We start from the raw sequence: 144,179 nt of genomic DNA on the forward strand, positions 1-144,179 counted from the left end.
TCAATGTTTATCGAAATGAAGTCATTGACATGTTATTCAGTTTATGTGAACATAAAAAAAAATCAATAATGCTGTATTTGGTGAGCGGAGTGATTGTTGAGCGGCGCTCGGCGCGGCGCGCTGACTCCGTGTAGGTCACCGCCCCCGGCGTTGACAGCTACGGCGCGGAGGGGCGTGGCTGTCTGTCTGGTCTGCTACGGGCTGCTGCGGCCGCTGCATAGCTGATGTAGCCGGATGCGCGTTGGATATCCGCTCGGCCGTGCGACGTCTTCTTGCAGTGCTCCAGGAAACATGCAACAAGTTCAGAAACAGTGTACTATCCTTATAGGCATTTTTCCTGCTGTGGGAAAGAACGCACACAGTTAGTGGCAGTTATTACTCAGTAGGCCTTCACTAGTCTGGTTTGCACAATGTTTCGTTGTCACAGTAACACGTTTTATGGGCATACAATATTTTTCACCATGTCATGACTTGTCATTAGTCACACGCAAGTTTTCACCTTTGGACAAAATGTATCTCTGTAGTCAATGCGCTTTCCTAGCGTCCCTTGACACACAAAGAGTTAAAGTTTGACACTAGCTTGATCCACCGTCCGTTATCGGTTCACTGTTCGTGTCGTGCTAGTTCCTTGTTCACTTGCACACACGGCGATGACACAGTTTTTTATTACTTATACTCAACTACTCCGTGACGTATTGCTGCAGGTTTAACAGTCACTTTCTGTCTCTGCCGCACAATACTGCACTTTTGTTTAAGTTCCTTTATTTTTATTTACAATGTCCGCTGTGCAATTTTTTTTTTTTAATAGCACATTCGTAACTCTTTACCAAGGTGTGATATTTGAGTACATGGTAACAAAATATTAAAATTTGGTATTAGTTTGCCCAAAAGTCATCTATATTCGTGTTCGAGTAGATTTTATTTGTGCATTCCAGCCGGATTCAGGCATATTGTTCAATAACTCCTTTGAACTCATGTCACACTTTACTATCAACGTCCTACGTAACTACAGTGTAGTCTCTGTAGGCAAAAATTGACTTGGACTGTATCTGGCTAGCTCTTTTTTACTGTTTGAATCTGCACATGCTTCAATTGAAGCTTCTTTGTGCGTAACTTTGCATTACATAAATTTGCAACAAGTTTGCCTCCCGTGGTGCCCCCGGGTCACTACTGGGTGCATTATTTTCTCTAATAACGTTGGTGAGATAATAAAGTTCTCAGGGCCTCATATTATTGATATTATTCTGGGTTCGAATCTGTCAATCTGACAACTACACTTATATACATACATACACATAATAGAAAAGATTGTGCCAAGAAATATTTCAAATTTGGGCACATAGAAAATATGTAGTACACTAACTAATCATTACTAAAATGTTCTTTTTGATTGAACTCTGTCACAGCTTAACACTACAAATAATTGCACTAATCAGATTATCTGTGCAAACATTTAGAGCATGTTCTAGATAACACAAATTAAAAGAGTACATAACACAAATATCCATACACATGAGAAAATCAATCATATTCTTATAACTAAACACTTCTACACTAGTACATTATCTCTAAAGATCACACATCATTAATGTTCATTATTTACAAAAGAATGGTGTCCACATAGGACTATTAGTCTTTTACTGTAGGAATGCTTTCACATCCTTACGCGGATACAGTCCCCGTACTCTTCCTGAGTGGGGATCTGCTAAGAGATAGCTACACTCATGTGGCACACTTACTACTCTAAAAGGTCCATTGTACACCAATTGCCACTTGCTATTCTGTTTCAAGGATGCCGAGGACTTAGGATGATTGCGTAAGAGTACCAAGTCCCCAACACTAAATTTTTGGTTATTCGTCACATGTCGATTACATTTTTCTTTCCTTTCCTGAGCGCACCTGGTAAGGTTGCACCCTGCTTTTCTTATCTTCTCTTCCTTAGGCTCAGGAATGACTGGGACCTTAGGCAAAGTTGCCAGCCACTCATTCAAAACTCTATTATTATTCATTATAATCTCGTTTGGTGGATACCCCGTAGAAGCATGCGGGGTTGCGTTGTGAACTTCTACAAACTTAGGTATCAGATCTGGCCATCTTGTGTGTTTATATGCAATGTATAACCTGAAAAATTTATTTAACTCTCCAAATGTTCGTAAAAAAAAACTTTTTTCTTCTTGGGCCAAGGAATGGAGTATGAGGCTCGACAGTAAGTTTTGTGAGGCTTCACCTCGATATTGTACTGATATCCCTTAACAGTTCCTGGTCGTTCTGAAAATACATCGGCATAATTAAATAATAACTGTACCAACTCCTGCTGTTGCATAGAGTTCAAATTCTCGGACTGTGATACTTTGTTCGCAAGTGCGTCCACATTTGCTTTTAATTGATCACCTTGTACGTCAGGATAATAGAGATTCTGTCCTAGACAATGATTGTCTAAATGTAGTATCGACTGATTCCTACACTTTATGTTAATATCATTACAATTAGGTACAGGTACCTCTTCAGATCTGAGCATGGACAATTCAATTCTCCTACCAGCATTCATCTAGCTTAATTTTCTCCGAGAAAGGTCGATTATTGCGTCCCTTTCTCTTAAAAAATCTACCCCCAAAATGCAGGCTACCTTTAAACCCTTTACTACCAGGAATGAGCACGCTATGGCTTCATCCCCTAAATACATCTCTACCCGCACTTGGAGTTTAATTATTTGTCGCTGTGCACTTATGGCTCCAGTGACTTTACAATTATTCACGGGAAAAGTCAGCATACGCCTTTCCTTTCCCAGTACTTTGAATAAGTCGATACTCATAACACTGACAGTAGCACCTGTATCTACGACCGCTTGCACATCAATATTGTTAATTTTGATCTCTATTATCGCTTGTACTTTGTCTTTGTGCTCCTTTATGCGCGTGGATGGTTCAGTTATTAATTCATCTCCCATCTGTACCCCGTCATTATACCTAAGGATACAGATGTTGTTCGGTGTTTTGTTCTGTGTCGGGCTGCTCTCACTCCAAACCTCAGCCGACGATGGAGAGCGTATCTCGGCTGCATCTAGTTTGTTGAATTATTGCTAGTGGATGGGCGTGGCTGCTCTGTGTCACTGACCTCCACTATGTGCACGTTGTGTTGCGTCGGCCGCCACGGTTGCGCAATTGGCGCATTTTGTGGTGGCGGTCGGTTATTGTCATATCTATCACTGTTTTGCCGGTCCGGACTGGGCCTCTGGTTCTGCGGCCAAGTTCGGTCTGCATCATTATAAGTATTAGTGTTGCTCGGCCCCCTGGCATTTTTCCATCTATTATTGCTTGGTGGGCCTGTCTCATACCGGTCATCGAACCTCCTTTTCCGGTCATTATTCACCGGCGGACTGTTGCCGTTCCGGTCTCTACCTCTATTTCCGTTTTGTGCATAATCTCGTCTCCTATTATTACCTCCGCCGTTTCCGTTACTTGGTGGAGGCGTGTTAATTCTACCATTTCTATAACCATTTCCGTTACTTCTAGCCTGTTCAGAGGCTGCCTTAACGTCCTCCTGAATCAGGTCAATTGAGTCCAGAACAGACAAGAAATGTTCCATATCATTTTCAGGCACGTGTATAAGTTTTTCCGTTACATGTATCGGCAAGTGTGATTTCAAAAGTCTGATCAAATCCCGGGATGAAATCTGTTCGTCCCAGTAACGGGTCTTATTAATGTACTTCTCGAAATATTTTCGCAAATTGCCTAGCCGTGGAGAATACGGCTCTGGATTATATACCTCCTTCCGTAATCTCTCCTGGATACATGTTGACCAATATTTGGCCAAGAATGCTTTTTCAAATTGCTCATATGTATCGCAACTATCAGCTGCTTCGGTTGCCCATAATGCAGCATCTCCTTGTATGTAGGACATAACGAACTGTATTTTCTGGGTGTGACTCCAAACGCTAGGCAAAATGTTTCTAAATCCCTTGATAAACACTACAGGGTGAACAGATTTCTTCTCCGTTGTAAAGATCTGAAACTGTCGGTTCCTAATCAAGCTTTCTTCAATCATTACTTTGGAATGACATTTATTTGTTTCGCTTACATTGGTTTCCTGTTCTGTCTCTCAGTCGCAATTTTTTACTGCAGTATTTATATGCCTATCATTGTTGGGCCTGGCTGGCGTGACATACGCCTGTGCCTCGTCATGCCGCAAGCTAAGCTCCATTTCGGCAAGACGACGGTCCACACTCCGCTGCCACAGCGGAATGTCTTTGTGCACTATCTTTTTTAGATCCTGCACATCCGCACTTGAGCCCACATCTCTGGCCTCAATTGCGGCGTGCACTTTCTGATCTATTTCTTTTATGACCTCATGCCGCAAGCTAAGCTCCATTTCGGCAAGACGACGGTCCACACTCCGCTGCCACAGCGGAATGTCTTTGTGCACTATCTCTTTTAGATCCTGCACATCCGCACTTGAGCCCACATCTCTGGCCTCAATTGCGGCGTGCACTTTCTGATCTATTTCTTTTATGACTTCATTTTCTACTTTGTGCACTTGTTCGATCACTTTGTTCTCAATTACTTGAGTTGTGTCAATTTCCAATTGCTCGACTCTGTTAGTCAGGACACTAATTTCCTCTACGATATTGGCGTTAGCCACTTGAATACTGTCTACTCTTTCGCTTATTTCATGCACTGTTTTGGGTATGGTTTCATATTTTTGTTTCAAACTAACAAGCTCACTTTGCATAACTTCTAAAGTTTGCATCAACTGCAAGTCCCTCTCATGCAGGCGTCGGTCACGCTCTGCTTGTTTAGCATCACGTTCTTTATCACGCTCTGCTTGTTTAGCATCACGTTCTTTATCGCGTTCTGCTTGTTTGCATGCAAATTCAGCTACCAATCTCTGGTCACGCTCGGCTTGCATATATACAAATTCAGCTTGGAAATTGAGCATGCCCTCGAACATAACTCTTAATGATTGCACTTCTGACATCACACCACTCTCTGGTCCGTGTCCAGTGCTTGCGGATGGCACAGTATTTCCGCTATCAACTGAATCACTGGGTGGCAGTGGCAACATTTCTTGTCCTTCTGCCTCCAGATTCTCACATTGTACTTCCTGAAGTACGTCACTAACATTACTTTGTGTCCCACTTTCCAATTCGGTATCACTACTTACTGACTGTTGCTCATTATCCATGTTGATATCTTTCTGACTACGCAATCTAACCATAGTAAACAAAAGAAATAAAATCTGAACTAAATATCCTAACACTCAGGTTTCACTGACACAATCACACAAGAAATGGACATTAACTAATACACACTTACTATATACTACAATGACTAACTACCTAAATGTCCTGTTATTTTAAAACAAAGTACTAACAACAAGCACACCACTAATGATCCGAGAACACTGCACTGAGGCTACTTTACTACCCACAGGACAACTACACTGTAGCTTTACCTTTTGGTGATCTACCTTGGGTGCAGCTGCCCCCTGAAATTGTGGTAGGTAATTAATTTTTCGAAATATTGAGCTCTCTTCTTCAGCTTGCCTCTGGGTACATAGTGTTCTCATGCAAAAAATCATTCACAGGTATTACCACACAATATTGGTTATGCAATACATACAATACATAGAAAAATTATTAAAAGTTCTGCAACAAAGTTCGACTATATTAATTCCCTAGTTATCTCACGGGTATTTAGTGGCCACTGCATATTCGAGCCCCACGTTGGGCGCCAATTTAACGAAATCGTCGAAATGAATGGGATTGATTTGAAATTTCGTTAAAGAAGAATAATAAATTTTATCTTTTGCTTTTAAGTTAATTTTCTTTCGTGCGAACTTTGTTGTAGAACCACTCTCTTATTTTCGTGTGGTAATAAAAATTTTTACTTTCTTATTAATTACGTACATTTAAAGAAAAAATAATATTTACGTGAACTCATATGAACTGGTTAAGAATATTAGGTTGAGAATTGAGTCCTTTAAATCATTCGGCCTTGGCATACACTTTCCAGATGCAGTGGGTTTTTTGTTAAATATTTTTACTGAAGTTTATCCCGGCACTAGCCATAGAACACAAGATTACCTCTATTACCAGAAAATGTTTTAATTATTGCCAAGCCGACATTTATCACTGATCAAACCTACTTCATTACACATTTAAGATATTTTGAAAGAACCAAACTGTTTAAATTTCAATGTTAACTAACATTAGCTATCCGCCTACGAATGCATGAACGTATAAATAATTTACGTTAAATACAAGAGCCGCTCAAACCACAAACTCTTAGAAGATTCATTCTTCTCGTACTTAGGTCGGCATTCTCCACTTTGTATGCAATCCCGATGGAATATCTGTGTTTCATGGTCAATGTGAAGGTCCATGGAATACAGTTAACCCTTCACTGGTGCATCGGAATCTAAAAATGGTCATCTCAGGTGCCGCTAAAATCACAAACTCTTAGAAGATTCATTCTTCTTGTACTTAAGTTGGCATTGTGCATTTTGGATTCAATACAGATGCAATTGCTGTGTTTCATGGTCAATAGGAAGGTCCAAGGGATACAGTAAACCTGCACTGGTGCATCGGAAACTAATTCTGGTCTCCCAGGAGTAGATCAAATCACAAACTCTTGTAAGATTTACTCTTCTTGTACTTATTTCGGCATTGTGCCTTTTGTATTCAATCCCGATGCGATATCTGTGTTTCATGGTCAATGTGAAAGTCCAAGGGATACAGTAAAGTCTCACTGGTTCATCGGAATCTAATACTGGTATCCCAGGAGCCGCACACACCACAAACTCTTAGAAGATTCACTCTTCTTGTACTTAAGTCGGCATTGTCCCCTTCGTATTCAATCCCGATGCAATTTCTGTGTTTCATGGTCAATGTGAAGGTCCAAGGAATACTGTAAACCTGCACCGGTGCATCGGAATCTGATACTGGTCTCCCAGAAGCCGCTCAAAACACAATCACTTAGAAGATTCACTCTTCTTGTACTTAGGTCGGCCTTGTCCCTTTTGTATTCAGTCCGATGCCATTTCTGTTTTCACAGTCAATGTGAAGGTCCAAGGGATACAGTAAACCTGCACTGGTGCATCGGAATCTAAGACTGGTCTCGCAGGAGCCGCTAAAATCACAAACTCTTAGAAGATTCACTCTTCTTGTACTTAAGTTGGGATTGTGCTTTTTGTATTCAATCCCGATGCAATTGCTGTGTTTCATGGCCAATGTGATGGTCCAAGTGATACATTAAACCTGCACTGGTGCATCGGAATCTAATACTCGATTCCCAGCAACCTTTCAGCCCACAAACTCTTAGAAGATTCACTCTTCTTGTACTTCAGCTGGCATTGTGCCTTTTGTATTCAAAACCGATACGATATCTGTGTTTCATGGACAATGTAAAGTTCCAAGGAATGCAGTTAACCTGCATTGGTGCAACGGAATCTAATACTGGTCTCCCAGGAGCCGATCAAACCACAATCTCTTAGAAGATTCACTTTTCTTGTACTTAAGTCGGCATTGTTACCTTTTTATTCAATCGCGATGCAATTTCTGTGTTTCATGGTCAATGTGAAGGTCCAAGTAATACAGTAAACCTGCACTGGTTCATTGGAATCTAATACTGGTCTCCCAGGAGCCGCTCAAACCAGAACCTCTTAGAAGATTCACTCTTCTTGTACCTCAACCGGCATTCTGCTTTTGTATTCAATCCCAGTGCGATTTCTGTGTTTCATGGTCAAAGTGAAGGTCCAAGGGTTACAGTAGACCTTCACTGGTGCATCGGAATCTAATACTGGTCACCCAGGGGCCACTCAAACCACAAACACATAGAAGATTCACTCTTCTTGTACTTAAGTCGGCTTTGTCCCCTTTGTATTCAATCTCGATGCAGATTCTGTGTTTTGTGGTCAATGTGAAGGTCCAAGGGATACTGTAAACCTGCACCGGTGCATCGGAATCTGATACTGGTCTCCCAGAAGACGCTCAAAACACAATCACTTAGAAGATTCACTCTTCTTGTACACAGCTCGGCCTTGTCCCTATTGTATTCAGTCCGATGCTATTTCTGTTTTCACGGTCAATGTAAAGGTCCAAGGGATACAGTAAACCTGCACTGGTGCATCGGAATCTGATACTGGTCTCGCAGGAGCCGCTCAAACCACAAACTCTTAGAAGATTCACTCTCCTTGTACTTAAGTCGGCATTGTCCCTTTTGTATTCAATACCGATGCAATTTCTGGGTTTCATGGTCAATGTGAAGGTCCAAGAATTACAGCAAACCTGCACTGGTACATCGGAACATAATACTGGTCCCCTAGGAGCCTCTTAAACCACAAACTCTTAAAGGATTCACTCTTCTTGTACTTGAGTCGGCATTGTCCCTTTTGTATTCAATCCGATGCGATTTTTGTTTCTCATGGTCAATGTGAAGGTCCAAGGGATACAGTAAACCTGCACTGGTTCATCGGAATCTAATAATGGTCTCCCAAGAGCCGCTCAAACCACAATCTCTTAGAAGATTTACTTTTCTTGTACTTAAGTCGGAATTGTTACCTTTGTATTCAATCACGATGCAACTTCTGTGTTTCATGGTCAATGTGAAGGTCCAAGGGATACAGTAAACCTGCACTGGCTCATCGGTATCTAATACTGGTCTCCCAATAGCCGCTCACACCACAAAGTCTTAGAAGATTCACTCGTCTTGTACTTAAGTCGGTATTGTCCCCTTCGTATTCAATCCCTATGCAATTTCTGTGTTACATGGTCAATGTGAAGGTCCAAGGGATACAGTTAACCCTTCACTGGTGCATCGGAATTCAATACTGGTCTCCCAGGAGCAGATCAAACCACATACTCTTGGAAGATTCACTCTTGTTGTCATTAAGTAGTCATTGTGCCTTATGTAATTCAATCCCGATGCATTTGCTGTGTTTCATGGTCAATGTGAAGGTGCAAGGGTACCGTAAACCTGCACTGGTGCATCGGAATTTAATACTGGTTCCTAGGAGCCGGTCAAAACAAAAACTATTAGAAGGTTAACTCTTCTTGTACTTCAGCCGGCTTTCTGCTTCTGTATTCAATCCCAGTGCGATTTCTGTGTTTCATGGTCAAAGTGAAGGTCCAAGGGATACAGTAATACTTCACTGGTGCATCGGAATCTTATACTGGTCACCCAGGAGCCACTCAAAAAATAAACACTTAGAAGATTCACTCTTCTTGTACTTAAGTCTGGTTTGTCCCCTTTGTATTCAATCTCGATGCAAATTCTGTGTTTCATGGTCAATGTGAAGGTCCAAGGGATACAGTAAACCTGCACTTTTGCATCGGAATCTAATACTGGTCTCGCAGGAGCCGCTCAATACACAAATTCTTAGAAGATTCACTCCTCTCGTACTTAAGTCGGCATTGTCCCCTTTGTTTTCAATCCCGATGCAATTTCTGTGTTTTATTTTCAATGTGAACGTCCAAGGGATACAAAAAAACGCTTCACTGGTGCATCGGAATCTAATACTGGTCTCCCAGGAGCCGCCCAAACCACAAACTCTTAGAAGATTCACTCTTCTTGTACTTAAGTCGGCAATGTCCCTTTTGTATTCCGTCCAAATGCACTGTCTGTGTTTCATGGTCAATGTGAAGGTCCAAGGGATACAGTAAACCTGCACTAGTGCATCGGAAAGTAATTCTGGTCTCCCAGGAGCAGATCAAACCACAAATTCTTGGAAGATTCACTCTTCTTGTACTTAAGTCGGCATAGTGACTTTTGTATTCAATCCCGATGTGATTTCTGTGTTTCATGGACAATGTGAAGGGCCAAGGGATGCAGTAAACCTGCACTGGTGCATCGGAATCTAATACTTGCCCCCAGGAGACGATTAAACGACAAACTTTTAGAAGATTCATTCTTCTTGTACTGAAGTCGGCATAGTCCCTTTTGTATTCAATCCCACGAAATTTCTGTTTTTCATGGTCAATGTGAAGGTCCAAGGGATGCACTAAACCAGCACTGGTTCATCGGAATCTAATAGTGTATCCCAGGAGCCGCTCATAATACAAACTCTTAGAAGATCTACTCATCTTGTACTTTAGTCGGCATTGTGCCTTTTGTATTCAATCCCGATGCAATTGCTGTGTTTCATGGTCAATGTGAAGGTCCAAGGGATACAGTAAACCTGCAGTGGGGCAACAGAATCTAATACAGGTTTCCCAGGAACCGCTCAAAGCACAAACTCTTAAAAGAACTCACTCCCCTTGTCATTAAGTTTGCATTGTGCCTTTTGTAATTCAATCCCGATGCATTTGCTGTGTTTCATAGTCAATGTGAAGTTGCAAGTGTACAGTAAACCTGCACTGGTGCATCCGAATCTAATACTGGCTTCCTAGAAACCGCTCATTCCAGAAACTCTTAGAAGATTCACTCTTCTTGTACTTAAGTCGGCATTGTCCCTTTTGTATTCAATCTGATGCGATTTTTGTTTTTCATGGTCAATGTGAAGGTCCAAGGGGTGTAGTAAACCTGCACTGGTTCATCAGAATCTAATAATGGTGTCCCAAGAGCCGCTCAAACCACAAACTCTTAGAAGATTCATTCTTCTCGTACTTAGGTCGGCATTCTCCCTTTGTATTCAATCCCGATGGAATATCTGTGTTTCATGGTCAATGTGAAGGTCCATGGAATACAGTTAACCCTTCACTGGTGCATCGGAATCTAAAAATGGTCATCTCAGGAGCCGCTAAAATCAGACACTCTTAGAAGATTCATTCTTCTTGTACTTAAGTTGGCATTGTGCATATTGTATTCAATCCAGATGCAATTGCTGTGTTTCATGGTCAATAGGAAGGTCCAAGGGATACAGTAAACCTGCACTGGTGCATCGGAAACTAATTCTGGTCTCCCAGGAGCAGATCAAACCACATACTCTTGTAAGATTCACTCTTCTTGTACTTAAGTCGGTATTGTGCCTTTTGTATTCAATGCCGATGCGATATCTGTGTTTTATGGTCACTGTGAAAGTCCAAGGGATACAGTAAACTTGCACTGGTTCATCGGAATCTAATACTGGTCATCCAGGAGCCGCACACACCACAAACTCTTAGAGGATTCACTCTTCTTGTACTTAAGTCGGCATTGTCCCATTCGTATTCAATCCCGATGCAATTTCTGTGTTTCATGGTCAAAGTGAAGGTCCAAGGGATACAGTTAACCCTTCACTGGTGCATCGGAAAATAATACTGGTTTCCCAGGAGCCGCTCAAACTACAAAATCTTAGAAGATTCACTCTTCTTGTACTTAAGTCGGCAATGTGCCTTTTGTATTCAATCCCAATGCAATTTCTCTGTTTCATGGGCAATGTAAAGGTCCAAGTGAAACAGTGAACCTGCACTGGTGTATCGGAATCTAATACTGGTCTCCCAGGAGCCGCTCAAACCACAAACTCTTAGAAGATTCACTCTTCTTGTACTTTAGCCGGCTTTGTGCCTTTACTATTGAATCCCGATGCGATTTCTGTGTTTCATGGTCAATTCGAAGGTCCAAGAGATGCAGTAAACCAGAACTGGTTCATCGGAATCTAATAGTGATATCCCAGGAGCCGCTCAAATCACAAACTCTTAGAAGATCTACTCTTCTTGTACTTTAGTCGGCATTGTGCATTTTGTATTCAATCCCGATGCAATTGCTGTGTTTCATGGTCAATGTTTAGGTCCAAGGGATACAGTAAACCTGCAGTGGTGCAACGGATTCTAATACTGGTCTCCCAGGAGCCGCTCAAAACACAAACTCTTAAAAGATTCACTCTTCTTGTCATTAAGTTGGCATTGTGCCTTTTGTAATTCAATCCCGATGCATTTGCAGTGTTTCATGGTCAATGTGAAATTGCAAGGGTACAGTAAACCTGCACTGGTGCATCCTAATGTAATACTGGTTTCCTAGGAGCCGCTCAAACCGGAATCTCTTCATAGATTCACTCTTCTTGTACTTCAACCGGCATTCTGCATTTTGTATTCAATCCCAGTGAGATTTCTGTGTTTCATGGTCATAGTGAAGGTCCAAGGGATACAGTAAACCTTCACTGGTGCATCGGAAACTAATACTGGTCTTCCAGGAGCAGATCAAACCACAAACTCTTAGAAGATTCACTCATCTTGTACTTAAGTCGGCATCGTCCCCTTTGTATTCAATCTCGATGCAAAATCTGTGTTTCATAGTCAATGTTAAGGTCCAAGGGATACAGTAAACCTGCATCGGTGCATCGGAATCTAATACTGGTCACCCAGGAGCAACTCAAAATACAAAAACGTAGAAGATTCACTCTTCTTGTACTTAAGTCGGGTTTGTCAACCTTGTATTCAATCTCGATGCAAATTCTGTGTTTCATGTTCAATGTGAAGGACCAAGGGATACAGTAAACCTGCACCAGTGCATCGGAATCTAATACTGGTCACCCAGGAGCCCCTCAAATCACAAACACATAGGAGATTCACTCTTCTTGTACTTAAGTCGGCATTGTGCCTTTTGTATTCAATCCCGATTCGATATCTGTGTTTCATGGACAATGTGAAGGTCCAACGGATGCAGTAAACCTGCACTGGTGCAACGGATTCTAATACTTGTCCCCCAGGAGACGATCAAACCATAAACCCTTAGAAGATTCATTCTTCTTGTACTTACGTCGGCATTGTCCCCTTTGTATTCAATCCTGAAGCAATTTCTGTGTTTCACGGTCATTGTGAAGGTCAAAGGTATACAGTTAAACCTTCACCGTTTCATCGGAATCTAAAACTGGTCTCCCAGGAGCCACTCAAATCACAAACACTTAGAAGATTCACTCTTCTTGTACTAAAGCTGGCATTGCCCCTTTTGTGTTCAATCCGAAGTATTTTCTGTTTTTAATGGTCAATGTGAGGTTCCACGGGATACAGTAAACATGCACTGGTTCATCGAAATCTGATACTGGTTTCCCAGGAATAGTTCAAACCACAATCTCTTAGAAGATTCTCTCTTCGGGTACTTAAGTCGGCATTGTCCCCTTTGTATTCAGTCCCGATGCAATGTCTGTGTTTCATGGTCAATGCTTGGGTCCAAGGGATACAGTTAACCTGCACTGGTGCATCGGAAAATAATACTGGTCTCCCAGGAGCCGCTCAACGCACATAGGATTTTCATGATCAATGTGAAGGTCCAAGGGATGCAGTTAACCTGCACTGGTTCGTCGGAATCTAATACTGTTCTCCCAGGAGCCGCGAAAAAGACAAACACTTAGAAGATTACTCTTCTTCTACTTAAGTCGGCATTGTCCTTTTGTATTCCGTCCCAATGTAATTACTGTGTTTCATGGTCAATGTGAACGTCCAAGGGATACAGTAAACCTGCACTGGTTCATCGGAATCTAATACTGTTCTCCCAGGAGCCGCTCATACCACAAACTCTTAGAAGATTCACTCATCTTGTACTTAAGTCGGCATTGTCGCTTTTGTATTCAATCCGATGCAGTTTCTGTTTTCGTGGTCAATGTGATGGTCCAAAGGATACAGTAAACCTGCACTGAGTCATCGGAATCTAATACTGGTCTCCCAGGAGCCGCCCAAACCACAAATTCTTAGAGGATCCACTCTTCTTGTACTTAAGTTGGCATTGAGACTTTTGTATTCAATCCCGATTCAATTGCTGTGTTTCAAGGTCAATGTGATTGTCCAAGGGATACAGTAAACCTTCTTTGGTGCATCGAAATCTAATACTGGTCTCCCAGGAGCCGCTCAAAGCACAAACTCTTAGAAGATCCACTCTTCTTGTACTTCAGTTGGCATTGTGCCTTTTATAATCAATCCCGATACAATTGCTGTGTTTCATGGTCCATGTAAATGTCCAACGGATAAAGTAAACCGGCACTGGTGCATCGGAATCTAATACTGGTTCCCAGGAGCCGCTCAAACTACAAAATCTTAGAGGATTCACTCTTCTTGTACTTAAGTCGGCAATGTGCCTTTTGTATTCATTCCCAATGCAATTTCTCTGTTTCATGGGCAATGTAAAGGTCCAAGTGACACAGTGAACCTGCACTGGTGTATCGGAATCTAATACTGGTCTCCCAGGAGCCGCTCAAACCACAAACTCTTAGAAGATTCACTCTTCTTGTACTTCAGCCGGCTTTGTGCCTTTACTATTGAATCCCGATGCAATTTCTGTGTTTCGTGGTCAATGTGAAAGTCCAAGGGATCCAGTAAACCAGCACTGGTGCATCGGAATCTAATACTGGACTCCCAGAAGCCCCTCAAACCACAATCACTTAGAAGATTCACTCTTCTTGTACTTAGGTCGACCTTGTCCCTTATGTATTCAGTCCGATGCCATTTCTGTTTTCAGGATCAAGGTAAGGGTCCAAGGGATACAGTAAACCTGCACTGGTGCATCGGAATCTAATACTGGTCTCGCAGGAGCCTCTCATATCACAAACTCTTAGAAGATTCACTCTTCTTGTACTTAAGTCGGCATTGTCCCCTTTGTATTCAATCCCGATGCTATTTCTGTGTTTTATTTTCAATGTGAAGGTCCAAACGATACAAATAACGCTTCACTGGTGCATCGGAATCCAATACTGCTCTCCCAGGATCCGCTCAAACCGCAAACACTTAGAAGATTCACTCTTCTTGAACTTACGTCGGCATTGTCCCTTTTGTATTCAATCCGATACAATTTCTGTTTTTCATGCTCAATGTGAAGGTCCAAGGGATACAGTAAACCTGCACTGCTTCATCGGAATCTAATACTGGGCTCCCAGGAGCCGCTCAAAGCACAAACTCTTAGTCGATCCACTCTTCTTTTACTTAAGTCGGCATTGTGCCTTTTGTATTGAATCCCGATGCAATTGCTGTGTTTCATGGTCAATGTGAAAGTCCAAGGGATACAGTAAGCCTGCACTGGTGCATCGGAATCTAATACTGGTTTCCCAGGGGCTGCTCAAAGCACAAACTCTTGGAGGATTCGCTCTAATTGCCTTATGTTGCCAATGTGCCTTTTGTATTCAATCCCGATGCAATTGCTGTGTTTCATGGTCAATTTGAAGGTCCAAGGGTACAGTAAACCTGCACTGGTGCATTCGAATCTTATACTGGTTTCCCAGGAGCCGCTAAAACTACAAACTCTTAGAAAATTCACTCTTCTTGTACTTCAGCCGGCATTGTGCCTTTGGTGTTCAATCCCGATGTGATTTCTGTGCTTCATGGTCAATGGGAAGGTCCAAGGGATACAGTAAACCTGCACTGGTGCAACGGAATCTAATACTGGTCTCCCAGGTGCCGCTCAAAGCACAAACTTTTAGAAGACTCACTCTTCCTGTACTTAAGTCGGCATTGTGCCTTTTGTATTCAATCCCGATGCGATATCTGTGCATCATGTACAATGTAAAGGTCCCAGGGATGCAGTAAACCTGCACTGGTGCATCGGAAACTAATTCTGGTGTCCCAGGGGCAGATCCAACCACAAATTCTTGGAAGATTCACTCTTCTTGTACTTAAGTTGACATTGTGCCTTTTGTATTCAATCCCGATGTGATTTTTGTGTTTCATGGACAATGTGAAGGTCCAAGGGATGCAGCAAACCTGCGCTGGTGCATCGGAATCTAATACTTGTCCCCCAGGAGACGATTAAACGACAACTTTTAGAAGATTCATTCTTCTTGTACTTTAGTCGGCATTGCCCCCTTTGTATTCAATCCTGAAGCAATTTCTGTGTTTCATGTTCATTGTGACGTCAAAGGGATACAGTTAACCATTCACCGGTGCATCGGAATCTAATACTGGTCACGCAGGAGCCGCTCAAACCACAAACACTTAGAAGATTCACTCTTCTTGTACTTAAGTCGGCATTGTCTCTTTTGTATTCAGTCCCGATGTAATTACTGTGTTTCATGGTCAATGTGAACGTCCAAGCGATACAGTAAACCTACACTGTTCATCGGAATCTAATACTGATCTCCCAGGAGCCGCTCATACCACAAACTCTTAGAAGATTCACTCTTCTTGTACTTAAGTCGCCATTGTGCCCTTTGTATTCAATCCCGATGCAATTTCTGTAATTCATGGCCACTGTTGAGAACCAAGGGATACAGTAAACCTGAACTGGTGCATCGGATACTAATACTGGTCTGCCAGGTGCCGCTCAAACCACAAAGGCTTAGAAGATTCACTCATCTTGTACTTAAGTCGGCATTGTCGCTTTTGTATTCAATCCGATGCAGTTTCTGTTTTCATGGTCAATGTGAAGGTCCAAAGGATACAGTAAACCAGCACTGGTTCATCGGAATCTAATACTGGTCTCCCAGGAGCCGCTCAAACCACAAATTCTTAGAGGATCCACTCTTCTTGTACTTGAGTTGGCACTGAGACTTTTGTATTCAATCCCGATTCAATTGCTGTGTTTCAAGGTCAATGTGATTGTCCAAGGGATACAGTAAACCTTCTTTGGTGCATCTAAATCTAATACTGGTCTCCCAGGAGCCGCTCAAAGCACAAACTCTTAGGAGTTCCACTCTTCTTGTACTTCAGTTGATATTGTGCCTTTTATATTCAATCCCGATACCACTGCTGTGTTTCATGGTCAATGTAAAGGTCCAATGGATACAGTAAACCGGCACTGGTGCATCGCAATCTAATACTGGTTTCCCAGGAGCCGCTCAAACCACAAATTACGAGAGAGCACATTCCGGGAAGAGATGGGCAACATATTACTACCGCCCACATATATCTCGCGTAATGATCTCATTGAAAAGATCCGAGAAATTAGAGCAAATACGGAAACTTACAAGCAGTCGTTCTTCCCACGCACAATTCGTGAATGGAACAGGGAAGGGCGGATCAGATAGTGGTACAATAAGTACCCTCCGCCACACACCGTAAGGTGGCTCTCGGAGTATTGATGTAGATGTAGATGTAAACTCTTAGAAGATTCACTCTTCTTGTACTTAAGTCGGCAATGTGCCTTTTGTATTCAATCCCAATGCAATTTCTCTGTTTCATGGGCAATGTAAAGGTCCAAGTGACACAATAAAGCCGCACTGGTGCATCGGAATCTAATGCTGGTCTCCCAGGAGCCGCTTAAAGCACAAACTCTTAGAAGATCCACTCTTCTTTTACTTAAGTCGGCATTGTGCCTTTTGTATTGAATCCCGATGCAATTGCTGTGTTTCATGGTCAATGTGAAGGTCCAAGGGATACAGTAAACCAGCACTGGTGCGTCGTAATCTAATACTGGACTCCCAGAAGCCGCTCAAACCACAATCACTAAGAAGATTCACCCTTCTTGTACTTAGGTCGGCCTTATCCATTTTGTATTCAGTCCGATGCCATTTCTGTTATCAGGGTCAATGTAAAGGTTCAAGGGATACAGTAAACCTGCACTGGTGAATCGGAATCTTATACTTGTCCCCCAGGAGACGATTAAACGACAAACTTTAAGAAGATTCATTCTTCTTGTACTTGAGTCGGCATTGTCCCCTTTGTATTCAATCCTGAAGCAATTTCTGTGTTTCATTTTCATTGTGAAGGTCAAAGGGATACAGCTAACTTTTCACCGGTGCATCGGAATCTAATACTGGTCACTCAGGAGCCGCTCAAACCACAAACACTTAGAATATTCACTCTTGTGGTACTTAAGTCGGCATAGTCCCCTTTGTATTCAATCCAATGAAATTTCTGTTCTTCATGGTCAATGTGAAGGTCCAAGGGATGCAGTAAACCAGCACTGGTTCATCGGTATCTAATAGTGGTATCCCAGGAGCCGCTCAAACCACAAACCCTTAGATCTACTCTTCTTGTACTTTAGTCGGCATTGTGCCTTTTGTATTCAATCCCGATGCAATTGCTGTGTTTCATGGGCAAAGTGAAGGTCCAAGGGATACAGTACACCTGCAGTGGTGCAACGGATACTAATACTGGTCTCCCAGGAGCCGCTCAAAACATAATCTCTTAAAAGGTTCACTCTTCTTGTCATTAAGTTGGCATTGTGCCTTTTGTAATTCAATCCCGAAGCATTTGCAGTGCTTCATGGTCAATCTGAACATTCAAGGGTACAGTCATCCTGCACTGGTGCATCCGAATCTAATACTGGTTTCCTAGGAGCCGCTCAAACCAGAAACTCTTACAAGATTCACTCTTCTTGTACTTCAACCGGCATTCTGCCTTTTGTATTCAATTACAGTGCGATTTCTGTGTTTCATGGTCAATGTAAAGGTCCGAGGTATACAGTAAACCTGCACTGGTGCATCTGAATCTAATACTGGTCTCCCAGGAGCTGCTCAAACCACAAATTCTTAGAGGATCCACTCTTCTTGTACTTAAGTTGGCATTGAGACTTTTGTATTCAATCCCGATACAATTGCTGTGTTTCATGGTCAATGTAAAGGTCCAAAGGATACAGTAAACCGGCACTGGTGTATCGGAATCTAGTACTGGTTTCCCAGGAGCCGCTCAAACCACGAACTCTCACAAGATTCACTCTTCTTGTACATCAGCCGGCATTGTGCCTTAACTATTCAATCCCGATGCAATTTCTGTGTTTCATGGTCAATGTGAAAGTCCAAGGGATACAGTAAACCAGCACTGGTGCATCGAAATCTAATACTGGACTCCCAGAAGCCGCTCAAACCACAATCACTTAGAAGATTCACTCTTCTTGTACTTAGGTCGGCCTTGTCCATTTTGTACTCAGTCCGATGCCCATTCTGTTTTCAGGGTCAATGTAAGGGTCCAAGGGATACAGTAAACCTGCACTGGTGCATCGGAATCTAATACTGTTCTCGCAGGAGCCTCTCAGATCACAAACTCTAAGAAGATTCACTCTTCTTGTACCTAAGTCGGCATTGTCCCCTTTGTATACATTCCCGATGCAATTTCTGTGTTTTATTTTCAATGTGAAGGTCCAAACAATACAAATAACGCTTCACTGGTGCATCGGAATCCAATACTGCTCTCCCAGGAGCCGTTCAAACCGCAAACACTTAGAAGATTCACTCTTCTTGTACTAAAGTCGGCATTGTCCCTTTTGTATTCAATCCGATGCAATTTCTGTTTTTCATGCTCAATGTGAAGGTCCAAGGGATACAGTAAACCTGCACTGGTTCATCGGAATCTAATACTGGTCTCCCAGGATCCGCTGAAAGCACAAACTCTTAGAAGATCCATTCTTCTTTTACTTAAGTCGGCATTGCGCCATTTGTATTGAATCCCGATGCAATTGCTGTGTTTCATGGTCAATGTGAAGGTCCAAGGGATACAGTAAACCTGCACTGGAGAATCGGAATCTAATACTGGTTTCCCAGGGGCTGCTCAAAACACAAACTCTTGGAGGATTCACTCTAATTGTCCTTAAGTTGCCAATGTGCCTTTTGTATTCAATCCCGATGCAATTTCTGTGTTTCATGGTCAGTGTGAAGGTCCAAGGTATACAGTTAACCCTTCACTGGTGCATCGGAATCTAATACTGGTCTCCCAGGAGCCGATCAAACCACAAACACTTAGAAGATGCACTCTTCTTGTACTTAAGTCGGCATTGTACCTTTTGTATTCAATCCCGATGCAATTGCTGTGGTTCATGGTCAATGTGAAGGTCAAGGGATACAGTAAGCCTTCACTGGTGTATCGGAAACTAATACTGGTCTTCCAGGAGCCACAAACTCATACAAGATTCACTCTTCTTGTACTTAAGTCGGCATTGTCCCTTTTGTATTCAGTCCCGATGCAATTTCCGTGTTTCATGGTCAATGTGAAGATCCAAGGGATACAGTAAACCTGCACTGGTTCATCGTAATCTAATACTGTTCTCCCTGGAGCCGATCAAACCACAACCTCTTAGAAGATTCACTCTTCTCGTACTTAAGTCGGCATTGTCCCTTTTGTATTCAATCCGACGCAGTTTCTGTTTTTAATGGTCAATGTGAAGGTCCAAGGGATGCAGTTAACCTGCACTGGTTGGTCGGAATCTAATACTGTTCTGCCAGGAGCCGCGAAAATCACAAACACTTAGAAGATTACTCATCTTGTACTTAAGTCGGCATTGTCGCTTTTGTATTCAGTCCCGATGTAATTACTGTGTTTCATGGTCAATTTGAACGTCCAAGGGATACAGTGTACCTGCACTGGTTCATCGGAATCTAATACTGGTCTCCCAGGAGCCTCTCATACCACAAACTCTTAGAAGATTCACTCTTCTTGTACTTAAGTCGGCATTGTGCTTTTTGTATTGAATCCCGATGCAATTTCTGTAATTCATGGCCACTGTTAAGGTCCAAGGGATACAGTAAACCTTCACTGGTGCATCGGAAACTAATACTGGTCTTCCAGGAGCAGATCAAACCACAAACTCTTAGAAGATACACTCTTCTTGTACTTAAGTCGGCAATGTCCCCTTTGTATTCAATCTCGTTGCAAATTCTGTGTTTCGTAGTCAATGTTAAGGTCCAAGGGATACAGTAAATCTGTACCGGTGCATCTGAATCTAATACTGGTCACCCAGGAGCAACTCAAACCAAAAAACGTAGAAGATTCACTCTTCTTGTACTTAAGTCGGGTTAGTCAACCTTGTATTCAATCTCGACACAAATTCTGTGTTTCATGGTCAATGGGAAGGTCCAAGGGATACTCTAAACCTTCACCGGTGCATCAGAATCTAATACTGGTCACTTCAGAGAACCTCAAATCACAAACACATAGGAGATTCACGCTTCTTGTACTTAAGTCGGCATTGTGCCTTTTGTATTCAATCCCGATTCGATATCTGTGTTTCATGGACAATGTGAAGGTCCAACGGATGCAGTAAAGCTGCACTGGTGGAACGGAATCTAATACTGGTTTCCCAGGAACAGTTCAAACCACAATCTCTTAGAAGATTCACTCTCCTTGTACTTAAGTCGGCATTGCCCCTTTGTATTCAATCCTGAAGCAATTTCTGTGTGTCATGGTCAATGTGAAGGTCCAAGGGATACAGTAAACCTCCACTGGTGCATCGGAATCTAATACTGGTCTCCCAGGAGCCGCTCTAACCACAAACTTTTAGACGATTCACTGTTTTTGTACTTATATTGGCATTGTGCCTTTTGTATTCAATCCCGATGTTATTGCTGTGTTTCATGGTCAATGTAAAGGTCCAAGGGATACAGTAAACCTGCACTGGTACATCGGAATCTAATACTGGATTCCCAGGAGCCGCTCAAACCAGAAACTCTTAGAAGATTTACTCTGCTTGTACTTCAGCCAGCATTGTACCTTTTGTATTCAATCCCGATGCGATTGCTGTGTTTCATGGTCAATGTGAAGGCCCAAGGGATACAGTAAACTTGCACTGGTGCATCGGAATCTCATACTGGTTTCCCAGGAACAGTTCAAAAAACAAACGCTAAGAAGATTCACTCTTCTTGTCATTAAGTTGGCATTATGCCTTTTGTAATTCAATCCCGATGCGATTGCTGTGTGTCATGGTCAATGTGAAGGTCCAAGGGATACAGTAAACTTGCACTGGTGCATCGGAATCTCATACTGGTTTCCCAGGAACAGTTCAAACAACAAACGCTTAGAAGATTCACTCTTCTTGTACTTAAGTCGGCATTGTCCCTTTTGTATTCAGTCCCGATGCAATGTCTGTGTTTCATGGTCAATGCTAAGGTCCAAGGGATACAGTAAACCTGCACTGGTGCATCGGAAACTACTACTGGTCTCCCAGGAGCTGCACAACTCACAAAATCTTAGATGATCCACTCTTCTTGTACTTAAGTTGACATTGTGCCTTTTGTATTCAATTCCGATTTGATTTCTGTGTTTCATGGTCAATGCGAAGGTCTGAGGGATACAGTAAACCTGCACTGGAGCATCGCAATCTAATACTGGTCTCGCAGGAGCCGCTCAAAGCACAAACCCTTAGAAGATTCATTCTTCTTGTACTTAAGTCGGCATTGTGCCTATTCTATTCAATCCCGATGCGATATCTCTGTTTCATGCACAGTGTGAAGGTCCAAGGGATACAGTTAACGTGCTCTGTTGCATCGAAATCGAATACTTGTCTCCCAGGAGCCGCTCAAAGCTCAAACTCATAGATGATTCCCTCTTCTTGTACTTAAGTCGGCATTGTGCATTTTGTATTCAATCCCGTTGCGATATCTAAGCCTCATGGGCAATGTAGAGGTCCATGGGATACAGCAAACCTGTTCTGGTTCAGCGGAATCTAATACTGGTCTCACCGGAGCCGATCAAACCACAATCTCTTAGAAGATTCACTCTTCTTGTACTTATGTCGGCATTGTCACTTTTGTATTCAATCCGATGCCATTTCTGTTTTTCATGGTCAATGTGAAGGTCCAACGGATGCAGTTAACCTGCACTAGTTCGTTGGAATCTAATACTGGTCTCCCAGGAGCCGCGCAAACCACAAACACTTAGAAGATTTCTCTTCTTGTACTTAAGTCGGCATTGTCCCTTTTGTATTCAGTCCCGATGCAACTACTATGTTTCATGGTCAATGTGAACGACCAAGAGATACAGTAAACCTGCACTGGTTCGTCGGAAGCTAATACTGTTCTCGCAGGAGCCGCTCAAACCATAATCTCTTAGAAGATTCATCTTCTTGTACTTAGGTCGGCATTGTCCCTTTTATATTCAATCCCGATCTCATTTCTGTGTTTCATGGTCAATGTGGAGGTCCAAGGGATACAGTAAAATTGCACTGGTGCATCAGAATTTAATACCGGACACCCAGGAGCCGCTCAAAGTAGAAACTCTTAGCAGATTCTCTCTTCTTGTACTTTAGATGGCATTGTGCCTTTTGTATTCAATCCCGATTCGATATCTGTGTTTCATGGACAATGTGAACGTCCAAGGGATACAGTAAACCTGCACTGGTGCATCGGAAATTCAATACTGGTCTACCAGGAGCCCCTCAAACCACAAACACATGGAAGATTCACTCTTCTTGTACTTAAGTAGGCACTGTCCTTTTCTATTCAATCCGATGCGATTTCTGTTTTTCATGGTCAATGTGAAGGTCCAAGGGATACAGTAAACCGGCACTGGTGCATCGGAATCTAATACTGGTTTCCCAGGAGACGCTCAAACCACAAACTCTTATAAGATTCACTCTTCTTGTACTTCAGCCGGCATTGTGCCTTTACTATTCAATCCCGATGCAGTTTCTGTGTTTCATGGTCAATGTGGAAGTCCAAGGGATACAGTAAACCAGCACTGGTACATCGGAATCTAATACTGGACTCGCAGAAGCCGCTCAAACCACAATCACTTAGAAGATTCACTCTTCTTGTACTTAGGTCGGCGTTGTCCCTTTTGTATTCAGTCCGATGCCATTTCTGTTTTCATGGTCAATGTAAGGGTCCAAGGGATACAGTAAACCTGCACTGGTGCTTCGGAATCTAATACTGTTCTCGCAGGAGCCGTTCAAATCACAAACTCTAAGAAGATTCACTCTTCTTCTACTTAAGTCGGCATTGTCCCCTTTGTATTCAATCCCGATGCAATTTCTGTGTTTTATTTTCAATGTGAAGGTCCAAACGATACAAATAACGCTTCACTGGTGCATCGGAATCCAATACTGCTCTCCCAGGAGCCGCTCAAACCGCAAACAGTTAGAAGATTCACTCTTCTTGTACTTAAGTCGGCATTGTCCCTTTTGTATTCAATCCAATGCAATTTCTGTTTTTCATGCTCAATGTAAATGTCCAAGGGATACAGTAAACCTGCACTGGTTCATCGGAATCTAATACTGGTCTCCCAGGAGCCGCTCAAAGCACAAACTCTTAGAAGATCCACTATTCATTTACTTAAGTCGGCATTGTGCCTTTTGTATTCAATCCCGATGACATTGCTGTGTTTCATGGTCAATGTGAAGGTCCAAAGGTACAGGGAACATGCACTGGTGAATCTGAATCTAATACTGGTTTTCCAGAAGCCGCTAAAACCACAAACTCTTAGAAGATTCACTCTTCCTGAACTTAAGTCGGCATTGTGCCTTTTGTATTCAATCCCGATGTGATATCTGTGTTTCATGGACAAGGTGAAGGTCCAAGGGATGCAGTAAACCTGCACTGGTGCATCGGAATCTGATACTTGTCCCCCAGGAGACGATTAAACGTCAAACTCTTAGAAGATTCACTTTTCTTGTACTTAAGTCGGCATTGTTCTCTATGAATTAAATCGCGATGCAATATCTGTGTATCATGGTCAATGTGAAGGTCCAAGGGATACATTTAACCCTTCACTGGTGCATCGGAATTTGATACTGGTCTCCCAGGAGCCGCTCAAACCTCAAACACTTAGAAGATTCACTCTTCTTGTACTTAAGTCGGCATTGTCCCTTTTGTATTCAATCTGATGCAATTTCTGTTTCTCATGGACAATGTGAAGGTCCAAGGGATGCATTGAACCAGCACTGGTTCATCGGAATCCAATAGTGGTATCCCAGCAGCCGCTCAAACCACAAACTCCTAGAAGATCTACTCTTCTTCTACTTAAGCCGGCATTGTACCTTTTGTATTCAATCCCGATGCAATCGCTGTGTGTCATGGTCAATGTGAAGGTCCACGGGATACAGTAAACCTGCAGTTGTGGAACGGAATGTAATACTGGTTTCCCAGGAGCCGCTCAAAGCACAAAGTCTTGGAAAATTCACTCTTCTTGCCATTAAGTTGGCATTGTGCCTTTTGTAATTCAATCCCGATGCATTCGCTGTGTTTCATGGTCAATGTGAAGGTGCAAGGGTACAGCAAACCTGCACTGCTGGATCGGAATCTAATACTGGTTTCCTAGGAGCCGTTCAAATCAGGAACTCTCAGAAGATTCACTCTTCTTGTACTTCAACCGGCATTCTGAATTTTTTTTTCAATCCCAGTGCGATTTCTGTGTTTCATGTTCAAAGTAACGGTGCAAGGGATACAGTAAACCTTCACTGGTGCTTCGAAAACTAATACTGGTTTTCCAGGAGCAGATCAAACAACAAACTCTTAGAAGATTATCTCTTCTTGTACTTAAGTCTGCATTGTCCCTTTTGTATTCAATCCCGATGCAATTTCTGTGTTTCATGGTCAATGTGAAGGTCCAAGGGATACAGCAAACCTTCACTGGAGCATCGGAATCTAATACTGGTCTCCAAGGAGCCGCTCAAACCACAAACACATTGAAGATTCACTCTTCTTGTACTTAAGTCAGGTTTGTCCCCTTTGTATTCAATCTCGATGCAAATTCTGTGTTTCATGGTCAATGTGACGGTCCAAGGGATACTGTAAAGCTGCACCGGTGCATCGAAATCTAATACAGGTTACCCAGGAGCCGCTCAAATCACATACACATAGAAGATTTACACTCCTTGTACTTAATGAGGCATTGTGCCTTTTCAATTCAATCCCGATGCGATATCTGTCTTTCATGGACAATGTGAAAGTCCAACGGATGCAGTAAACTTGCACAGGTGCATCGGAATCTAATACTTGTCCCCCAGGAGACGATCAAACCACAAACCCTTAGAAGATTCATTCTTCTTTTACTTAAGTCAGCATTGTTCCCTTTGTATTCAATCCTGATGCAGTTTCTGTGTTTCATGATCATTGTGAAGGTGAATGGGATACAGTTAACCCTTCACTGGTGCATTGGAATCTAAAACTGGTCTCCCAGGAGCCACTCAAATCACTAACAATTAGAAGATTCACTCTTCTTGTAATGAAGCTGGCATTTCCCCTTTTGTGTTCAATCCGAAGTATTTTCTGTTTTTGATGGTCAATGTGAGGTTCCACGGGATACAGTAAACCTGCACTGGTTCATCAGAATCTGATACTGGTCTCCCAGGAGCCGCTCAAACCACAAACTCTTAGAAGATTCATTCTTCATGTAATTAAGTCGGCATTGTCCCTTTTGTATTCAGGCCCGATGCAATTTCTGTGTGTCATGGTCAATGTGAAGGTCCAAGGGATACAGTAAACCTCCACTGGTGCATCGGAATCTAATACTGGTCTCCCAGGAGCCGCTCTAACCACAAACTATTAGATGATTCATCCTTCTTGTACTTAAGTCGGCATTGTCCATTTTGTATTCAATCCCGATGTAATTTCTTTGTTTTATGGTCAATGTGAAGGTCCAAGGGATACAGTAAACCTGCACTTTTGCATCGGAATCTAATACCGGTCTCCCAGGAGCCGCTCAAACCAGAAACTCTTAGAATATTTACTCTGCTTGTACTTCAGCCAGCATTGTGCCTTTTGTATTCAATCCCGATGGGATTGCTGTGTTTCATGGTCAATGTGAAGGTCCAAGGGATAGAGTAAACTTGCACTGGAGCATCGGAATCTCATACTGGTTTCCCAGGAACAGTTCAAACAACAAACGCTTAGAAGATTAACTATTCTTGTACTTAAGTCGGCATTGTCACTTTTGTATTCAGTCCTGACGCAATGTCTGTGTTTCATGGTCAATGCTAAGGTCCAAGGGATACAGTAAACCTGTACTGGTGCATCGGAAACTAATACTGGTCTCCCAGGAGCCGCACAACGCACAAACTCTTAGATAATCCACTCTTCTTGTACTTAAGTTGACATTGTGCCTTTTGTATTCAATTCCGATGCGATTTCTGTGTTTCATGGTCAATGCGAAGGTCCAAGGGATACCGTAAACCGAAACTGGTGCATCGCAATCTAATACCGGTCTCCCAGGAGCCGTTCAAAGCACAAACCCTTAGAAGTTTCAGTCTTCTTGTACTTAAGTCGGCATTGTGCCTATTCTATTCAATCCCGATGCGATATCTCTGTTTCATGCACAGTGTGAAGGTCCAAGGGATACAGGTAACCTTCTCTGGTGCATCGAAATCGAATACTTGTCTCCCAGGAGCCGCTCAAATCTCAAACTCTTAGAAGATTCCCTCTTCTTGTACTTAAGTCGGCATTGTGCCTTTTGTATTGTGCCTTTGTGTTACTTTTTCCCAGGAACAGTTCAAAAAACAAACGCTAAGAAGATTCACTCTTCTTGTCATTAAGTTGGCATTATGCCTTTTGTAATTCAATCCCGATGCGATTGCTGTGTGTCATGGTCAATGTGAAGGTCCAAGGGATACAGTAAACTTGCACTGGTGCATCGGAATCTCATACTGGTTTCCCAGGAACAGTTCAAACAACAAACGCTTAGAAGATTCACTCTTCTTGTACTTAAGTCGGCATTGTCCCTTTTGTATTCAGTCCCGATGCAATGTCTGTGTTTCATGGTCAATGCTAAGGTCCAAGGGATACAGTAAACCTGCACTGGTGCATCGGAAACTACTACTGGTCTCCCAGGAGCTGCACAACTCACAAAATCTTAGATGATCCACTCTTCTTGTACTTAAGTTGACATTGTGCCTTTTGTATTCAATTCCGATTTGATTTCTGTGTTTCATGGTCAATGCGAAGGTCTGAGGGATACAGTAAACCTGCACTGGAGCATCGCAATCTAATACTGGTCTCGCAGGAGCCGCTCAAAGCACAAACCCTTAGAAGATTCATTCTTCTTGTACTTAAGTCGGCATTGTGCCTATTCTATTCAATCCCGATGCGATATCTCTGTTTCATGCACAGTGTGAAGGTCCAAGGGATACAGTTAACGTGCTCTGTTGCATCGAAATCGAATACTTGTCTCCCAGGAGCCGCTCAAAGCTCAAACTCATAGATGATTCCCTCTTCTTGTACTTAAGTCGGCATTGTGCATTTTGTATTCAATCCCGTTGCGATATCTAAGCCTCATGGGCAATGTAGAGGTCCATGGGATACAGCAAACCTGTTCTGGTTCAGCGGAATCTAATACTGGTCTCACCGGAGCCGATCAAACCACAATCTCTTAGAAGATTCACTCTTCTTGTACTTATGTCGGCATTGTCACTTTTGTATTCAATCCGATGCCATTTCTGTTTTTCATGGTCAATGTGAAGGTCCAACGGATGCAGTTAACCTGCACTAGTTCGTTGGAATCTAATACTGGTCTCCCAGGAGCCGCGCAAACCACAAACACTTAGAAGATTTCTCTTCTTGTACTTAAGTCGGCATTGTCCCTTTTGTATTCAGTCCCGATGCAACTACTATGTTTCATGGTCAATGTGAACGACCAAGAGATACAGTAAACCTGCACTGGTTCGTCGGAAGCTAATACTGTTCTCGCAGGAGCCGCTCAAACCATAATCTCTTAGAAGATTCATCTTCTTGTACTTAGGTCGGCATTGTCCCTTTTATATTCAATCCCGATCTCATTTCTGTGTTTCATGGTCAATGTGGAGGTCCAAGCGATACAGTAAAATTGCACTGGTGCATCAGAATTTAATACCGGACACCCAGGAGCCGCTCAAAGTAGAAACTCTTAGCAGATTCTCTCTTCTTGTACTTTAGATGGCATTGTGCCTTTTGTATTCAATCCCGATTCGATATCTGTGTTTCATGGACAATGTGAACGTCCAAGGGATACAGTAAACCTGCACTGGTGCATCGGAAATTCAATACTGGTCTACCAGGAGCCCCTCAAACCACAAACACATGGAAGATTCACTCTTCTTGTACTTAAGTAGGCACTGTCCTTTTCTATTCAATCCGATGCGATTTCTGTTTTTCATGGTCAATGTGAAGGTCCAAGGGATACAGTAAACCGGCACTGGTGCATCGGAATCTAATACTGGTTTCCCAGGAGACGCTCAAACCACAAACTCTTATAAGATTCACTCTTCTTGTACTTCAGCCGGCATTGTGCCTTTACTATTCAATCCCGATGCAGTTTCTGTGTTTCATGGTCAATGTGGAAGTCCAAGGGATACAGTAAACCAGCACTGGTACATCGGAATCTAATACTGGACTCGCAGAAGCCGCTCAAACCACAATCACTTAGAAGATTCACTCTTCTTGTACTTAGGTCGGCGTTGTCCCTTTTGTATTCAGTCCGATGCCATTTCTGTTTTCATGGTCAATGTAAGGGTCCAAGGGATACAGTAAACCTGCACTGGTGCTTCGGAATCTAATACTGTTCTCGCAGGAGCCGTTCAAATCACAAACTCTAAGAAGATTCACTCTTCTTCTACTTAAGTCGGCATTGTCCCCTTTGTATTCAATCCCGATGCAATTTCTGTGTTTTATTTTCAATGTGAAGGTCCAAACGATACAAATAACGCTTCACTGGTGCATCGGAATCCAATACTGCTCTCCCAGGAGCCGCTCAAACCGCAAACAGTTAGAAGATTCACTCTTCTTGTACTTAAGTCGGCATTGTCCCTTTTGTATTCAATCCAATGCAATTTCTGTTTTTCATGCTCAATGTAAATGTCCAAGGGATACAGTAAACCTGCACTGGTTCATCGGAATCTAATACTGGTCTCCCAGGAGCCGCTCAAAGCACAAACTCTTAGAAGATCCACTATTCATTTACTTAAGTCGGCATTGTGCCTTTTGTATTCAATCCCGATGACATTGCTGTGTTTCATGGTCAATGTGAAGGTCCAAAGGTACAGGGAACATGCACTGGTGAATCTGAATCTAATACTGGTTTTCCAGAAGCCGCTAAAACCACAAACTCTTAGAAGATTCACTCTTCCTGAACTTAAGTCGGCATTGTGCCTTTTGTATTCAATCCCGATGTGATATCTGTGTTTCATGGACAAGGTGAAGGTCCAAGGGATGCAGTAAACCTGCACTGGTGCATCGGAATCTGATACTTGTCCCCCAGGAGACGATTAAACGTCAAACTCTTAGAAGATTCACTTTTCTTGTACTTAAGTCGGCATTGTTCTCTATGAATTAAATCGCGATGCAATATCTGTGTATCATGGTCAATGTGAAGGTCCAAGGGATACATTTAACCCTTCACTGGTGCATCGGAATTTGATACTGGTCTCCCAGGAGCCGCTCAAACCTCAAACACTTAGAAGATTCACTCTTCTTGTACTTAAGTCGGCATTGTCCCTTTTGTATTCAATCTGATGCAATTTCTGTTTCTCATGGACAATGTGAAGGTCCAAGGGATGCATTGAACCAGCACTGGTTCATCGGAATCCAATAGTGGTATCCCAGCAGCCGCTCAAACCACAAACTCCTAGAAGATCTACTCTTCTTCTACTTAAGCCGGCATTGTACCTTTTGTATTCAATCCCGATGCAATCGCTGTGTGTCATGGTCAATGTGAAGGTCCACGGGATACAGTAAACCTGCAGTTGTGGAACGGAATGTAATACTGGTTTCCCAGGAGCCGCTCAAAGCACAAAGTCTTGGAAAATTCACTCTTCTTGCCATTAAGTTGGCATTGTGCCTTTTGTAATTCAATCCCGATGCATTCGCTGTGTTTCATGGTCAATGTGAAGGTGCAAGGGTACAGCAAACCTGCACTGCTGGATCGGAATCTAATACTGGTTTCCTAGGAGCCGTTCAAATCAGGAACTCTCAGAAGATTCACTCTTCTTGTACTTCAACCGGCATTCTGAATTTTTTTTTCAATCCCAGTGCGATTTCTGTGTTTCATGTTCAAAGTAACGGTGCAAGGGATACAGTAAACCTTCACTGGTGCTTCGAAAACTAATACTGGTTTTCCAGGAGCAGATCAAACAACAAACTCTTAGAAGATTATCTCTTCTTGTACTTAAGTCTGCATTGTCCCTTTTGTATTCAATCCCGATGCAATTTCTGTGTTTCATGGTCAATGTGAAGGTCCAAGGGATACAGCAAACCTTCACTGGAGCATCGGAATCTAATACTGGTCTCCAAGGAGCCGCTCAAACCACAAACACATTGAAGATTCACTCTTCTTGTACTTAAGTCAGGTTTGTCCCCTTTGTATTCAATCTCGATGCAAATTCTGTGTTTCATGGTCAATGTGACGGTCCAAGGGATACTGTAAAGCTGCACCGGTGCATCGAAATCTAATACAGGTTACCCAGGAGCCGCTCAAATCACATACACATAGAAGATTTACACTCCTTGTACTTAATGAGGCATTGTGCCTTTTCAATTCAATCCCGATGCGATATCTGTCTTTCATGGACAATGTGAAAGTCCAACGGATGCAGTAAACTTGCACAGGTGCATCGGAATCTAATACTTGTCCCCCAGGAGACGATCAAACCACAAACCCTTAGAAGATTCATTCTTCTTTTACTTAAGTCAGCATTGTTCCCTTTGTATTCAATCCTGATGCAGTTTCTGTGTTTCATGATCATTGTGAAGGTGAATGGGATACAGTTAACCCTTCACTGGTGCATTGGAATCTAAAACTGGTCTCCCAGGAGCCACTCAAATCACTAACAATTAGAAGATTCACTCTTCTTGTAATGAAGCTGGCATTTCCCCTTTTGTGTTCAATCCGAAGTATTTTCTGTTTTTGATGGTCAATGTGAGGTTCCACGGGATACAGTAAACCTGCACTGGTTCATCAGAATCTGATACTGGTCTCCCAGGAGCCGCTCAAACCACAAACTCTTAGAAGATTCATTCTTCATGTAATTAAGTCGGCATTGTCCCTTTTGTATTCAGGCCCGATGCAATTTCTGTGTGTCATGGTCAATGTGAAGGTCCAAGGGATACAGTAAACCTCCACTGGTGCATCGGAATCTAATACTGGTCTCCCAGGAGCCGCTCTAACCACAAACTATTAGATGATTCATCCTTCTTGTACTTAAGTCGGCATTGTCCATTTTGTATTCAATCCCGATGTAATTTCTTTGTTTTATGGTCAATGTGAAGGTCCAAGGGATACAGTAAACCTGCACTTTTGCATCGGAATCTAATACCGGTCTCCCAGGAGCCGCTCAAACCAGAAACTCTTAGAATATTTACTCTGCTTGTACTTCAGCCAGCATTGTGCCTTTTGTATTCAATCCCGATGGGATTGCTGTGTTTCATGGTCAATGTGAAGGTCCAAGGGATAGAGTAAACTTGCACTGGAGCATCGGAATCTCATACTGGTTTCCCAGGAACAGTTCAAACAACAAACGCTTAGAAGATTAACTATTCTTGTACTTAAGTCGGCATTGTCACTTTTGTATTCAGTCCTGACGCAATGTCTGTGTTTCATGGTCAATGCTAAGGTCCAAGGGATACAGTAAACCTGTACTGGTGCATCGGAAACTAATACTGGTCTCCCAGGAGCCGCACAACGCACAAACTCTTAGATAATCCACTCTTCTTGTACTTAAGTTGACATTGTGCCTTTTGTATTCAATTCCGATGCGATTTCTGTGTTTCATGGTCAATGCGAAGGTCCAAGGGATACCGTAAACCGAAACTGGTGCATCGCAATCTAATACCGGTCTCCCAGGAGCCGTTCAAAGCACAAACCCTTAGAAGTTTCAGTCTTCTTGTACTTAAGTCGGCATTGTGCCTATTCTATTCAATCCCGATGCGATATCTCTGTTTCATGCACAGTGTGAAGGTCCAAGGGATACAGGTAACCTTCTCTGGTGCATCGAAATCGAATACTTGTCTCCCAGGAGCCGCTCAAATCTCAAACTCTTAGAAGATTCCCTCTTCTTGTACTTAAGTCGGCATTGTGCCTTTTGTATTCAATCCCGATGAGATATCTGGGACTCATGGACAATATGGATGTCCAGGGATACAGATAACCTGCACTGGTTCATCGGAATCTAATACTATTCTCCCAGGAGCCGATCAAACTACAACCTCTTAGAAGATTCACTCTTCTTGTACTTAAGTCGGCATTGTCTCTTTTGTATTCAATCCGATGGAGTTTCTGTTTTTCATGGTCAATGTGAAGGTCCAAGGGATGCAGTTAACCTGCACTGGTTCGTCGGAATCTAATACTGGTCTCCCAGGAGCCGCTCAAAGTAGAAACTCTTAGCAGATTCTCTCTTCATGTACTTTAGATGGCATTGTGCCTTTTGTATTCAATCCCGACTCGATACTGGTTTCCCAGGAACAGTTCAAACAACAAACGCTTAGAAGATTCACTATTCTTGTACTTAAGTCGGAATTGTCCCTTTTGTATTCAGTCCTGATGCAATGTCTGTGTTTCATGGTCAATGCTAAGGTCCATGGGATACAGTAAACCTGCACTGGTGCATCGGAATCTAATACTGGTTTCCCAGGAGCTGCTCAAACCACAATCTCTCAGAAGATTCACTCTTCTTGTACTGAAGCCTTCGTTGTGACTTTTGTATTCTACCCCTATGCAATTTCTCTGTTTCAAGGTCAATGTAAAGGTCCAAGGGATACAGTAAACCTGCACTGGTGCATCGGAATCTAATATTGGTCTCCCAAGAGCCGCTCAAACCACAAACTCTTAGAAGATTCGCTCTTCGTGTACTTAGGTCGGCAGTGTCCCATTTGTATTCAATCCCGATCTAATTTCTGTGTTTCATGGTCAATGTGAAGGTCTAAGGGATACAGTAAACTTGCACTGGTGCATCGAAATTGAATACTAGTCTTCCAGGAGCCGCTCAAAGTAGAAACTCTTAGCAGATTCTCTCTTCTTGTACTTTAGTTGGCATTGTGCCTTTTGTTTTTAATACCGATTCGATATCTGTGCTTCATGGACAATGTGAAAGCCCAAGGGATACAGTATAGTTGCACTGGTGCATCGGAATTTAGTAGTGGTCCCCCAGAAGTCGATCAAACCACAAACACATAGAAGATTCACTCTTGTTGTACGTAAGTCGGCACTGCCCCTTTGTGTTCAGTCCCAATGAAATTTCTGTGTTTCATGGTCAATGTGATGGTCCAAGGGATACAGTAAACCTGCACTGGTGCATCGGAACCTAATACTGGTATACCAGGAGCCGCTCAAACCACAAACACATGGAAGATTCACTCTTCTTGTACTTAAGTCGGCATTGTCCATTTTATTCAATCCGATGCGATTTCTCTTTTTCATGGTCAATGTGAAGGACCAAATGATACCGTAAACCTGCACTGGTCCATCGGAATCTAATACTGGTATCTCAGGAGCCTCTCAGACCACAAACTCTTAGAAGATTCATTCCTCTTGTACTTAAGTCGGCATTGTCCCATTTGTATTCAATCTCGATGCAATTTCTTGGTTTTATGGTTAATGTGAAGGTCCAAGGGATACAGTAAATTTGCACTGGTGCATCGGAATCTAACACTGTTCACCAGGAGCCGCTCAAAGCACAAACTCTTAGAAGATTCACTCTTCTTGTTCTTAAGTTGGCATTGTGCCTTTTGTATTCAATCCCGATGCCATTGCAGTGTTTCATGATCAATGTGAAGTTTCAAGGGACACAGTAATCCTGCACTGGTGCTTCGGAATCTAATACTGGTTTCCCAGGTTCACTCAAACCACAAACTCTAAGAAGATTCACTCATTCTGTACTTCAGCTGGCATTGTGTTTCGTATCCTATCCCGATGCAATTACTCTGTTTCATGGTCAATGCGAAGGTCCAAGTGATACAGTTAACCAGCACTGGTGCATCGGAAACTAGTACTGGTCTCCCAGCAGCCGCTCAAACCACAAACTCTTAGATTATTTATCCTTCTTGCACTTAAGTCGGCATTGTCCATTTTGTATTCACTCCCGATGCAATTTTATTGTTTTATGGTCAATGTGAAGGTCCAAGGGATACAGTAAACCTGCACTTTTGCATCGAAATCTAATACTGGTCTCCCAGGAGCCGCTGAAACGACAAACTCTTAGAAGATTCACTCTTCTTGACTTAAGTTTCATTGTGCCTTTTGTATTCAATCCTGATGCAATTGCTGTGTTTCATGGTCAATGTGAAGGTACAAGGGATTCAGTAAACCTGCACTGGTGCATCGGAATCGAATACTGGTCTCCCAGGAGCCGGTCAAAACACAAACCCTTAGAAGATTCACTCTTCTTGTACTTAAGTCGGCATTGTGCCTTTTGTATTCAATCACGAAGCGATATCTGTGTGTCATGGACAATGAGAAGGTCCAAGGGATACAATAAATCGGCACTGGTGCATCGGAATATAATACTTGACTCCCAGGAGCCGCTCAAACCACAAACTCTTAGAAGATTCACTCTTCGTGTACTTAAGTCGGCATTGTCCCCTTTGTATTCAATCCCGATGCAATTTCTGTGTTTCATGGTAAATGTGAAGGTCCAAGGGATGCAGTAAACGTGCACTGGTGCATCGGAATCTAATACTGACCACCCAGGAGCCCCTCAAATCACAAACACATAGGAGATTCAATCTTCTTGTACTTAAGTCAGCATTGTGCCTTTTGTATTCAATCCCGATGCGATATCTGTGTTTCATGGACAATGTGAATGTCCAACGGATGCAGTAAACCTGCACTGTTGCATCGGTATCTAATACATGTCCCCCAGGAGATGATCAAACCACAAACTCTTAGAAGAGTCATTCTTCTTGTACTTAACTCGGCTTTGTCCCTTTGTATTCAATTCTGAAGAAATATCTGTGTTTCATGGTCATTGTGAAGGTCAAAGGGATACAGTTAACCCCTCACCGGTGCATCGGAATCTAAAAATGGTCTCCCAGGAGCCACTCAAATCACAAACACTTAGAAAATTCACTCTTCTTGTACTAAAGCAGGCATTGCCCCTTTTGTGTTCAATCCGAAGTATTTTCTGTTTTTGATGGTCAATGTGAGGTTCCACGGGATACAGTAAACCTTCACTGGTTCATCGGAATCTGATACTGGTCTCCCAGGAGCCGCTCAAACCACAAAATCTTAGGAGATTCACTCTTCTTGTACTTAAGTCTGCATTGTCACTTTTGTATTCAGTCCCGATGCAATTTCTGTGTTTCATGGTCAATGTGAAGGTCCGCGGGATACAGCAAACCTCCACTGGTGCATCGGAATCTAATGCTGGTCACCCAGGAGCCGCTCCAACACATACTTTTAGAAGATTCACTCTTAATGTACTTATATTGGCATTGTGCCTCTTGTATTCAATACTGATGCTATTGCTGTAGTTTCATGGTCAATGCTAGGGTCCAAGGGATACAGTTAACCTGCACTGGTGCATCGGAATGAAATACTGGTCTCCCAGGAGCCGCTCAAAGCAAAAATTCTTAGAAGATTCACTCTTCTTGTACTTAAGTCGGCATTGTGCCTTTTGTATTCAATCCCGATGCGATATCTGTGCGTCATGGACAATGTGAGAGTCCAAGGGATACAGTAAACCTGCACTGGTGCATCGGAATCTAAAACTGGACCCCCAGGAGCCGACCAAACCCCAAACTTTTAGAAGATTCACTCTTCTTGTACTTAGGTCGGCATTGTCCCCTTTGTATTCAATCCCGATGCAATTTCTGTGTTTCATGTTCAATGTGAAGGTCCAGGGAATACAGAAAACCTGCACTGGTGCATCGGAATCTATTACTGGTTTCCCAGGGGCTGCTCAAAGTACAAACTCTTGGAGGATTCGCTCTATTTGTCCTTAAGTCGAATGTGCGTTTTGTACTCAATCCCGATGCAATTGCTGTGTTTCATGGTCAATGGGAAGGTCCAAGGGATACAGTAAACATGTACTGGTGCAACGGATTCTAATACTGGTGAAAAAGGAGCCGCTCAATGCAAAAACACTCTGAAGATGCACTCTTCTTGTGCTTAAGTCGGTATTGTGCCTTTTGTATTCAATCCCTTTGCAATTGCTGTGTTTCATGGTCAATGTGAAGGTGCAAGTGATACAGTAAACTTGCACTTTTGCATCGGAATCTAATACTGGTCTCCCAGAAGCCGCTTAAAGCAAAAATTCTTAGAGGATTCACTCTTCTTGTACTTAAGTCGGCATTGTCCATTTTGTATTCAATCCCGATCTAATTTCTGTGTTTCATGGTCAATGTGAAGGTCCAGGGGATGCATTATACCAGCACTGGTTCATCAGAAACTAATAGTGGTATCCCAGCAGCCGCTCAAACCACAAACTCTTAGAAGATCTACTCTTCTTGTACTTAAGTCAGCATTGTGCCTTTTGTATTCAATCCCTTTGCAATTGCTGTGTTTCATGGTCAATGTGAAGGTGCAAGGGTACAGTAAACCTGCACTGGGGCATCGGAATCTAATACTGGTTTCCTAGGAGCCGCTAAAACCAGAAACTCTTCGAAGATTCACTCTTCTTGTACTTCAACCGGCATTGTGCCTTTTGTATTCAATCCCAGTGCGATTTCTCTGTTTCATGGTCAAAGTGAAAGTCCAAGGGATACAGTACACCTTCCACTAATACAGGTTTTCCAGGAGCAGATCAAACCACAAACTCTTAGAAGATTCACTCTTCTTGTACTTAAGTCGGCATTGTCCCCTTTGTATTCGATCTCGATGCAAACTCTGTGTTTCATGGTCAATGTGACGGTCCAACGGATGCAGTAAACCTGCACCTGGGCATCGGAATCTAATACTGGTTTCCCAGGGGCTGCTCAAAGCACAAACTCTTGGAGGATTCGCTCTATTTTTCCTTAAGTTGCCAATGTGCGTTTTGTATTCAATCCCGATGCAATTGCTGTGTTTCATGGTCATTGGGAAGGTCTAAGGGATATAGTAAACATGTACTATTGCATCGGAATCTAATACTGGTCTATCAGGAGCCGCTCAAACCACAAACACATGGAAGATTCACTCTTCTTGTACTTAAGTCGGCATTGTCCTTTTCTATTCAATCCGATGCGATTTCTGTTTTTCATGGTCAATGTAAAGGTCCAAGGGATACAGTAAACCTGCACTGGTCCATCGGAATCTAATACTGGTCTCTCAGGATACTCTCAGACCACAAACTCTTAGAAGATTCATTCCTCTTGTACTTAAGTAAGCCTTGTCCCTTTTGTATTCAATCCCGATGCAATTTCTGGGTTTCATTGTCAATTTGAAGGTCCAAGGGATACAGTAAACCTGCACTGGTACATCGGAATCTAATAATGTTCCCCAGGAGCCGCTCAAAGCACAAAATCTTAGAAGATTCACTCTTCTTGTTCTTAAGTTGGCATTGTGCCTTTTGTATTCAATCCCAATGCAACTGCTGTGTTTCATGGTCAATGTGAAGTTCCAAGGGATACAGTAATCCTGCACTGGTGCTTCGGAATCTAATACTGGTTTCCCAGGTTCGATCAAACCACAAACTCTAAGAAGATTCACTCTTCCTGTACTTCAGCTGGCATTGTGCCTTTTGTATCCTATCCCGATGCAATTTCTCTGTTTCATGGTCAATGCGAAGGTCCAAGTGATACAGTTAACCAGCACTGGTGCATCGGAAACTAATACTGGTCTCCCAGTAGCCGCTCAAACCACAAACTCTAGGATGATTCATCCTTCTTGTACTTAAGTCTGCATTGTCCATTTTGTATTCAATCCCGATCTAATTTCTGTGTTTCATGGGCAATGTGAAGGTCCAAGGGATACAGTAAACCTGCACTTTTGCATCGGAATCTAATACTGGTCTCCCAAGAGCCGCTCAAACCACAAACTCTTAGAAGATTCACTCTTCTTGTACTTAAGTTGGCATTGTGCCTTTTGTATTCAATCCCGATGCAATTGCTGTGTTTCATGGGCAATGTGAAGGTACAAGGGATTCAGTAAAACCTGCACTGGTGCATCGGAATCTAATACTGGTCTCCCAGGAGTCGCTCAAAATACAAACACTTAGAAGATTCACTCTTCTTGTACTTAAGTCGGCATTGTGCCTTTTGTATTCAATCCCGATGCGATATCTGTCTTTCATGGACAATGAGAAGGTCCAAGGGAAACAATAAATGGGCACCGGTGCATCGGAATATAATACTTGACTCCCAGGAGCTGATCAAACCATAAACTATTAGAAGATTCACTCTTCTTGTCCTTAAGCTGGCATTGTGCCATTTGCATTCAATCCCGATGCGATATCTGTGTTTCATGGACAATGTGAAGGTTCATGGGATACAGTAAACCTGCACTGATGCATCGGAATCTAATATAGGTCTCGCAGGAGAATATCAAACCACATACTCTTAGAAGATTCACTCTTCTTGTACTTAAGTCGGCCTTGTCCACTTTGTATTCAATCCCGAGGCACTTTCTTTGTTTCCTGTTTAATGTGAAGGTCCAGGGGATACGGTAAACCTGCACTGGTGCATCGGAATCTAATACTGGTCTCCCAGGAGCCGCTCAAAGCACAAATTCCTAGAAGATTCAGTCTTCTATTACTTAAGTTGGCAATGAGCCTCTTGTATTCAATCCCGATGCAATTGCTGTGTTTCATGGTCAATGTGAAGGTCCAAGGGATACAGTAAAATTGCACTGGTGCAACGGAATCTAATACTGGATAATCAGGAGCCGCTCAAACCACAAGCTCTTATAAGATTTACACTTCTTGTACTTTAGCCGGCATTTTGCATTTTTGTATTCACTCCCAACGCGATTTCTGTGCTTCGTAGTCAATGTGAAGGTCCAATGGATACAGTAAACCTGCACTGGTGCATCGGAATCAAATACTGGTCTCCCAGGAGCCGCTCTAAGCACAAACTCTAAGAAGATTCACTCTTCTTGTACTTAAGATGGCATTGTGCCATTTGTATTCAATCCCGATGCGATATCTGTGTTTCATGGAGAATGTGAAGGTCCAAGGGATACAGTAAACCTTCACTGGTGCATCTGAATCTTATACTGGTCTCCCAGGAGCCGCTCAAACCACAAACCCTTGGAAGATTCACTCTTCTTCTACGTAAGTCGGCATTGCGCCTTTGTATTCAATCCCGATGCGATATCTGTGTTTCATGGTCAATTTCAAGGTCCAAGGGATACAGTAAAACAGAACTAGTGCATCGGAATCAAATACTATTTAATCAGGCGCCGCTCAAACCCCAAACTCTTATAAGATTGACACTTCTTGTACTTCAGCTAGCATTGTGCATTTTGTATTCAATCCCGATGCGATTTCTGTGTTTCGTTGTCAACGTTAAGGTCCAAGGGATACAGTAAATCTGCACTGGTGCATCGGAATCTAATACTGGCCTCCCAGGAGCCGCTTTAAGCACAAACTCTTAGAAGATTCACTCTTCTTGTACTTAACTATGCACTGTGCCTTCTGTATCAATCCCGATGCAATTGCTGTGTTTCATGGTCAATGTGAAGGTCCAAGGGATACAGTAAACCTGCACTGGTGCATCGGAACCTAATACTGGTTTCCCAGGAGCCGCCCAAACCACAAGCTCTTAGAGTATTCACTCTTCATTTACTTCCGCCGGCATTGTGCCTTTTATAATCAATCCCGATGCGATTTCTGTGTTTCGTGGTCAATGCGAGGTCCAAGGGATAAAGTAAACCGGCATTGGTGCATCGGAATTTAATACTGGTCTCCCAGGAGCCGCACAAAGCAAAAATTCTTAGAAGATTCACTCTTCTTGTACTTAAGTCGGCATTGTCCCCTTTGTATTCAATCCCGATACAATTTCTGTATTTCATGTTCAATGTGAAGGTCCAGGGGATGCAGTAAACCTGCACTGCTGCATCGGAATCTAATACTGGTCTCCCAGGAGCCGCTCAAAGCACAAATTCTTAGAAGATTCAGTCTTCTATTACTTAAGTTGGCATTGAGCCTTTTGTATTCAATCCCGATGCAATTGCTGTGTTTCATGGTCAATGTCAAGGACCAAGGGATACAGTAATACTGCACTGGTGCATCGGAATCTAACACTGGATAATCAGGAGCCGCTCAAACCACAATCTCTTATAAGATTCACACTTCTTGTACTTTAGCCGGCATTTTCCATTTTTGTATTCAATCCCGAACCGATTTCTGTGCTTCGTAGTCAATGTGAAGGTCCAAGGGATACAGTAAGCCTGCACTGGTGCATCGGAATCAAATACTGGTCTCCCAGGAGCCGCTCTAAGAACACACTCTAAGAAGATTCACTCTTTTTGTACTTAAGTTTGCATTGTCCCTTTTGTATTCAATCCCTATGCAATTGCTGTGTTTCATGGTCAATGTGAACGTCCAAGGGTTACAGTTCACCTGCACTGGTCCAGCGGAATCTAATACTGGTCTCCAAGGAGCCGCTCAAAGCACAAACACTTAGAAGATTCACTCCTCTTGTAGTTAAGTAGGCATTGTGCCATTTGTATTCAATCCCGATGCGATTTCTGTGTTTCATGGTCAATGTCAAAGTCCAAGGGATACAGTACATCTGCACTGGTGCTTCGGAGTCTAATACTGGCCTCCCAGGAGCCGCTCAAAGCACTAACTCTTAGAAGATTCACTCTTCTTGTACTTCAGTTGGCACTGTGCCTTTTGCATTCAATCCCGATGCCATTGCTGTGTTTCATGGTCAATGTGAAGGTACCAAAGATACAGTAAACCTGCTCTGGTGCATTTGAATCTAATACTGGTTTCCCAGGTGCCGCTCAAACCACAAACTCTTAGAAGATTCACTCTTATTGTACTTAAGTCGGCATTGTCCCTTTTCTATTCAATCCCGATGCGATTTCTGTCTTTCATGGACAATGTGAAGGTCCAAGGGATACAGTAAACCTGCACTGGTGCATCGGAATCTAATAGTTGGCTCCCAGGAACCGCTCAAACTACAAACTCTTAAAAGAGTCACACTTCTTGATTTTTAAGTCGGTATTGTCCCGTTTGTATACCATCCCGATGCAATTGCTGTGTTTCACGGTCAATGTGAAGGTCCACGAGATATAGTAAAGCTGCACTGATCTATCGGAATCTAAAACTGGTCTTACAGTAGCCGCTCAAACCACAAACACTCAGCACATTCACTCTTCTTGTACTTAAGACGGCATTGGGCGCCTTGTATTCAATCCCGATGCAATTTCTGCGTTTCATGGTCAATGTGAAGGTCCAAGTGATACAGTAAACATGCATTGGTGCATCGGAATCTAATACTGGTCTCCCAGGAGCCGCTCCAACGACAAACTCTTAGAAGATCCACTCTTCTTGTATTATGTCGGCATTGTGCCTTTTGTATTAAATCCCGATGCAATTTCTCTGTTTCATTATCAATGTGAAGGTCCACGTGATACAGTAAACCTGCACTGGTGCATCGGAACCGAATACTAGTCTCCCAACGGCCGCACAAGCCACAATCTCTTAGCAGATTTATTCTTCTTGTACTTAAGTCGGCATTGTCCCTTTTGTATTCAATCCCGATCTAATTTCTGTGTTTCATGGTCAATGTAGTGGTCCAAGGTGCACATTAAACCTACACTGTTGCATCGGAAACTAATACTGGTCTCCCAGGAGCCCCTCAAACCACACGCTCTTAGAAGATCCACTCTTCTTGTACTTAGGTCGGTATTGTTCCCTCTGTATTCAATCGCGATGAAATATCTCTGTTTCATGGTCAATGTGAAGGTCCAAGAAATACAGTAAAAACGCACTGGTGCATCGGAATCTAATACTGGTCTCCAAGGAGCCGCTCAAACCACAAACTCTTCCGATGCTTCTCTTCAGGTTTACTGTATACTTTGGACCTTCTTATTGACGATGAAACACAGAAATTGCATCGGAATTAAATACAAAAGGCACAATGTCGACTTAAGTAAATAAAGACCGACTCTTCTTATTAACAATGATTTGAACCATTCCTGTGACACTAGTTATAGATTCCGATGGTTCACTTCAGGTGTACTGTATCCCTTGGACATTCTTATTGACGATGAAACACAGAAATTGCATCGGAATTAAATACAAAAGGCACAATGACGACATAAGTACAAGAAGACTGACTCTTCATACTGACTATGTTTTGAACCATTCCTGTGAATCTAGTTATAGATTCCGATGCTTCACTTCAGGTTTACTGTATCCCTTGGACATTCTTATTGACGATGAAACACAGAAATTGCATCGGAATTAAATACAAAAGGCAAAATGACGACTTAAGTACATGAAGACTGACTCTTCTTACTGTCTATGTTTTGAACCAATCCTGTGACACTAGTTATAGATTCCGATGCTACAATCCAGGTTTACTGTATCCCTTGGACCTACATATTGACGATGAAACACAGAAATTGCATCGGAAATAAATACAAAAGGCACAATGCCGACTTAAGGACAAGAAGACTGACTCTTCTTAGTGTCTTTGCTTTGAACCATTAGTGTGACACTAGTTATAGATTCCGATGCTTCACTCCAGTTTTACTGTATCCCTTGGACCTTGTTATTGATGATGAAACACAGAAATTGCATCGGAATTAAATAGAAAAGGCACAATGCCGACTTAAGTACAAGAAGACTGACTCTTCTTACTGACTATGCTTTGAACCATTCCTGTGACACTAGTTATAGATTCCGATGCTTCACTTCAGGTTTGCTGTATACCTTGGACCTTCTTATTGACGATGAAACATAGAAATTGCATCGGCATTAAATACAACAGGCACAATGCCGACTTAAGTACAAGAAGACTGACTCTTCCTACTGTCTATGTTTTTAACCATTTCTGTGACACTAGTTATAGATTCCGATGCTTCACTTCAGGTTTGCTGTATCCCTCTGACCTTATTGCCGATGATACACACAAATTGCATCGGAATTAAATACAAAAGGCACAATGCCGACTTAAGGACAAGAAGACAGACTCTTCTTACTGACTATGTTTTGAACCATTCCTGTGACACTAGTTATAGATTCCGATGCTTCACTTCAGGTTTACTGTATCCCTCTGACCTCCTTATTGACGATGAATTACAGAAATTACATCGGAATTAAATACAAAAGCCACAATGCCGACTTAAGTACAAGAAGACTGACTCTTCGTACTGTCTATGTTAGGAACCATTCCTGTGACACTAGTTATAGATTCCGATGCGTCACTTCAGTTTTACTGTTTAACTTGGACCTTCTTATTGACGATGAATCACAGAAATTGCATCGGAATTAAATAGAAAAGGCACAATGCCGACTTAAGTACAAGAAGACTGACTCTTCTTACTGTCTATATTTTGAACCATTCCAGTGACACTAGTAATAGATTCCGATGCTTCACTTCAGGTTCACTGTTTCCCTTGGACCTTCTTTTTGACGATGAAACACTGATATTGCATCGGAATTAAATACAAAATGCACAATGCCGACTTAAATACAAGAAGACCGACTCTTCATACTGTCTATGTTTTGAACCATTACTGTGACTCTAGTTATAGATTCCGGTGCTTCACTCCAGGTTTACTGTATCCCTTGGACCTACTTATTGACGATGAAACACAGAAATTGCAACGGAATTAAATACAAAAGGCACAATGCGGACTTAAGGACAAGAAGACTGACTCTACTTACTGACTATGTTTTGAACCATTCCTGTGACACTAGTTATAGATTCCGATGCTTCACTTCAGGTTTACTGTATCCCTCTGACCTTCTTAGTGGCGATGAAACACAGAACTTGCATCGGAATTAAATAGAAAAGGCACAATGCCGACTTAAGTACAAGAAGACTGACTCTTCTTCCTGTCTATGATTTGAACCAATCCTGTGACACTATTTGTAGATTCCGATGCTTCACTTCAGGTTTACTGTATCCTTTGGACCTTCTTATTGACGATGAAACACAGAAATTGCATCGGAATTAAATACAAAAGGCAAAATGCCGACTTAAGTACAAGAACACTGACTTTTCCTACTGGCTATGTTTTGAACCAATCCTGTGACACTAGTTATAGATTCCGACGCTTCACTTCAGGTTTACTGTATGCCTTGTACCTTCTTTTTGACGATGAAACACAGAAATTGCATCAGAATTAAATACAAAAGGCACAATGCCGACTTAAGTACATGAAGACCGACTCTTCTTATTGACAATGATTTGAACCATTCCTGTGATACTAGATTCCGATGCTTCACTTCAGGTTTACTGTACCCCTTGGACATTCTTATTAACGATGAAACACAGAAATTGCATCGGAATTAAATACAAAAGGCACAATGCCGACTTAAGTACAAGAAGACTGACTCTTCTTACTGACTATGTTTTGAACCATTCCTGTGACACTAGTTATAGATTGCGATGTTTCACTCCAGGTTTACTATATCCCGTGGACCTTCTTATTGACGATGAAACACAGAAATTCCATCGGAAATAAATACAAAAGGCACAATGCCGACTTAAGCACAAGAAGACTGACTCTTCTTACTGACTATGCTTTGAACGATTCCTGTGACACTAGTTATAGATTCCGATGCTTCACTTCAGGTTTGCTGTATACCTTGGACCTTCTTATTGACGATGAAACATAGAAATTGCATCGGCATTAAATACAAATGGCACAATGCCGACTTACGTACAAGAAGACTGACTCTTCCTACTGTCTATGTTTGAACCATTCCTGTGACACTAGTTTTGGATTCCGATGCTTCACTTCAGGTTTACTGTATCCCTCTTACCTTCTTATTGACGATGAAACACAGAAATTGCATCGGAATTAAATACAAAAGGCACAATGCCGACTTAAGTACAAGAAGACTGACTCTTCCTACTGTCTATGTTTTTAACCATTCTTGTGACACTAGTTATAGTTTCCGATGCTTCACTTCAGGTTTACTGTATCCCTCTGACCTTATTGCCGATGAAACACACAAATTGCATCGGAATTAAATACAAAAGGCACAATGCCGACTTAAGGACAAGAAGACTGACTCTTCTTACTGACTATGTTTTGAACCATTCCTGTGACACTAGTTATAGATTCCGATGCTTGACTTCAGGTTTACTGTATCCCTCTGACCTTCTTAGTGGCGATTAAACACAGAAATGGCATCGGAATTAAATAGAAAAGGCACAATGCCGGCTTAAGTACAAGAAGACTGACTCTTCTTGCTGTTTTTGTTTTGAACCATTCCATTGGCACTAGTTACAGATTCCGATGCCTCACTCCAGGTTTACTGTATCCCTTGGACCTTCTTGTTGACGATGAAACACAGAAATTGCATCGGAATTAAATAGAACAGGCACAATGCCGACGTAAGTACAAGAAGACTGACTCTTCTTACTGACTATGGTTTGAACCATTCCTGTGACACTAGTTATAGATTCCGATGCCTCACTTCAGGTTTACTGTATCCCTTGGACCTTCTTATTGACTATGAAACACAGAAATTGCATCGGAATTAAATACAAAAGGCAAAATGCCGACTTAAGTATACGAAGACTGACTCTTCTTACTGTCTATGTTTTGAACCATTCCTGTGACACTAGTTACAGATTCCTATGCTACACTCCAGGTTTACTGTATCCCTTGGACCTTCTTATTGACGATGAAACAAAGAAATTGCATCGGAATTAAATACAAAGGGCACAATGTCGACTTAAGTACAAGAAGACTGACTCTTCTTCCTGACTGTGTTTTGAACCAATCCTGTGACACTAGTTATAGATTCCGATGCTTCACCTCAGGTTTACTGTATCCCTCTGACCTTCTTATTGACGATGAAACACAGAAATTGCATCGGAAATAAATAGAAAAGGCACAATGTCGACTTAAGTACAAGAGGACTGACTCTTCTTACTGTCAATGTTTTGAACCATTCCTGTGACTCTAGTGATAGATTCCGATGCTTCACTCCAGGTTTACTGTATCCCTTGGACCTTCTTATTGACGATGAAACACAGAAAGTGCATCGGAATTAAATAGAAAAGGCACAATGCCGACTTAAGTACAAGAAGACTGACGCTTCTTACTGACTATGTTTTGAACCATTCCTGTGACACTAGTTATAGATTCCGATGCTTCACTTCTGGTTTGCTGTATACCTTGGACCTTCTTATTGACGATGAAACACAGAAATTGCATCGGAATTAAATACAAAAGGCAAAATGCCGACTTAAGTATACGAAGACTAACACTTCTTACTGTCTATGTGTGGAATTATTCCTGTGACACTAGTTATAGATTCCTATGCTACACTCCAGGTTTACTGTATCCCTTGGACCTTCTTATTGACGATGAAACACAGAAATTGCATCGGAATGAAATACAAAGGGCACAATGCTGACTTAAGTACAAGAAGACTGACTCTTCCTCCTGACTGTGTTTTAAACCATTCCTATGACACTAGTTATAGATTCCAATGCTTCACTTCAGGTTTACTTTATCCCTCTGACCTTATTGCCGATGAAACACAGAAATTGCATCGGAATTAAATACAAAAGGCACAATGCCGACTTAAGGACTAGAAGACTGACTCTTCTTACTGACTATGTTTTTTAACCATTCCTGTGACACTAGTTATAGATTCCGATGCTTCACCTCAGGTTTACTGTATCCCTCTGACGTTCTTATTGACGATGAAACACAGAAATTGCATCGGAATTAAATACAAAAGCCACAATGCCGACTTAAGTACAAGAAGACTGACTCTTCATACTGTCTATGTGTGGAACAATTCCTGTGACACTAGTTATAGATTCCGATGCTTCACTTCAGGTTTACTGTTTCCCTTGGACCTACTTATTGACGATGAAACACAGAAATTGCATTGGAATTAAATACAAAAGCCACAATGCCGACTTAAGTACAAGAAGACTGACTCTTCGTACTGTCTATGTTTGGAACCATTCCTGTGACACTAGTTATAGATTCCAATGCTTCACTTCAGGTTTACTGTATAACTCTGACGTTCTTATTGACGATGAAACACAGAAATTGCATCGGAATTAAATACAATAGCCACAATGCCGACTTAAGTACAAGAAGACTGACTCTTCGTACTGTCTATGTGTGGAACCATTCCTGTGACACTAGTTATAGATTCAGATGCTTCACTTCAGGTTTACTGTTTCCCTTGGACCTTCTTATTGACGATGAATCACAGAAATTGCATCGGAATTAAATACAAAAGGCACAATGTCGACTTAAGGACAAGAAGACTGAATCTTCTTACTGACTATGTTTTGAACCATTCGTGAGACACTAGTTATAGATTGCGATGCTTCACTTCAGGTTTAATGTATACCTCTGACGTTGTTATTGACGATGAAACACAGAAATTGCATCGGAATTAAAAACAAAAGCCACAATGACGACTTAAGTACAAAAAGACTGACTCTTCGTACTGTCAATGTGTGGAACCATTCCTGTGACACTAGTTATAGATTCTGATGCTTCACTTCAGGTTTACTGTTTCCCTTGGACCTTCTTATTGACGATGAAACACAGAAATTGCATCGGAATTAAATACAAAAGGCACAATGCCGACTTAAGTATGAGATGACTGACTCTTCCTACTGTCTATGTTTTGAACCATTTCTGTGACACTAGTTATAAAGTCCGATGCTTCACTTCAGGTTTACTGTATCCCTTGGACCTTCTTATTGACGATGAAACACAGAATTTGCATCGGAAATAAATAGAAAAGGCACAATGTCGACTTAAGTACAACAGGACTGACTCTTCTTACTGTCTAAGTTTTGAACCATTCCTGTGACACTAGTTATAGATTCCGGTGCTTCACTTCAGGTTTGCTGTATACCTTGGACCTTCTTATTGACGATGAAGCACAGAAATTGCATCGGAATTAAATACAAAAGGCACAATGCCGCCTTACGTACAAGAAGACTGACACTTCCTACTGACTATGATTTGAACCATTCCTGTGACACTAGTATTGGATTACGATGCTTCACTTCAGGTTTACTGTATCCCTCTGACGTTCGTATTGACGATGAAACACAGAAATTGCATTGGAATTAAATACAAAAGCCACAATGCCGACTTAAGTACAAGAAGACTGACTCTTCGTACTGTCTATGTGTGGAACCATTCCTGTGACACTAGTTACAGATTACGATGCTTCACTCCAGGTTTACTGTATCCGTTGGACCTTCTTGTTGACGATGAAACACAGACATTGCATCGGAATTAAATAGAAAAGGCACAATGCCGACGTAAGTACAAGAAGACTGACTCTTCTTACTGACTATGTTTTGAACCATTCCTGTGACACTAGTTATAGATTCCGATGCTTCGCTTCAGGTTTACTGTGTCCCTTGGACCTTCTTATTGACGATGAAACACAGAAATTGCATCGGAATTAAATACAAAAGGCAAAATGCCTACTGAAGTATACGAAGACTGACTCTTCTTACTGTCTATGTGTGGAATTATTCCTGTGACACTAGTTATAGATTCCTATGCTACACTCCAGGTTTACTGTATCCCTTGGACCTTCTTATTGACGATGAAATACAGAAATTGCATCGGAATTAAATACAAAGGGCACAATGCCGACTTAAGTACAAGAAGACTGACTCTTCTTCCTGACTGTGCTTTAAACCATTCCTGTGACACTAGTTATAGATTCCAATGCTTCACCTCAGGTTTACTGTATCCCTCTGACCTTCTTACTGACGATGAAACACAGAAATTGCATCGGAATTAAATACAAAAGGCACAATGCCGACTTAAGGACAAGAAGACAACTCTTCTTACTGACGATGTTTTGAACCATTCCTGTGACACTTGTTATAGATTCCGATGCTTCACCTCAGGTTTACTGTATCCCTCTGGCGTTCTTATTGACGATGAAACACAGAAATTGCATCGGAATTAAATACAAAAGCCACAATGCCGACTTAAGTACAAGAAGACTGACTCTTCGTACCGTCTATGTGTGGAACCATTCCTGTGACACTAGTTATAGATTCCGATGCTTCACTTCAGGTTTACTGTTTCCCTTGGACCTTCGTATTGACGATGAAACACAGAAATTGCATTGGAATTAAATACAAAAGCCACAATGCCGACTTAAGTACAAGAAGACTGACTCTTCGTACTGTCTGTGTTTGGAACCATTCCTGTGATACTAGTTATAAATTCCGATGCATCACTTCAGGATTACTGTATAACTCTGACGTTCTTATTGACGATGAAACACAGAAATTGCATCGGAATTAAATACAATAACCACAATGCCGACTTAAGTACAAGAAGACTGACTCTTCGTACTGTCTGTGTGTGGAACCATTCCTGTGACACTAGTTATAGATTCCGATGCTTCACTTCAGGTTTACTGTTTCCCTTGGACCTTCTTATTGACGATGAATCACAGAAATTGCATCGGAATTAAATACAAAAGGCACAATGTCGACTTAAGGACAAGAAGACTGACTCTTCTTAGTGACTATGTTTTGAACCATTCCTGTGACACTAGTTATAGATTGCGATGCTTCACTTCAGGTTTACTGTATTCCTCTGACGTTCTTATTGACGATGAAACACAGAAATTGCATCGGAATTAAATACAAAAGCCACAATGCCGACTTAAGTACAAGAAGACTGACTCTTCGTACTGTCAATGTGTGGAACCATTCCTGTGACACTAGTTACAGATTCCGATGCTTCACTTCAGGTTTACTGTTTCCCTTGGACCTTCTTATTGACGATGAAACACAGAAATTGCATCGGAATTAAATACAAAAGGCACAATGCCGACTTAAGTATGAGATGGCTGACGCTTCCTACTGTCTATGTTTTGAACTATTTCTGTGACACTAGTTATAAAGTCCGATTCTTCACTTCAGGTTTACTGTATCCCTTGGACCTTCTTAATGACGATGAATCACAGAAATTGCACCGGAATTAAATACAAAAGGCACAATGCCGACTTAAGTACGAGAAGACTGACACTTCTTAGTGTCTATATTTTGAACCATTCCAGTGACACTAGTTATAGATTCCGATGCTTCACTTCAGGTTTAATGTATCCCTTGGACATTCTTATTGACGATGAAACACAGAAATTGCATCGGAATTAAATATAAAAGGCACAATGCCGACTTAAGTATACGAAGACTGACTCTTCATACTGTCTATGTTTTGAACCATTCCTGTGACACTAGTTGTAGATTCCTATGCTACACTCCAGGTTTACTGTATCCCTTAGACCTTCTTATTGACGATGAAACACAGAAATTGCATCGGAATTAAATACAAAGGGCACAATGCCGACTTAAGTACAAGAAGACTGACTCTTCTTCCTGACTGTGCTTTGAACCATTCCTGTGACACTAGTTATAGATTCCGATGCTGCACCTCAGGTTTACAGTACCCCTCTGACCTTCTTATTGACGATGAAACACAGAAATTGCATCGGAATTAAATAGAAAAGGCACAATGCTGACTTAAGTACAAAAAGACTGACTCTTCTTACTGATTATAGTTGGAACCATTACTGTGACACTAGTTATAGATTCCGGTGCTTTACGTCAGGTTTACTGTATACCTTGGACCTTCTTATTGACGATGAAACACAGAAATTGCATCGGAATTAAATACAAATTTCACAATGCCGACTTAAGTACAAGAAGACTGACTCTTCCTACTGCATATGTTCGATTCATTACTGTGACACTAGTTGTGGATTCCGATGCTTCACTTCCGATATGCTGTATCCATCTGACCTTCTTATTGACGAAGAAACACAGAAATTGCATCGGAATTAAATACAAAAGGCACAATGTCGACTTAAGTACAAGAGGACTGACTCTTCTTACTGTCTATGTTTTAAACCATTCCTGTGACTCTAGTGATAGATTCCGATGCTTCACTCCAGGTTTACTGTATCCCTTGGATCTTCTTATTGACGATGAAACACAGAAATTGCATCGGAATTAAATACAAAATGCACAATGCCGACTTACGTACAAGAAGACTGACACTTCCTACTGTCTATGTTTTGAACCATTCCTGTGACACTAGTTTTGGATTCCGATGCTTCACTTCAGGTTTACTGTATCCCTCTGACCTTCTTATTGACGATGAAACACGGAATTAAATAGAAAAGCCACAATGCCGACTTAAGTACAAGAAGACTGACTCTTCGTACTGTCTATGTGTGGAACCATTCCTGTGACACTAGTTATAGATTCCGATGCTTCACTTCAGGTTTACTGTATCCCTTGAACCTTTTTATTGACGATGAAACACGGAAATTGCATCGGAATTAAATACAAAAGGCACAATGCCGACTTAAGTATGAGATGACTGACTCTTCCTACTGTCTATGTTTTGAACCATTTCTGTGACACTAGTTATAAAGTCCGATGCTTCACTTCAGGTTTACTGTATCCCTTGGAACTTCTTATTGCCGATGAATCACAGAAATTGCACCGGAATTGAATACAAAAGGCACAATGCCGACTTAAGTACAAGAAGACTGACTCTTCATACTTGGACCTTCTTATTGACGGTGAAACACGGAAATTGCATCGGAATTAAATAAAAAAGGCACAATGCCGACTTAAGGACAAGAAGACTGACTCTTCCTACTGTCTATGTTTTGAACCATTCCAATGAAACTAGTTATAGATTACGATGCTTCACTCCAGGTTTACTGTATCCCTTGGACCTTCTCATTGACGATGAAACACTGATATTGCATCGGAATTAAATAGAAAAGCCACAATGCCGACTTAAGTACAAGAAGACTGACTCTTCGTACTGTCAATGTGTGGAACCATTCCTGTGACACTAGTTATAGATTCCGATGCTTCACTTCAGGTTTACTGTTTCCCTTGGACCTTCTTATTGACGATGAAACACAGAAATTGCATCGGAATTAAATACAAAAGAAACAATGCCGACTTAAGTATGAGATGACTGACTCTTCCTACTGTCTATGTTTTGAACCATTTCTGTGACACTAGTTATAAAGTCCGATGCTTCACTTCAGGTTTACTGTATCCCTTGGAACTTCTTATTGCCGATGAATCACAGAAATTGCACCGGAATTGAATACAAAAGGCACAATGCCGACTTAAGTACAAGAAGACTGACTCTTCATACTGTCTATATTTTGAACCATTCCAGTGACACTAGTTATAGATTCCGATGCTTCACTTCAGGTTTACTGTATCCCTTGGACCTTCTTATTGACGATGAAACAAAGAAATTGCATCGGAATTAAATACAAAAGGCACAATGACGACTTAAGTATACGAAGACTGACTCTTCTTACTGTCTATGTTTTGAACCATTCCTGTGACACTAGTTATAGTTTCCTATGCTACACTCCAGGTTTACTGTATCCCTTGGACCTTCTTATTGACGATGAAACACAGAAATTGCATCAGAATTAAATACAAAGGGCACAATGCCGACTTAAGTACAAGAAGACTGACTCTTTTTCCTGACTGTGTTTTGAACCATTCCTGTGACACTAGTTATAGATTCCGATGCTTTACGTCAGGTTTACTGTATACCTTGGACCTTCTTATTGACGATGGAACACATAAATTGCATCGGAATTAAATAGAAAAGTCACAATGCCATCTTAAGTACTAGAAGACTGACTCTTCTTAATGACTATGTTTTGAACCATTCCTGTGACACTAGTTATAAATTCCCATTCTTCACTTCAGGTTTACTGTATCCCTTGGACCTTCTTATTGACGGTGAAACACGGAAATTGCATCGGAATTAAATAAAAAAGGCACAATGCCGACTTAAGGACAAGAAGACTGACTCTTCCTACTGTCTATGTTTTGAACCATTCCATGAAACTAGTTATAGATTACGATGCTTCACTCCAGGTTTACTGTATCCCTTGGACCTTCTTATTGACGATGAAACACAGAGATTGCATCGGAATTAAATACAAAAGGCACAATGCCGACTGAAGGACAAGAAGACTGACTCTTCTTACTGACTATGTTTTGAACCATTCCTGTGTCACTAGTTATAGATTCCGATGCTTCACCTCAGGTTTACTGTATCCCTCTGACGTTCGTATTGACGATGAAACACAGAAATTGCATCGGAATTAAATACGAAAGCCACAATGCCAGCTTAAGTACAAGAAGACGAACTCTTCGTACTGTCTATGTGTGGAACCATTCCTGTGACACTAGTTATAGATTCCGATGCTTCACTTCAGGTTTACTGTTTCCCTTGGACCTTCTTATTGACGATGAAACACAGAAATTGCATCGGAATTAAATACAAAAGAAACAATGCCGACTTAAGTATGAGATGACTGACTCTTCCTACTGTCTATGTTTTGAACCATTTCTGTGACACTAGTTATAAAGTCCGATGCTTCACTTCAGGTTTACTGTATCCCTTGGACCTTCTTATTGACGATGAATCACAGAAATTGCACCGGAATTGAATACAAAAGGCACAATGCCGACTTAAGTACAAGAAGACTGACTCTTCTTACTGTCTATAATTTGAACCATTCCAGTGACACTAGTTATAGATTCCGATGCTTCACTTCAGGTTTACTGTATCCCTTGGACCTTCTTATTGACGATGAAACACAGAAATTGCATCGGAATTAAATACAAAAGGCACAATGACGACTTAAGTATACGAAGACTGGCTCTTCTTACTGTCTATGTTTTGAACCATTCCTGTGACACTAGTTATAGATTCCTATGCTACACTCCAGGTTTACTGTATCCCTTGGACCTTCTTATTGACGATGAAACACAGAAATTGCATCGGAATTAAATACAAAGGGCACAATGCCGACTTAAGTACAAGAAGACTGACTCTTCTTCCTGACAGTGTTTTGAACCATTCCTGTGACACTAGTTATAGATTCCGATGTTGCACCTCAGGTTTACTGTATCCCTCTGACCTTCTTATTGACGATGAAACACAGAAATTGCATCGGAATTAAATAGAAAAGGCACAATGCCGACTTAAGTACAAGAAGACTGACTCTTCTTACTGTCTATGTTTTGAACCTTTCCTGCGACACTTGTTATAGATTCCGATGCTTCACTCCAGGTTTACTGTATCCCTTGGACCTTCTTATTGACGATGAAACACAGAAATTGCATCGGAATTAAATAGAAAAGGCACAATGCTGACTTAAGTACAAAAAGACTGATTCTTCTTACTGATTATAGTTGGAACCATTCCTGTGACACTAGTTATAGATTCCGATGCTTTACGTCAGGTTTACTGTATACCTTGGACCTTCTTATTGACGATGAAACACAGAAATTGCATCGGATTTAAATACAAATCGCACAATGCCGACTTAAATACAAGAAGACTGACTCTTCCTACTGCATATGCTTTGAACCATTACTGTGACACTAGTTGTGGATTCCGATGCTTCACTTCTGGTATACTGTATCCCTCTGACCTTCTTATTGACGATGAAACACAGAAATTGCATCGGAATTAAATACAGAAGGCTCAATGTCGACTTAAGTACAAGAGGACTGACTCTTCTTACTGTCTATGTTTTGAACCATTCCATTGAGACTAGTTACAGATTCCGATGCTTCACTCCAGGTTTACTGTATCCCTTGGACCTTGTTATTGACGATGGAACACATAAATAGCATCGGAATGAAATGGAAAAGTCACAATGCCTTCTTAAGTACTAGAAGACTGACTCTTCTTAATGACTATGTTTTGAACCATTCCTGTGACACTAGTTATAGATTCCCATTCTTCACTTCAGGTTTACTGTATACCTCTGACGTTCTTATTGACAATGAAACACAGAAATTGCATCGGAATTAAATACAAATGGCACAATGCCGACTTAAGTACAAGAAGACTGACTCTTCGTACTGTCAATGTGTGGAACCATTCCTGTGACACTAGTTATAGATTCCGATGCTTAACTTCAGGTTTACCGTATCCCTTGGACCTTCTTATTGACGATGAAACACTGATATTGCATCGGAATTAAATACAAAAGGCACAATGCCGACTTAAGTACAAGAAGACCGACTCTTCTTACTGTCTATGTTTTGAACCATTATTGTGACTCTAGTTATAGATTCCGGTGCTTCACTCCAGGTTTACTGTATCCCTTGGACCTACTTATTGACGATGAAACACAGGAATTGTATCGGAAATAAATACAAAAGGCACAATGCCGACTTAAGGACAAGAAGACTGACTCGTCTTACTGACTATGAATTGAACCATTCCTGTGACACTAGTTATAGACTCCGATGCTTGACTTCATGTTTTCTGTATCTCTCTGACCCTCTTATTGACGATGAAACACAGAAATTGCATCGGAATTAAATACAAGAGGCACAATGCCGACTTAAGTACAAGAAGACTGACTCTTCTTACTGTCTATGTTTTGAACCAATCCTATGACACTAGTAGTAGATTCCGATGCTTCACTTCAGGTTCACTGTATCCCTTGGACATTCCTATTGACGATGAAACACAGAAATTGCATCGGAATTAAATACAAATGGCACAATGCCGACTTAAGTACAAGAAGACTGACTTTTCGTACTGTCTATGTTTGGAAACATTCCTGAGATACTAGTTATAGATTCCGATGCGTCACTTCAGGTTTACTGTTTCCCTTGGACCTACTTATTGACGATGAATCACAGAAATTTCATCGGAATTAAATAGAAAAGGCACAATGCCGACTTAAGTACAAGCAGATTGACTCTTCTTACTGTCTATATTTTGAACCATTCCAGTGACACTAGTTATAGATTCCGATGCTTCACTTCAGGTTTACTGTTTCCCTTGGACCTTCTTATTGACGATGAAACACAGAAATTGCGTCGGAAATAAATAGAAAAGGCACAATGTCGACTTAAGTACAAGAAGACTGACTCTTCTTCCTGACTGTGTTTTAAACCATTCCTGTGACACTATTTATAGATTCCAATGCTTCACCTCAGGTTTACTGTATCCCTCTGACCTTCTTATTGACGATGAATCACAGAAATTGCATCGGAATTAAATAGAAAAGGAACAATGCAGACTTAAGTTCAAAAAGACTGACTCTTCTTACTGATTATAGTTTGAACCATCCTGTGACACTAGTTATAGATTTCGATGCTTTACGTCAGGTTTACTGTATACCTTGGACCTTCTTATTGACGATTAAACACAGAAATTGCATCGGAATTAAATACAAATGGCACAATGCCGACTTAAGTACAAGAAGACTGACTCTTCCTACTGCATATGTTTGAACCATTCCTGTGACACTAGTTGTGGATTCCGATGCTTCACTTCCGGTTTACTGTATCCCTCTGACCATCTTATTGACGATGAAACACAGAAATTGCATCGGAATTAAATACAAAAGGCACAATGCCAAGTTAAGGACAAGAAGACTGACTCTTCTTACTGAGTATGTTTTGAACCATTTCTGTGACACTAGTTATAGAGTCAGATGCTTCACTTCAGGTTTACTGTATCCCTTGGACCTTCTTATTGACGATGAATCACAGAAATTGCATCGGAATTAAATACAAAAGGCACAATGTCGACTTAAGGACAAGAAGACTGACTCTTCTTACTGACTATGTTTTGAACCATTCCTGTGACACTAGTTATAGATTCCGATGCTTCACTTCAGGTTTACTGTATACCTCTGACGTTCTTATTGACAATGAAACACAGAAATTGCATCGGAATTAAATACAAAAGCCACAATGCCGACTTAAGTACAAGAAGACTGACTCTTCGTACTGTCAATGTGTGGAACCATTCCTGTGACACTAGTTATAGATTCCGATGCTTCACTTCAGGTTTACTGTTTCCCTTGGACCTTCTTATTGACGATGAAACACAGAAATTGCATCGGAATTAAATACAAAAGGCACAATGCCGACTTAAGTATGAGATGACTGTGTCTTCCTACTGTCTATGTTTTGAACCATTTCTGTGACACTAGTTATAAAGTCCGATGCTTCACTTCAGGTTTACTGTATCCCTTGGACCTTCTTATTGACGATGAATCACAGAAATTGCACCGGAATTAAATACAAAAGGCACAATGCCGACTTAAGTACAAGAAGACTGATTCTTCTTACTGTCTATATTTTGAACCATTCCAGTGACACTAGTTATAGATTCCGATGCTTCACTTCAGGTTTACTGTATCCCTTGGACCTTCTTATTGACGATGAAACACAGAAATTGCATCGGAATTAAATACAAATGGCACAATGCCGACTTAAGTATACGAAGACTGACTCTTCTTACTGTCTATGTTTTGAACCATTCCTGTGACACTAGTTATAGATTCCTATGCTACACTCCAGGTTTCCTGTATCCCTTGGACCTTCTTATAGACGATGAAACACAGAAATTGCACCGGAATTAAATACAAAGGGCACAATGCCGACTTAAGTACAAGAAGACTCACTCTTCTTCCTGACTGTGTTTTGAACCATTCCTGTGACACTAGTTATAGATTCCGATGCTGCACCTCAGGTTTACTATATCCTTCTGACCTTCTTATTGACGATGAAAAACAGAAATTGCATCGGAATTAAATAGAGATGGCTTAATGCCGACTTAAGTACAAGAAGACTGACTCTTCTTACTGTCTATGTTTTGAACCCTTCCTGTGACACTTGTTATAGATTCCGATGCTTCACTCCAGGTTTACTGTACCCCTTGGACCTTCTTATTGACGATGAATCACAGAAATTGCACCGGAATTAAATACAAATGGCACAATGCCGACTTAAGTACAAGAAGACTGACTCTTCCTACTGCATATGTTTTGTACCATTACTGTGACACTAGTTTTGGATTCCGATGCTTCACTCCAGGTTTACTGTATCCCTTGGACCTTGTTATTGACGATGGAACACATAAATTGCATCGGAATTAAATGGAGAAGTCACAATGCCATCTTAAGTACTAGAAGACTGACTCTTCTTAATGACTATGTTTTGAACCATTCCTGTGACACTAGTTATAGATTCCCATTCTTCACTTCAGGTTTACTTTATCCCTTGGACCTTCTTCTTCACGGTGAAACACGGAAATTGCATCGGAATGAAGTACAAAAGGCACAATGCCGACTTAAGTACAAGAAGACTGACTCTTCCTACTGTCTATGTTTTGAACCATTCCATTGACACTAGTTATAGATTACGATGCTTCACTCCAGGTTTACTGTATCCCTTGGACTTTCTTATTGACGATGAAACACTGATATTGCATCGGAATTAAATACATAAGGCACAATGCCGACTTAAGTACAAGAAGACCGACTCTTCTAACTGTCTATGTTTTGAACCATTATTGTGACTCTAGTTATAGATTCCGGTGCTTCACTCCACGCTTACTGTGTCCCTTGGACCTACTTATTGAGGATGAAACACAGAAATTGTATCGAAAATAAATACAAAAGGCACAATGCCGACTTAAGGACAAGAAGACTGACTCTTCTTACTGACTATGTTTTGAACCATTCCTGTGACACTAGTTATAGACTCCGATGCTTGACTTCATGTTTTCTGTATCCCTCTGACCCTCTTATTGGCGATGAAACACAGAAATTGCATCGCAATTAAATACAAGAGGCACAATGCCGACTTAAGTACAAGAAGACTGACTCTTCTTACTGTCTATGTTTTGAACCAATCCTGTGACACTAGTTGTAGATTCAGATGCTTCATTTCAGGTTCACTGTATCCCTTGGACCTTCTTATTGACGATGAAACACAGAAATTGCATCGGAATTAAATACAAAAGGAACAATGCCGACTTAAGTACAAGAAGTCTGACTCTTCGTACTGTCTATGTGTGGAACCATTCCTGTGACACTAGTTATAGATTCCGTTGCTTCACTTCAGGTTTACTGTATCCCTTCGACCTTCTTATTGGCGATGAAACACGGAAATTGCATCGGAATTAAATACAAAAGGCACAATGCCGACTTAAGTACAAGAAGACTGACTCTTCGTACTGTCAATGTGTGGAACCATTCCTGTGACACTAGTTATAGATTCCGATGCTTAACTTCACGTTTACTGTATCCCTTGGACCTTCTTATTGACGATGAAACACAGATATTGCATCGGAATTAAATACAAAAGGCACATTGCCGACTTAAGTACAAGAAGAACGACTCTTCTTACTGTCTATGTTTTGAACCATTATTGTGACTCTAGTTATAGGTTCCGGTGCTTCACTCCAGGTTTACTGTATCCCTTGGACCTACTTATTGACGATGAAACACAGAAATTGTATCGGAAATAAATACAAAAGGCACAATGCCGACTTAAGGACAAGAAGACTGACTCTTCTTACTGACTATGTTTTGAACCATTCCTGTGACACTAGTTATAGACTCCGATGCTTGACTTCATGTTTTCTGTATCTCTCAGACCCTCTTATTGACGATGAAACACAGAAATTGCATCGGAATTAAATACAAGAGGCACAATGCCGACTTAAGTACAAGAAGACTGACTCTTCTTACTGTCTATGTTTTGAACCAATCCTATGACACTAGTTGTAGATTCCGATGCTTCACTTCAGGTTCACTGTATCCCTTGGACATTCCTATTGACGATGAAACACAGAAATTGCATCGGAATTAAATACAAATGGCACAATGCCGACTTAAGTACAAGAAGACTGACTTTTCGTACTGTCTATGTTTGGAAACATTCCTGAGATACTAGTTATAGATTCCGATGCGTCACTTCAGGTTTACTGTTTCCCTTGGACCTACTTATTGACGATGAATCACAGAAATTGCATCGGAATTAAATAGAAAAGGCACAATGCCGACTTAAGTACAAGCAGATTGACTCTTCTTACTGTCTATATTTTGAACCATTCCAGTGACACTAGTTTTAGATTCCGATGCTTCACTTCAGGTTTACTGTTTCCCTTGGACCTTCTTATTGACGATGAAACACAGAAATTGCGTCGGAAATAAATAGAAAAGGCACAATGTCGACTTAAGTACAAGAAGACTGACTCTTCTTCCTGACTGTGTTTTAAACCATTCCTGTGACACTAGTTATAGATTCCAATGCTTCACCTCAGGTTTACTGTATCCCTCTGACCTTCTTATTGACGATGAATCACAGAAATTGCATCGGAATTAAATAGAAAAGGAACAATGCAGACTTAAGTACAAAAAGACTGACTCTTCTTACTGATTATAGTTTGAACCATCCTGTGACACTAGTTATAGATTTCGATGCTTTACGTCAGGTTTACTGTATACCTTGGACCTTCTTATTGACGATTAAACACAGAAATTGCATCGGAATTAAATACAAATGGCACAATGCCGACTTAAGTACAAGAAGACTGACTCTTCCTACTGCATATGTTTGAACCATTCCTGTGACACTAGTTGTGGATTCCGATGCTTCACTTCCGGTTTACTGTATCCCTCTGACCATCTTATTGACGATGAAACACAGAAATTGCATCGGAATTAAATACAAAAGGCACAATGCCAAGTTAAGGACAAGAAGACTGACTCTTCTTACTGACTATGTTTTGAACCATTCCTGTGACACTAGTTATAGATTCCGATGCTTCACTTCAGGTTTACTGTATCCCTTGGACCTTCGTATTGACGATGAAACACAGAAATTGCATCGGATTTAAATACAAAAGGCACAATGACGACTTAAGTATACGAAGACTGACTCTTCTTACTGTCTATGTTTTGAACCATTCCTGTGACACTAGTTATAGATTCCGATGCTCCACTTCAGGTTTATTGTATCCCTCTGACCTTCTTATTGACGATGAAACACAGAAATTGCATCGGAAATAAATAGTAAAAGCACAATGTCGACTTAAGTATAAGAGGCCTGACTCTTCTTACTGTCTATGTTTTGAACCATTCCTGTGACTCTAGTGATAGATTCCGATGCTTCACTCCAGGTTTACTGTATCCGTTGGACCTTCTTATGGACGATGAAACACAGAGATTGCATCGGAATTAAATAGAAAAGGCACAATGCCGACTTACGTACAAGAAGACTGACACTTCCTACTGACATTGTTTTGAACCATTCCTGTGACACTAGTTTTGGATTCCGATGCTTCACTTTAGGTTTACTGTATCCCTCTGACCCTCATATTGACGATGAAACACAGACATGGCATCGGAATTAAATACAGAAGGCACAATGCCGAATTAAGTACAAGAAGACCAACTCTTCCTACTGTCTATGTTTTGAACCATTCCTGTGACACTAGTTATGGATTCCGATGCTTCACTTCAGGTTTACTGTATCCCTCTGACCTTATTGCCGATGAAACACAGAAATTGCATCGGAATTAAATACAACAGGCACAATGCCGACTTAAGTATGAGATGACTGACTCTTCCTACTGTCTATGTTTTGAACCATTTCTGTGACACTAGTTATAGAGTCAGATGCTTCACTTCAGGTTTACTGTATCCCTTGGACCTTCTTATTGACGATGAATCACAGAAATTGCATCGGAATGAAATACAAAAGGCACAATGTCGACTTAAGGACAAGAAGACTGACTCTTCTTACTGACTATGTTTTGAACCATTCCTGTGACACTAGTTATAGATTCCGATGCTTCACTTCAGGTTTACTGTATACCTCTGACGTTCTTATTGACAATGAAGCACAGAAATTGCATCGGAATTAAATACAAGAGGCACAATGCCGACTTAAGTACAAGAAGACTGACTCTTCTTACTGTCTATGTTTTGAACCAATCCTATGACACTAGTAGTAGATTCCGATGCTTCACTTCAGGTTCACTGTATCCCTTGGACATTCCTATTGACGATGAAACACAGAAATTGCATCGGAATTAAATACAAATGGCACAATGCCGACTTAAGTACAAGAAGACTGACTTTTCGTACTGTCTATGTTTGGAAACATTCCTGAGATACTAGTTATAGATTCCGATGCGTCACTTCAGGTTTACTGTTTCCCTTGGACCTACTTATTGACGATGAATCACAGAAATTGCATCGGAATTAAATAGAAAAGGCACAATGCCGACTTAAGTACAAGCAGATTGACTCTTCTTACTGTCTATATTTTGAACCATTCCAGTGACACTAGTTATAGATTCCGATGCTTCACTTCAGGTTTACTGTATCCCTTGGACCTTCTTATTGACGATGAAACACAGAAATTGCATCGGAATTAAATACAAATGGCACAATGCCGACTTAAGTATACGAAGACTGACTCTTCTTACTGTCTATGTTTTGAACCATTCCTGTGACACTAGTTATAGATTCCTATGCTACACTCCAGGTTTCCTGTATCCCTTGGACCTTCGTATAGACGATGAAAAACAGAAATTGCATCGGAATTAAATACAAAGGGCACAATGCCGACTTAAGTACAAGAAGACTGACTCTTCTTCCTGACTATGTTTTGAACCATTCCTGTGATACTAGTTATAGATTCCGATGCTGCACCTCAGGTTTACTATATCCTTCTGACCTTCTTATTGACGATGAAACACAGAAATTGCATCGGAATTAAATAGAGAAGGCTTAATGCCGACTTAAGTACAAGAAGACTGACTCTTCTTACTGTCTATGTTTTGAACCCTTCCTGTGACACTTGTTATAGATTCCGATGCTTCACTCCAGGTTTACTGTACCCCTTGGACTTTCTTATTGACGATGAATCACAGAAATTGCACCGGAATTAAATACAAATGGCACAATGCCGACTTAAGTACAAGAAGACTGATTCATCCTACTGCATATGTTTTGTACCATTACTGTGACACTAGTTTTGGATTCCGATGCTTCACTCCAGGTTTACTGTATCCCTTGGACCTTGTTATTGACGATGGAACACATAAATTGCATCGGAATTAAATGGAGAAGTCACAATGCCATCTTAAGTACTAGAAGACTGACTCTTCTTAATGACTATGTTTTGAACCATTCCTGTGACACTAGTTATAGATTCCCATTCTTCACTTCAGGTTTACTTTATCCCTTGGACCTTCTTCTTCACGGTGAAACACGGAAATTGCATCGGAATGAAGTACAAAAGGCACAATGACGACTTAAATACAAGAAGACTGACTCTTCCTACTGTCTATGTTTTGAACCATTCCATTGACACTAGTTATAGATTACGATGCTTCACTCCAGGTTTACTGTATCCCTTGGTCCTTCTTATTGACGATGAAACACTGATATTGCATTGGAATTAAATACGTAAGGCACAATGCCAACTTTAGTACAAGAAGACCGACTCTTCTAACTGTCTATGTTTTGAACCATTATTGTGACTCTAGTTATAGATTCCGGTGCGTCACTCCACGCTTACTGTGTCCCTTGGACCTACTTATTGAGGATGAAACACAGAAATTGTATCGAAAATAAATACAAAAGGCACAATGCCGAATTAAGGACAAGAAGACTGACTCTTCTTACTGACTATGTTTTGAACCATTCCTGTGACACTAGTTATAGACTCTGATGCTTGACTTCATGTTTTCTGTATCCCTCTGACCCTCTTATTGGCGATGAAACACAGAAATTGCATCGGAAGTAAATACAAGAGGCACAATGCCGACTTAAGCACAAGAAGACTGACTCTTCTTACTGTCTATGTTTTGAACCAATCCTGTGACACTAGTTGTAGATTCAGATGCTTCATTTCAGGTTCACTGTATCCCTTGGACCTTCTTATTGACGATGAAACACAGAAATTGCATCGGAATTAAATACAAATGGCACAATGCCGACTTAAGCACAAGAAGACTGACTCTTCGTACTGTCTATGTTTGGAACCATTCCTGAGACACTAGTTATAGATTCCGATGCGTCACTTCAGGTTAACTGTATCCCATGTACCTTCTTATTGACGATGAAACACAGAAATTGCATCGGAATTAAATACAAAAGAAACAATGCCGATATAAGTACAAGAAGACTGACTCTTCTTACTGTCTATACTTTGAACCATTCCAGTGATACTAGTTATAGATTCCGATGCTTCACTTCTGGTTTACTGTATCCCTTGGACCTTCTTATTGACGATGAAACACAGAAATTGCATCGGAATTAAATTCAAAAGACACAATGCCGACTTAAGTACCAGAAGACAGACCCTTCTTACTGTCTATGTTTTGAACCATTCCGGTGACACTAGTTATAGACGCAGATGCTTGACTTCATGTTTACTGTATCCCTCTGATCCTCTTATTGACGATGAAACACAGAAATTGCATCGGAATTAAATACAAAAGGCACAATGCCGACTTAAGGACAAGAAGACTGACTCTTCTTACTGACTATGTTTTGAACCATTCCTGTGACCAAAGTTATAGATTCCGATGCTTCACCGCAGGTTTACTGTATCCCTCTGACCTTCTTATTGACGATGAAACACAGAAATTGCATCGGAATTAAGTAGAAAAGGGACAATGTCGACTTAAGTACAAGAGGACTGACTCTTCTTATTGTCTATGTTGTGAACCATTCCTGTGACTCTAGTGAAAGATTCCGATGCTTCACTCCAGGTTTACTGTATCCCTTGGACCTTCTTATTGACGATGAAACACAGAAATTGCATCGGAATTAAATACAAAATTCACAATGCCGACTTAAGTACAAGAAGACTGACTCGTCCTACTGACTATGTTTTGAACCATTCCTGTGACACTAGTTATAGATTCCGATGCTTCACCTCAGGTTTACTTTATCCCTCTGACGTTCTTATTGACGATGAAACACAGAATTAAATACAAAAGCCACAATGCCGACTTAAGTACAAGAAGACTGACTCTTCGTACTGTCTATGTGTGGAACCATTCCTGTTACACTAGTTATAGATTCCGATGCTTCACTTCAAGTTTACTGTATCCCTTGGACCTTCTTATTGACGATGAAACACGGAAATTGCATCGGAATTAAATACAAAAGGCACAATGCCGACTTAAGTAGAAGAAGACTAACTCCTCCTACTGTCTATGTTTCGAACCATTCCATTGACACTAGTTATAGATTCCGATGCTTCACTCCAGGTTTACTGTATCCCTTGGACCTTGTTATTGACGATAAAACACATAAATTGCATCGGAATTAAATGGAAAAGTCACAATGCCGTCTTAAGTACAACAAGACTGAATCTTCTTAATGACTATGTTTTGAACCATTCCTGTGACACTAGTTATAGATTCCCATTCTTCACTTCAAGTTTACTGTATCCCTTGGACCTTCTTATTGACGATGAACACGGAAATTGCGTCGGAATTAAATACAAAAGGCACAATGCCGACTTAAGTACAAGAAGACTCACTCTTCCTACTGTCTATGTTTTGAACCATTCCATTGACACTACATACAGATTCCGATGCTTCACTCCAGGTTTACTGTATCGCTTGGGACTTCTTATTGACGATGAAACACTGATATTGCATCGGAATTAAATACAAAAGGCACAATGCCGACTTAAGTACAAGAAGACCGACTCTTCTTACTGTCATTGTTTTGAACCATTCCTGTGACACTAGTTTTGGATTCCGATGCTTCACTTCAGGTTTACTGTATCCCTCTGACCCTCATATTGACGATGAAACACAGACATGGCATCGGAATTAAATACAGAAGGCACAATGCCGAATTAAGTACAAGAAGACCGACTCTTCCTACTGTCTATGTTTTGAACCATTCCTGTGACACTAGTTATGGATTCCGATGCTTCACTTCAGGTTTACTGTATCCCTCTGACCTTATTGCCGATGAAACACAGAAATTGCATCGGAATTAAATACAACAGGCACAATGCCGACTTAAGTATGAAATGACTGACTCTTCCTACTGTCTATGTTTTGAACCATTTCTGTGACACTAGTTATAGAGTCAGATGCTTCACTTGAGGTTTACTGTATCCCTTGGACCTTCTTATTGACGATTAAACACAGAAATTGCATCGGAATTAAATACAAATGGCACAATGCCGACTTAAGTACAAGAAGACTGACTCTTCCTACTGCATATGTTTGAACCATTCCTGTGACACTAGTTGTGGATTCCGATGCTTCACTTCCGGTTTACTGTATCCCTCTGACCATCTTATTGACGATGAAACACAGAAATTGCATCGGAATTAAATACAAAAGGCACAATGCCAAGTTAAGGACAAGAAGACTGACTCTTCTTACTGACTATGTTTTGAACCATTCCTGTGACACTAGTTATAGATTCCGATGCTTCACTCCAGGTTTACTGTATCCGTTGGACCTTCTTATTGACGATGAAACACAGAGATTGCATCGGAATTAAATAGAAAAGGCACAATGCCGACTTACGTACAAGAAGACTGACACTTCCTACTGTCATTGTTTTGAACCATTCCTGTGACACTAGTTTTGGATTCCGATGCTTCACTTCAGGTTTACTGTATCCCTCTGACCCTCATATTGACGATGAAACACAGACATGGCATCGGAATTAAATACAGAAGGCACAATGCCGAATTAAGTACAAGAAGACCGACTCTTCCTACTGTCTATGTTTTGAACCATTCCTGTGACACTAGTTATGGATTCCGATGCTTCACTTCAGGTTTACTGTATCCCTCTGACCTTATTGCCGATGAAACACAGAAATTGCATCGGAATTAAATACAACAGGCACAATGCCGACTTAAGTATGAGATGACTGACTCTTCCTACTGTCTATGTTTTGAACCATTTCTGTGACACTAGTTATAGAGTCAGATGCTTCACTTCAGGTTTACTGTATCCCTTGGACCTTCTTATTGACGATGAATCACAGAAATTGCATCGGAATGAAATACAAAAGGCACAATGTCGACTTAAGGACAAGAAGACTGACTCTTCTTACTGACTATGTTTTGAACCATTCCTGTGACACTAGTTATAGATTCCGATGCTTCACTTCAGGTTTACTGTATACCTCTGACGTTCTTATTGACAATGAAACACAGAAATTGCATCGGAATTAAATACAAAAGCCACAATGCCGACTTAAGTATGAGATGACTGACTCTTCCTACTGTCTATGTTTTGAACCATTTCTGTGACACTAGTTATAAAGTCCGATGCTTCACTTCAGGTTTACTGTATCCCTTGGACCTTCTTATTGACGATGAATCACAGAAATTGCACCGGAATTAAATACAAAAGGCACAATGCCGACTTAAGTACAAGAAGACTGACTCTTCTTACTGTCTATATTTTGAACCATTCCAGTGACACTAGTTATAGATTCCGATGCTTCACTTCAGGTTTACTGTATCCCTTGGACCTTCTTATTGACGATGAAACACAGAAATTGCATCGGAATTAAATACAAATGGCACAATGCCGACTTAAGTATACGAAGACTGACTCTTCTTACTGTCCATGTTTTGAACCATTCCTGTGACACTAGTTATAGATTCCTATGCTACACTCCAGGTTTCCTGTATCCCTTGGACCTTCTTATAGACGATGAAACACAGAAATTGCATCGGAATTAAATACAAAGGGCACAATGCCGACTTAAGTACAAGAAGACTGACTCTTCTTCCTGACTATGTTTTGAACCATTCCTGTGATACTAGTTATAGATTCCGATGCTGCACCTCAGGTTTACTATATCCTTCTGACCTTCTTATTGACGATGAAACACAGAAATTGCATCGGAATTAAATAGAGAAGGCTTAATGCCGACTTAAGTACAAGAAGACTGACTCTTCTTACTGTCTATGTTTTGAACCCTTCCTGTGACACTTGTTATAGATTCCGATGCTTCACTCCAGGTTTACTGTATCCCTTGGACCTTGTTATTGACGATGGAACACATAAATTGCATCGGAATTAAATGGAGAAGTCACAATGCCATCTTAAGTACTAGAAGACTGACTCTTCTTACTGTCTATGTTCTGAACCAATCCTGTGACACTAGTTGTAGATTCAGATGCTTCATTTCAGGTTCACTGTATCCCTTGGACCTTCTTATTGACGATGAAACACAGAAATTGCATCGGAATTAAATACAAATGGCACAATGCCGACTTAAGTACAAGAAGACTGACTCTTCGTACTGTCTATGTTTGGAACCATTCCTGAGACACTAGTTATAGATTCCGATGCGTCACTTCAGGTTAACTGTATCCAATGTACCTTCTTATTGACGATGAAACACAGAAATTGCATCGGAATTAAATACAAAAGAAACAATGCCGATTTAAGTACAAGAAGACTGACTCTTCTTACTGTCTATACTTTGAACCATTCCAGTGATACTAGTTATAGATTCCGATGCTTCACTTCTGGTTTACTGTATCCCTTGGACCTTCTTATTGACGATGAAACACAGAAATTGCATCGGAATTAAATTCAAAAGACACAATGCCGACTTAAGTACCAGAAGACAGACCCTTCTAACTGTCTATTTTTTGAACCATTCCGGTGACACTAGTTATAGACTCAGATGCTTGACTTCATGTTTACTGTATCCCTCTGATCCTCTTATTGACGATGAAACACAGAAATTGCATCGGAATTAAATACAAAAGGCACAATGCCGACTTAAGGACAAGAAGACTGACTCTTCTTACTGACTATGTTTTGAACCATTCCTGTGACACAAGTTATAGATTCCGATGCTTCACCGCAGGTCTACTGTATCCCTCTGACCTTCTTATTTACGACGAAACACAGAAATTGCATCGGAATTAAGTAGAAAAGGCACAATGTCGACTTAAGTACAAGAGGACTGACTCTTCTTATTGTCTATGTTTTGAACCATTCCTGTGACTCTAGTGATAGATTCCGATGCTTCACTCCAGGTTTACTGTATCCCTTGGACCTTCTTATTGACGATGAAACACAGAAATTGCATCGGAATTAAATACAAAATTCACAATGCCGACTTAAGTACAAGAAGACTGACTCGTCCTACTGACTATCTTTTGAACCATTCCTGTGACACTAGTTATAGATTCCGATGCTTCACCTCACATTTACTTTATCCCTCTGACGTTCTTATTGACGATGAATCACAGAATTAAATACAAAAGCCACAATGCCGACTTAAGTACAAGAAGACTGACTCTTGGTACTGTGTATGTGTGGAACCATTCCTGTTACACTAGTTATAGATTCCGATGCTTCACTTCAAGTTTACTGTATCCCTTGGACCTTCTTATTGACGATGAAACACGGAAATTGCATCGGAATTAAATACAAAAGGCACAATGCCGACTTAAGTAGAAGAAGACTAACTCTTCCTACTGTCTATGTTTCGAACCATTCCATTGGCACTAGTTATAGATTCCGATGCTTCACTCCAGGTTTACTGTATCCCTTGGACCTTGTTATTGACGATAAAACACATAAATTGCATCGGAATTAAATGGAAAAGTCACAATGCCGTCTTAAGTACAACAAGACTGAATCTTCTTAATGACTATGTTTTGAACCATTCCTGTGACACTAGTTATAGATTCCCATTCTTCACTTCCAGTTTACTGTATCCCTTGGACCTTCTTATTGACGATGAACACGGAAATTGCGTCGGAATTAAATACAAAAGGCACAATGCCGACTTAAGTACAAGAAGACTCACTCTTCCTACTGTCTATGTTTTGAACCATTCCATTGACACTACATACAGATTCCGATGCTTCACTCCAGGTTTACTGTATCGCTTGGACCTTCTTATTGACGATGAAACACTGATATTGCATCGGAATGAAATACAAAAGGCACAAAGCCGACTTAAGTACAAGAAGACCGACTCTTCTTACTGTCTATGTTTTGAACCATTCCTGTGACCCTAGTTATACATTCCGTTGCTTCACTCCAGGTTTACTGTATCCCTTGGACCTACTTATTGACGATGAAACACAGAAATTGCGTCGGAATTAAATACAAAAGGCACAATGCCAACTTAAGGACAAGAAGACTGACTCTTCTTACTGACTATGTTTTGAACCATTCCTGTGACACTAGTTATAGACTCCGATGCTTGACTTCATGTTTACTGTATCCCTCTGACCCTCTTATTGACGATGAAACACAGAAATTGCATCGGAATTAAATACAAGAGGCACAATGACGACTTAAGTACAAGAAGACTGACTCTTCTTACTGTCTATGTTTTGAACCATCCTGTGACACTAGTTGTAGATTCCGATGTTTCAGTTCAGGTTCACTGTATCCCGTGGACATTCTTATTGACGATGAAACACAGAAATTGCATCGGTATTAAATACAAATGGCACAATGCCGACTTAAGTACAAGAAGACTGACTCTTCGTACTGTCTATGTTTGGAACCATTCCTGAGACACTAGTTATAGATTCCGATGCGTCACTTCAGGTTTACTGTTTCCCTTGGACCTACTTATTGACGATGAATCACAGAAATTGCATCGGAATTAAATAGAAAAGCACAATGCCGACTTAAGTACAAGCAGTCTGACTCTTCTTACTGTCTATATTTTGAACCAATCCAGTGACACTAGTTATAGATTCCGATGCTTCACATCAGGTTTACTGTTTCCCTTGGACCTTCTTATTGACGATGAAACACAGAAATTGCATCGGAAATAAATAGAAAAGACACAATGTCGACTTAAGTACGAGAGGACTAACACCTCTTACCGTCTATGTTTTGAACCATTCCTGTGACTCTAATGATAGATTCCGATGCTTCACTCCAGGTTTACTGTATCCCTTGGACCTTCTTTTTGACGATGAAACACAGAAATTGCATCGAAATTAAATAGAAAAGGCACAATGCCGACTTAAGTACAAGAAGACTGACTCTTCTTACTGACTATGTTTTGAACCATTCCTGTGACACTAGTTATAGATTCCGATGCTTCACTTCAGGTTTGCTGTATACCTTGGACCTTCTTATTGACGATGAAACACAGAAATTGCATCGGAATTAAATTACAAAAGGCACAATGCCGACTTACGTACAAGAAGGCTGACACTTCCTACTGTCTATGTTTTGAACCATTCCCGTGACACTAGTTTTGGATTCCGATGCTTCACTTCAGGTTTACTGTATCGCTCTGACCTTCTTATTGACGATGAAAAAAAGAAATTGCATCGAAATTAAATACAAAATTCACAATGCCGACATAAGTACAAGAAGACTGACTCGTCCTACTGACTATGTTTTGAACCATTCCTGTGACACTAGTTATAGATTCCGATGCTTCACCTCTGGTTTACTTTATCCCTCTGACGTTCTTATTGACGATGAAACACAGAATTAAATACAAAAGCCACAATCCCGACTTCAGTACAAGAAGACTGACACTTCGTACTGTCTATGTGTGGAACCATTCCTGTTACACTAGTTATAGATTCCGATGCTTCACTTCAGGATTACTGTATCCCTTGGATCTTCTTATTGACGAAGAAACACGGAAATTGCATCGGAATTAAATACAAAAGGCACAATGCCGACTTAAGTAGAAGAAGACTGACTCTTCCGGCTGTCTATGTTTTGAACCATTCCATTGACACTAGTTATAGATTCCGATGCTTCACTCCAGGTTTACTGTATACCTTGGACCTGGTTATTGACGATAAAACACATAAATTGCATCGGAATTAAATGGAAAAGTCACAATGCCGTCTTAAGTACAACAAGACTGAATCTTCTTAATGACGAAGTTTTGAACCATTCCTGTGACACTAGTTATAGATTCCCATGCTTAACTCAAGTTTACTGTATCCCTTGGACCTTCTTATTGACGATGAACACGGAAATTGCGTCGGAATTAAATACAAAAGGCACAATGCCGACTTAAGTACAAGAAGACTGACTCTTCCTACTGTCTATGTTTTGAACCATTCCATTGACACTAGTTACAGATTCCGATGCTTCACTCCAGGTTTACTGTATCGCTTGGACCTTCTTATTGACGATGAAACACTGATATTGCATCGGAATTAAATACAAAAGGCACAATGCCGACTTAAGTACAAGAAGACCGACTCTTCTTACTGTCTATGTTTTGAACCATTCCTGTGACCCTAGTTATATATTCCGGTGCTTCACTCCAGGTTTACTGTATCCCTTGGACCTACTTATTGACGATGAAACACAGAAATTGCGTCGGAATTAAATACAAAAGGCACAATGCCGACATAAGGACAAGAAGACGGACTCTTCTTACTGACTATGTTTTGAACCATTCCTGTGACACTAGTTATAGATTCAGATGCGTCACTTCAGGTTTACTGTTTCCCTTGGACCTTCTTATTGACGATGAATCATAGAAATTGCATCGGAATTAAATGGAAAAGTCACAATGCCGTCTTAAGTACAACAAGACTGAATCTTCTTAATGACTATGTTTTGAACCATTCCTGTGACACTAGTTATAGATTCCGATGCGTCACTTCAGGTTTACTGTTTCCCTTGGACCTACTTATTGACGATGAATCTCAGAAATTGCATCGGAATTAAATAGAAAAGCACAATGCCGACTTAAGTACAAGCAGTCTGACTCTTCTTACTGTCTATATTTTGAACCAATCCAGTGACACTAGTTATAGATTCCGATGCTTCACATCATGTTTACTGTTTCCCTTGGACCCTCTTATTGACGATGAAACACAGAAATTGCATCGGAAATAAATAGAAAAGACACAATGTCGACTTAAGTACGAGAGGACTAACACCTCTTACCGTCTATGTTTTGAACCATTCCTGTGACTCTAATGATAGATTCCGATGCTTCACTCCAGGTTTACTGTATCCCTTGGACCTTCTTTTTGACGATGAAACACAGAAATTGCATCGAAATTAAATAGAAAAGGCACAATGCCGACTTAAGTACAAGAAGACTGACTCTTCTTACTGACTATGCTTTGAACCATTCCTGTGACACTAGTTATAGATTCCGATGCTTCACTTCAGGTTTGCTGTATACCTTGGACCTTCTTATTGACGATGAAACACAGAAATTGCATCAGAATTAAATTACAAAAGGCACAATGCCGACTTACGTACAAGAAGGCTGACACTTCCTACTGTCTATGTTTTGAACCATTCCTGTGACACTAGTTTTGGATTCCGATGCTTCACTTCAGGTTTACTGTATCCCTCTGACCTTCTTATTGACGATGAAACAAAGAAATTGCATCGGAATTAAATACAAAATTCACAATGCCGACTTAAGTACAAGAAGACTGACTCGTCCTACTGACTATGTTTTGAACCATTCCTGTGACACTAGTTATAGATTCCGATGCTTCACCTCTGGTTTACTTTATCCCTCTGACGTTCTTATTGACGATGAAACACAGAATTAAATACAAAAGCCACAATCCCGACTTCAGTACAAGAAGACTGACTCTTCGTACTGTCTATGTGTGGAACCATTCCTGTTACACAAGTTATAGATTCCGATGCTTCACTTCAGGATTACTGTATCCCTTGGATCTTCTTATTGACGAAGAAACACGGAAATTGCATCGGAATTAAATACAAAAGGCACAATGCCGACTTAAGTAGAAGAAGACTGACTCTTCCTGCTGTCTATGTTTTGAACCATTCCATTGACACTAGTTATAGATTCCGATGCTTCACTCCAGGTTTACTGTATACCTTGGACCTGGTTATTGACGATAAAACACATAAATTGCATCGGAATTAAATGGAAAAGTCACAATGCCGTCTTAAGTACAACAAGACTGAATCTTCTTAATGACGAAGTTTTGAACCATTCCTGTGACACTAGTTATAGATTCCCATGCTTCACTTCAAGTTTACTGCATCCCTTGGACCTTCTTATTGACGATGAACACGGAAATTGCGTCGGAATTAAATACAAAAGGCACAATGCCGACTTAAGTACAAGAAGACTGACTCTTCCTACTGTCTATGTTTTGAACCATTCCATTGACACTAGTTACAGATTCCGATGCTTCACTCCAGGTTTACTGTATCGCTTGGACCTTCTTATTGACGATGAAACACTGATATTGCATCGGAATTAAATACAAAAGGCACAATGCCGACTTAAGTACAAGAAGACCGACTCTTCTTACTGTCTATGTTTTGAACCATTCCTGTGACCCTAGTTATATATTCCGGTGCTTCACTCCAGGTTTACTGTATCCCTTGGACCTACTTATTGACGATGAAACACAGAAATTGCGTCGGAATTAAATACAAAAGGCACAATGCCGACTTAAGGACAAGAAGACTGACTCTTCATACTGACTATGTTATGAACCATAGATTCTGATGCGTCACTTCAGGTTTACTGTTTCCCTTGGACCTTCTTATTGACGATGAATCATAGAAATTGCATCGGAATTAAATGGAAAAGTCACAATGCCGTCTTAAGTACAACAAGACTGAATCTTCTTAATGACTATGTTTTGAACCATTCCTGTGACACTAGTTATAGATTCCGATGCGTCACTTCAGGTTTACTGTTTCCCTTGGACCTTCTTATTGACGATGAATCATAGAAATTGCATCGGAATTAAATAGAAAAGGCACAATGCCGACTTAAGTACAAGCAGACTGACTCTTCTTACTGTCTATATTTTGAACCATTCCAGTGACACTAGTTATAGATTCCGATGCTTCACTTCAGGTTTACTGTTTCCCTGGGACCTACTTATTGACGATGAAACACAGAAATTGCATCGGAAATAAATAGAAAAGGCACAATGTCGACTTAAGTACAAGCAGTCTGACTCTTCTTACTGTCAATGTTTTGAACCATTCCTGTAACTCTAGTGATAGATTCCGATGCTTCACTCCAGGTTTACTGTATCCCTTGGACCTTCTTATTGACGATGAAACACAGAAATTGCATCGGAATTAAATAGAAAAGGCACAATGCCGACTTAAGCATAAGAAGACTGTCTCTTCTTAATGACTATGTTTTGAACCATTCCTGTGACACTAGTTATAGATTCCGATGCTTCACTTCTGATTTACTGTATCCCTTGGACCTTCTTATTGACGATGAAACACTGATATTGCATCGAAATTAAATACAAAAGGCACATTGCCGACTTAAGTACAAGAAGACAGACTCTTCATACTGTCTATGTTTTGAACTATTACTGTGACTCTAGTTATACATTCCGGAGGTTCACTGCAGGTTTACTGTATCCCTTGGACCTACTTATTGACGATGAAACACAGGAATTGCAACGGAATTAAATACAAAAGGCACAATGCCGACTTAAGGACAAGAAGACTGACTCTTCTTACTGACTATGATTTGAACCATTCCTGTGACACTAGTTATAGACTCCGATGCTTGACTACATGTTTACTGTATCCCTATGACCCTCTTATTGACGATGAAACACAGAAATTGCATCGGAATTAAATACAAAAGGCACAATGCTGACATTAGTACAAGAAGACTGACTCTTCTTACTGACTATGTTTTGAACCATTCCTGTGACACTAGTTATAGATTCCGATGCGTCACTTCAGGTTTACTGTTTCCCTTGGACCTACTTATTGACGATGAATCACAGAAATTGCATCAGAATTAAATAGAAAAGCACAATGCCGACTTAAGTACAAGCAGTCTGACTCTTCTTACTGTCTATATTTTGAACCAATCCAGTGACACTAGTTATAGATTCCGATGCTTCACATCAGGTTTACTGTTTCCCTTGGACCTTCTTATTGACGATGAAACACAGAAATTGCATCGGAAATAAATAGAAAAGACACAATGTCGACTTAAGTACGAGAGGACTAACACCTCTTACCGTCTATGATTTGAACCATTCCTGTGACTCTAATGATAGATTCCGATGCTTCACTCCAGGTTTACTGTATCCCTTGGACCTTCTTTTTGACGATGAAACACAGAAATTGCATCGAAACTAAATAGAAAAGGCACAATGCCGACTTAAGTACAAGAAGACTGACTCTTCTTACTGACTATGTTTTGAACCATTCCTGTGACACTAGTTATAGATTCCGATGCTTCACTTCAGGTTTGCTGTATACATTGGACCTTCTTATTGACGATGAAACACAGAAATTGCATCGGAATTAAATTACAAAAGGCACAATGCCGACTTACGTACAAGAAGGCTGACACTTCCTACTGTCTATGTTTTGAACCATTCCTGTGACACTAGTTTTGGATTCCGATGCTTCACTTCAGGTTTACTGTATCCCTCTGACCTTCTTATTGACGATGAAACAAAGAAATTGCATCGGAATTAAATACAAAATTCACAATGCCGACTTAAGTACAAGAAGACTGACTCGTCCTACTGACTATGTTTTGAACCATTCCTGTGACACTAGTTATAGATTCCGATGCTTCACCTCTGGTTTACTTATCCCTCTGACGTTCTTATTGACGATGAAACACAGAATTAAATACAAAAGCCACAATGCCGACTTCAGTACAAGAAGACTGACTCTTCGTACTGTCTATGTGTGGAACCATTCCTGTTACACTAGTTATAGATTCCGATGCTTCACTTCAGGATTACTGTATCCCTTGGATCTTCTTATTGACGAAGAAACACGGAAATTGCATCGGAATTAAATACAAAAGGCACAATGCCGACTTAAGTAGAAGAAGACTGACTGTTCCTGCTGTCTATGTTTTGAACCATTCCATTGACACTAATTATAGATTCCGATGCTTCACTCCAGGTTTACTGTATACCTTGGACCTGGTTATTGACGATAAAACACATAAATTGCATCGGAATTAAATGGAAAAGTCACAATGCCGTCTTAAGTACAACAAGACTGAATCTTCTTAATGACGAAGTTTTGAACCATTCCTGTGACACTAGTTATAGATTCCCATGCTTCACTTCAAGTTTACTGTATCCCTAGGACCTTCTTATTGACGATGAACACGGAAATTGCGTCGGAATTAAATACAAAAGGCACAATGCCGACTTAAGTACAAGAAGACTGACTCTTCCTACTGTCTATGTTTTGAACCATTCCATTGACACTAGTTACAGATTCCGATGCTTCACTCCAGGTTTACTGTATCGCTTGGACCTTCTTATTGACGATGAAACACTGATATTGCATCGGAATTAAATACAAAAGGCACAATGCCGACTTAAGTACAAGAAGACCGACTCTTCTTACTGTCTATGTTTTGAACCATTCCTGTGACCCTAGTTATATATTCCGGTGCTTCACTCCAGGTTTACTGTATCCCTTGGACCTACTTATTGACGATGAAACACAGAAATTGCGTCGGAATTAAATACAAAAGGCACAATGCCGACTTAAGGACAAGAAGACTGACTCTTCTTACTGACTATGTTTTGAACCATTCCTGTGACACTAGTTATAGATTCAGATGCGTCACTTCAGGTTTACTGTTTCCCTTGGACCTTCTTATTGACGATGAATCATAGAAATTGCATCGGAATTAAATGGAAAAGTCACAATGCCGTTTTAAGTACAACAAGACTGAATCTTCTTAATGACTATGTTTTGAACCATTCCTGAGACACTAGTTATAGATTCCGATGCGTCACTTCAGGTTTACTGTTTCCCTTGGACCTTCTTATTGACGATGAATCGTAGAAATTGCATCGGAATTAAATAGAAAAGGCACAATGCCGACTTAAGTACAAGCAGACTGACTCTTCTTACTGTCTATATTTTGAACCATTCCAGTGACACTAGTTATAGATTCCGATGCTTCACTTCAGGTTTACTGTTTCCCTGGGACCTTCTTATTGACGATGAAACACGGAAATTGCATCGGAATTAAATACAAAAGGCACAATGCCGACTTAAGTACAAGAAGACTGACTCTTCCTACTGTCTATGTTTTGAACCATTCCATTGACACTAGTTGTAGATTCCGTTGCATCACTTCAGGTTCACTGTATCCCTTGGACCTTCTTATTGACGATGAAACACAGAAATTGCATCGGAATTAAATACAAAAGCCACAATGTTGACTTAAGTACAAGAAGACTGACTCTTTGTACTGTCTATGTTTGGAACCATTCCTGAGACACTAGTTATAGATTCCGATTCGTCACTTCAGGTTTACTGTTTCCCTTGGACCTTCTTATTGACGATGAATCACAGAAATTGCATCGGAATTAAATAGAAAAGGCACAATGCCGACTTAAGTACAAGAAGACTGACTCTTCTTACTGTCTATATTTTGAACCATTCCAGTGACACTAGTTATAGATTCCGATGCTTCACTTCTGATTTACTGTATCCCTTGGACCTTCTTATTGACGATGAAACACTGATATTGCATCGAAATTAAATACAAAAGGCACATTGCCGACTTAAGTACAAGAAGACAGACTCTTCATACTGTCTATGTTTTGAACTATTACTGTGACCCTAGTTATACATTCCGGAGGTTCACTGCAGGTTTACTGTATCCCTTGGACCTACTTATTGACGATGAAACACAGGAATTGCAACGGAATTAAATACAAAAGGCACAATGCCGACTTAAGGACAAGAAGACTGACTCTTCTTACTGACTATGATTTGAACCATTCCTGTGACACTAGTTATAGACTCCGATGCTTGACTACATGTTTACTGTATCCCTATGACCCTCTTATTGACGATGAAACACAGAAATTGCATCGGAATTAAATACAAAAGGCACAATGCTGACATTAGTACAAGAAGACTGACTCTTCTTACTGACTATGTTTTGAACCATTCCTGTGACACTAGTTATAGATTCTGATGCATCACTTCAGGTTTGCTGTATCCCTCAGACCTTCATATTGACGATGAATCACAGAAATTGCATCGGAAATAAATAGAAAAGGCACAATGTCGACTTAAGTACAAGAGGACTGACTCTTCTTATTGTCTATGTTTGGAACCATTCCTGTTACACTAGTTATACATTCCGATGTGTCACTTCAGGTTTACTGTTTCCCTTGGACCTTCTTATTGACGATGAATCACAGAAATTGCATCGGAATTAAATACAAAAGGCACAATGCCGATTTAATAACAAGCAGACTGACTCTTCTTACTGTCTATAATTTGAACCATTCCAGTGACACTAGTTATAGATTCCGATGCTTCACTTCAGGTTTACTGTTTCCCTTGGACCTTCTTATTGACGATGAAACACAGAAATTGCATCGGAAATAAATAGAAAAGGCACAATGTCGACTTAAGTACAAGAGGACTGACTCTTCTTATTGTCTATGTTTGAACCATTCCTGTGACTCTAGTGATAGATTCCGATGCTTCACTCCAGGTTTACTGTATCCCTTGGACCTTCTTAATGACGATGAAACACAGAAATTGCATCGGAATGAAATAGAAAAGGCACAATGCCGACTTAAGTACCAGAAGACTGACTCTTCTTACTGACTATGTTTTGAACCATTCCTGTGACACTAGTTATAGATTCCGATGCTTCACTTCAGGTTTACTGTATCCCTCTGACCTTCTTATTGACGATGAAACACAGAAATTGCATCTGAATTAAATACAGAAGGCACAATGCCGACTTAAGTACAAGAAGACTCACACTTCCTACTGTCTACGTTTTGAACCATTCCTGTGACACTAGTTATGGATTCCGATGCTTCACTTCAGGTTTACTGTATCCCTCTGACCTTATTGCCGATGAAACACAGAAATTGCATCGGAATTAAATACAAAAGGCACAATGCCGACTTAAGGACAAGAGGACTGACTCTTCTTACTGACTATGTTTTGAACCATTCCTGTGTCACTAGTTATAGATTCCGATGCTTCACTTCAGGTTTACTGTATCCCTTGGACCCTCTTATTGACGATGAAACACAGAAATTGCATCGGAATTAAATACAAAAGCCACAATGCCGACTTAAGTACAAGATGACTGACACTTCGAACTGTCTATGTTTGGAACCATTCCTGTGACACTAGTTATATATTCCGATGCGTCACTTCAGGTTTACTGTTTCCTTGGACCTTCTTATTGACAATGAATCACAGAAATTGCATCGGAATTAAATACAAGCGGCACAATGCCGACTTAAGTACAAGAAGACTGATTCATCTTACTGTCTATATTTTGAACCATTCCAGTGACACTAGTTATAGATTCCGATGCTTCACTTCAGGTTTACTGTATCCCTTGGGCCTTCTTATTGACGATGAAACACTGATATTGCATCGGAATTAAATACAAAAGCACAATGCCGACTTAAGTACAAGAAGCCGGAGTCTTCATGCTGCCTATGATTTGAACGATTACTGTGACTCTAGTTATAGATTCCGGAGCTTCACTGCAGGTTTACTGTATCCCTTGGACCTACCTATTGACGATGAAACACAGAAATTGCAACGGAATTAAATACAAAAGGCACAATGCCGACTTAAGGACAAGAAGACTGACTCTTCTTACTGACTATGTTTTGAACCATTCCTGTGACACTAGTTATAGACTCCGATGCTTGACTTCATGTTTACTGTATCCCTATGACCCTCTTATTGACGATGAAACACAGAAATTGCATCGGAATTAAATACAAAAGGCACAATGCCGACTTTAGTACAAGAAGACTGACTCTTCTTACTGTATATGTTTGAACCAGTCCTGCTACACTGGTTATAGATTCCGATGCTTCACTTCACGTTTACTGGATCCCTTGTACCTTCTTATTGACGATGAAACACAGAAATTGCATCGGAATTAAATACAAAAGGCAAAATGCCGACTTAAGTATACGAAGACTGACTCTTCTTACTGTCTATGGTTTGAACCATTCCTGTGACACTAGTTATAGATTCCTATGCTACACTCCAGGTTTACTGTATCTCTTGGACCTTCTTATTGACGATGAATCACAAAAATTGCATCGGAATTAAAAACGAAAGGCACAATGCCGACTTAAGTACAAGAAGACCGACACTTCTTACTGACTATGTTTTGAACCATTCCTGTGACACTAGTTATAAATTCCGATGCTTCACGTCAGGTTTACTGTATCCCTCTGACCTTCTTAGTGACGATGAAACACAGAAATTGCATCGGAATTAAATATAAAAGGCACATTGCCGACTTAAGTACAAGAAGACTGACTCTTCTTACAGTCTATGTTCTGAACCAATCCTGTGACACTAGTTGTAGATTCCGATGCTTCACTTCAGGTTTACTGTATCCTTGGACCTTCTTATTGACGATGAAACACAGAAATTGCATCGGAATTAAATAGAAAAGGCACAATGCCGACTTAAGTACAAGAAGACTGACTCTTCTTTCTGACTATGCTTTGAACCATTCTTGTGATACTAGTTATAGATTCCGATGCTTCACTTCAGGTTTAATGTATCCCTTGGGCCTTCGTATTGACGATGAAACACAGGAATTGCATCGGATTTAAATACAAAAGGTAAAATGCCGACTTAAGTACACAAAGACTGACTCTTCTTACTGTCTATGTTTTGAACCATTCCTGTGACACTAGTTATAGATTCCGATGCTTCACTTCAGGTTTATTGTATCCCTCTGACCTTCTTATTGACGATGAAACACAGAAATTGCATCGGAAATAAATAGAAAAGGCACAATGTCGACTTAAGTACAAGAGGACTGACTCTTCTTACTGTCTATGTTTTGAACGATACCTGTGACTCTAGTGATACATTCCGATGCTTCACTCCAGGTTTACTGTATCCCTTGGACCTTCTTATTGACGATGAAACACAGAAATTGAATCGGAATTAAATAGAAAAGGCACAATGCCGACTTAAGTGCAAGAAGACTGACTCTTCCTGCTGTCTATGTTTTGAACCATTCCATTGACACTAGTTATAGATTCCGATGCTTCACTCCAGGTTTACTGTATACCTTGGACCTGGTTATTGACGATAAAACACATAAATTGCATCGGAATTAAATGGAAAAGTCACAATGCCGTCTTAAGTACAACAAGACTGAATCTTCTTAATGACGAAGTTTTGAACCATTCCTGTGACACTAGTTATAGATTCCCATGCTTCACTTCAAGTTTACTGTATCCCTTGGACCTTCTTATTGACGATGAACACGGAAATTGCGTCGGAATTAAATACAAAAGGCACAATGCCGACTTAAGTACAAGAAGACTGACTCTTCCTACTGTCTATGTTTTGAACCATTCCATTGACACTAGTTACAGATTCCGATGCTTCACTCCAGGTTTACTGTATCGCTTGGACCTTCTTATTGACGATGAATCACTGATATTGCATCGGAATTAAATACAAAAGGCACAATGCCGACTTAAGTACAAGAAGACCGACTCTTCTTACTGTCTATGTTTTGAACCATTCCTGTGACCCTAGTTATATATTCCGGTGCTTCACTCCAGGTTTACTGTATCCCTTGGACCTACTTATTGACGATGAAACACAGAAATTGCGTCGGAATTAAATACAAGAGGCACAATGCCGACTAAAGGACAAGAAGACTGACTCTTCTTACTGACTATGTTTTGAACCATTCCTGTGACACTAGTTATAGATTCTGATGCGTCACTTCAGGTTTACTGTTTCCCTTGGACCTTCTTATTGACGATGAATCATAGAAATTGCATCGGAATTAAATGGAAAAGTCACAATGCCGTCTTAAGTACAACAAGACTGAATCTTCTTAATGCCTATGTTTTGAACCATTCCTGTGACACTAGTTATAGATGCCGATGCGTCACTTCAGGTTTACTGTTTCCCTTGGACCTTCTTATTGACGATGAATCATAGAAATTGCATCGGAATTAAATAGAAAAGGCACAATGCCGACTTAAGTACAAGCAGACTGACTCTTCTTACTGTCTATATTTTGAACCATTCCAGTGACACTAGTTATAGATTCCGATGCTTCACTTCAGGTTTACTGTTTCCCTGGGACCTACTAATTGACGATGAAACACAGAAATTGCATCGGAAATAAATAGAAAAGGGACAATGTCGACTTAAGTACAAGAGGACTGACTCTTCTTACTGTCAATGTTTTGAACCATTCCTGTAACTCTAGTGATAGATTCCGATGCTTCACTCCAGGTTTACTGTATCCCTTGGACCTTCTTATTGACGATGAAACACAGAAATTGCATCGGAATTAAATAGAAAAGGCACAATGCCGACTTATGCATAAGAAGACTGTCTCTTCTTAATGACTATGTTTTGAACCATTCCTGTGACACTAGTTATAGATTCCGATGCTTCACTTCTGATTTACTGTATCCCTTAGACCTTCTTATTGACGATGAAACACTGAAATTGCATCGAAATTAAATACAAAAGGCACATTGCCGACTTAAGTACAAGAAGACAGACTCTTCATACTGTCTATGTTTTGAACTATTACTGTGACTCTAGTTATACATTCCGGAGGTTCACTGCAGGTTTACTGTATCCCTTGGACCTACTTATTGACGATGAAACACAGGAATTGCAACGGAATTAAATACAAAAGGCACAATGCCGACTTAAGGACAAGAAGACTGACTCTTCTTACTGACTATGATTTGAACCATTCCTTTGCCACTAGTTATAGACTCATATGCTTGACTACATGTTTACTGTATCCCTATGACCCTCTTATTGACGATGAAACACAGAAATTGCATCGGAATTAAATACAAAAGTCACAATGCTGACATTAGTACAAGAAGACTGACTCTTCTTACTGACTATGTTTTGAACCATTCCTGTGACACTAGTTATAGATTCCGATGCGTCACTTCAGGTTTACTGTTTCCCTTGGACCTACTTATTGACGATGAATCACAGAAATTGCATCGGAATTAAATAGAAAAGCACAATGCCGACTTAAGTACAAGCAGTCTGATTCTTCTTACTGTCTATATTTTGAACCAATCCAGTGACACTAGTCATAGATTCCGATGCTTCACATCAGGTTTACTGTTTCCCTTGGACCTTCTTATTGACGATGAAACACAGAAATTGCATCGGAAATAAATAGAAAAGACACAATGTCGACTTAAGTACGAGAGGACTAACACCTCTTACCGTCTATGTTTTGAACCATTCCTGTGACTCTAATGATAGATTCCGATGCTTCACTCCAGGTTTACTGTATCCCTTGGACCTTCTTTTTGACGATGAAACCCAGAAATTGCATCGAAATTAAATAGAAAAGGCACAATGCCGACTTAAGTACAAGAAGACTGACTCTTCTTACTGACTATGTTTTGAACCTTTCCTGTGACACTAGTTATAGATTCCGATGCTTCACTTCAGGTTTGCTGTATACATTGGACCTTCTTATTGACGATGAAACACAGAAATTGCATCGGAATTAAATTACAAAAGGCACAATGCCGACTTACGTACAAGAAGGCTGACACTTCCTACTGTCTATGTTTTGAACCATTCCTGTGACACTAGTTTTGGATTCCGATGCTTCACTTCAGGTTTACTGTATCCCTCTGACCTTCTTATTGACGATGAAACAAAGAAATTGCATCGGAATTAAATACAAAATTCACAATGCCGACTTAAGTACAAGAAGACTGACTCGTCCTACTGACTATGTTTTGAACCTTTCCTGTGACACTAGTTATAGATTCCGATGCTTCACCTCTGGTTTACTTATCCCTCTGACGTTCTTATTGACGATGAAACACAGAATTAAATACAAAAGCCACAATGCCGACTTCAGTACAAGAAGACTGACTCTTCGTACTGTCTATGTGTGGAACCATTCCTGTTACACTAGTTATAGATTCCGATGCTTCACTTCAGGATTACTGTATCCCTTGGATCTTCTTATTGACGAAGAAACACGGAAATTGCATCGGAATTAAATACAAAAGGCACAATGCCGACTTAAGTAGAAGAAGACTGACTCTTCCTGCTGTCTATGTTTTGAACCATTCCATTGACACTAATTATAGATTCCGATGCTTCACTCCAGGTTTACTGTATACCTTGGACCTGGTTATTGACGATAAAACACATAAATTGCATCGGAATTAAATGGAAAAGTCACAATGCCGTCTTAAGTACAACAAGACTGAATCTTCTTAATGACGAAGTTTTGAACCATTCCTGTGACACTAGTTATAGATTCCCATGCTTCACTTCAAGTTTACTGTATCCCTTGGACCTTCTTATTGACGATGAACACGGAAATTGCGTCGGAATTAAATACAAAAGGCACAATGCCGACTTAAGTACAAGATGACTGACTCTTCCTACTGTCTATGTTTTGAACCATTCCATTGACACTAGTTACAGATTCCGATGCTTCACTCCAGGTTTACTGTATCGCTTGGACCTTCTTATTGACGATGAAACACTGATATTGCATCGGAATTAAATACAAAAGGCACAATGCCGACTTAAGTACAAGAAGACCGACTCTTCTTACTGTCTATGTTTTGAACCATTCCTGTGACCCTAGTTATATATTCCGGTGCTTCACTCCAGGTTTACTGTATCCCTTGGACCTCCTTATTGACGATGAAACACAGAAATTGCGTCGGAATTAAATACAAAAGGCACAATGCCGACTTAAGGTCAAGAAGACTGACTCTTCTTACTGACTATGTTTTGAACCATTCCTGTGACACTAGTTATAGATTCAGATGCGTCACTTCAGGTTTACTGTTTCCCTTGGACCTTCTTATTGACGATGAATCATAGAAATTGCATCGGAATTAAATGGAAAAGTCAGAATGATGTTTTAAGTACAACAAGACTGAATCTTCTTAATGACTATGTTTTGAACCATTCCTGTGACACTAGTTATAGATTCCGATGCGTCACTTCAGGTTTACTGTTTCCCTTGGACCTTCTTATTGACGATGAATCATAGAAATTGCATCGGAATTAAATAGAAAAGGCACAATGCCGACTTAAGTACAAGCAGACTGACTCTTCTTACTGTCTATATTTTGAACCATTCCAGTGACACTAGTTATAGATTCCGATGCTTCACTTCAGGTTTACTGTTTCCCTGGGACCTACATATTGACGATGAAACACAGAAATTGCATCGGAAAAAAATAGAAAAGGCACAATGTCGACTTAAGTACAAGAGGACTGACTCTTCTTACTGTCTATGTTTTGAACCATTCCTGTAACTCTAGTGATAGATTCCGATGCTTCACTCCAGGTTTACTGTATCCCTTGGACCTTCTTATTGACGATGAAACACAGAAATTGCATCGGAATTAAATAGAAAAGGCACAATGCCGACTTAAGCATAAGAAGACTGTCTCTTCTTAATGACTATGTTTTGAACCATTCCTGTGACACTAGTTATAGATTCCCATGCTTCTTTTCAGGTTTACTGTATCCCTTGGACCTTCTTATTGACGATGAAACACGGAAATTGCATCGGAATTAAATACAAAAGGCACAATGCCGACTTAAGTACAAGAAGACTGACTCTTCCTACTGTCTATGTTTTGAACCATTCCATTGACACTAGTTGTAGATTCCGGTGCATCACTTCAGGTTCACTGTATCCCTTGGACCTTCTTATTGACGATGAAACACAGAAATTGCATCGGAATTAAATACAAAAGCCACAATGTTGACTTAAGTACAAGAAGACTGACTCTTTGTACTGTCTATGTTTGGAACCATTCCTGAGACACTAGTTATAGATTCCGATTCGTCACTTCAGGTTTACTGTTTCCCTTGGACCTTCTTATTGACGATGAATCATAGAAATTGCATCGGAATTAAATAGAAAAGGCACAATGCCGACTTAAGTACAAGCAGACTGACTCTTCTTACTGTCTATATTTTGAACCATTCCAGTGACACTAGTTATAGATTCCGATGCTTCACTTCTGATTTACTGTATCCCTTGGACCTTCTTATTGACGATGAAACACTGATATTGCATCGAAATTAAATACAAAAGGCACATTGCCGACTTAAGTACAAGAAGACAGACTCTTCATACTGTCTATGTTTTGAACTATTACTGTGACTCTAGTTATACATTCCGGAGGTTCACTGCAGGTTTACTGTATCCCTTGGACCTACTTATTGACGATGAAACACAGGAATTGCAACGGAATTAAATACAAAAGGCACAATGCCGACTTAAGTACCAGAAGACTGACTCTTCTTACTGACTATGTTTTGAACCATTCCTGTGACACTAGTTATAGATTCCGATGCTTCACTTCAGGTTTACTGTATCCCTCTGACCTTCTTATTGACGATGAAACACAGAAATTGCATCTGAATTAAATACAGAAGGCACAATGCCGACTTAAGTACAAGAAGACTCACACTTCCTACTGTCTACGTTTTGAACCATTCCTGTGACACTAGTTATGGATTCCGATGCTTCACTTCAGGTTTACTGTATCCCTCTGACCTTATTGACGATGAAACACAGAAATTGCATCGGAATTAAATACAAAAGGCACAATGCCGACTTAAGGACAAGAGGACTGACTCTTCTTACTGACTATGTTTTGAACCATTCCTGAGTCACTAGTTATAGATTCCGATGCTTCACTTCAGGTTTACAGTATCGCTTGGACCCTCTTATTGACGATGAAACACAGAAATTGCATCGGAATTAAATACAAAAGCCACAATGCCGACTTAAGTACAAGATGACTGACACTTCGTACTGTCTATGTTTGGAACCATTCCTGTGACACTAGTTATATATTCCGATGCGTCACTTCAGGTTTACTGTTTCCTTGGACCTTCTTATTGACAATGAATCACAGAAATTGCATCGGAATTAAATACAAGCGGCACAATGCCGACTTAAGTACAAGAAGACTGATTCATCTTACTGTCTATATTTTGAACCATTCCAGTGACACTAGTTATAGATTCCGATGCTTCACTTCAGGTTTACTGTATCCCTTGGGCCTTCTTATTGACGATGAAACACTGATATTGCATCGGAATTAAATACAAAAGCACAATGCCGACTTAAGTACAAGAAGACGGAGTCTTCATACTGCCTATGATTTGAACGATTACTGTGACTCTAGTTATAGATTCCGGAGCTTCACTGCAGGTTTACTGTATCCCTTGGACCTACCTATTGACGATGAAACACAGAAATTGCAACGGAATTAAATACAAAAGGCACAATGCCGACTTAAGGACAAGAAGACTGACTCTTCTTACTGACTATGTTTTGAACCATTCCTGTGACACTAGTTATAGACTCCGATGCTTGACTTCATGTTTACTGTATCCCTATGACCCTCTTATTGACGATGAAACACAGAAATTGCATCGGAATTAAATACAAAAGGCACAATGCCGACTTTAGTACAAGAAGACTGACTCTTCTTACTGTATATGTTTGAACCATTCCTGCTACACTGGTTATAGATTCCGATGCTTCACTTCACGTTTACTGGATCCCTTGTACCTTCTTATTGACGATGAAACACAGAAATTGCATCGGAATTAAATACAAAAGGCAAAATGCCGACTTAAGTATACGAAGACTGACTCTTCTTACTGTCTATGGTTTGAACCATTCCTGTGACACTAGTTATAGATTCCTATGCTACACTCCAGGTTTACTGTATCTCTTGGACCTTCTTATTGACGATGAATCACAGAAATTGCATCGGAATTAAAAACGAAAGGCACAATGCCGACTTAAGTACAAGAAGACCGACACTTCTTACTGACTATGTTTTGAACCATTCCTGTGACACTAGTTATAAATTCCGATGCTTCACTTCAGGTTTACTGTATCCCTCTGACCTTCTTAGTGACGATGAAACACAGAAATTGCATCGGAATTAAATATAAAAGGCACATTGCCGACTTAAGTACAAGAAGACTGACTCTTCTTACAGGCAATGTTTTGAACCAATCCTGTGACACTAGTTGTAGATTCCGATGCTTCACTTCAGGTTTACTGTATCCCTTGGACCTTCTTATTGACGATGAAACACAGAAATTGCATCGGAATTAAATAGAAAAGGCACAATGCCGACTTAAGTACATGAAGACTGACTCTTCTTTCTGACTATGCTTTGAACCATTCTTGTGATACTAGTTATAGATTCCGATGCTTCACTTCAGGTTTAATGTATCCCTTGGGCCTTCGTATTGACGATGAAACACAGGAATTGCATCGGATTTAAATACAAAAGTTAAAATGCCGACTTAAGTACACAAAGACTGACTCTTCTTACTGTCTATGTTTTGAACCATTCCTGTGACACTAGTTATAGATTCCGATGCTTCACTTCAGGTTTATTGTATCCCTCTGACCTTCTTATTGACGATGAAACACAGAAATTGCATCGGAAATAAATAGAAAAGGCACAATGTCGACTTAAGTACAAGAGGACTGACTCTTCTTACTGTCTATGTTTTGAACGATACCTGTGACTCTAGTGATACATTCCGATGCTTCACTCCAGGTTTACTGTATCCCTTGGACCTTCTTATTGACGATGAAACACAGAAATTGAATCGGAATTAAATAGAAAAGGCACAATGCCGACTTAAGTACAAGAAGACTGACTCTTCTTACTGACTATATTTTCAACCATTCCTGTGACACTAGTTTTAGATTCCGATGCTTCACTTCAGGTTTGCTGTAAACCTTGGACCTTCTTATTGACGATGAAACACAGAAATTGCATCGGAATTAAATACAAAAGGCACAATGCCGACTTACGTACAAGAAGACTGACTCTTAATACTGTCTAAGTTTTGAACCTTTCCTGTGACACTAGTTTTGAATTCCGATGCTTCACTTCAGGCTTACTGTATCCCTCTGACCTTCATATTGACGATGAATCACAGAAGTTGCATCGGAATTAAATACAGAAGGCACAATACCGACTTAAGTACAAGAAGACTGACTCTTCCTAATGTCTATGTTTTGAACCATTCATGTGTACTGGTTATGGATTCCGATGCTTCACTTCAGATTTACTGTATCCCTCTGACCTTATTGCCGATGAAACACGGAAATTGCATCGGAATTAAATACAAAAGGCACAATGCCGACTTAAGGACAAGAAGACTGACTCTTCTCACTGACTATGTTATGAACCATTCCTGTGACACTAGTTATAGATTCCGGTGCTTCATCTCAGGTTTACTGTATCCCTCTGACGTTCTTATTGACGATGAAACACAGAAATTGCATCGGAATTAAATACAAAAGATAAATGCCGACTTAAGTACAAGAAGACTGACTCTTCGTACTGTCTATGTGTGGAACCATTCCTCTGACACTAGTTATAGATTCCGATGCTTCACTTCAGGTTTACTGTTTCCCTTGGACCTTCTTATTGACGATGAAACACAGAAATTGCATCGGAATTAAATCCAATAGGCACAATGCCGACTTAAGTATGAGATGACTGACTCTTCCTACTGTCTATGTTTTGAACCATTTCTGTGACACTAGTTATAGCGTCCTATGCTTCACTTCAGGTTTACTGTATCCCTTGGACCTTCTTATTGACGATGAATCACAGAAATTGCATCGGAATTAAATACAAATGCACAATGCCGACTCAAGGACAAGAAGACTGACTCTTCTTACTGACTATGTTTTGAACCATTCCTGTTACACTAGTTATAGATTCCGAAGCTTCACTTCAGGTTTACTGCATACCTCATACCTTCTTATTGACAATGAATCGCAGAAATTGCATCGGAATTAAATACAAAAGGCACAATGCCGACTCAAGTATAAGAAGACTGACTCTTCCTACTGCCTATGTTTTGAACCATTCCTGTGACACTAGTTGTGGATTCCGATGCTTCACTTCAGGTTTCCTGTATCCCACTGACCTTCTTATTGACGATGAAACACAGAAATTGCATCGGAATTAAATACAAAAGGCACAATGCCAACTTAAGGACAAGAAGACTGACTCTTCTTTCTGACTATGCTTTGAACCATTCCTGTGACACTAGTTATAGATTCCGATGCTTCACTTCAGGTTTAATGTATCCCTTGGGCCTTCGTATTGACGATGAAACACAGAAATTGCATCGGAATTAAATACAAAAGGCACAATGCCGACTTAAGGACAAGAAGACTGACTCTTCTTACTGACTATGTTATGAACCATTCCTGTGACACTAGTTATAGATTCCGATGCTTCACCTCAGGTTTACTGTATCCCTCTGACATTCTTATTGACGATGAAAAACAGAAATTGCATGGGAATTAAATACAAAAGATACAATGCCGACTTAAGTACAAGAGGATTGACTCTTCGTACTGTCTATGTGTGGAACCATTCCTGTGACAACAGTTATAGATTCCGATGCTTCACTTCAGGTTTACTGTTTCCCTTGGACCGTCTTATTGACGATGAACACGGAAATTGCATCGGAATTAAATACAAAAGGCACAATGCCGACTTAAGTATGACATGACTGACTCTTCTTACTGTTAATGTTTTGAACCATTTCTGTGACACTAGTTATAGCGTCCGATGCTTCACTTCAGGTTTACTGTATCACTTGGACCTTCTTATTGACGATGAATCAAAGAAATTGCATCGGAATTAAATACAAATGCACAATGCTGACTTAAGGACAAGAAGACTGACTCTTCTTACTGACTATGTTTTGAACATTTCCTGTGACACTAGTTATAGATTCCGATGGTTCACTTCAGGTTTACTGTATACCTCTGACCTTCTTATTGACAATGAAACACAGAAATTGCTTCGGAATTAAATACAAAAGCCACAATGCCGACTTAAGTACAAGAAGACTGACTCTTCGTACTGAATATGTGTGGAACCATTCCTCTGACACTAGTTATAGATTCCGATGCGTCACTTCAGGTTTACTGTATCCCATGGACCTTCTTATTGACAATGAAACACTGATATTGCATCGGAATTAAATACAAAAGGCACAATGCCGACTTAAGTACAAGAAGACCGACTCTTCTCACTGTCTATGTTTGAACCATTACTGTGACTCTAGTTATAGATTCCGGTGCTTCACTCCAGGTTTACTGTATCCCTTGGACCTACTTATTGACGAAAAAACACAGAAATTGCGTCGGAATTAAATACAAAAGGCACAATGCCGACTTAAGGACCAGAAGACTGACTCTTCTTACTGACTATGTTTTAAACCATTCCTGTGACACTAGTTATAGACTCCGATGCTTGACTTCATGCTCACTGTATCCCTCTGACCCTCTTATTGACGATGAAACACAGAAATTGCATCGGAATTAAATAGAAAAGGCACAATGCCGACTTAAGTACAAGAAGACTGACTCTTCTTACTGTCTATGTTTTGAACCAATCCTGTGACACTAGTTGTAGATTCCGATGCTTCACTTCAGGTTCACTGTATCCCTTGGACGTTCTTATTGACGATGAAACACAGAAATTGCATCGGAATTAAATAGAAAAGCCACAATGCCGACTTAAGTTCAAGAAGACTGACTCTTCGTACTGTCTATGCTTTGAACCATTACTGTGACTCTAGTTATAGATTCCGGTGCTTCACTCCAGGTTTACTGTATCCCTTGGACCTACTTAATGATGATGAAACACAGAAATTGCAACGGAATTAAATACAAAAGGCACAATGACGGCTTAAGGGCAAGAAGACTGACTCTTCTTACTGACTATGTTTTGAACCATTCCTGTGACACTAGTTGTAGACTCCGATGCTTGACTTCATGTTTACTGTATCCCTATGACCCTCTTATTGACGATGAAACACAGAAATTGCATCGGAATTAAATACAAAAGGCACAATGCCGACTTTAGTACAAGAAGACTGACTCTTCTTACTGTATAAGTTTGAACCATTCCTGCTACACTGGTTATAGATTCCGATGCTTCACTTCAGGTTTACCTTATCCCTCTGACCTTCTTATTGACGGTGAAACACAGAAATTGCATCGGAATTAAATACGAAAGGCACAATGCCAACTTAAGTACAAGAAGACTGACTCTTCTTACTGACTATGTTTTGAACCATTCCTGTGACACTAGTTATAGATTCCGATGCTTCACATCTGGTTTACTGTATCCCTCTGACCTTTTTAGTGACGATGAAACACAGAAAATTGCATCGGAATTAAATAGAAAAGGCACAAAGCCGACTTAAGTACAAGAAGACTGACTCTTCTAACTGTCTATGTTTTGAACCTTTCCTGTGACACTTGTTATAGATTCCGATGCTTCACTCCAGGTTTACTGTATCCCTTGGATCTTCTTATTGACGATGAAACACAGAAATTGAATCGGAATTAAATACAAAAGGCACAATGCCGACTTAAGGACAAAAAGGCTGGCTCTTCTTACTGATTATAGTTTGAACCATTCCTGTGACACTAGTTATAGATTCCGATGCATTACGTCAGGTTTACTGTATACCTTGGAACTTCTTATTGACGATGAAACACAGAAATTGCATCGGAATTAAATACAAAAGGCACAATGCCGACTTAAGTACAAGAAGACTGGTTCTTCCAACTGCCTATGTTTTGAACCATTCCTGTGACACTAGTTGTGGATTCCGATGCTTCACTTCAGGTTTACTGTATCCCACTGACCTTCTTATTGACGATGAAACACAGAAATTGCATCGGAAATAAATAGAAAAGGGACAATGTCGACTTAAGTACAAGAGGACTGACTCTTCTTCCTGTCTATGTTTTGAACCATTCCTGTGACTCTAGTGATAGATTCCGATGCTTCACTCCAGGTTTACTATATCCCTTGGACCTTCTTATTGACGATGAAACACAGAAACTGCATCGGAATTAAATACAAAAGGCACAATGCCGACTTACGTACAAGAAGACTGACTCTTCCTACTGTCTATGTTTTGAACCATTCCTGTGACACTAATGTTGGATTCCGATGCTTCACTTGAGGTTTACTGAATCCCTCTGACCTTCATATCGACGATGAAACACAGAAATTGCATCGGAATTAAATACAGAAGGCACAATGCCGACTTAAGTACAAGAAGACTGACTCTTCTTACTGTCTATATTTTGAACCATTCCAGTGACACTAGTTATAGATTCCGATGCTTCACTTCAGGTTTACTGTATCCCATGGACCTTCTTATTGACGATGAAACACTGATATTGCATCGGAATTAAATACACAAGGCACAATGCCGAGTTAAGTACAAGAAGACGGACTCTTCATACTGTCTATGTTCTGAACGATTACTGTGACTCTAGTTATAGATTCCTGAGCTTCACTGCTGGATTACTGTATCCCTTGGACCTACTTATTGATGATGAAACACAGAAATTGCAACGGAATTAAATACAAAAGGCACAATGCCGACTTAAGGACAAGAAGACTGACTCTTCTTACTGACTATGTTTTGAACCATTCCTGTGACACTAGTTGTAGACTCCGATGCTTCACTTCATGTTTACTGTATCCCTATGACCCTCTTATTGACGATGAAATACAGAAATAGCATCGGAATTAAATAGAAAAGGCACAATGCCGACTTAAGTACAAGAAGACTGACTCTTCTAACTGTCTATATTTTGAACCTTTCCTGTGACACTTGTTATAGATTCCGATGCTTCACTCCAGGTTTACTGTATCCCTTGGATCTTCTTATTGACGATGAAACACAGAAATTGCATCGGAATTAAATACAAAAGGCACAATGCCGACTTAAGTACAAAAAGGCTGACTCTTCTTACTGATTATAGTTTGAACCATTCCTGTGACACTAGTTATAGATTCCGATGCTTTACGTCAAGTTTACTGTATACCTTGGAACTTCTTATTGACGATGAAACACAGAACTTGCATCGGAATTAAATACGAAGGGCACTATGCCGACTTAAGTACAAGAAGACTGACTATTCTTCCTGACTATATTTAGAACCATTCCTGTGACACTAGTTATAGATTCCGATGCAGCACCTCAGGTTTACTGGATCCCTCTGACCTTCTTATTGACGATGAAACACAGAAATTGCATCGGAATTAAATAGAAAGGGCACAATGCCGACTTAAGTACAAGAAGACTGACTCTTCTTACTGTCTATGATTTGAACCTTCCCTGTGACACTTGTTATAGATTCCGATGCTTCACTCCTGGTTTACTGTATCCCTTGGATCTTCTTATTGACGATGAAACACAGAAATTGCATCGGAATTAAATGGAAAAGACACAATGCCGACTTAAGTACAAAAAGACTGACTCTTCTTACTGATTATAGTTTGAACCATTCCTGAGACACTAGTTATAGAATCCGATGCTTTACGTCAGGTTTACTGTATACCTTGGACCTTCTTATTGACGATGAAACACAGAAATTGCATCGGAATTAAATACAAAAGGCACAATGCCGACTTAAGTACAAGAAGACTGACTCCTCCTACTGCCTATGCTTTGAACCATTCCTGTGACACTAGTTGTGGATTCCGACGCTTCACTTCAGGTTTAATGTATCCCACTGACCTTCTTATTGACGATGAAACACAGAAATTGCATCGGAATTAAATACAAAAGGCAAAATGCCGACTTAAATACACGAAGACTGACTCTTCTTACTCTCTATGTTTTGAACCATTCTTGTGACACTAGTTATAGATTCCGATGCTTCACTTCAGGTTTATTGTATCCCTCTGACCTTCTGATTGACGATGAAACACAGAAAATGCATCGGAAATTAATAGAAAAGGCAGAATGTCGACTTAAGGACAAGAGGACTGACTCTTCTTACTGACTATGTTTTGAACCATTCCTGTGTGACTAGTTATAGATTCCGATGCTTCACTTCAGGTTTGCTGTATACGTTGGACCTTCTTATTGACGATGAAACACAGACATTGCATCGGAATTAAATACAAACGGCACAATGCAGACTTACGTACAAGAAGACTGACTCTTCCTACTGTCTATGTTTTGAATCATTCCTGTGACACTAGTTGTGGATTCCGATGCTTCACTTCAAGCTTACTGTATCCCTCTGACCTTCATATTGACGATGAAACACAGAAATTGCATCGGAATTAAATACAAAAGGCACAATGCCGACTTAAGTACAAGAAGACTGACTCTTCCTACTGCCTATGTTTTGAACCATTCCTGTGACACTAGTTGTGGATTCCGACGCTTCACTTCAGGTTTACTGTATCCCACTGACCTTCTTATTGACGATGAAACACAGAAATTGCATCGGAATTAAATACAAAAGGCACAATGCCAACTTAAGTACAAGAAGACTGACTCTTCTTACTGACTATGTTTTGAACCATTCCTGTGACACTAGTTATAGATTCCGATGCTTCACATCTGGTTTACTGTATCCCTCTGACCTTTTTAGTGACGATGAAACACAGAAAATTGCATCGGAATTAAATAGAAAAGGCACAAAGCCGACTTAAGTACAAGAAGACTGACTCTTCTAACTGTCTATGTTTTGAACCTTTCCTGTGACACTTGTTATAGATTCCGATGCTTCACTCCAGGTTTACTGTATCCCTTGGATCTTCTTATTGACGATGAAACACAGAAATTGAATCGGAATTAAATACAAAAGGCACAATGCCGACTTAAGGACAAAAAGGCTGGCTCTTCTTACTGATTATAGTTTGAACCATTCCTGTGACACTAGTTATAGATTCCGATGCATTACGTCAGGTTTACTGTATACCTTGGAACTTCTTATTGACGATGAAACACAGAAATTGCATCGGAATTAAATACAAAAGGCACAATGCCGACTTAAGTACAAGAAGACTGGTTCTTCCAACTGCCTATGTTTTGAACCATTCCTGTGACACTAGTTGTGGATTCCGATGCTTCACTTCAGGTTTACTGTATCCCACTGACCTTCTTATTGACGATGAAACACAGAAATTGCATCGGAAATAAATAGAAAAGGGACAATGTCGACTTAAGTACAAGAGGACTGACTCTTCTTCCTGTCTATGTTTTGAACCATTCCTGTGACTCTAGTGATAGATTCCGATGCTTCACTCCAGGTTTACTATATCCCTTGGACCTTCTTATTGACGATGAAACACAGAAACTGCATCGGAATTAAATACAAAAGGCACAATGCCGACTTACGTACAAGAAGACTGACTCTTCCTACTGTCTATGTTTTGAACCATTCCTGTGACACTAATGTTGGATTCCGATGCTTCACTTGAGGTTTACTGAATCCCTCTGACCTTCATATCGACGATGAAACACAGAAATTGTATCGGAATTAAATACAGAAGGCACAATGCCGACTTAAGTACAAGAAGACTGACTCTTCTTACTGTCTATATTTTGAACCATTCCAGTGACACTAGTTATAGATTCCGATGCTTCACTTCAGGTTTACTGTATCCCATGGACCTTCTTATTGACGATGAAACACTGATATTGCATCGGAATTAAATACACAAGGCACAATGCCGAGTTAAGTACAAGAAGACGGACTCTTCATACTGTCTATGTTCTGAACGATTACTGTGACTCTAGTTATAGATTCCTAAGCTTCACTGCTGGATTACTGTATCCCTTGGACCTACTTATTGATGATGAAACACAGAAATTGCAACGGAATTAAATACAAAAGGCACAATGCCGACTTAAGGACAAGAAGACTGACTCTTCTTACTGACTATGTTTTGAACCATTCCTGTGACACTAGTTGTAGACTCCGATGCTTCACTTCATGTTTACTGTATCCCTATGACCCTCTTATTGACGATGAAATACAGAAATTGCATCGGAATTAAATAGAAAAGGCACAATGCCGACTTAAGTACAAGAAGACTGACTCTTCTAACTGTCTATATTTTGAACCTTTCCTGTGACACTTGTTATAGATTCCGATGCTTCACTCCAGGTTTACTGTATCCCTTGGATCGTCTTATTGACGATGAAACACAGAAATTGCATCGGAATTAAATACAAAAGGCACAATGCCGACTTAAGTACAAAAAGGCTGACTCTTCTTACTGATTATAGTTTGAACCATTCCTGTGACAGTAGTTATAGATTCCGATGCTTTACGTCAAGTTTACTGTATACCTTGGAACTTCTTATTGACGATGAAACACAGAACTTGCATCGGAATTAAATACGAAGGGCACTATGCCGACTTAAGTACAAGAAGACTGACTCTTCTTCCTGACTATATTTAGAACCATTCCTGTGACACTAGTTATAGATTCCGATGCAGCACCTCAGGTTTACTGTATCCCTCTGACCTTCTTATTGACGATGAAACACAGAAATTGCATCGGAATTAAATAGAAAGGGCACAATGCCGACTTAAGTACAAGAAGACTGACTCTTCTTACTGTCTATGATTTGAACCTTCCCTGTGACACTTGTAATAGATTCCGATGCTTCACTCCTGGTTTACTGTATCCCTTGGATCTTCTTATTGACGATGAAACACAGAAATTGCATCGGAATTAAATGGAAAAGACACAATGCCGACTTAAGTACAAAAAGACTGACTCTTCTTACTGATTATAGTTTGAACCATTCCTGAGACACTAGTTATAGAATCCGATGCTTTACGTCAGGTTTACTGTATACCTTGGACCTTCTTATTGACGATGAAACACAGAAATTGCATCGGAATTAAATACAAAAGGCACAATGCCGACTTAAGTACAAGAAGACTGACTCCTCCTACTGCCTATGCTTTGAACCATTCCTGTGACACTAGTTGTGGATTCCGACGCTTCACTTCAGGTTTAATGTATCCCACTGACCTTCTTATTGACGATGAAACACAGAAATTGCATCGGAATTAAATACAAAAGGCAAAATGCCGACTTAAATACACGAAGACTGACTCTTCTTACTCTCTATGTTTTGAACCATTCTTGTGACACTAGTTATAGATTCCGATGCTTCACTTCAGGTTTATTGTATCCCTCTGACCTTCTGATTGACGATGAAACACAGAAAATGCATCGGAAATTAATAGAAAAGGCAGAATGTCGACTTAAGGACAAGAGGACTGACTCTTCTTACTGACTATGTTTTGAACCATTCCTGTGTGACTAGTTATAGATTCCGATGCTTCACTTCAGGTTTGCTGTATACGTTGGACCTTCTTATTGACGATGAAACACAGACATTGCATCGGAATTAAATACAAACGGCACAATGCAGACTTACGTACAAGAAGACTGACTCTTCCTACTGTCTATGTTTTGAATCATTCCTGTGACACTAGTTGTGGATTCCGATGCTTCACTTCAAGCTTACTGTATCCCTCTGACCTTCATATTGACGATGAAACACAGAAATTGCATCGGAATTAAATACAAAAGGCACAATGCCGACTTAAGTACAAGAAGACTGACTCTTCCTACTGCCTATGTTTTGAACCATTCCTGTGACACTAGTTGTGGATTCCGACGCTTCACTTCAGGTTTACTGTATCCCACTGACCTTCTTATTGACGATGAAACACAGAAATTGCATCGGAATTAAATACAAAAGGCAAAATGCCGACTTAAGTACACGAAGACTGACTCTTCTTACTGTCTATGTTTTGAACCATTCCTGTGACACTAGTTATAGATTCCGATGCTTCACTTCACGTTTATTGTATCCCTCTGACCTTCTTATTGACGATGAAACACAGAAAATTAATCGGGAATAAATAGAAAAGGCAGAATGTCGACTTAAGGACAAGAGGACTGACTCTTCATACTGTCAATGATTTGAACCATTCCTGTGACTCTAGTGATAGATTCCGATGCTTCACTCCAGGTTTACTGCATCTCTTGGACCTTCTTATTGTCGATGAAACACAGAAATTGAATCGGAATTAAATACAAAAGGCACAATGCCGACTTTAGTACAAGAAGACTGACTCTTCTTACTGACTATGTTTTGAACCAATCCTGTGTCACTAGTTATAGATTCCGATGCTTCACTTCAGGTTTGCTGTATATGTTGGACATCCTTATTGACGATGAAACACAGAAATTGCATCGGAATTAAATACAAACGGCACAATGCAGACTTTTGTACGAGAAGACTGACTCTTCTTACTGTATATGTTTGAACCATTCCTGCTACACTGGTTATTGATTCAGATGCTTCACTTCAGGTTTACTGCAACCCTCTGACGCTCTTATTGACGGTGAAACACAAAAATTGCATCGGAATTAAATACGAAAGGCACAATGCCGATTTAAGTACAAGAAGACTGACTCTTCTTACTGACTATGCTTTGAACCATTCCTGTGACACTAGTTATAGATTCCGATGCTTCACTTCAGGTATACTGTATCCCTCTGACCTTCTTAGTGACGATGAAACACAGAAATTGCATCGGAATTAAATGGAAAAGGCACAATGCCGACTTAAGTACAAGAACACTGACTCTTCCTACTGGCTATGTTTTGAACGTTTCCTGTGACACTAGTTATAGATTCCGACGCTTCACTTCAGGTTTACTGTATCAGTTGTACCTTCTTATTGACGATGAAACACAGAAATTGAATCGGAATTAAATACAAAAGGCAAAATGCCGACTTTAAAATAGGAAGACTGACTCTTCTTACTGTCTATGTTTTGAACCATTCCTGTGACACTAGTTATAGATTCCAATGCTACACTCCAGGTTTACTGTATCCCTTGGACCTTCTTATTGACGATGAAACACAGAACTTGCATCGGAATTAAATACAAAAGGCACAATGCCGACTTAAGTACAAGAAGACCGACTCTTCTTACTCTTTATGTTTTGAACCATTACTGTGACTCTAGTTATAGATTCCTGTGCTTCACTCCAGGTTTACTGTATCCCTTGGACCTACTTATTGACGAAGATACACAGAAATTGCATCGGAATTAAATACAAACGGCACAATGCCGACATAAGGACAAGAAGACTGACTCTTCTTACTGACTATGTTTGAACCATTCCTGTGACACTAGTTATAGACTCCGATGCTTGACTTAATGTTTACTGTATCCCTTGGATCTTCTACTTGACGATGAAACACTGAAATTGCATCACAATTAAATACAAAAGGCAAAATGCCGACTTAAGTACAAGAAGACTGACTCTTCTTACTGTCTATGCTTTGAACTATTCCTGTGACACTAGTTATAGATTCCGACGCTTCACTTCAGGTTTACTGTTTCCCTTGGACCTTCTTATTGACGATGAATCACAGAAATTGCATCGGAATTAAATAGAAAAGGCACAATGCCGACTTAAGTACAAAAAGACTGATTCATCTTACTGAATATGTTATGAACCATTCCTGTGGTACTAGTTATAGATTTTGATGCTTCACTTCAGGTTTACTGTATCCCTCTGACCTTCATATTGACGATGAAACACAGAAATTGCATCGGAATTAAATACAGAAGGCACAATGCCGACTTAAGTACAAGAAGACTGAATCTTCCTACTGTCTATGTTTTGAACCATTCCTGTGACACTAGTTATGGATTCCGATGCTTCACTTCAGGTTTACTGTATCCCTCTGACCTTATTGCCGATGAAACACAGAAATTGCATCGGAATTAAATACAAAGGGCACAATGCCGACTTAAGGACAAGAAGACTGACTCTTCTTACTGACTATGTTATGAAAGATTCCTGTGACACTAGTTATAGATTCCGATGCTTCACTTCAGGTTTACTGTATACCACTGACCTTCTTATTGACGATGAAACACAGTAATTGCATCGGAATTAAATACAAAAGCCACAATGACGACTTAAGTACAAGAAGACTGACTCTTCGTACTGTCTATGTTTGGAACCATTCCTGTGACACTAGTTATAGATTCCGAACGTCACTTCAGGTTTACTGTTTCCCTTGGACCTTCTTATTGACGATGAATCACAGAAATTGCATCGGAATTAAATAGAAAAGGCACAATACCGACTTAAGTACAAGAAGACTGACTCTTCTTACTGTCTATATTTTGAGCCATTCCAGTGACACTAGTTATAAATTCCGATGCTTCACTTCAGGTTTACTGTATCCCTTGGACCTACTTATTGACGATGAAACACTGATATTGCATCGGAATTAAATACAAAAGGCACAATGCCGACTTAAGTACAAGAAGACCGACACTTCTTACAGTCTATGTTTTGAACCATTACTGTGACTCTAGTTATCGATTCCGGTGCTTCACTCCAGGTTTACTGTATCCGTTGGACCTACTTATTGACGAAGAAACACAGAAATTGCATCGGAATTTAATACAAAAGACACAATGACGACTTAAGTGCAAGAAGACTGACTCTTCTTACTGACTATGTTTTGAACCATTCCTGTGACACTAGTTATAGATTCCGATGCTTCACTTCAGGTTTACTGTGTACCTCTGACGTTCTTAATGACAATGAAACACAGAAATTGCATCGGAATTAAATACAAAAGCCACAATGCCGACTTAAGTACAAGAAGACTGACTCTTCGTACTGTCAATGTGTGGAACCATTCCTGTGACACTAGTTATAGATTCCGTTGCTTCACTTCAGGTTTGCTGTATACCTTGGATCTTCTTATTGACGATGAAACACAGTAATTGCATCGCAATTGAATACAAAAGGCACAATGCCGACTTACGTACAAGAAGACTGACTGTTCCTACTGTCTATGTTTTGAACCGTTCCTGTGACACTAGTTTTGGATTCCGATCCTTCACTTCAGGTTTACTGTATCCCTCTGACCTTCTTATTGACGATGAAACACAGAAATTGCATCGGAATTAAATACAGAAGGCACAATGCCGACTTAAGTACAAGAAGACTGAGTCTTCCTACTGTCTATGTTTTGAACCATTCTTGTGACACTAGTTATAGATTCCGATGCTTCACTTCAGGTTTACTGTATCCCTCTGACGTTATTGCCTTTGAAACACAGAAATTGCATCGGAATTAAATACAAAAGGCACAATGCCAACTTAAGGACAAGAAGACTGACTCTTCTTACTGACTATGTTTAGAAGTATTTCTGTGACACTAGTTATAGAGTCCGATGCTTCACTTCAGGTTTACTGTATCCCTTGGACCTTCTTATTGACGATGAAACACAGAAATTGCATCGGAATGAATTACAAAAGGCACAATGCCGACTTAAGAACAAGAAGACTGGCTCTTCTTACTGTCTATATTTTGAACTATTCCAGTGACACTAGTTATAGATTCCGATGCTTCACTTCATGTTTCCTGTATCCCTTGGACCTTCTTATTGACGATGAAACACAGAATTTGCATCGGAATTAAATACAAAGGGCACAATGCCAACTTAAGTACAAGAAGACCTACTCCTCTTACTGTCTATGTTTTGATCCATTACTGTGACTCTAGTTATAGATTCCCGTGCTATACTCCAGGTTTACTGTATCCCTTGGACCTACATTTTGATGATGTAACACAGAAATTGCATCGGAATTAAATACAAAAGGCACAATGGCAACTTAAGGACAAGAAGACTGAATCTTCTTACCGACTATGTTTTGAACCATTCCTGTGACACTAGTTATAGATTCCGATGCTTCACTTCATGTTTACTGTATCCCTCTGACCCTCTTATTGACGATGAAACACAGAAATTGCATCGGAATTAAATACAAAATTCACAATGCCGACTTAAGTACAAGAAGACTGACTCTTCTTACTGTATATGTTTGAACCATTCCTGTGACACTAGTTATGGATTTCGATGCTTCACTTCAGGTTTACTGTATCCCTCTGACCTTCTAATTGACGGTGAAACACAGAAATTGCATCGGAATTAAATACGAACGGCACAATGCCGACTTAAGTACAAGAAGACGGTCTCTTCTTACTGACTATGTTTTGAACCTTTCCTGTGACACTAGTTATAGATTCCGATGCTTCACTTCAGGTTTACTGTATCCCTCTGACCTTGTTATTGACGATGAAACACAGAAATTGCATCGGAATTAAATAGAAAAGGCACAATGCCGACTTAAGTACAAGAAAATTGACTCTTCTTACTGTCTATGTTTTGAACCAATCCTGTGACACTAGTTGTAGATTCCGATGCTTCACTTCAGGTTTACTGTATCCCTTGGACCTACTTATTGACGATGAAACACAGAAATTGCATCGGAATTAAATACAAATGCACAATGCCGACTTAAGTACAAGAACACTGACTCTTCCTACTGTCTATGTTTTGAACCATTCCTGTGGCACTAGTTATAGATTCCTACGCTTCACTTCAGGTTAACTGTATCCCATGTACCTTCTTATTGACGACGAAACACAGAAATTGCATCGGAATTAAATACAAAAGGCACAATGCCGATTTAAGTACAAGAAGACTGACTCTTCTTACTGTCTATACTTTGAACCATTCCAGTGATACTAGTTATAGATTCCGATGCTTCACTTCTGGTTTACTGTATCCCTTGGACCTTATTATTGACGATGAAACACAGAAATTGCATCGGAATTAAATTCAAAAGACACAATGCCGACTTAAGTACCAGAAGACAGATCCTTCTTACTGTCTATGTTTTGAACCATTCCGGTGACACTAGTAATAGACTCAGATGCTTGACTTCATGTTTACTGTATCCCTCTGATCCTCTTATTGACGATGAAACACAGAAATTGCATGGGAATTAAATACAAAAGGCACAATGCCGACTTAAGGACAAGAAGACTGACTCTTCTTACTGACTATGTTTTGAACCATTCCTGTGACACAAGTTATAGATTCCGATGCTTCACCTCAGGTTTACTGTATCCCTCTGACCTTCTTATTGACGATGAAACACAGAAATTGCATCGGAATTAAGTAGAAAAAGAACAATGTCGACTTAAGTACAAGAGGACTGACTCTTCTTAATGTCTATGTTTTGAACCATTCCTGTGACTCTAGTGATAGATTCCGATGCGTCACTCCAGGTTTACTGTATCCCTAGGACCTTCTTATTGACGATGAAACACAGAAATTGCTTCGGAATTAAATTGAAAAGGCACAATGCCGAGTTAAGTACAAGAAGACTGACTCTTCTTACTGACTATGTTTTGAACCATTCCTGTGACACTAGTTATAGATTCCGATGCTTCACTTCAGGTTTGCTGTATACCTTGGACCTTCTTATTGACGATGAAACACAGAAATTGCATCGGAATTAAATACAAAAGGCACAATGCCGACTTAAGTACAAGAAGACTGAGTCTTCCTACTGTCTATGTTTTGAACCATTCTTGTGACACTAGTTATAGATTCCGATGCTTCACTTCAGGTTTACTGTATCCCTCTGACGTTATTGCCTTTGAAACACAGAAATTGCATCGGAATTAAATACAAAAGGCACAATGCCAACTTAAGGACAAGAAGACTGACTCTTCTTACTGACTATGTTTTGAAGTATTTCTGTGACACTAGTTATAGAGTCCGATGCTTCACTTCAGGTTTACTGTATCCCTTGGACCTTCTTATTGACGATGAAACACAGAATTTGCATCGGAATTAAATACAAAGGGCACAATGCCAACTTAAGTACAAGAAGACCTACTCCTCTTACTGTCTATGTTTTGATCCATTACTGTGACTCTAGTTATAGATTCCCGTGCTATACTCCAGGTTTACTGTATCCCTTGGACCTACATTTTGATGATGTAACACAGAAATTGCATCGGAATTAAATACAAAAGGCACAATGGCAACTTAAGGACAAGAAGACTGAATCTTCTTACCGACTATGTTTTGAACCATTCCTGTGACACTAGTTATAGATTCCGATGCTTCACTTCATGTTTACTGTATCCCTCTGACCCTCTTATTGACGATGAAACACAGAAATTGCATCGGAATTAAATACAAAATTCACAATGCCGACTTAAGTACAAGAAGACTGACTCTTCTTACTGTATATGTTTGAACCATTCCTGTGACACTAGTTATGGATTTCGATGCTTCACTTCAGGTTTACTGTATCCCTCTGACCTTCTAATTGACGGTGAAACACAGAAATTGCATCGGAATTAAATACGAACGGCACAATGCCGACTTAAGTACAAGAAGACGGTCTCTTCTTACTGACTATGTTTTGAACCTTTCCTGTGACACTAGTTATAGATTCCGATGCTTCACTTCAGGTTTACTGTATCCCTCTGACCTTGTTATTGACGATGAAACACAGAAATTGCATCGGAATTAAATAGAAAAGGCACAATGCCGACTTAAGTACAAGAAAATTGACTCTTCTTACTGTCTATGTTTTGAACCAATCCTGTGACACTAGTTGTAGATTCCGATGCTTCACTTCAGGTTTACTGTATCCCTTGGACCTACTTATTGACGATGAAACACAGAAATTGCATCGGAATTAAATACAAATGCACAATGCCGACTTAAGTACAAGAACACTGACTCTTCCTACTGTCTATGTTTTGAACCATTCCTGTGGCACTAGTTATAGATTCCTACGCTTCACTTCAGGTTAACTGTATCCCATGTACCTTCTTATTGACGACGAAACACAGAAATTGCATCGGAATTAAATACAAAAGGCACAATGCCGATTTAAGTACAAGAAGACTGACTCTTCTTACTGTCTATACTTTGAACCATTCCAGTGATACTAGTTATAGATTCCGATGCTTCACTTCTGGTTTACTGTATCCCTTGGACCTTATTATTGACGATGAAACACAGAAATTGCATCGGAATTAAATTCAAAAGACACAATGCCGACTTAAGTACCAGAAGACAGATCCTTCTTACTGTCTATGTTTTGAACCATTCCGGTGACACTAGTAATAGACTCAGATGCTTGACTTCATGTTTACTGTATCCCTCTGATCCTCTTATTGACGATGAAACACAGAAATTGCATGGGAATTAAATACAAAAGGCACAATGCCGACTTAAGGACAAGAAGACTGACTCTTCTTACTGACTATGTTTTGAACCATTCCTGTGACACAAGTTATAGATTCCGATGCTTCACCTCAGGTTTACTGTATCCCTCTGACCTTCTTATTGACGATGAAACACAGAAATTGCATCGGAATTAAGTAGAAAAGGAACAATGTCGACTTAAGTACAAGAGGACTGACTCTTCTTAATGTCTATGTTTTGAACCATTCCTGTGACTCTAGTGATAGATTCCGATGCTTCACTCCAGGTTCACTGTATCCCTAGGACCTTCTTATTGACGATGAAACACAGAAATTGCTTCGGAATTAAATTGAAAAGGCACAATGCCGAGTTAAGTACAAGAAGACTGACTCTTCTTACTGACTATGTTTTTAACCATTCCTGTGACACTAGTTATAGATTCCGATGCTTCACTTCAGGTTTGCTGTATACCTTGGACCTTCTTATTGACGATGAAACACAGAAATTGCATCGGAATTAAATACAAAAGGCACAATGCCGACTTAAGTACAAGAAGACTGGCTCATCTTACTGTCTATATTTTGAACTATATCAGTGACACTAGTTATAGATTCCGATGCTTCACTTCATGTTTCCTGTATCCCTTGGACCTTCTTATTGACGATGAAACACAGAATTTGCATCGGAATTAAATACAAAAGGCACAATGCCAACTTAAGTACAAGAAGACCTACTCCTCTTACTGTCTATGATTTGATCCATTACTGTGACTCCAGTTATAGAGTCCCGTGCTTCACTCCAGGTTTACTGTATACCTTGGACCTACATTTTGACGATGAAACACAGAAATTGCATCGGAATTAAATACAAAAGGCACAATGGCGACTTAAGGACAAGAAGACTGAATCTTCTTACTGACTATGTTTTGAACCATTCCTGTGACACTAGTTATAGATTCCGATGCTTCACGTCATGTTTATTGTATCCCTCTGACCCTCTTATTGACGATGAAACACAGAAATTGCATCGGAATTAAATACAAAAGCCACAATGCCGACTTAAGAACAAGAAGACTGAATCTTCCTACTGGCTATGATTTGAACCATTCCTGTGACACTAGTTATAGATTCCGACGCTTCACTTCAGGTTTACTGTATCCCTTGTACCTTCTTATTGACGATGAAACACAGAAATTGCATCGGAATTAAATACAAAAAGCAAAATGCCGACTTAAGTATACGAAGACTGACTCTTCCTACAGTCTATGTTTTGAATCATTCCTGTGACACTAGTTATAGATTCCTATGCTACACTCCAGGATTACTGTATCCCTTGGACCTTCTTATTGACGATGAAACACAGAAATTGCATCGGAAATAAATACGAAGGTCACTATGCCGACCTAAGTACAAGAAGACTGACTCTTCTTACTGTATATGTTTGGAACCATTCCTGTGACACTAGTTATAGATTCCGAACGTCACTTCAGGTTTACTGTTTCCCTTGGACCTTCTTATTGACGATGAATCACAGAAATTGCATCGGAATTAAATACAAAAGGCAAAATGCCGACTTAAGTACAAGAAGACTGACTCTTCTTACTGTCTATATTTTGAGCCATTCCAGTGACACTAGTTATAAATTTCGAAGCTTCACTTCAGGTTTACTGTATCCCTTGGACCTACTTATTGACGATGAAACACTGATATTGCATCGGAATTAAATACAAAAGGCACAATGCCGACTTAAGTACAAGAAGACCGACTCTTCTTACTGTCTATGTTTTGAACCATTACTGTGACTCTAGTTATAGATTCCGGTGCTTCACTCCAGGTTTACTGTTTCCGTTGGACCTACTTATTGACGAAGAAACACAGAAATTGCATCGGAATTTAATACAAAAGGCACAATGCCGACTTAAGGACAAGAAGACTGACTCTTCTTACTGACTATGTTTTGAACCATTCATGTGACACAAGTTATAGATTCCGATGCTTCACCTCAGGTTTACTGTATCCCTCTGACCTTCTTATTGACGATGAAACACAGAAATTGCATCGGAAGTAAGTAGAAAAGGCACAATGTCGACTTAAGTACAAGAGGACTGACTCTTTTTACTGTCTATGCTTTGAACCATTCCTGTGACTCTAGTGATAGATTCCGATGCTTCACTCCAGGTTTAATGTATCCCTTGGACCTTGTTATTGACGATGAAACACAGAAATTGCTTCGGAATTAAATAGAAAAGGCACAATGCCGACTTAAGTACAAGAAGACTGACTCTTCTTACTGACTATGTTTTGAACTATTCCTGTGACACTAGTTATAGATTCCGTTGCTTCACTTCAGGTTTGCTGTATACCTTGGATCTTCTTATTGACGATGAAACAGTAATTGCATCGCAATTAAATACAAAAGGCACAATGCCGACTTACGTACAAGAAGACTGACTCTTCCTACTGTCTATGTTTTGAACCGTTCCTGTGACACTAGTTTTGGATTCCGATCCTTCACTTCAGGTTTACTGTATCCCTCTGACCTTCTTATTGACGATGAAACACAGAAATTGCATCGGAATTAAATACAAAAGGCACAATGCTGACTTAAGTACAAGAAGACTGACTCTTCCTACTGTCTATGTTTTGAACCATTCTTGTGACACTAGTTATAGATTCCGATGCTTCACTTCAGGTTTACTGTATCCCTCTGACGTTATTGCCTTTGAAACACAGAAATTGCATCGGAATTAAATACAAAAGGCACAATGCCAACTTAAGGACAAGAGGACTGTCTCTTCTTACTGACTATGATTTGAAGTATTTCTGTCACACTAGTTATAGAGTCCGATGCTTCACTTCAGGTTTACTGTATCCCTTGGACCTTCTTATTGACGATGAAACACAGAAATTGCATCGGAATTAAATACAAAAGGCACAATGCCGACTTAAGAACAAGAAGACTGGCTCTTCTTACTGTCTATATTTTGAACTATTCCAGTGACACTAGTTATAGATTCCGATGCTTCACTTCATGTTTCCTGTATCCCTTGGACCTTCTTATTGACGATGAAACACAGAATTTGCATCGGAATTAAATACAAAAGGCACAATGCCAACTTAAGTACAAGAAGACCTACTCCTCTTACTGTCTATGTTTTGATCCATTACTGTGACTCTAGTTATAGATTCCCGTGCTATACTCCAGGTTTGCTGTATCCCTTGGACCTACATTTTGATGATGAAACACAGAAATTGCATCGGAATTAAATACAAAAGGCACAATGGCGACTTAAGGACAAGAAGACTGAATCTTCTTACCGACTATGTTTTGAACCATTCCTGTGACACTAGTTATAGATTCCGATGCTTCACTTCATGTTTACTGTATCCCTCTGACCCTCTTATTGAAGATGAAACACAGAAATTGCATCGGAATTAAATACAAAATTCACAATGCCGACTTAAGTACAAGAAGACTGACTCTTCTTACTGTATATGTTTGAACCATTCCTGTGACACTAGTTATGGATTTCGATGCTTCACTTCAGGTTTACTGTATCCCTCTGACCTTCTAATTGACGGTGAAACACAGAAATTGCATCGGAATTAAATACGAACGGCACAATGCCGACTTAAGTACAAGAAGACGGTCTCTTCTTACTGACTATGTTTTGAACCTTTCCTGTGACACTAGTTATAGATTCCGATGCTTCACTTCAGGTTTACTGTATCCCTCTGACCTTGTTATTGACGATGAAACACAGAAATTGCATCGGAATTAAATAGAAAAGGCACAATGCCGACTTAAGTACAAGAAAATTGACTCTTCTTACTGTCTATGTTTTGAACCAATCCTGTGACACTAGTTGTAGATTCCGATGCTTCACTTCAGGTTTACTGTATCCCTTGGACCTACGTATTGACGATGAAACACAGAAATTGCATCGGAATTAAATACAAGTGCACAATGCCGACTTAAGTACAAGAACACTGACTCTTCGTACTGTCTATGTTTTGAACCATTCCTGTGGCACTAGTTATAGATTCCTACGCTTCACTTCAGGTTAACTGTATCCCATGTACCTTCTTATTGACGATGAAACACAGAAATTGCATCGGAATTAAATACAAAAGGCACAATGCCGATTTAAGTACAAGAAGACTGACTCTTCTTACTGTCTATACTTTGAACCATTCCAGTGATACTAGTTATAGATTCCGATGCTTCACTTCTGGTTTACTGTATCCCTTGGACCTTCTTATAGACGATGAAACACAGAAATTGCATCGGAATTAAATTCAAAAGACACAATGCCGACTTAAGTACCAGAAGACAGACCCTTCTTACTGTCTATGTTTTGAACCATTCCGGTGACACTAGTTATAGACTCAGATGCTTGACTTCATGTTTACTGTATCCCTCTGATCCTCTTATTGACGATGAAACACAGAAATTGCATCGGAATTAAATACAAAAGGCACAATGCCGACTTAAGGACAAGAAGACTGACTCTTCTTACTGACTATGATTTGAACCATTCCTGTGACACAAGTTATAGATTCCGATGCTTCACCGCAGGTTTACTGTATCCCTCTGACCTTCTTATTGACGATGAAACACAGAAATTGCATCGGAATTAAGTAGAAAAGGCACAATGTCGACTTAAGTATAAGAGGACTGACTCTTCTTATTGTGTATGTTTTGAACCATTCCTGTGACTCTAATGATAGATTCCGATGCTTCACTCCAGGTTTACTGGATCCCTTGGACCTACTTATTGACGATGAAACACAGAAATTGCTTCGGAATTAAATAGAAAAGGCACAATGCCGACTTAAGTACAAGAAGACTGACTCTTCTTACTGACTATGCTTTGAACCATTCCTGTGACACTAGTTATAGATTCCGATGCTTCACTTCAGGTTTGCTGTATACCTTGGACCTTCTTATTGACGATGAAACACAGAAATTGCATCGGAATTAAATACAAAAGGCACAATGCCGACTTACGTACAAGAAGACCGACTCTTCCTACTGTCTATGTTTTGAACCGCTCCTGTGACACTAGTATTGGATTACGATCCTTCACTTCAGGTTTACTGTATCCCTCTGACCTTCTTATTGACGATGAAACACAGAAATTGCATCGGAATTAAATACAAAAGGCACAATGCCGACTTAAGTACAAGAAGACTGAATCTTCCTACTGTCTATGTTTTGAACCATTCTTGTGACACTAGTTATAGATTCCGATGCTTCACTTCAGGTTTACTGTATCCCTCTGACGTTATTGCCGGTGAAACACAGAAATTGCATAGGAATTAAATACAAAAGGCACAATGCCGACATAAGGACAAGAAGAGTCACTCTTCTTACTGACTATGTTTTGAACCATTTCTGTGTCACTAGTTACAGAGTCCAATGCTTCACTTCAGGTTTACTGTATCCCTTGGACCTTCTTATTGACGATGAAACACAGAAATTGCATCGGAATTAAATACAAAAGGCACAATTCCGACTTAAGTACAAGAAGACTGGCTCTTCTTACTGTCTATATTTTGAACTATTTCAGTGACACAAGTTATAGATTCCGATGCTTCACTTCAGGTTTGCTGTATACCTTGGACCTTCTTATTGACGATGAAACACAGAAATTGCATCGGAATTAAATACAAAAGGCACAATGCCGACTTACGTACAAGAAGACCGACTCTTCCTACTGTCTATGTTTTGAACCGTTCCTGTGACACTAGTATTGGATTACGATCCTTCACTTCAGGTTTACTGTATCCCTCTGACCTTCTTATTGACGATGAAACACAGAAATTGCATCGGAATTAAATACAAAAGGCACAATGCCGACTTAAGTACAAGAAGACTGACTCTTCCTACTGTCTATGTTTGAACCATTCTTGTGACACTAGTTATAGATTCCGATGCTTCACTTCGGGTTTACTGTATCCCTCTGACGTTATTGCCAGTGAAACACAGAAATTGCATAGGAATTAAATACAAAAGGCACAATGCCGACATAAGGAAAAGAAGACTCACTCTTCTTACTGACTATGTTTTGAACCATTTCTGTGTCACTAGTTAATGAGTCCAATGCTTCACTTCATGTTTCCTGTATCCCTTGGACCTTCTTATTGACGATGAAACACAGAATTTGCATCGGAATTAAATACAAAAGGCACAACGCCAACTTAAGTACAAGAAGGCCTACTCCTCTTACTGTCTATGTTTTGATCCATTACTGTGACTCTAGTTATAGATTCCCGTGCTTCACTCCAGGTTTACTGTATCCCTTGGACCTACATTTTGACGATGAAACACAGAAATTGCATCGGATTTAAATAGAAAAGGCACAATGCCGACTTAAATACAAGAAGATTGACTCTTCTTACTGTCTATGTTTTGAACCAATCCTGTGACACTAGTTGTAGATTCCGATGCTTTACTTCAGGTTTACTGTATCCTTTGGACCTACTTATTGACGATGAAACACAGAAATTGCATCGGAATTAAATACAAAATGCACAATGCCGACATAAGTACAAGAACACTGACTCTTCCTACTGTCTATGTTTTGAACCATTCCTGTGGCACAAGTTATAGATTCCGACGCTTCACTTCAGGTTAACTGTATCCCATGTACCTTCTTATTGACGATGAAACACAGATATTGCATCGTAATTAAATACAAAAGCCACAATGCCGACTTAAGTACAAGAAGACCGACTTTTCTTACTGTCTATACTTTGAACCATTCCAGTGATACTAGTTATAGATTCCGATGCTTCACTTCTGGTTTACTGTATCCCTTGGACCTTCTTATTGACGATGAAACACAGAAATTGCATCGGAATTAAATACAAAAGGCACAATGCCGACTTAAGTACAAGAAGACCGACCCTTCTTACTGTCTATGTTTTGAACCATTACTGTGACTCAAGTTATAGATTCCGATGCTTCACTCCAGGTTTACTGTATCCCTTAGACCTACTTATTGACGATGAAACACGGAAATTGCATCGGAATTAAATACAAAAGGCACAAAGCCGACTTTACGACCAGAAGACAGACTCTTCTTACTTACTATGTTTTGAACCATTCCTGTGACACTAGTTATAGATTCCGATGCTTCACTTCATGTTTACTGTATCCCTCTGACCCTCTTATTGACGATGAAACACAGAAATTGCATCGGAATTAAATACAAAAGACACAATTCCGACTTAAGTACAAGAAGACTGAGTCTTCTTACTGTATATGTTTGAACCATTCCTGTGACACTAGTTATAGATTCCGATGCTTCACTTCATGTTTACTGTATCCCTCTGACCTTCCTATTGACGGTGAAAAACAGAAATTGTATCGGAATTAAATACGAAAAGCACAATGCCGACTTAAGTACAAGAAGACTGACTCTTCTTACTGACTATGTTTGGAACCGTTCCTGTAACACTAGTTATAGATTCCGATGCTTCACTTGAGGTTTTACTGTATCTCTCTGACCCTCTTATTGACGATGTAATACAGAAATTGCATCGGAATTAAATACAAAAGGCACAATGCCGACTTAAGTACAAGAAGACTGACTCTTCTTACTGTCTATGTTTTGAACCAATCCTGTGACACTAGTTGTAGATTCCGATGCTTCACTTCAGGTTAACTGTATCCCTTGGACCTTCTTATTGACGATGAAACACAGAAATTGCATCGGAATTAAATACAAAAGGCACAATGCCGACTTAAGTATATGAGGACCGACTCTTCTTATTGACAATGGTTTGAACCATTCCTGTGATACTAGTTATAGATTCCGATGCTTCACTTCAGGTTTACTGTATCCCATGGACCTTCTTATCGACGATGAAACACAGAAATTGCATCGGAATTAAATACAAAAGGCACAATGCCGACTTAAGTACAAGAAGACTGACTCTTCTTACTGACAATGTTTTGAACCATTCCTGTGACACTAGTTATAGATTCCGATGCTTCAATTCAGGTTTACTGTGTCCCTTGGACCTTCTTATTGACGATGAAACACAGAAATTGCATCGGAATTAAATAGAAAATTCACAATGCCGTCTTAAGTACAAGAACACTGACACTTCTAACTGTCTATGTTTTGAACCTTTCCTGTGACACTAGTTATAGATTCCGATGCTTCACTCCAGGTTTACTGTATCCCTTGGACCTTCTTATTGACGATGAAACACAGAAACTGCATCGGAATTAAATAGAAAAAGCACAATGCCGACTTAAGTACAAGAAAACTGACTCTTCTTACTGATTATAGTTTGAACCATTCCTGTGACACTAGTTATAGATTCCGATGCTTTACTTCAGGTTTACTGTATACCTTGGACCTTCTTATTGACGATGAAACACAGAAATTGCATCGGAATTAAATACAAAAGGCACATGCCAACTTAAGCACAAGAAGACTGACTCTTCTTACTGACTATGTTTTGAACCTTTCCTGTGACACTAGTTATAGATTCCGATGCTTCACTCCAGGTTTACTGTATCCCTTGGACCTTCTTATTGACGATGAAACACAGAAATTGCATCAAATTAAATAGAAAAAGGCACAATGCCGACTTAAGTACAAGAAGACTGACTCTTCGTAATGTCTATTTTTTGAACCATTCCTTGGCACTAGTTATAGATTCCGATGGTTCACTTCAGGTTTACTGTTTCCCTTGGACCTTCTTATTGACGATGAATCACAGAAATGGCATCGGAATTAAATACAAAAGCCACAATGCCGACTTAAGTACAGGAAGACTGACTCTTCTTACTGTCAATATTTAGAACCATTCCAGTGACACTAGTTATAGATTCCGTTGCTTCACTTCAGGTTTACTGTATCCCTTGGACCTTCTTATTGACGATGAAACAAAGAAATTGCATCGAAATTAAATAGAAAAGGCACAATGCCAACTTATGTACAAGAAGACTGACTCTTCTTACTGTCTATGTTTTGAACCAATCCTGTTACACTAGTTGTGGATTCCGATGCTTTACTTCAGGTTTACTGTATCCCTTGGACCTTCATATTAACGATGAAACACAGTAATTGCATAGGAATTAAATACAAAAGGCACAATGCCGACTTAAGTACAAGAACACTGACTCTTCCTACTGTCTATGTTTTGAACCATTCCTGTGACACTAGGTATAGATTCCGACGCTTCACTTCAGGTTTACTGTATCCCTTGTACCTTCTTATTGACGTTGCTCCACAGAAATTGCATCGGAATTAAATACAAAAGGCACAAAGCCGACTTAAGTACATGAAGACCGACTCTTCTTATTGACAATGATTTGAACCATTCCTGTGACACTAGTTATAGATTCCGATGCTTCACTTCAGGTTTGCTGTATCCCTTGGAAATTCTTATTGACGAAGAAACACAGAAATTGCATCGGAAATAAATACAAAATGTACAATGCCGACTTACGGACAAGAAGACTGACTCTTCTTACTGACTATGTTTTGAACCTTTCCTGTGACACTAGTTATAGATTCCAATGCTTCACTCCAGGTTTACTGTATCCCTTGGACCTTCTTATTGACGATGAAACACAGAAATTGCATCGGAATTAAATGGAAAAGGCACAATGCCGACTTAAGTACAAGAAGACTGAGTCTTCTTACTGATTATAGTTTGAACCATTCCTGTGACACTAGTTATAGATTCCGATGCTTTACTTCAGGTTTACTGTATACCTTAAACCTTCTTATTGACGATGAAACAAAGAAATTGCATCGGAATTAAATACAAAAGGCACAATGAAGACTTAAGTACAAGAAGACTGACTCTTCCTACTGTCTATGTTTTAATCCATTCCTGTGACACTAGTTGGGGATTCCGATGCTTCACTTCAGGTTTTCTGTATCCCTCTGACCTTCTTATTGGCGATGACACACAGAAATGGCATCGGATTTAAATACAAAAGGCACAATGCCAACTTAAGGACAGGAAGACTGACTATTCTTACTGGCAATGTTTTGAACCATTCCTGTGATCCTAGTTATAGATTCCGATGCTTCACTCCAGGTTTACTGTATTCCTTGGACCTTCTTATTGCCGATGAAACACAGAAATTGCATCGGAATTAAATACAAAATGCACAATGCCGACTTAAGGACAAGAAGACTGATTCTTCTTACTGTCTATGTTTTGAACCATTCCATTGACACTAGTTACAGATTCCGATGCTTCACTTCAGGTTTACTGTATTCCTTTGACCTTCTTATTGACGATGAAACACAGAAAATGCATCGGAATTAAATAGAAAAGGCACAATGCCGACTTAAGAACAAGAAGACTGACTCTTCTTACTGACTATATTTTGAACCATTCCTGTGACACTAGTTATAGATTCCGATGCTTCACTTCAGGTTTACTGTATCCCTCTGATCTTCTTATTGACGATGAAACACAGAAATTGCATCGGAATTAAATAGAAAAGGCACAATGCCGACTTAAGTACAAGAAGACTGACTCTTCTTACTGTCTATGCTTTGAAACTTTCCTGTGACACTAGTTATAGATTCCGATGCTTCACTCCAGGTTTACTGTATCCCTTATACCTTCTTATTGACGATGAAACACAGAAATTGCATCGGAATTAAATACAAAAGGCACATGCCAACTTAAGCACAAGAAGACTGACTCTTCTTACTGACTATGTTTTGAACCTTTCCTGTGACACTAGTTATAGATTCCGATGCTTCACTCCAGGTTTACTGTATCCCTTGGACCTTCTTATTGACGATGAAACACAGAAATTGCATTGGAATTAAGTAGAAAAGACACAAAGCCAACTTAAGGACAAGAAGACTGACTCTTCTTACTGACTATGTTTTGAACCATTCCTGTGACACTAATGATAGATTCTGATGCTTCACTCCAGGTTTACTGTATCCCTTGGACCTTGTTATTGACGATGAAACACAGAAATTGCATCAAATGAAATAGAAAAAGGCACAATGCCGACTTAAGTACAAGAAGACTGACTCTTCGTAATGTCTATTTTTTGAACCATTCCTGTGACACTAGTTATAGATTTCGTTGCTTCACTTCAGGTTTACTGTATCCCTTGGACCTTCTTATTGACGATGAAACAAAGAAATTGCATCGGAATTAAATAGAAAAGGCACAATGCCAACTTATGTACAAGAAGACTGACTCTTCTTACTGTCTATGTTTTGAACCAATCCTGTTACACTAGTTGTGGATTCCGATTCTTTACTTCAGGTTTACTGTATCCCTTGGACCTTCATATTAACGATGAAACACAGTAATTGCATAGGAATTAAATACAAAAGGCACAATGCCGACTTAAGTACAAGAACACTGACTCTTCCTACTCTCTATGTTTTGAACCATTCCTGTGACACTAGGTATAGATTCCGACGCTTCACTTCAGGTTTACTGTATCCCTTGTACCTTCTTATTGACGTTGCTCCACAGAAATTGCATCGGAATTAAATACAAAAGGCACAAAGCCGACTTAAGTACATGAAGACCGACTCTTCTTATTGACAATGATTTGAACCATTCCTGTGACACTAGTTATAGATTCCGATGCTTCACTTCAGGTTTGCTGTATCCCTTGGACCTTCTTATTGGCGAAGAAACACAGAAATTGCATCGGAATTGAATACAAAAGGCACAATGCCGACTTAAGTACAAGAAGACTGACTCTTCTTACTGCCTATGTTTTGAACCATTCCTGTGACACTAGTTATAGATTCCGATGCTTCACTCCAGGTTTACTATATCCCTTGGAAATTCTTATTGACGATGAAACACAGAAATTGCATCGGAAATAAATACAAAATGTACAATGCCGACTTACGGTCAAGAAGACTGACTCTTCTTACTGACTATGTTTTGAACCTTTCCTGTGACACTAGTTATAGATTCCAATGCTTCACTCCAGGTTTACTGTATCCCTTGGACCTTATTATTGACGATGAAACACAGAAATTGCATCGGAATTAAATGGAAAAGGCACAATGCCGACTTAAGTACAAGAAGACTGAGTCTTCTTACTGATTATAGTTTGAACCATTCCTGTGACACTAGTTATAGATTCCGATGCTTTACTTCTGGTTTACTGTATACCTTAGACCTTCTTATTGACGATGAAACAAAGAAATTGCATCGGAATTAAATACAAAAGGCACAATGAAGACTTAAGTACAAGAAGTCTGACTCTTCCTACTGTCTATGTTTTAATCCATTCCTGTGACACTAGTTGGGGATTCCGATGCTTCACTTCAGGTTTACTGTATCCCTCTGACCTTCTTATTGGCGATGACACACAGTAATGGCATCGGATTTAAATACAAAAGGCACAATGCCGACTTAAGTACAAGAAGACTGAGTCTTCTTACTGATTATAGTTTGAACCATACCTGTGACACTAATTATAGATTCCGATGCTTCACTCCAGGTTTACTGTATTCCTTGGACCTTCTTATTGCCGATGAACCACAGAAATTGCATCGGAATTAAATACAAAATGCACAATGCCGACTTAAGGACAAGAAGACTGATTCTTCTTACTGTCTATGTTTTGAACCATTCCATTGACACTAGTTACAGATTCCGATGCTTCACTTCAGGTTTACTGTATTCCTTTGACCTTCTTATTGACGATGAAACACAGAAAATGCATCGGAATTAAATAGAAAAGGCACAATGCCGACTTAAGAACAAGAAGACTGACTCTTCTTACTGACTATATTTAGAACCATTCCTGTGACACTAGTTATAGATTCCGATGCTTCACTTCAGGTTTACTGTATCCCTCTGACCTTCTTATTGCCGATGAAACACAGAAATTGCATCGGAATTAAACACAAAATGCACAATGCCAACTTAAGGACAAGAAGACTGATTCTTCTTACTGTCTATGTTTTGAACCATTCCATTGACACTAGTTACAGATTCCGATGCTTCACTTCAAGTTTACTGTATTCCTTTGACCTTCTTATTGACGATGAAACACAGAAAATGCATCGGAATTCAATAGAAAAGGCACAATGCCGACTTAAGTACAAGAAGACTGACTCTTCTTACTGTCTATGCTTTGAAACTTTCCTGTGACACTAGTTATAGATTCCGATGCTTCACTCCAGGTCACTGTATCCCTTGGACCTTCTTATTGACGATGAAACTCAGAAATTGCATCGGAATTAAATAGAAATGGCACAATGCCGACTTAAGTAGAAGAAGACTGACTCTTCTTACTGATTATAGTTTGAACCATTTCTGTGACACTAGTTATGGATTCCGATGCTTTACTTCAGGTTTACTGTATACCTTGGACCTTCTTATTGACGATGAATCACAGAAATTGCATCGGAATTAAATACAAAAGGCACAATGCCGACTTAAGTAAAAGAAGACTGACTCTTCCTACTGTCTATGTTTTGAACCATTCCTGTGACACTACTTGTGGATTCCGATGCTTCACCTCAGGTTTACTGTATCCCTCTGACCTTCTTATTGACGATGAAGCACAGATATTGCATCGGAATTAAATACAAAAGGCACAATGCCAACTTAAGGACAAGGAGACTGACTCTTCTTACTGACTATGTTTTCAACCATTCCTGTGACACTAGTTATAGATTCCGATGCTTCACTCCAGGTTTACTGTAACCCTTGGACCTTGTTATTGACGATGAAGCACAGAAATTGCATCGCAGTTAAATAGAAAAGGCACAATGCCGACTTAAGTACAAGAAGACTGACTCTTCGTACTGTCTATGTTTTGTAACCATTCCTGTGACACTAGTGATAGATTCCGATGCTTCGCTTCAGGTTTACTGTTTCCCTTGGACCTTCATATTGACAATGAATCACAGAAATTGCATCGGAATTAAATACAAAAGCCACAATGCATACTTAAGTACAAGAAGACTGACTCTTCTTACTGTCTATATTTTGAACCATTCCAGTGACACTAGTTATATATTCCGATGCTTCACTTCAGGTTTACTGTATCCCTTGTACCTTCTTGTTGACGATGAAACACAGAAATTGCATCGGAATTAAATACAAAAGGCACAATGCCGACTTAAGTACAAGAAGACCGACTCTACTTACTGACTGTGTTTTGACCCATTCCTGTGACACTAGTTATAGATTCCGATGCTTCACTTCAGGTTTACTGTATGCCCCTGACCTTCTTATTGACGATGGAACACAGAAATTGCATCGGAATTAAATAGGAAAGGCACAATGCCGACTTAAGTACACGAAGACTGACTCTTCTTACTGTCTATGTTATGAACCACTCCTGTGACACTAGTTATAGATTCCGATGCTTCATTCCAGGTTTACTGTATACCTTTGACCTTCTTATTGACGATGAAGCACAGAAATAGCATCGGAATTAAATAGAGAAGGCACAATGCCGACTTAAGAACAAGATGACTGACTCTTCTTACTGATTATAGTTTGAACCATTCCTGTGACACTAGTTGTAGATTCCGATGCTTTACTTCAGGTTTACTGTATACCTTGGACCTTCTTATTGACGATGAAACACAGAAATTTCATCGTAATTAAATACAAAAGGCACAAAGCCGACTTAAGGACAAGAAGACAGACTCTTCTTACTGTCTATGCTTTGACCCATTCCTGTGGCTGTAGTTGTGGATGCCGATGCTTCTCTTCAGGTTTACTGTATACCTCTGACCTTCTTATTGACGATGAAACACAGAAATTGCATCGAAATTAAATACAAAAGGCACAATGCTACCTTAAGGACAAGAAGACTGACTCTTGTTACTGACTATGTTTTGAACCATTCCTGTGACACTAGTTATAGATTCCGATGCTTCACTCCAGCTTTACTGTATCCCTTGGATCTTGTTATTGACAATGAAACACAGAAATTGCATCGGAATTAAATAGAAAAGGCACAATGCCGACTTTAGGACAAGAAGACTGACTCTTCTTACTGACTATGTTTTGAACCATTCCTGTGACACTAGTTATAGATTCCGATGCTTCACTTCAGGTTTACTGTATCCCTTCGACCTTCTTATTGACGATGAAACACAGAAATTGCATCGGAATTAAATACAAAACGCACATTGCCGACTTAAGTACAAGAAAACTGACTCTACTTACTGACTGTGTTTTGAACCATTCCTGTGACACTAGTTATAGATTCCGATGCTCCGCTTCAGGTTTACTGTGTCCCTCTGACCTTCTTATTGACGATGGATCACAGAAATTGCATCGGAATTAAATAGGAAAGGCACAATGCCGACTTAAGTACAAGAAGACTGACTCTTCCTATTGTCAATGATTTGAACCATTCCTGTGACACTAGTTATAGATTCCGATGCTTCACTTGAGGTTTACTGTATCCCTCTGACCTTCTTATTGACGATGCAACACAGAAATTGCATCGGAATTAAATACAAAAGGCACAATGCCGAATTAAGTACAAGAAGATTGACTCTTCTTACTGGCTTTGTTTTGAACCATTCCTGTGACACTAATTATAGATTCCGATGCTTGACTTCAGATTTACTGTATCCCTTGGACCTTCATATTGACGACGAAACACAGAATTTGCATCGGAATTAAATACAAAAGGCACAATGCCGACTTAAGTATAAGACGACTGACCCTTCTTGCTGTCTTATTTTCGAACCTTTCCTTTGACACTAGTTATAGATTCCGATTCTTCACTTCAGGTTGACTGTATCCCTTGGACCTTCTTATTGACGATGAAACACTGAAAATGCATCGGAATTAAATACAAAAGGCACAATGCCGACTTAAGTATAAGAAGACTGACCCTTCTTGCTGTCTATGTTTCGAACCATTCCTGTGACACTAGTTATAGATTCCGATTCTTCACTTCAGGTTGACTGTATCCCTTGGACCTTATAATTGACGATGAAACACAGAAATTGCATCGGAATTAAATACAAAAGGCACAATGCCGACTTAAGTACTAGATGACTGACCCGTCTTACTGTCTATGTTTCGAACCATTCCTGTGACACTAGTTATAGATTCCGATGCTTCACTTCAGGTTTACTGTGTCCCTTGGACCTACTTATTGACGATGAAACACAGAAATTGCATCGGAATTAAATAGAAAAGGCACAATGCTGCCTTAAGTACAAGAAGACTGACTCTTCTTACTGTCTATGTTTTGAACCATTCCTGTGACACTAGTTAAAGATTCCGATGCTTCACTTCAGGTTTACTGTATCCCTTGGACCTTGTTATTGACGATGAAACTCAGAAATTGCATCGGAATTAAATACAAAAGGCACATTGCCGACTTAAGTACAAGAAGACTGACTCTTCCTATTGTCAATGATTTGAACCATTCCTGTGACACTGGTTATAGATTCCGATGCTTCACTTCAGGTTTACTGTATCCCTCTGATCTTCTTATTGACGATGAAACACAGAAATTGCCTCGGAAGTAAATACAAAAGACACAATGCCGACTAAAGTACAAGAAGACTGACTCATCTTACTGTCTATGTTTTGAACCATTCCTGTGACACTAGTTATAGATTCCGATGCTTCACTTCAGGTTTACTGCATCCCTTGGACCATCTTATTGACGATGAAACACGGAAATTGCATCAGAATTAAACACAAAAGGCACAATGCCGACTTAAGTACAAAAAGACTGACTCTTCTTACTGACTATGTTTTGAACCATTCCTGTGACACTAGTTATGGATTCCGATGCTTCACATCAGGTTTACTGTATCCCTCTGACCTTCTTATTGACCATGAAACACAGAAATTGCATCGGAATAAAATACAAAAGGCACAATGCCGACTTAAGTACAAAAAGACTGACTCTTTTTACTGACTCTGCTTTAAACCATTCCTGTGACACTAGTTATAGATTCCGATGCTTCACCTCAGGTTTACTTTATCCCTTAAACCTTCTTATTGACGATGAAACACAGAAAGTGCATCGGAATTAAATAGAGAAGGCACAATGCCGACTTAAGTACAAGAAGACTGACTCTTCTTACTGATTATAGTTTGAACCATTCCTGTGACACTAGTTATAGGTTCCGATGCTTTACTTCAGGTCTACTGTATACCTTGGACCTTCTTATTGACGATGACACACAGAAATTATATCGGAATTAAATACAAAAGGCACAATGCCGACTTAAGTACAAGATGACTGACTCTTCCTACTGTCTATGCTTTGAACCATTCCTGTGACACTAGTTGTGGATTCCGATGCTTCTCTTCAGGTTTACTGTATGCCTCTGACCTTCTTATTGACGATGAAACACAGAAATTGCATCGGAATTAAATACAAGAGGCACAATGCCGACTTAAGGACAAGAAGACTGACTCTTCTTACTGACTATGTTTTGATCCATTCCTGTGACACTAGTTATAGATTCCGATGCTTCACTCCAGCTTTACCGTATCCCTTGGACCTTGTTATTGACGATGAAACACAGAAAGTGCATCGGAATTAAATAGAAAAGGCACAATGAAGACTGAAGAACAAGAAGACTCAGTCTTCTTACTGACTATGTTTAGAACCATTCCTGTGACACTAGTTATAGATTCCGATGCTTCACTTCAGGTTTACTGTATCCCTTGGACCTTCGTATTGATGATGAAACACAGAAATTGCATCGGAATTAAATACAAAAGGCAAAATGCCGACTTAAGTACACGAAGACTGACTCTTCTTACAGTCTATGCTTTGAACCATTCCTGTTACACTAGTTATAGGTTCCGATGCTACACTCCAGTTTTATTGTATCCCTTGGACCTTCTTATTGACGATGAAACACAGAAATTGCATCGGAATTAAATACAAAAGGCACAAAGTCGACTTAAGGACAAGAAGACTGACTCTTCTTACTGTCTGTATTTTGAACCATTCCTGTGACACTAGTTAAAGATTCAGATTTTTCACTCCAGGTTTACTGTAAACCTTGGACCTTCTTATTGACGATGAAACACAGAAATTGCATCGGAATTAAATAGAGAAGGCACAATGCCGACTTAAGTACAAGAAGACTGACTCTTCTTACTGATTACAGTTTGAACCATTCCTGTGACACTGGTTATAGATTCCGATGCTTTACTTCATGTTTACTGTATACCTTGGACCTTCTTATTGACGATGAAACACAGAAATTGCATCGGAAATAAATACAATAGGCACAATGCCGACTTAAGTACAAGATGACTGACTCTTCCTATTGTCAATGATTTGAACCATTCCTGTGACACTGGTTATAGATTCAGATGCTTCACTTCAGGTTTACTGTATCCCTCTGACCTTCTTATTAACGAAGAAACACAGAAATTGCATCGGAATTAAATACAAAAGCCACAATGCCACCTTAAGGCCAAGAAGACTGACTATTCTTACTGACTATGATTTGAACCATTCCTGTTACACTAGTTATAGATTCCGATGCTACACTCCAGCTTTACTGTATCCCTTGGACCTTCTTATTGACGATGAAACACATAAATTGCATCGGAATTAAATACAAAAGGCACAATGCCGTCTTAAGTACAAGAAGACTGACTCTTCCTATTGTCAATGATTTGAACCATTCCTGTGACACTAGTTATAGATTCCGATGCTTCACTTCAGGTTTACTGTATCCCTCTGATCTTCTTATTGACGATGAAACACAGAAATTGCATCGGAAGTAAATACAAAAGACACAATGCCGACTTAAGTACAAGAAGACTGACTCATCTTACTGTCTATGTTTTGAACCATTCCTGTGACACTAGTTATAGATTCCGATGCTTCACTTCAGGTTTACTGCATCCCTTGGACCTTCTTAGTGACGATGAAACACAGAAATTGCATCAGAATTGAACACAAAAGGCACAATGCCGACTTAAGTACAAAAAGACTGATTCTTCTTACTGACTGTGTTTCGAACCATTCCTGTGACACTAGTTATGGATTCCGATGCTTCACTTCAGGTTTACTGTATCCCTCTGACCTTCTTATTGACGATGAAACACAGAAATAGCATTAGAATTAAACACAAAAGGCACAATGCCGACTTAAGTACAAAAAGACTGACTCTTCTTACTGACTGTGTTTTGAACCATTCCTGTGACACTAGTTATAGATTCCGATTCTTCACTTCAGGTTTACTGTATCCCTTGGACATTCTTATTGACGATGAAACACAGAAATTGCATCGGAATTAAATACAAAAGGCACAATGCCGACTTAAGTGCAAGAAGACTCACTCTTCTTACTGTCTATGATTTGAACCATTCCTGTGACACTAGTTATAGATTCCGATGCTTCACTTCAGGTTTACTGTATACCTTGGACCTTCTTATTGACGATATAACACAGAAATTGCATAGGAATTAAATACAAAGAGCACAATGCCGACTTAAGTACAAGAAGACTGACTCTTCCTACAGTCACTGTTTTGAACCAATCCTGTGACTCTACTTATGGATTTCGATGCTACACTTCAGGTTTACTGTATCCCTCTGATCTTCTTATTGACGCTGAAACACAGAAATTGCATCGGAATTAAACACAAAAGACACAATGCCGCCTTAAGTACAAGAAGACTGACTGTTCTAACTGACTATGCTTTGAACCATTCCTGTGACACTAGTTATAGATTCCGATGCTTCACTTCAGGTTTACTGTGTCCCTTGGACCTACTTATTGACGATGAAACACAGAAATTGCATCGGAATTAAATAGAAAAGGCACAATGCTCCCTTAAGTACAAGAAGACTAACTCTTCTTACTGTCTATGTTTTGAACCATTCCTGTGACACTAGTTATAGATTCCGATGCTTCACTTCAGGTTTACTGTATCCCTTGGACCTTCTTATTGACGATGAAACACAGAAATTGCATCGGAATTAAATACAAAAGGCACATTGCCGACTTAAGTACAAGAAGACTGACTCTTCCTATTGTCAATGATTTGAACCATTCCTGTGACACTGGTTATAGATTCAGATGCTTCACTTCAGGTTTACTGTATCCCTCTGATCTTCTTATTGACGATGAAACACAGAAATTGCATCGGAAGTAAATACAAAAGACACAATGCCGACTAAAGTACAAGAAGACTGACTCATCTTACTGTCTATGTTTTGAACCATTCCTGTGACACTAGTTATAGATTCCGATGCTTCACTTCAGGTTTACTGCATCCCTTCTACCTTCATATTGACGATGAAACACAGAAATTGCATCAGAATTAAACACAAAAGGCACAATGCCGACTTAAGTACAAAAAGACTGACACTTCTTACAGACTATGTTTTGAACCATTCCTGTGAACTAGTTATGGATTCCGATGCTTCACTTCAGGTTTACTGTATCCCTTAAACCTTCTTATTGACGATGAAACACAGAAATTGCATCGGAATTAAATACAAAAGTCACAATGCCGACTTAAGTACAAGAAGACTGACTCTTCTTATTGACTATGTTTTGAACCAATCCTGTGACACTAGTTATTGATTCGGATGCTTCACTTCTGGTTTACTGTATCCCTCTGAACTTCTTATTGACGATGAAACACAGAAATTGCATCGGAATTAAATACAAAAGTCACAATGCCGACTTAAGTACAAGAAGACTGACTCTTCTTATTGACTATGTTTTGAACCAATCCTGTGACACTAGTTATATATTGCGATGCCTCACTTCAGGTTTACTGTAACCCTCTGACCATCTTAATGACGATGAAACACAGAAATTGAATCGCAATTCAATACAAAAGGCACTATGCCGACTTAAGTACAAGAAAACTGACTCTTCTTACTGTCTATGTTTTGAACCATTCCTGTGACACTAGTTATAGATACCGATACTACACTCTAGGCTTACTGTATCACTTGGACCTTCTTATTGACGATGAAACACAGAAATTGCATCAGAATTAAACACAAAAGGCACAATGCCGACTTAAGTCAAAAAGACTGACTCTTCTTACTGACTATGATTTAAACCATTCCTGTGACACTATTTATAGATTCCGATGCTTCACCTCAGGTTTACTGTATCCCTTAAACCTTCTTATCGACGATGCAACACAGAAATTGCATCGGAATTAAATACAAAAGGCACAATGCCGACTTAAGTACAAGAAGACTGACTCTTCTTACTGACTATGTTTTGAACCATTCCTGTGACACTAGTCATAGATTCCGATGCTTGACTTCAGTTTTACTGTATCCTTTGGACCTTCTTATTGACGACGAAACACAGAAATTGCATCGGAATTAAATACAAAAGGCACAATGCTGACTTTAGTACACGAAGACTGACCCTTCTTACTGTCTATGTTTCGAACCATTCCTGTGACACTAGTTATAGATTCCGATTCTTCACTTCAGGTTTACTGTATCCCTTGGACCTTCTTATTGACGATGAAACACAGAAATTGCATCGGAATTAAATACAAAGAGCACAATGCCGACTTAAGTACAAGAAGACTGACTCTTCCTACAGTCACTGTTTTGAACAAATCCTGTGACTCTAGTTATGGATTCCGATGCTTCACTTCAGGTTTACTGTATCCCTCTGATCTTCTTATTGACGATGAAACACAGAAATTGCATCGGAATTAAATACAAAAGGCACAATGCAGACTTAAGTACAAGAAGACTGACTCATCTTACTGTCTATGTTTTGAACCATTCCTGTGACACTAGTTATAGATTCGGATGCTTCACTTCAGGTTTACTGTATCTCTAGGACCTTCTTATTGACGCTGAAACACAGAAATTGCATCGGAATTAAACACAAAAGACAAAATGTCGACTTAAGTACAAAAAGACTGACTCTTCTTACTGACTATGTTTTGAACCATTCCTGTGACACTAGTTATAGATTCCGATGCTACGCTACAGGGTTACTGTATCCCTTGGACCTTCTTATTGACGATGAAACACAGAAATTGCATCGGAATTAAATACAAAACGCACAATACCGCCTTAAGTACGAGAAGACTGACTCTTCTTACTGTCTATATTTTGAACCAATCCTGTAACACTAGTCTTAGATTCCGATGCTTCACTTCATGTTTACTGTATCCCTTGGACCTTCTTATTGACGATGAAACACAGAAATTGCATCGGAATTAAATACAAAAGGACAATGCCGACTTAAGTACAAGAAGACTGACTCTTCCTATTGTCAATGATTTGAATCATTCCTGTGACACTGGTTATAGATTCCGATGCTTCACTTCAGGTTTACTGTATCCCTCTGATCTTCTTATTGACGATGAAACACAGAAATTGCATCGGAAGTAAATACAAAAGACACAATGCCGACTTAAGTACAAGAAGACTGACTCATCTCACTGTCTATGCTTTGAACCATTCCTGTGACACTAGTTATGGATTCCGATGCTTCACTTCAGGTTTACTGCATCCCTTGGACCTTCTTATTGACGATGAAACACAGAAATTGCATCAGAATTAAACACAAAAGGCACAATGCCGACTTAAGTACAAAAAGACTGACTCTTCTTACTGACTATGCTTTGAACCATTCCTGTGACACTAGTTATGGATTCCGATGCTTCACTTCAGGTTTACTGTATCCCTCTGACCTTCTTATTGACGATGAAACACAGAAATTGCATCGGAATTAAATACAAAAGGCACAATGCCGACTTAAGAACAAGAAGACTGACTCTTTTTACTGACTACGCTTTAAACCATTCCTGTGACACTAGTTATAGATTCCGATGCTTCACCTCAGGTTTACTGTATCCCTTAAACCTTTTTATTGACGATGAAACACAGAAATTGCATCGGAATTAAATACAAAAGGCACAATGCCGACTTAAGTAAAAAAAGACTGACTGTTCTTACTGACTATGTTTTGAACGATTCCTGTGACACTAGTTATAGATTCCGATGCTTGACTTCAGTTTTACTGTATCCCTTGGACCTTCTTATTGACGACGAAACACAGAAATTGCATCGGAATTAAATACAAAAGGCACAATGCTGACTTAAGTACAAGAAGACTGACCCTTCTTACTGTCTATGTTTCGAACTATTCCTGCGACACTAGTTATAGATTCCGATGCTTCACTTCAGGTTTACTGTATCCCTTGGACCTTCCTATTGACGCTGAAACACAGAAATTGCATCGGAATTAAACATTAAAGACACAATGCCGACTTAAGTACAAAAAGACTGACTCTTCTTACTGACTATGTTTTGAATCTTGCCTGTGACACTAGTTATAGATTGCGATGCTTCACTTCAGGTTTACTGTAACCCTCTGACCATCTTATTGACGATGTAACACAGAAATTGCATCGCAATTAAATACAAAAGGCACTATGCCGACTTAAGTACAAGAAAACTGGCTCTTCTTACTGTCTATGTTTTGAACCATTCCCGTGACACTAGTTATAGATTCCGATGCTACACTCTAGGTTTACTGAATCACTTGGACCTTCTTATTGACGATGAAACACAGAAATTGCACCGGAATTAAATACAAAAGGCACAATGCCGACTTAAGGACTAGAAGACTGACTCTTCTTACTGACTATGTTTTGAACCATTCCTGTGACACTAGTTATTGATTCGGATGCTTCACTTCAGGTTTACTGTATCCCTTGGGCCTTCTTATTGACGATGAAACACAGAAATTGCATCGGAATTAAATACAAAAGGCACAATGCCGACTTAAGTACAAGAAGACTGACTCTTCCTATTGTCAATGACTTGAACCATTCCTGTGACACTAGTTATAGATTCCGATGCTTCACTTCTGGTTTACTGTATCCCTCTGATCTTCTTATTGACGATGAAACACAAAAATTGCATCGGAATTAAATACAAAAGGCACAATGCCGACTTAGGTTCAAGAATACTGACTCATCCTACTGTCTATGTTTTGAACCATCCCTGTGACACTAGTTATAGATTCCGATGCTTCACTCCAGGTTTACTGTAACCCTTGGAGCTTCTTATTGACGATGAAACACAGAAATTGCATCGGAATTAAATACAACAGGCACAATGCCGACTTAAGTACAAGAAGACTGACTCTTCTTACTGACTATGCTTTGAACCATTCCTGTGACACTAGTTATAGATTCCGATGCTTCACTTGAGGTTTACTGTATCCCTCTGACCTTCTTATTGACGATGCAACACAGAAATTGCATCGAAATTAAATACAAAAGGCACGATGCCGAATTAAGTACAAGAAGACTGACTCTTCATACTGGCTATGTTTTGAACCATTCCTGTGACACTAATTATAGATTCCGATGCTTGACTTCAGTTTTACTGTATCCCTAGGACCTTCTTATTGACGACGAAACACAGAAATTGCATCGGAATTAAATACAAAAGGCACAACGCCGACTTAAGTACAAGATGACTGACCCGTCTTACTGTCTATGTTTCGAACCATTCCTGTGACAGTAGTTATAGATTCCGATGCTTCACTTCAGGTTTACTGTGTCCCTTGGACCTACGTATTGACGATGAAACACAGAAATTGCATCGGAATTAAATAGAAAAGGCACAATGCTGCCTTAAGTACAAGAAGACTGACTCTTCTTACTGTCTATGTTTTGAACCATTCCTGTTACACTAGTTATGGATCCTGATGCTTCACTTCAGGTTTACTGTATTCCTTGGACCTTCTTATTGACGATGAAACATAGAAATTGCCTCGGAATTAAATACAAAACGCACAATACCGCCTTAAGTACGAGAAGACTGACTCTTCTTACTGTCTATATTTTGAATAATTCCTGTAACACTAGTCTTAGATTCCGATGCTTCACTTCATGTTTACTGTATCCCTTGGACCTTCTTATTGATGATGAAACACAGAAATTGCATCGGAATTAAATACAAAAGGACAATGCCGACTTAAGTACAAGAAGACTGACTCTTCCTATTGTCAATGATTTGAATCATTCCTGTGACACTGGTTATAGATTCCGATGCTTCACTTCAGGTTTACTGTATCCCTCTGATCTTCTTATTGACGATGAAACACAGAAATTGCATCGGAAGTAAATACAAAAGACACAATGCCGACTTAAGTACAAGAAGACTGACTCATCTTGCTGTCTATGCTTTGAACCATTCCTGTGACACTAGTTATGGATTCCGATGCTTCACTTCAGGTTTACTGCACCCTTGGACCTTCTTATTGACGATAAAACACAGAAATTGCATCAGAATTAAACACAAAAGGCACAATGCCGACTTAAGTACAAAAAGACTGACTCTTCTTACTGACTATGTTTTGAACCATTCCTGTGACACTAGTTATGGATTCCGATGCTTCACTTCAGGTTTACTGTATCCCTCTGACCTTCTTATTGACGATGAAACACAGAAATTGCATCGGAATTAAATACAAAAGGCACAATGCCGACTTAAGATCAAGAAGACTGACTCTTTTTACTGACTACGCTTTAAACCATTCCTGTGACACTAGTTATAGATTCCGATGCTTCACCTCAGGTTTACTGTATCCCTTAAACCTTTTTATTGACGATGAAACACAGAAATTGCATCGGAAGTAAATACAAAAGGCACAATGCCGACTTAAGTACAAAAAGACTGACTCTTCTTACTGACTATGTTTTGAACGATTCCTGTGACACTAGTTATAGATTCCGATGCTTGACTTCAGTTTTACTGTATCCCTTGGACCTTCTTATTGACGCTGAAACACAGAAATTGCATCGGAATTAAACATTAAAGACACAATGCCGACTTAAGTACAAAAAGACTGACTCTTCTTACTGACTATGTTTTGAACCATGCCTGTGACACTAGTTATAGATTGCGATGCTTCACTTCAGGTTTACTGTAACCCTCTGAAAATCTTATTGACGATGTAACACAGAAATTGCATCGCAATTAAATACAAAAGGCACTATGCCGACTTAAGTACAAGAAAACTGGCTCTTCTTACTGTCTATGTTTTGAACCATTCCCGTGACACTAGTTATAGATTCCGATGCTACACTCTAGGTTTACTGAATCACTTGGACCTTCTTATTGACGATGAAACACAGAAATTGCACCGGAATTAAATACAAAAGGCACAATGCCGACTTAAGGACTAGAAGACTGACTCTTCTTACTGACTATGTTTTGAACCATTCCTGTGACACTAGTTATTGATTCGGATGCTTCACTTCTGGTTTACTGTATCCCTTGGGCCTTCTTATTGACGATGAAACACAGAAATTGCATCGGAATTAAATACAAAAGGCACAATGCCGACTTAAGTACAAGAAGACTGACTCTTCCTATTGTCAATGATTTGAACCATTCCTGTGACACTAGTTATAGATTCCGATGCTTCACTTCTGGTTAACTGTATCCCTCTGATTTTCTTATTGACGATGAAACACAAAAATTGCATCGGAATTAAATACAAAAGGCACAATGCCGACTTAGGTTCAAGAATACTGACTCATCCTACTGTCTATGTTTGGAACCATCCCTGTGACACTAGTTATAGATTCCGATGCTTCACTCCAGGTTTACTGTAACCCTTGGAGCTTCTTATTGACGATGAAACACAGAAATTGCATCAGAATTAAATACAACAGGCACAATGCCGACTTAAGTACAAGAAGACTGACTCTTCTTACTGACTATGCTTTGAACGATTCCTGTGACACTAGTTATAGATTCCGATGCTTCACTTGAGGTTTACTGTATCCCTCTGACCTTCTTATTGACGATGCAACACAGAAATTGCATCGAAATTAAATACAAAAGGCACGATGCCGAATTAAGTACAAGAAGACTGACTCTTCATACTGGCTATGTTTTGAACCATTCCTGTGACACTAATTATAGATTCCCATGCTTGACTTCAGTTTTACTGTATCCCTAGGACCTTCTTATTGACGACGAAACACAGAAATTGCATCGGAATTAAATACAAAAGGCACAACGCCGACTTAAGAACAAGATGACTGACCCGTCTTACTTTCTATGTTTCGAACCATTCCTGTGACAGTAGTTATAGATTCCGATGCTTCACTTCAGGTTTACTGTGTCCCTTGGACCTACGTATTGACGATGAAACACAGAAATTGCATCGGAATTAAATAGAAAAGGCACAATGCTGCCTTAAGTACAAGAAGACTGACTCTTCTTACTGTCTATGTTTTGAACCATTCCTGTGACACTAGTTATGGATCCTGATGCTTCACTTCAGGTTTACTGTATTCCTTGGACCTTCTTATTGACGATGAAACATAGAAATTGCCTCGGAATTAAATACAAAACGCACAATACCGCCTTAAGTACGAGAAGACTGACTCTTCTTACTGTCTATATTTTGAACCATTCCTGTAACACTAGTCTTAGATTCCGATGCTTCACTTCATGTTTACTGTATCCCTTGGACCTTCTTATTGACGATGAAACACAGAAATTGCATCGAATTAAATACAAAAGGACGATGCCGACTTAAGTACAAGAAGACTGACTCTTCCTATTGTCAATGATTTGAATCATTCCTGTGACACTGGTTATAGATTCCGATGCTTCACTTCAGGTTTACTGTATCCCTCTGATCTTCTTATTGACGATGAAACACAGAAATTGCATCGGAAGTAAATACAAAAGACACAATGCCGACTTAAGTACAAGAAGACTGACTCATCTTACTGTCTATCCTTTGAACCATTCCTGTGACACTAGTTATGGATTCCGATGCTTCACTTCAGGTTTACTGCATCCCTTGGACCTTCTTATTGACGATGAAACACAGAAATTGCATCACAATTAAACACAAAAGGCACAATGCCGACTTAAGTACAAAAAGACTGACTCTTCTTACTGACTATGTTTTGAACCATTCCTGTGACACTAGTTATGGATTCCGATGCTTCACTTCAGGTTTACTGTATCCCTCTGACCTTCTTATTGACGATGAAACACAGAAATTGCATCGGAATTAAATACAAAAGGCACAATGCCGACTTAGGAACAAGAAGACTGACTCTTTTTACTGACTACGCTTTAAACCATTCCTGTGACACTAGTTATAGATTCCGATGCTTCACCTCAGGTTTACTGTATCCCTTAAACCTTTTTATTGACGATGAAACACAGAAATTGCATCGGAATTAAATACAAAAGGCACAATGCCGACTTAAGTAGAAAAAGACTGACTCTTCTTACTGACTATGTTTTGAACGATTCCTGTGACACTAGTTATAGATTCCGGTGCTTGACTTCAGTTTTACTGTATCCCTTGGACCTTCTTATTGACGACGAAACACAGAAATTGCATCGGAATTAAATACAAAAGGCACAATGCTGACTTAAGTACAAGAAGACTGACCCTTCTTACTGTCTATGTTTCGAACTATTCCTGCGACACTAGTTATAGATTCCGATGCTTCACTTCAGGTTTACTGTATCCCTTGGACCTTCTTATTGACGCTGAAACACACAAATTGCATCGGAATTAAACATTAAAGACACAATGCCGACTTAAGTACAAAAAGACTGACTCTTCTTACTGACTATGTTTTGAACCATGCCTGTGACACTAGTTATAGATTGCGATGCTTCACTTCAGGTTTACTGTAACCCTCTGACCATCTTATTGACGATGTAACACAGAAATTGCATCGCAATTAAATACAAAAGGCACTATGCCGACTTAAGTACAAGAAAACTGGCTCTTCTTACTGTCTATGTTTTGAACCATTCCCGTGACACTAGTTATAGATTCCGATGCTACACTCTAGGTTTACTGAATCACTTGGACCTTCTTATTGACGATGAAACACAGAAATTGCACCGGAATTAAATACAAAAGGCACAATGCCGACTTAAGGACTAGAAGACTGACTCTTCTTACTGACTAAGTTTTGAACCATTCCTGTGACTCTAGTTATTGATTCGGATGCTTCACTTCAGGTTTACTGTATCCCTTGGGCCTTCTTATTGACGATGAAACACAGAAATTGCATCGGAATTAAATACAAAAGGCACAATGCCGACTTAAGTACAAGAAGACTGACTCTTCCTATTGTCAATGATTTGAACCATTCCTGTGACACTAGTTATAGATTCCGATGCTTCACTTCTGGTTTACTGTATCCCTCTGATCCTCTTATTGACGATGAAACACAAAAATTGCATCGGAATTAAATACAAAAGGCACAATGCCGACTTAGGTTCAAGAATACTGACACATCCTACTGTCTATGTTTTGAACCATCCCTGTGACACTAGTTATAGATTCCGATGCTTCACTCCAGGTTTACTGTAACCCTTGGAGCTTCTTATTGACGATGAAACACAGAAATTGCATCGGAATTAAATACAACAGGCACAATGCCGACTTAAGTACAAGAAGACTGACTCTTCTTACTGACAATGCTTTGAACCATTCCTGTGACACTAGTTATAGATTCCGATGCTTCACTTGAGGTTTACTGTATCCCTCTGACCTTCTTATTGACGATGCAACACAGAAATTGCATCGAAATTAAATACAAAAGGCACGATGCCGAATTAAGTACAAGAAGACTGACTCTTCATACTGGCTATGTTTTGAACCATTCCTGTGACACTAGTTATAGATTCCGATGCTTCACTTCAGGTTTACTGTATCCCTTGGACCATCTTATTGACGATGAAACACAGAAATTGCATCGGAATTAAATACAAAAGGCACAATGCCGACTTAAGTATAAGAAGACTGACCCTTCTTGCTGTCTATCTTTCGAACCATTCGTGTGACACTAGTTATAGATTCCGATTCTTCACTTCAGGTTTACTGTATCTCTTGGACCTTGTTATTGACGATGAAACACAGAAATTGCATCGGAATTAAATACAAAAGGCACAATGCCGACTTAGGTACAAGAAGACTGACTCTTCTTACTGTCTATGTTTTGAACCATTCCTGAGACACTAGTTATAGATTCCGATGCTTCACTTCAGGTTTACTGTATCCCTTGGACCATCTTATTGACGATGAAACACAGAAATTGCATCGGAATTAAATACAAAAGGCACAATGCCGACTTAAGTACAAGAAGACTGACTCTTCTTACTGTCTGTGTTTTGAATCATTCCTGTGACACTAGTTATAGATTCCGATGCTTCACTTCAGGTTTACTGTATCCCTGGGACCTTCTTATCGTCGATGAAACACAGAAATTGCATCGGAATTAAATACAAAGGGCACAATGCCGACTTAAAAACAAGAAGACTGACTCTTCCTACTGTCAATGTTTAGAACCATGCTTGTGACTCTACTTATAGATTCCGATGCTTCACTTCAGGTTTACTGTATCCCTTGGACCTTCGTATGGACGATGAAACACAGCAATTGCATCGGAATTAAATAGAAATGCACAATGCTTACTTAAGTGCAAGAAGACTGACTCTTCTTACTGTCTATGTTTTGAACCATTCCTGTGACACTAGTTATGGATTCTGATGCTTCACTTCAGGTTTACTGTATTCCTTGAACCTTCTTATTGGCGATGAATCATCGAAATTGCCTCGGAATTAAGTACAAAAGGCACAATACCGCCTTAAGTACAAGAAGACTGACTCTTCCTACTGTCTATGTTTTGAACCATTCCTGTGACACTAGTTATAGATTCCGATGCTTCACTTCAGGTTTACTGTATCCCTTGGTCCATCTTATTGACGATGAAACACAGAAATTGCATCGGAATTAAATACAAAAGGCACAATGCCGACTTAAGTACAAGAAGACTGACTCTTCTTACTGTCTATGTTTTGAACCATTCCTGTGACACTAGTTATGGATTCTGATGCTTCACTTCAGGTTTACTGTATTCCATGGACCTTCTTATTGGCGATGAATCATAGAAATTGCCTCGGAATTAAGTACAAAAGGCACAATACCGCCTTAAGTACAAGAAGACTGACTCTTCCTACTGTCTATGTTTTGAACCATTCCTGTGACACTAGTTATAGATTCCGATGCTTCACTTCAGGTTTACGGTATCCCTCTGACCTTCTTATTGACGATGAAACACAGAAATTGCATCGGAATTTAATACAAAAGGCACAATGCCGACTTAAGTACAAGAAGACTGACTCTTCCTACAGTCACTGTTTTGAACCAATCCTGTGACTCTAGTTATGGATTCCGATGCTTCACTTCAGGTTTACTGTATAACTCTGATCTTCTTATTGACGATGAAACACAGAAATTGCATCGGAATTATATACAAAAGGCACAATGCAGACTTAAGTACAAGAAGACTGACTCATCTTACTGTCTATGTTTTGAACCGTTTCTGTGACACTAGTTATAGATTCCGATGCTTCACTTCAGGTTTACTGTATACCTTGGACCTTCTTATTGACGATGAAACACAGAAATGGCATCGGAATTAAATACAAAAAGCTTAATGCCGACTTAAGTACAAGAAGACTGACTCTTCCTACAGTCACTGTTTTGAACCAATCCTGTGACTCTAGTTATGGATTCCGATGCTTCACTTCAGGTTTACTGTATCCCTCTGATCTTCTTATTGACGATGAAACACAGAAATTGCATCCGAATTAAATACAAAAGGCACAATGCAGACTTAAGTACAAGAAGACTGACTCATCTTACTGTCTATGTTTTGAACCATTCCTGTGACACTAGTTATAGATTCCGATGCTTCACTTCAGGTGTACTGTATCCCTTGGACCTTCTTATTGACGCTGAGACACAGAAATTGCATCGGAATTAAACATAAAAGACACAATGCCGACTTAAGTACAAAAAGACTGACTCTTCTTACTGAATATGTCTTGAACCAATCCTGTGACACTAGCTATAGATTGCGATGCTTCACTTCAGGTTTACTGTAACTCTCTGACCATCTTATTGACGATGAAACACAGAAATTGCATCGAAATTAAATACAAAAGGCACTATGCCGACTTAAGTACAAGAAAACTGACTCTTCTTACTGTCTATGTTTTGAACCATTCCTGTGACACTAGTTATAGATTCCGATGCTACACTCTACGTTTACTGGATCACTTGGACCTTCTTATTGACGATGAAACACAGAAATTGCACCGGAATTAAATACAAAAGGCACAATGTCGACTTAAGGACTAGAAGACTGACTCTTCTTACTGTCAATGTTTTGAATCATTCCTGTGACACTAGTTATAGATTCCGATGCTTCACTTCAGGTTTACTGTATCCCTTGGACCTTCTTATCGACGATGAAACACAGAAATTGCATCGGAATTAAATACAAAGGGCACAATGCCGACTTAGGTACAAGAAGACTGACTCTTCTTACTGTCTATGTTTTGAACCATTCCTGTGACACTAGTTATAGATTCCGATGCTTCACTTCAGGTTTACTGTATCCCTTGGACCATCTTATTGACGATGAAACACAGAAATTGCATCGGAATTAAATACAAAAGGCACAATGCCGACTTAAGTACAAGAAGACTGACTCTTCTTACTGTCTATGATTTGAATCATTCCTGTGACACTAGTTATAGATTCCGATGCTTCACTTCAGGTTTACTGTATCCCTTGGACCTTCTTATCGACGATGAAACACAGAAATTGCATCGGAATTAATTACAAAGGGCACAATGCCGACTTAAGTACAAGAAGACTGACTCTTCCTACTGTCAATGCTTTGAACCATGCCTGTGACTCTAGTTATAGATTCCGATGCTTCACTTCAGGTTTACTGTATCCTTGGACCTTCGTATTGACGATGAAACACAGAAATTGCATCGGAATTAAATAGAAAAGGCACAATGCTGACTTAAGTACAAGAAGACTGACACTTCTTACTGTCTATGTTTTGAACCATTCCTGTGACACTAGTTATGGATTCTGATGCTTCACTTCTGGTTTACTGTATTCCTTGGACCTTCTTATTGGCGATGAATCACAGAAATTGCCTCGGAATTAAGTACAAAAGGCACAATACCGCCTTAAGTACAAGAAGACTGACTCTTCCTACTGTCTATGTTTTGAACCATTCCTGTGACACTAGTTATAGATTCCGATGCTTCACTTCACGTTTACTGTATCCCTTGGACCTTCTTTATAACGATGAAACACAGAAATTGCATAGGAATTAAATACAAAAGGCACAATGCCGACTTAAGTACATGAAGACCGACTCTTCCTACTGACTAAGTTTTGAACCATTCCTGTGACACTAGTTATAGATTCCGATGCTACGCTACAGGTTTACTGTATCCCTTGGACCTTCTTATTGACGATGAAACACAGAAATTGCATCAGAATTAAACACAAAAGGCACAATGCCGACTTAAGTACAAAAAAACTGACTCTTCTTACTGACTATGTTTTGAACCATTCCTGTGACACTAGTTATAGCTTCCGATGCTTCACTTCAGGTTTACTGTATCCCTCTGACCTTCTTATTGACGATGAAACACAGAAATTGCATCGGAATTAAATACAAAAGGCACAATGCCGACTTAAGTACAAGGGAACTGGCTCTTCTTACAGACTATGTTTTGAACCATTCCTGTGACACTAATTATAGATTCCGATGCTTCACTTGAGGTTTACTGTATCCCTCTGACCTTCTTATTGACGATGAAACACAGAAATTGCATCGAAATTAAATACAAAAGGCACGATGCCGAATTAAGTACAAGAAGACTGACTCTTCATACTGGCTATGTTTTGAACCATTCCTGTGACACTAATTATAGATTCCGATGCTTGACTTCAGTTTTACTGTATCCCTAGGACCTTCTTATTGACGACGAAACACAGAAATTGCATCGGAGTTTAATACAAAAGGCTAAATGCCGACTTAAGTATATGAAGACTGACCCTTCTTGCTGTCTATGTTTCGAACCATTCGTGTGACACTAGTTATAGATTCCGATTCTTCACTTCAGGTTTACTGTATCTCTTGGACCTTCTTATTGACGATGAAACACAGAAATTGCATCGGAATTAAATACAAAAGGCACAATGCCGACTTAAGTACAAGAAGTCTGACTCTTCTTACTGACTATGTTTTGAACCATCCCTGTGACACTAGTTATAGATTCCGATGCTTCACTCCAGGTTTACTGTATCCCTTGGACCTTCTTATTGACGATGAAACACAGAAATTGCATCGGAATTAAATACAAAAGGCACAATGCCGACTTAAGTACAAGGGAACTGGCTCTTCTTACAGACTATGTTTTGAACCATTCCTGTGACACTAATTATAGATTCCGATGCTTCACTTGAGGTTTACTGTATCCCTCTGACCTTCTTATTGACGATGAAACACAGAAATTGCATCGAAATTAAATACAAAAGGCACAATGCCGACTTAAGTACAAGAAGACTGACTCTTCTTACTGTCTGTGTTTTGAATCATTCCTGTGACACTAGTTATAGATTCCGATGCTTCACTTCAGGTTTACTGTATCCCTGGGACCTTCTTATCGTCGATGAAACACAGAAATTGCATCGGAATTAAATACAAAGGGCACAATGCCGACTTAAAAACAAGAAGACTGACTCTTCCTACTGTCAATGTTTAGAACCATGCTTGTGACTCTACTTATAGATTCCGATGCTTCACTTCAGGTTTACTGTATCCCTTGGACCTTCGTATGGACGATGAAACACAGCAATTGCATCGGAATTAAATAGAAATGCACAATGCTTACTTAAGTGCAAGAAGACTGACTCTCCTTACTGTCTATGTTTTGAACCATTCCTGTGACACTAGTTATGGATTCTGATGCTTCACTTCAGGTTTACTGTATTCCTTGAACCTTCTTATTGGCGATGAATCATCGAAATTGCCTCGGAATTAAGTACAAAAGGCACAATACCGCCTTAAGTACAAGAAGACTGACTCTTCCTACTGTCTATGTTTTGAACCATTCCTGTGACACTAGTTATAGATTCCGATGCTTCACTTCAGGTTTACTGTATCCCTTGGTCCATCTTATTGACGATGAAACACAGAAATTGCATCGGAATTAAATACAAAAGGCACAATGCCGACTTAAGTACAAGAAGACTGACTCTTCTTACTGTCTATGTTTTGAACCATTCCTGTGACACTAGTTATGGATTCTGATGCTTCACTTCAGGTTTACTGTATTCCATGGACCTTCTTATTGGCGATGAATCATAGAAATTGCCTCGGAATTAAGTACAAAAGGCACAATACCGCCTTAAGTACAAGAAGACTGACTCTTCCTACTGTCTATGTTTTGAACCATTCCTGTGACACTAGTTATAGATTCCGATGCTTCACTTCAGGTTTACGGTATCCCTCTGACCTTCTTATTGACGATGAAACACAGAAATTGCATCGGAATTTAATACAAAAGGCACAATGCCGACTTAAGTACAAGAAGACTGACTCTTCCTACAGTCACTGTTTTGAACCAATCCTGTGACTCTAGTTATGGATTCCGATGCTTCACTTCAGGTTTACTGTATAACTCTGATCTTCTTATTGACGATGAAACACAGAAATTGCATCGGAATTATATACAAAAGGCACAATGCAGACTTAAGTACAAGAAGACTGACTCATCTTACTGTCTATGTTTTGAACCGTTTCTGTGACACTAGTTATAGATTCCGATGCTTCACTTCAGGTTTACTGTATACCTTGGACCTTCTTATTGACGATGAAACACAGAAATGGCATCGGAATTAAATACAAAGAGCTTAATGCCGACTTAAGTACAAGAAGACTGACTCTTCCTACAGTCACTGTTTTGAACCAATCCTGTGACTCTAGTTATGGATTCCGATGCTTCACTTCAGGTTTACTGTATCCCTCTGATCTTCTTATTGACGATGAAACACAGAAATTGCATCCGAATTAAATACAAAAGGCACAATGCAGACTTAAGTACAAGAAGACTGACTCATCTTACTGTCTATGTTTTGAACCATTCCTGTGACACTAGTTATAGATTCCGATGCTTCACTTCAGGTGTACTGTATCCCTTGGACCTTCTTATTGACGCTGAGACACAGAAATTGCATCGGAATTAAACATAAAAGACACAATGCCGACTTAAGTACAAAAAGACTGACTCTTCTTACTGAATATGTCTTGAACCAATCCTGTGACACTAGCTATAGATTGCGATGCTTCACTTCAGGTTTACTGTAACTCTCTGACCATCTTATTGACGATGAAACACAGAAATTGCATCGAAATTAAATACAAAAGGCACTATGCCGACTTAAGTACAAGAAAACTGACTCTTCTTACTGTCTATGTTTTGAACCATTCCTGTGACACTAGTTATAGATTCCGATGCTACACTCTACGTTTACTGGATCACTTGGACCTTCTTATTGACGATGAAACACAGAAATTGCACCGGAATTAAATACAAAAGGCACAATGTCGACTTAAGGACTAGAAGACTGACTCTTCTTACTGTCAATGTTTTGAATCATTCCTGTGACACTAGTTATAGATTCCGATGCTTCACTTCAGGTTTACTGTATCCCTTGGACCTTCTTATCGACGATGAAACACAGAAATTGCATCGGAATTAAATACAAAGGGCACAATGCCGACTTAGGTACAAGAAGACTGACTCTTCTTACTGTCTATGTTTTGAACCATTCCTGTGACACTAGTTATAGATTCCGATGCTTCACTTCAGGTTTACTGTATCCCTTGGACCATCTTATTGACGATGAAACACAGAAATTGCATCGGAATTAAATACAAAAGGCACAATGCCGACTTAAGTACAAGA

The sequence above is a fragment of the Schistocerca serialis genome, chromosome 3, assembly GCF_023864345.2.
Source record: "Schistocerca serialis cubense isolate TAMUIC-IGC-003099 chromosome 3, iqSchSeri2.2, whole genome shotgun sequence".
Lineage (NCBI taxonomy): Eukaryota > Metazoa > Arthropoda > Insecta > Orthoptera > Acrididae > Schistocerca > Schistocerca serialis.